This window comes from Pholis gunnellus (assembly GCF_910591455.1).
Source record: "Pholis gunnellus genome assembly, chromosome: 4".
In the NCBI taxonomy this organism is placed as follows: Eukaryota; Metazoa; Chordata; class Actinopteri; order Perciformes; family Pholidae; genus Pholis; species Pholis gunnellus.
Window position 1 is genome coordinate 15,771,523 of NC_136530.1, and position 121,896 is coordinate 15,893,418.

At 40.1% G+C, this 121,896-nt stretch overlaps 4 protein-coding genes across 5 annotated transcripts; 1 reads left to right on the plus strand and 3 right to left on the minus strand.

Annotated features, from left to right (window-relative positions):
• Nucleotides 1-3,565: 3,565 nt before the first annotated feature.
• lurap1 (leucine rich adaptor protein 1) lies at nt 3,566-16,353 on the plus strand (the record flags this gene model as incomplete). Its single annotated transcript, XM_079157923.1, has 2 exons — nt 3,566-3,778; nt 15,466-16,353. The coding sequence occupies 2 exons, from the start codon at nt 3,566-3,568 to the stop codon at nt 16,351-16,353; spliced, it is 1,101 nt and encodes a 366-aa protein (XP_079014049.1).
• A 15,641-nt stretch (nt 16,354-31,994) lies between these two features.
• lepr (leptin receptor) lies at nt 31,995-53,990 on the minus strand. Of its 2 annotated transcripts, none has more exons than XM_079158628.1 (20): nt 53,757-53,990; nt 49,747-49,799; nt 48,288-48,512; nt 45,962-46,091; nt 45,490-45,680; nt 44,308-44,456; nt 43,190-43,331; nt 41,460-41,620; nt 41,252-41,348; nt 40,865-40,961; nt 39,673-39,887; nt 39,066-39,220; nt 38,290-38,443; nt 37,980-38,062; nt 37,670-37,883; nt 35,450-35,656; nt 35,241-35,324; nt 35,016-35,109; nt 34,455-34,530; nt 31,995-34,022 (listed from the first exon to the last, which is right to left on the minus strand). In XM_079158628.1, coding segments are annotated over exons 1-20 (3,486 nt in total). In that variant the 5' UTR covers nt 53,759-53,990; the 3' UTR covers nt 31,995-33,065. The 2 variants fall into 2 exon arrangements, with proteins under 2 accessions (XP_079014754.1, XP_079014753.1); XM_079158627.1 differs by having other exon boundaries at nt 40,865-40,964.
• A 21,105-nt stretch (nt 53,991-75,095) lies between these two features.
• On the minus strand, nt 75,096-103,082 carry dnajc6 (DnaJ (Hsp40) homolog, subfamily C, member 6; the record flags this gene model as incomplete). Its single annotated transcript, XM_079157732.1, has 19 exons — nt 75,096-75,220; nt 78,113-78,289; nt 78,754-78,902; nt 79,257-79,592; nt 79,678-79,815; nt 80,013-80,114; nt 80,980-81,123; nt 81,596-81,967; nt 82,810-82,836; nt 83,705-83,898; nt 84,099-84,178; nt 84,985-85,102; nt 85,355-85,549; nt 86,146-86,279; nt 87,080-87,202; nt 88,928-89,076; nt 89,977-90,026; nt 95,666-95,801; nt 102,866-103,082. The coding sequence occupies 19 exons, from the start codon at nt 103,080-103,082 to the stop codon at nt 75,119-75,121; spliced, it is 2,943 nt and encodes a 980-aa protein (XP_079013858.1). The 3' UTR covers nt 75,096-75,118.
• A 5,626-nt stretch (nt 103,083-108,708) lies between these two features.
• ak4 (adenylate kinase 4) lies at nt 108,709-116,572 on the minus strand. Its single transcript, XM_079157804.1, has 5 exons — nt 116,103-116,572; nt 115,164-115,283; nt 112,782-112,954; nt 111,496-111,614; nt 108,709-110,567 (listed from the first exon to the last, which is right to left on the minus strand). The coding sequence occupies exons 1-5, from the start codon at nt 116,242-116,244 to the stop codon at nt 110,441-110,443; spliced, it is 681 nt and encodes a 226-aa protein (XP_079013930.1). The 5' UTR covers nt 116,245-116,572; the 3' UTR covers nt 108,709-110,440.
• Between the last annotated feature and the right edge of the window lie 5,324 nt (nt 116,573-121,896).

The window sequence follows — 121,896 nt, forward strand, 5'->3', positions numbered from 1 at the left end:
AGTGCAGGAGTCAGGAGGATTTTAGCAAGTGCAAGACCCACATAAAATAGGTTAAAAGAGTTAAGTCCCAGAAAGTATTGTTATTGTCATATGCATTAAGATGCCATTTCTACACAATGAAAAACTTGAACCCTGGCTGCTCTCCAATCAAAATATGCAGTAATAATCAGTCATCACACACAGTGTTGCAAACATATCTAAATAATGAAAATGATACAAAAACTAAAACATCCCCTCGAGACATGTTTAAGAAATTGACAAATAATCAGTTTTGAATACCTATTTGTGTCTCATTTCTTTTGTTTTTTCACCCCAAAAAACTAGTTACAAATTCTGCACACTAAAGGTTTCAAGTTTCAACATCACACTTGTGTAAGTTGCACACTGGGCCATGATTGGTTTCCCTTACTAGTCAAAGAAATCATGATCATCCATCCCAGTCTTAAACTGATATTAAATGTGAGGTTGTGTGCGTGCCAGAACCTGCACATACATCACTCTGCACAGTCACTGTCCTACACCAAAATGAAGCAAGAAGAAAGAAAACACATTTTTTTTAGGGGAGGAGGACTTAAAAAGTCTGATGAGAGGAGTGTTTCCAATACTCCAATAGTTTGATGTGGTTAGAAACCGGATCACCTGGAGCCAACCAACACAAATATGGAGAGAACATGGAAACCCACACACAAACGCCGGTCAGGTTTGCACAGTGCTGAACCGGCTATGTATAGCACCGTAACACGTACTGTCAGAGTGTGTTGCATAATTTGTATTTAGTACTGCAGATTTGCCTCCTTGTGGGCGGGCTGTTCGATTTGTATCATGTGGGTGTGCAGAAATCTGAGAATGCTTGTGGCCATCGTGGATACCAAGCTGATTGCATGCTAACACAATGATTACAGATGCCTGTTTGTGTAGCTGTGCACCCTCCGAGCCAAAGACAGAATTTAAACAGCATTTTGCTCGTAAAGTCTCCAGTTTAGGTGATAGAGTTCACATCCCAGCAGCAAAGTGACAAAACAAAGGTATTATGGGGAAGATGTTAACCCCTAATAATCTGTGTGGTTTTAGCAGTACTCCCCTGTAAAGGGGATTAGGATAAGTGTCCCATATATACTGGTAACGGTCCGCTTTGCTTTCAAACTAACCCCTTGTTAACCTACTTAATTGTTTTGGTGTCTGTCGTCATTTCTGGCACAAAGGACAGTGCATAACTGATGAACAATATACAGACATTCAGGGATGGGAATGGAAAGGCTGCCTGGTATTTTGTGAACAGTGTGAACATGAGCAGAGATGGCAACCTCGCAGCATCAAAGTTCTCTGAAATCCTTCTCTGCAGAGAAGTTACATTTACATTGACAGGAGCATAGTCAGGAAATCCGGGGCCCCTCACGAGATGTGACACTGACTACAAAGGATCACAGGATCACAGGAAAGCCTTATTAATCCAGACTGTATACCTTCTCTCTAAACTGAGCTCTCCTCTGTTATTAATGCTTCTGATACACCTTCACTATTTTGTCTGGTCCAAAGCCTTGTTAAGAATGGAGGGATTTCATAACTAAGTATGCATTAGGCTTTCCTCTCCATCGCAAACTGAAGCCTCACTCTGGTATCCAGGCTCAGTAGCTCTCCTGCCATATCAGAAAGTGTGAGACAAGACTAATCCACTTTTGATCCTGAATCCTGCTTTTAACATATTGTTATTCAATGCAGATCTCCATCCTCCTTTTTACCGTGGACTCCTCATTCATCCCCTTTTCCCTTGAGACACACTTGTACATGTAATTAGTGTGTGTAGCTGAAAGGCCTAGGCCTCACTAAGCCACCCCATCACTGTTGACTATGACTGCATTTCCATTCTTAGTCAGCTTCTCTCTGGCAGCCTGAGTGAGTGTTTGCAGTGAAAAGCAACTCTTCAGCCCTCCAGAGGCCTTCTCTCACTGCAGATTGCACGGCGCTGAATGTCTCTTTGTTCTGTCTCTATGTGTATTAGATTTATGTTGGCACGCAATATTTTCAGGAAATCTTAGCGGAGCACTTTCACCAAAATTGATGACTAATGGAATTCCTTTTTATCTATTCTATCATGCATTAAAATCAGAATGGGGAGGCAGCCACAGTACTCATGGATCCACATGAGGAGATCCAGGCCTATAAAGGAACACTTTGCCTGGACTAAGTCTTGTAAGTTGTCATGTAGGGCCACAGGGTGTGAGTGTGTGTAGCTGTGTAGAGATAATGTGATAGTCTTTGGAGAGACAGACCATTGTCATACTCCAGTACAGTGTTTGGACTCTTAATCCATCCCACTCCACAGGGACATTGCTGCATCTAAACTACTTCTTAATGCAATGATCTGAAATTAGCATTTTCTTTCTGAGTTTTCTGATTTTGAGAACATTGGCAAATAGATGTTGGATTTTATAGTCACCTGCAACGGAAGTCTTTGAAATCAAGAACATGATGTTGATCATTTGAACAGTTTTTTTATTTGTGCCACAGACCTTTGTGGAGTAAAACTAAACTGACTCTGAAAACCTTCACTTTTCTCAGATCTGAGTTGATGAAATAGTGCTTTAATAGGTAAAGTTATGTTGGAGAATGGGGGGGACCATCTCTTTCAGATGCTACATTATCAGTAAATCAGCTCATTATCTGTTGCTTGTTCTCATCTGTGAAAGAAGCAATAAAGCATGAAATGCCAACGAATATCGAAGCAGTAATATCTGTAACTTTTCCAATAATGTAATATAGTCTATATTATGCTGAAATGGGCCACTCAATGAGTAGCCTACATTAAATATCTGCACATTATTTTACTTAAGTTACACTTTGAATGCAGGAAATGTAAGTAAATGTTCTCAGTGACCAGTTCCACCACTATAAAATAACTTTTCCGTTTGGGTGTTAGAGTGGTTATTTCTATTTTGGTAGTCCAAATTACTCCAACGTGTTCCTTTTTACGTGTTTTATTTTGAAAGTCGTACCGGAAGCTCTATGGTGTCATTACAGCGGACTTTGCAGCCTCCTCTCCTCTCCTCTGCCACTCTGCGGCTGCTGGTCGCTGTCATCATGCAGGTGGAATCTGCGCAATGTAGCTCAGCGTAGAGATCTCCAACCAGCCACATAACCGGCCTGCAGCGCTCATACACCGGACACGACTCCGGAGGTTAGGCTGTATCTAGCGCTGTGGAGGGAGCCAAACAATAAGACACTGGAAATAAACCGAAAATTAGATTTAAAAAAAAAAATGCTTTAACTTGGTGATCATAGGTTTCTTTAGATATACGGGCTTCATCAGTTTGACACCAATGACAATGCAGCTAAATCAGGAGTTCATCTAAACATTAGTCTCCTGTGGGAACATTTCATAGTTGTTGTGCTGATGCTGTCAGTTGCTGCTTTTCTCTGCTGGCGCAGTCTAACTCAGCTGGAGTCGCATAGGATGACATACAGTCCTATTGGAAGTGACTCCCGCAGCTTGCCAGGCAACAATTTCCAAGAAACGAAAAGGACATAATCTTGCGGATCTTTTTTTTGCTCTAAACACACGGACACGATGGATGAAGGTACTGCCAACGAGACCATCCCAGATCTGAAAGACATAGAGGTGAAAATCGGACGGAAGACTCCCGAGGGTTTGCTCAGGTGGATGCGGGAAGAGGCGTCCTCTGTCCGGGGAGACGCCAAGCTGACCACCGCACACGACACCGGTAAAGAGACGGGAAAGAAGAGTTTGGATGAAAAGATCAGGAAATTGAAAATGGAGATGGTAAGAGTGCTGTTGTCGACTATGTGTATGTTTGTGTGTTTACGTGTGCGCGTGTGTACGTGCACGCGCGAGAGTGGTGACAGGCTGTTGAACGTCTGGCAGACTCTTGTTTTCCAGGATGTGGCATTCCTTCTTCTTTTATACAGTCTATGGTGTCATTTAATGAAGTCCCCGCCGTATTAGCATATCATAATGATTTAGAACTCGAGCCAGCTCTGCTTCACTGGACTGTTGTTGTGAATATTAAACATTTATCGGCAGATCAGCTTGTCGGTACTAAAAACAAAACAAAACACCAAGAGGAATAATTTGAATAAGAAAATGCTGTGAAAATGTGTAGTTTTGTATTTATTTTTACATATAACATAAGGGAAACATTATTTAGTTCAAATATCGACATGTCAGTGCTCTCTGGTGGACAATGGTGACACTGCTTCTACTGTAAATGACCTTAAACCTAGTTTGTCATTTTCGTACTGCAATTTCTTGTTAGACTCATCAGCCGATTTATCTTTATCTTTAATAAGCTAATATCGGCTTGGGCGATTTATCGGTGTGACTCCAATTGTAGCTCCCTGTAAATTCTAAAACAATATTTTCGTTAAATGTCTGGAAAAGTGTCCTTTCGAGAGCAGTGGAACAAAGAGTCAAATCATTTTAAATGTCTCCCTTTGCTCTGCCTCCTGTGGCATTTTAGGAAATCCACTTATTCACTTTTCTGCCAAGAGTTAGACGAGAAGATCGATACCACTGAAAGCGTATCGCCAACTCTTGGCAAGAAGTAAACAAGTGGGTTTTTTTTCTGATTAGTTGCAATTAGTCTCATATAGTTGAATGTATCTGATGTTACTGTATGAAATGCATCAGTGATATTTGTCCTTTGAAGACTCTTCATACTCAGTCAGCCAATGAGTTGACCACATGCAAAGAATTCATTGTCTATCGATTGTCTGATGGTTAACACTCTACCATTCAAAATGTGTACTTTTTCTTTGACACCACTTTGTTTCTACAGTACTGGGACTTAGCTTTGGTGTGATATATTGGTACATTATCCCCCTGAAATATATTTTAGTTTCATTCATTTGAAATGGGATAAACTGATTTTGTTTCTTCTCATATTTAATAATTATTACATGTAGAAGTTTACGAACTGCAATCAAACTTTTTTCTTTGGACACATCCTCCTCCAAACAGTGGAGGTCTGTAATAACGCACCACTCTGCTGTTGTTTTTACCCCATTGTGTGATCATGTATGTCATACATTCCTCTGGTTGTGACACATTACACATGCACCGCCACCAAAACTCCCCAACAAAGCAAGCTGTCTCCTTAGAGAGTTCCTCCAAAACACATTATCAGTTTGGTGACATGTCAGAAATTTAAACTTATTTCACTCCAGAGTTGTAGTAACGCCACCGTCATGATGCTGGCAGGCAGACCAGACGTTCTTTAGAAGTCAGAAGAGTCCTAAAGAGGAATTAGTGATCTCCCCACTGTAACTGAACATTTCCTGATGAAACATTATCAGCTACACTTTTAGGAATGTGCGCTATACTATTTGGCCCTCTTTCCAATATATATATATATATTGCAGCAAACAAGAGAGTGTGCACAGAGATTCTCTGTGCTTTGTTAACATAACATCCCACTGGCTATAGCTCAGGGCCGCCCGCCACTGTTTCAGCTGATAGCACTGTCTTGACCGACGGCATCATAGCGAAACCGCTGCACCCACCCTCCGGTTCCCCCTCTGGTAACACAAATGCACCGTTAGCCCTGTCAGCACTTCTGCTGTTGTTTGTACTGTAGCGCTGTTAGCACCGTTAGCTGCGAGACGCCGGCTCAGCCGTCGCCATGGTTGAGAGCCGCTGAGAGGCAATCAAAATGCTCAAAATGCTCCCAATTTCATATAGCACGAAACCAGCATGTACAAATTAGGATACTGCATGTCACATTTATGCATCATATATGATACAATATTATTATAATTAACGTAATATAATTACAATGATATAATACATTACCACATGTTTCAGCATATTAAAACCATATTGTATGAAACTTAAATGTGAAGGAAACTATTATTATATAATTTCGTAACTTTGCATCATGCCATTGTACTGCTCATTCTCACACTATATGACAACTCAAACTCGGTGGAGGGAGGGAGTCAAAGGTCTGGACCCAGGCCCTAATATGCCTAATATGGCATTTGACTCGTGTCATCTGCTCTTTTTTATTCTTTACTTTCAGTTGCTAGAAGATTTGATTGCAGCCTTTATCTTCTCTTTACCAATTCCCCCCTTCAGCCATGCATAAAACCTTTTTGCAAAACATACATGTTGAGTTACACCATGAATGTCCCAAATTCATCAACTCCATCAACATCCATCACGATAGGTGGAGATTGAGCCTTTCCAGTCACATCAAAAATCCCTCATCAACCACTGCTTGCATCATGATGGCATGCAGGTACATTTAACAGCTCAACATGTAAAAGCTAAATAAATGATATACCAGGTCAGAAGAATGAAATATATTGGAATATGATATTGGTGGCATCAGTTTGGATCCTTTCAGTGACATAATCCCCCCAGTTCTGTCTGAAACCAAACACAAGCTGATACTTAGTCTGCATTTCCTATCAACCTATACATTTCATAGGGAATGATGACAATTGTTAGACTATATCAAAATGGCAATGTTGAAGAGAAATTGAGAAACTTTTGTAACCTCCAGACACCAAAGTTCCCAGTTTGGATTCACAAAGCGTCCAGAGAGTTTCTATAAATCTGTCGAGAGCAGAGTGTCAGACTGATTTGTTCACAGTTTTAGCCATTAATCCAGTCTGCTGCAAGAGAGGGAGGACTGGGAGAGAAGTGATAAAGAGCCTCTTCCTAACTGGAGGGGAGGGTAACTTTCAGCACAGAGCAGGACCACTTCTTTCTCTCTTTCTCTGTGTGTGTGGTTGCTTGATTCATCTCTGAGAGTGGTGTGGTGTAAGGGGAGTGCAGAAAAAGAGTTCCCAGCAGCACTTTCATCAGAAATCTGCTTAGTAAGATGTGCTGTAACGCATGTGCAGAGTGTCTGCAGAGTAATGCTAAATGGAAAAGCTGAACACATGCACACACCCGTGCATGCATACTTAATCTTGATGTGTGTGTTATTTCTCACTTTTTTCTGATTGTGAACACTTTCTTTCATACTGATTATAATCTTATAAGGCCCACATCCACACACACACACACACACACACACACACACACACACACACACACACACACACACACACACACACACACACACACACACCATGTTAGGTTATATCCGCTTCTTTTTCTCACTTTTTGTGTATTTGCGAGTGGCTCTGTGTCTCACAGTCATCTGTTACTCTCCTGTATCTGTAACCGCGCAGCATGGTGATGGTGGGCTGCAGCATCTGTCTGCTGTAAGATCAAGGATGTGTGTGTATCTCTGTGTGTGTGTGTGTGTGTGTGTGTGTGTGGGCCATGTTTTAATTAAATGTGGCTCTGCTTCTTGTTAACCGTCAGTGTAATCTTTATAACATATGTTCGACTGAAACAAACACACTGTCTTTAACTTTTATGAAAACTTTACACAACAAAGACACATTCATCCGCCAGAGTTACTATTTTTATGACAAATAAGGCAATTGCTGTACAATCTCTCTTTCTTTGCATGTCTAGCTTACATACAAATACCCTGTGGAGGTTACGGTTTTGACCACTAGCAGTGCTATGGAGTAATTATTTGGTGCCGTTTTGTTTGGGCATTTGGCGATGTGACCCACATAGCCAATGGTTTCACACTATTTCGTTGATCAACTGTTGGTGGTGGTAACACAAAACAACATGGCAATGCATGAGAAAAAGGCAGGGAAGAAGGTGACTGCTAGTTTGCCGTTTAAAAAGACGGTCTGTCATGAAACCTAATATTTGTCTTTGCTTACTAGACTGATTATTTTCATCCCCAATTAAGCAGTTTTCATTTCATAGTTTAGTCTATATAATGTCAGAAAATAAATTCTTATTTTCTTTGACCAACTGTCTAAAATCTAAAAGGTATTACATTTATACTTGATATTGAACAAAGAAAGCTACAAATCCTCACGTTTCAGAAGCTGGGACCAGATGATGTACAGTGGCACTTATGCTACAGAGACGGCTGAAACATTTAATTCATTATCAGAAATATTGCTGATTAGATTTCTGTCACCCCACTAATCGATTCATGAACTAATGTTCTGGCGCTTTGACCAGAATGTCAGAGAAAGAAAAGATCAAATATAGAGACGTATGGAGAGCGTACTTCATTAGTGAAAAGGCTTTTGGTCTGATATTCTCAACTGTCTGATATCTGGCTTTGGGCTGTCTGCTGACATCAAGCATTTTACAGCACTGTGAGCTGAAGTCAAATAGATGTTGTTGTTGATGATTTTAGTGTTCCTGTATATCTGTGTGGGAGCAGTTTTACAGCTTCTGTCTTGTGCATTCGTCTGCAGCTGTCTAATGGAAGACACGCTCTCCTCTGATCTAAACAGATTTACTGGATACAGAGACACTCCTTTAAAACCATACAAGACTGGCCGCCAGCCACACACACACACACACACGCGCACACACACGCACACACACGCACACACACGCACACACACGCACACATACTAAAGGCCCTTTGTATACTAGCTGCTTTTTGTATTTTAGACATAATCAGCTTTCAAAGGGAGACATACAGAGTGAATGCTGTGTTATTGCTCTTCTTCTTTCTCCATGTCTGTTTGTATCTCTTTCCCCCTTTGCTCTCTATCTCTGTCTTCCACCTCTGGGCAGACGGATGACATTGCAAAGTCAGGTTTTAGTGCCGAGCTGAGCTGTAGGGAATCAAAATCTCGTCTATTTAATGTCAGTCTTCTTTCTCTATCTGGCTACTGGCTGTCTTCTCAAAGACTTTGTCTAATTCAATTTCAACTTGCCCTTGAACCGAAAGGACTTATCTTCCCTCATAGCAACTGGAGCATTTGGATTCCTCAAATGCGCCACAGGAAAAGCATAACAATAACAATGTATCATTCTTACTACTGTGCTAAAAGTATTTTGACTGTTGAAACCACCAGCGCTGAAGAAGTATGGGGAAAAGGAAATTGCTTTAGAATATTTTCCAGGCGATATTTAAATTTGGAACACATGTATTTTCATTTGGTCCGACTTGTAATGTGCACGTTGTGACATCATACAGTCTGTCCTCCTTCTTCTGTCCTGTTTCTCAAAGACGATACACAGGGAAGAAAAAGCAGGTCAAACAATGCTTTGATCAGTCAAATACAGAAACCCAAGAGACAAAAAACACGGATGAGTGGAGATTCTTTTATGGAGCATTCAGCGATGAACGCAGACAGATGGAGCAGTTGGAGGTTTACGGAGAGCCCGGGGCGACCTTCTGTCTATTGAGACTGTAGGGACACTGCAAGGACGCTGTATGTCTGCACAGTTAGATTGGGAAGGTGAAACATCAGACAGTGACACCAGGGGACATGAGAGAGAGAGGGGTGTTTATTTTGCTGGTGTACGAGAGAACGAGTGTGTGTTTGTGCTGTCCCTGCTGGCAGTGATGCAGCAGTCTGTTAGGTATCTGTGTGACTTTGGGAAGCTGTTTTCGCCCTCATGGGAGAGTCTGCGTCATCGATCAGGCTTCAGCTGTGCATACGTTATCACGGTGCACTGTATCATGACTGAATATCCGTCTTTAGACACTCAATCTGTCAATACATGATAACAAATTAACTGTACTGTACACATTCCCCTAAAAGAAAGGATAATCTGATTAGATTCACCTTGCTGCTTCATTTTGCATATTGATGAGGGAAAATCAGTCCACCATAATATCTCAAATATACCTTGAAGGAAAATTCTGTTTTATTACAAATTGGATTTCATTTTTAATGCCATTTTTGGTTATGATAACTTTGCACTCACCAACATAACTGATGAGTTCATTGCAATGAAAACAGATTGCAAGAATTACGAGTGGTCAGCCAAGACGAGTTGTAAACAAGCCAACAATTGTATTATTACAGATTAGAATCAATGATGGCCGAAAAGTACATAAATAACACCTGATTTGTATCATTTTAATCCTTTAATAAAAGGAGTTAGTGACAGGCCTTGCGTTATTTGAAAAAAGGTCGGTTGACGAAGAAATATCATGGAACAAAAGTGGCATTTCATAACTTCTGGCACATTTGAACAGCAAATATGATGGAGCATCTAGTGTCACGCTTGTGAATTAGAAAAAATACATGTTGAAGGTTAAAAATAACAATCACATAATACTTTCCTTTCTAAAATGTGTCAGAATTGTGAACTGTGTCTGTCAAACAAGTGATCCAAAACACTGCACCACAATTTGCTCTGCCACAAAATCCAACTTTTGGCGGAAAGAATTCCAAGAAAGTGTCCAACGAAAAACCTTCCAACAGTGTTCTCAGTGTAAAGCTGTTGGAGGTTTGTCTGATGTGTTTGGGAGTCGTGGTGCATTCAGGGTCTCACTAGTTCCGTCTACTTTCAAAGAGGTACGAATGAGATGTTGCAGCATATTATTGTCTATCATTCAGTGGATCAGTTATTTGATTAATACACTTTTTGTTATTTTACTTAAATGTATACAATATTTAGTTTGATATACTTGTGTAATCATGTTTATCTTATAATAAATCAAAGACGCCTGTCGTGTAATTCTGCTTTGTTTCACTTAATGATGGTGTTATGAATGTTCACAATAAGACAGATTATAGAACGTCATTTAATTTAAGTAAAATCGTCGACCAAGTGACGTGTCCCTCATTAACAGATTCATCCTAAACAAAGAGTAATAACGAATATTGTCTGAAGTGTAAAGATTAGATTAGATTGGAATGCGTTACTAATCCCTAACGGGGAAACTCATTTGCTGCAAAATCAACTCTTACAGACAACGAACAATATAAACTTTCAAAGCACACAACAAATACACAGTACAACAAATACATATGACCATAAAGAGCCATTTAAGACATGAATAACAACTGAGAGATGGTATATCTAAAAACCAGATCCAGAAATGTTCATTATAAAGTCAGTCATCTGACTGCTGCTGGAACAAAAGACCTGAGTCATTCAGTAGAACACAGAGGCATCCTGAATAGAGCACTGAATGAGCTTCTGAGTCTGTTAAAACCACAGTGTAATGGATGGCCTTCAAAATACAGAACCATTGTTAATTTGGCCATTGTTCTCAATTCTACAGTGACCTCAGGTGAGTCTGGGGAAAGGCCAATCACTGAGACAGCCTTTTTGATCATTTTTGTCCAGGTAGACACTAAGATATTTGTATAACTGGGCAATTTCCATCAGCTGACCCTTTATTATCACTGGAGAGTCCTCCTCCTTTCTTCTGAAGTTAATAATAAACTCTTCGGTCTTCCCAACATTTCATTTGAAAACATTTAACATTCAACCTCTCTTTTACAGGACAGTTCATTGCCTTGGTTAAGTAGACCAACTAGGGCAGTGTCATCTGCAAATGCAGGAAAAAGAGCTTTCCAGAATCCTATGGATCAGCCGGGGCCTGCTTGGCCTCATGCCTGAGCAGGAAAACTGAAATCTGTTCGGCCGTGTACTGATGGCATAGAAGTGATTAATGTGTGTTTCAGTCCTCAAGGCTAAAACTAGCATGCCTAACCCACTCCCTGCTCTCATCCTGAATGGTGTTACATAAAAGCATTTTGGTCCCCAGTTTGACTTCATCGTCCAATTAGAGGTTGTAATCAATCTCAGATGTATGACAAGATAAAATAAATTTCCTGCTGAAAAAGCAGCATAATTCAAAACGTAAGACACATCAAACTGGATGGATTCCACTGTTGTTACACAATGTAATACCGTTTTTGTATTTTACAATGTTAATGTCTGGATTGATAACCCACGGGTTTAAACAGCATTTCAGTTAATTAAACCACACGCAACACCAGTCAGGCATTTTAGACAATGAAAAGAACTAATCTACATTTCTGCTTGTTTTTCCTTGCTTTCTTTTTACCTTTATTCACTAAAACTGTTCTTTCTTAGACACTGTAATGTGATTTATTCCGTGCATTTTTTGAGGAAAACTAATTTGAATTTAGGGCAGTGACTATGATGATTAGCCTGACAATATATTCTTTTGACTAGTTGATTAATCATTTCATCTTTACAATGTCTGAACATTTTGAAAACTGCGCATCACAATTTCGTTACACACAAGGTGAAATCATGATGCTTGCTGTGCCTGAACAACAGAGAATGACACGCTGAAGTATGAGAGCACCCATGGATGTATCTATATTCTAGACAGACAGCCCAGCAGCAGAGTGAGCACAGACCGGTTGAGTGCTCAGGATGTTAGCGTTGTGCCACCTCAGCGCTGACAGGCATGGAGCTACTTTTACTGCCACCCTCGTTAGGCGCTCAGTGCCTGCCAGCTGAAAAAAAACCTCAAACCTCAACCCCACCCCAAATGTCTGACTGTGCCCAGGGACGCCACACACACACACACACACACACACACACACACACACACACACACACACACACACACACACACACACACACACAGAAAGCTGTGGTTGTTGATATTCTGTCTGGCACTCCTCCCTCCGATGCTTTTATTTGTATTTCCAAGTACAGAAAAGGTACTAGATAGAGATATTCATAGCTGTGTCTGCCAGTTGTAATTCAGCCAACAGTTTGCGTTTGGCATCAGCAGATCTACACTACATTGATCACACAGCTCATTCATTTACATCCTGCTTCATCTTAGCTGTTCCAGGTGTATTTTCTGTATCCTCCTTTATAGATTTGGAGACAAGAATCTTTTTACACACGTTAACTTTACATTCGTTTGACCTAATCCCTAATAAGCAGCTAAGAGCACGTTTAGAGAGCTACAGTGAGATGGTAGTAAGTGCTAGCACGAGGTGTCGAGGTGTAGCCTGAACAAAAAGTGTTGTTTTTTAGCCTTGTGGAGACCAAAAGCTGGTCTCCACAAGCTTAACCATCCATGTATTTTGGGATTAAGACTCGTTTTTAGTTCAAATTAAAGTCATGCTTTGGTGAAAGTTTGGGTAATGGTTCGGGTTCGGCATGTACTGGTTATGGTTTAGGTTTGGTGAGTTAATGTCCTCACAAGTCACATAAACAACCCATTTAAAGGTTTCAAGTCCATCAGACTAACACTGTTTGTTCTAATGATGTATGCCCATATTACATAGCCATGGTAACAGAGTGCGCTGTAATATTCAACCCATATTATACATATAAGGATGCAGTATCTGAACTGATGGTTACCAACCGTAGGCTTGTTACTCCTTGAAATTAAGCAGCTTGTGTGACCCCTCAAAGGTCATTGCCTAAATTTGGACCAAAGATGCATTTTTCCTTTTCTGATTGTATAATTTGAATGATTTTTAGAAGAAGAAGAAGAAGAAGAAGCGGTGAACATATTCATTATTTCACAAAAAAAAGACACAACAGATTTTCTTATCACCATGTGACCTCTTAGTTTTATCTAGGGACCCCCCGGGGGCCCCCAGTCCTCAGTTTGAGAACCACTGATCTAAATCACACATCTACAGTGGGTCTGATACTGAGAAGGATGAGGGTAAGAGACGACTACATGTGCTAGTTTTACCCTACCCAGCCAGAAGTCACTGTTCTGAACGGTGAATGGTTTAAACAAAGGTCAGCCACCTCCTACACACAGAGATGAGATATGAGACGTATTATTTTCTCTACATACACAGTTTTCCTTGTTGATGGAAGAATCTCGGGCTCTTAATCACACTTACAGCGAGTTGGGATTTTGTTCTCAGGATCATGACAGGAAAAAACTGACTAAATCTACAATGACGCATGACGATGGAGGCATAACCATTGATGCAAACATTATGCAGGACCAAGAGTTAAATAGCGTTGGCAGGTTGAAAGAATCAATACGTTTCTCTCCAGAGGTGGAGATTAAACGACTTTTTAGGGACTTCTATAACACTGCTACAGAACTGCTACAAGTGCATGTTTTTGGCCAGTTATATGCACATTTTACTGTAAAATTATGCTTTACAGCTTGTGTGTGGACTTGTCTATTTTGTCTTACTGTAATTGTTATTACTGGGGCCACTGCTATACACAGTATATTTCATATCGTTGCATTATAATGTGTATTTTGTTTATGGACTAGTTTAGTAAAACACAGTGGTGGAATGTAACCAAGTACATTTACTCAAGTACTTTATTTTAAGACAAATTTTAGGTACTTCTGCTCCAATATATTTAGAGGAAATATTGTAGTTTTTATTCCACTATGTTTTTCTGACAACGATAGACTTTCTCTTGAGCAGTTTTACAGAGTGGTGCCTTTAGTTACGTAAAGAATCAAAATACTTAATTAACGCTAAAACATAATTTGGTCATAAACAACAGATGAAGTCAAATGTACAAAAACTATACGTTGTAAATGTAATCTTGTATGAAAGCTACCTGAAAGTATCCATAGTTATGTGAGACAAAAGACGGTTTGGTAATAAACGCTGTTTATGAACTTCATTTTAAGTTATGACTCCAGAAAACCGAGCTACAGCCGCCTTGAGAAAGAAAGAAACAGAGACAATCTAAATGGCCACAGTGAGAGACAGACGAAAGTAATAAAGAAAAAGAATATTAGGTGGAGGATACTGAGATAATAAAAGACTAAAAGCTTAAGCTTTGAGAGAGACTGGTTATCTGCAGAGAGGGTGGATAGCTTTGAATGTCGGTGCCATATATCACCTCTTGGCCCTGCACTTCACCGCAGACCTCTGCTAATGTATTCTGGGGAGGAATTTTCCATGACCGCAGCCGTCTTATTCCTCTTATTCATCGTTTAGCTTTTTCAAACTCACACACACACACACACACACACACACACACACACACACACACACACACACACACACCAACACACACACACACACACACACACACACACACATGCACACACACCACATTAGAAGACACCAATGGCTGTTATTTCTGATTCATCATTACTTTATTTATTATACCAGGTGACATCATAACTAAATGCATGTATTAGTAGTTTTGCACCATTTACAGGGCATGTAGACCTCTTTTTCATGATTTTATTTTTTAAATGTGTCATAGTTTTCCACTGTATCACACATCTCTCAACAACTTCTCCTGAAGAGTTAGTGTTGGTCACATGTCCCTTTGAAACAGTTTAATACAAGACGTCTGCACTTTGTATCTCTTTCTGTTTTCTTTTGTTTCCATCTCTAAGTTTTTTCGCTCTCCCTTTACCTTATTTGTTTCCACAGTGGTTGCTGCGTACCCACCAGCTTCTGGTATACTGTACCTCCAATTATGGTAATCTGCAATGGTTTAATAGCATTATAATGGTGTTTGCGCTTGCCTGTGGAGCCAAGGCTGAATGCTTAAATAAACATCTGCAGAGTCATGATGGTTCCCCAGGTTTATAGTTTGTCTGGTTCTCATATACAACATATTTCTTTCTATTAAAAACTTTCAAATCATGAACTTAATTAAAATAGTCATAAAATTTGAAACATAATCCATATCTCCTTTTTATTTCTCCGCAGGTTCACTTGCGCTCGGTGGACGTGAAGATCTTGCAGCAGTTGCTGGCGGTCCATGAAGGCATCGAGGCGGTGAAATGGCTGCTGGAGGAACGCAGCACGATGACAAGCCACTGCAGCAGCCTAACCAGCAGCCAGTACAGCCTGGGCGAGGGCCCGGACACCTCCTGGAGAGGCTCCTGGAGCAGCCTGCAAGACCCCAACGACAAGCTGGATAACATCTCCATCGGCAGCTACCTGGACACCCTGGCGGATGACATGGATGAGTACTGCCCCTCCAGCTCGGAGTCTGTCATCTGCTCCACCACGCCGCTGGTCTCAGAGGCTACTGCTGGGGGCCGGACAGGGGGAGGCCCTGGGGCCACGGTTACAGCAGCTGGGGTAGGAGCTGGGATAGGGGTGAGGCCTGGTTCTGGGGCTGGGAGTGGGATTCGGGCTGGGCCTGATGAAAATGGAACTGGGGTTGGTAATGGGATGAAAGGGAAAGGGGGGACTGGGGTTACAGCTGTCACAGGGGATGCTGGGATGGGAAATGGGAAACCAGCTGTTCCTTACAGCTCTGTCCAAGCCAAGTCTGAGGGCCCCAAGCAGGACTCTCCGATCTGGACGAAGGCTTCAGAGACAGTTAGAGGAAGCCTTGTTATTAAGGACAAAACCCAGGCCAAAGTTGTTAAGGCTAATGGTGTCCAGGAGAAACCGATCACACAAACAGGCAGCCCAGCCCGCCTCGGCATCAACGAGAAACTGGGAACCGGCCAGAGCCCCAAACTCAAACCTTACAAAAATGGAAAGATTGACTTGGAGACTTGCAAAATGAATGGCAAAATGCATCTAGAGTACGACGCACACTGGCGGTGGGTGCAGTCGCAAGAAGATGTGACGTTTTTATAAGATGGATAATAACAGAGGAGACTCAAGCCACTATTGAACACTCCTTCTGTAACATCAAAGACCAGATCACTGATGGATGGAAAAAGAAGGAGAGTGAACTGCTGTTGTGAAATGCACATAGCGAGGCTTTCCTTGTTGTAGGACACTGGGTTTGACTGACAAAGAATCACTTTTTTTGTCTTGTTGTTTCCTCCTGTGACTGCACTAACTTTCTATAAAACATTGATGTCAGTATTAAGGTGGATGCACATTTCAGGATTTTGACCATATTAAGCCAAACTGGGTTGCCTCACACAAACTTAGGAAAATCGATTTATAAATCCTGTGTCATAGTTTTTCTCAGGGTCTTTCTTTTTGTTCCCTGATTTCTTTTCTTTTCTAAAGCACAGTAAGACGTTCTGTCGGGGAGCTTAAACGTTTTAAAATTGCTTGACATCAACCATTGTAAATTCTAAGATTTGAATTATGATTTGACCGACTCATCCAGGAAATAATATCCATATGATACAAAACTTCAACCCACACCCAATCTATAATTCAAACCAAGGGACCCAACAAAGATTATTGCTCTGGGATATCCTTAATTATTTTATACGTCCTGCTGTGGACCTTTAAGTCCACTACTAACAGCACTGATAGAGCTGGTTGTACTGCATTTAGGTTAGTTAAAGACCCAAGTATTCCCCTATCAACCCATTAAGTTTGAGTCACAAACTGAATTTATGGTATAAACTCTTTGTCTTAGACAATATAACTGAACTCTTGATGGTTATAGACAGTATTACTAGATAAAATATTAATAAAACATAAATATAAAACACCTTTTGCTAAAACATGTAAATGTGTTTCTCCCCAAACTTGTAGCTGCCTGAATAAAAAGTAGCGGATATTAAAATACAAGATAGACCATTGAGGTTCGTAAAAGTTTCCCTCATTGATAAATGATGTGCCCGCTGTTAGCATTTGTATCTTTGTGGAGCTAAATACCTTCAGTGCTTAACCAACCATCTGCAATATTGTATATTCACTGAATCGCAATACAGCTACTCTGTGCATCAGGTACTAGTCGTGAGTGGTTGTAGGCAAATACTGAATATGGCTGAATATTGTTTTTCCTTCTTTTAATCGTTATGGTAACCTGTGTACGTTTTTATAAGCAGATGTTGTGCCTGATTGGTGTAAACCTTAACTATGCCTGTACCTTTTCCTCCTGAGATGATTGCACTGCTGTTATGATAATCTCAGTTTTTTTTACTAATTTTGTTGTTATTATTTTTGCCTCCTCCTGGCCTGCTTGCATCGTGTACACATGGCTAGACCGACCAGTCTGTGTGAGTGTTGACTAGTAAATACATTGGCTGGGTGGATATTGCATGCCCTGTGCTGACAGCTTTATTGGTTAAATTATGAGAAATGCGTGGAAGACCTAAAACAATCGGAGAAGAAAAGCAATACTTCTTGAAGCCTTTCTTGTGGCTTACATAAGAATCCTCATCTCAGCAAATCTAATATTAATGTCTGATCTTCAGGAGTTTCCAAGACTACTGACAGGGAGAGGATGTGTGTGTGTGTGTGTGTGTGAGAGAAAGAGACATATACCGACTGCCTGCCTGATCGCAGCATGGCATGTCGGGTTTGTATAAGAATAGAAGAGCCCCAAAGGTTTTAAAGCGTTTTCCGCCCCATCATCACAGTGTTACTACATCTCCCACCAGTCTGCAGTTAGTCATGTTAAGAGGGGTAGAGCGACACACTTGAAAAACGGAGGGGAGCATATTACATAATCGTTACATAACTTTTAATGCTACAGTAACCGATACCTTGTCAAAAAAGAAAACTTGTAAAAGGTTTGGCTTACCCTCTCTCCTACCTTATGTGACCTTCTGTAAAAGCTGATATTAAATTAAAAACGTTGTATGCACATCCGTACCCCTCTCTAGTCATTATGGTTCAACATCTAAAATGTTTCACTTGAACTCTTTCCTTTTAGTGCTTTTAGTGAATAGTTTGAAACTTTTCAATACAGTGAAGATTATATACCAAAAAACGTTTTCCATACGTTTAATACGGACACATTTCAGTCAGTACCAAAAAAGTAAAAGGTTTGATACCCAACACAGCTCTTTGCATCCTAAAAGTCCTGGGCATAGTTTTTCAGACATTTCATGCACTGTAAAACGATATTTATTTAAACTTTTTTTGTACCACCCACTTGACTAAGTGTAGGCCTACTGTAGGTACTAAGCTAGTTAGCCGGACATGCTAACGATGGATTAAACATACACTTTTATCCAGCCTTTACACTTCAACATGGGAAGAAATCCAAATCATGGAAGGTTTTTCATGGTTTAATCAAACTCAATTGTTGCCCTGATCTGGCTGTTTCACTTCATACAAAGACTTAACTGCTTACATTCATATATGTTGTTATAACATTTTGACTTTGAGTCAAATAAAGCCGGTCCATCTTCGATCAATCCCCTTTCTGCCAGAACTAACTGTAAAGAAATCTTTATAGGCAGCTACAGTAAGATGTTAAACTCAGCATCTCCATTTCTTTGAGCCAGTGAAGTGTTTCCTCTCTCCTCCTCCTCCTGCCTTTCTTTTCATTCTACTTTCCACCACACTGGTCTGATGGAAATGTTCAGTCTGTGCCAACCCACACATCATGCACACACAATGCCCTCTCGCTTTGAGACAGCACCATGAAGCCGGCACCACAGAAACAGCGACTGTAGGCTGGTCCTGAAGACAGGAAAGGAAAACTGCTTAAACTGGACCCTGAACTCTTGATCAAGTTGGCACATTTTAAAAATCGTATTCTTTCACGCTGAATCTTTTTTTAATACCAAAAGAAGAGTGTCAATCTATTGCTGGACCCGTATTTCAACCATGGTATATCATCCAGCCACAGATATGAAGTCATTTGAAACCTCCTTCCCTTTTTAACATATGTGTTGGCTGTAAAACAACACTGCGTGCCAAAAAGACCGTCTGCTCTGCTAGTTTGTGGTTTTCTTTCCAAATTTGCAGAGCCATATGAACAAAAAAAAAAAAGATTGTAGTGCCAGGAACAAACCTGTAAAACACATTACATCAAGCTATAGTGTGTCTGTCTGAAGCTATACACTGTAGCCCAAGATGTCATGTGTTTTCAGTGGGCATATCCAGTTTAAAATCAAAACATGTTTTAAATCACTCACTGGCAGAGATTTAATGAGTGCCGACAGTCTAGGTGCCAGAATAAATCGCCTGTGACCAGATTGTTTTTGAAAGAGGGATAATAGCTGCTGTGTGTGCACATGGATAAGAATGGAAGTGTTACTAACTGGCAAGCTGGTGGAAAATACCTGTAATAGTTCAGTTTCCAGTATTTTTTTAGAGGGTATGAAGAGGTAAACACATCCCTGAACTCTCCTTCCCACCCTATTCTTTTATGATGTCCAGGATTCATCAGATGCCCAGTGCGTGGTGTGTTTGCCTTGGCTTCAGGTGCCAGGCACCCTCCGGCTATTCTGGGCAGCAAGACAAACAGCATGATTACATAGAAGAGTGGATATCCACAGGGTTGCCATGACAATGAGCTTCAGCTCCAGTGGCAACATAAAACAATGTTCAGTGCGGCGCTCGTGGCGCTATAGCAGTGCTAATGGCAGGTGAGATGAAAGAGATGAGATGACTGGTGATGCAATTTAACACGTGGGTCTGAATAATAACAATGATGTTTATCGGTGATTTGTGATGAAACCTGACTACATTTAGCAGGTACCGCTGTCTCAAGAGGAACCCTTGTAAGTTTTAACTAATGATCTTGTTAATGATTAATTTACGAATGTCTTATAGTTCAATAGTAAGCCATAAATATGAACAAACGTTGGGTTTCCAGGTCGAGAAAAATCACTTATTTCTAGAATTTTAAACTGCAGACATGATAGATTTTAAAAAGTCAGACACTCATGAGCATTTGATTCATGATTCCCAACATCTAATTACATTATGACCAAATGCAAATACAATGCATAAATGCCATCAATTGCAGTATTTTACCAGTAAGCCAACGTTTATCCTGTTATAACTGATCTATAGAACATTGGTAAATGATTTATATAACAGGAACAATGCCATTATACCAATGCATTAGATATACAGGCGTACTGAGGGAATAGGAATTAATCTGCTCAAAGCATGTTTTTTCTAATGTAATAATACAGAAAAAAGAGGGAGGTATTAACAGTGTTGAGACTCCTCGAGAGGCAGGAATCCTAAGCCATCCAAGATAAAAATTCAGCAAGTTAGGGCAAGTTTTTCATTTTCATTGCAGCACAACAATATGCACAGTATATCACTTTAAAGTAATTCTGCTTCCTTCTTCTGACATTCCCCACTGCTCTGTTCTGCATTAGCACACAGCTCTGCTACTCTTTATATTAGCCACCTGTAATGCTTTTGTGAGAAGCTACAGTAAAAGACAGACTCGCTGTGTCTCCCTGGAGGCAGAATAGAGGGATAAACAGTGAGCTGAGCGGCGATGCACACAGCATGCAGCAAAAAAGGAAACTTCCACTCCCGGGCCTCCTGCTGTTTTCGTCCTTCCTCTTAACACAAACATGCACAAGCACAATTTATCCCAGGACTGACGTGGGTCTCTTGGTACCTGACAGCTCCCCAAAGAGGCACCATCAAGCATTTCCTTTCCTTGAATCTTATTTATCCCTGTGTGTGTGTTTTGTTCACATCCCAAACTGCTCAAAGAAATGGAAGTGAATTGAAATAAACCCCACTGAGTGCACACTGGGCTCTGAACCGGGTCCAAAACTTTACTTAGGCCACACAAAGCTTAGAGGATTGAAAGACAAAAGCCAGAGAGACCGACTGCAGTTCGCTGGATCAGTCAAATCAATATCTTGCTTGAGTGAGTGGAACATCTTTTATTTTCATGGTGCATTTTAAATATTTTGTCCAGAGAATTTCTTTTTTTTGTGAAGTGGAAATGTTAAACAAATAACTGATTGTGTTTATTAACGTGGAGAATTATATTATGCAGTATGTAAATGATGAGCTTATCCAATGATTAAAGATATTTTAAATGTTTTTGCTTGTGTTTTTATTCCCTTATACAAACTGTATCAATTATTTCCCCTCCAAAAAAAGCAAAACAGCAACTTAAAACCTCCCTACCTTCTCTTGATCAGCAGCTGTTTTGCTCTGCTGATCTCTTAATGTAAACTTCTCCGAGTGCTTTCAGTGAACCATGTGTAGATTTATAATCAATACTTGGCCCGGCCCTCCCACAAAGGTTTATCAATACAGATACATTAGCACTCAAAGCACTCAATAGTCATTTCCCAAAACAACGACAGTATAGTGTGCTGTCTGATAAAAGTAGAGAAAGCATCACTGTCCTTCCGGCAGGAAATTGAAAGGTGTGGGGAGTTGAATTGAATGGATTTTGAACAATATCAAATCACCTGATATTCAAAACGTTCCGCTCTCAAGCTTTCAGCTTCACTAACAATACATCATCAGGAGCAGTTTGGTGTGAGGAAACCATTGCAAATAAAAAAAAGACCATAGAGCAACACATGTAAGCTTCACACATACTTGCAGGCTACATTAACACAAACATTCAAAGTTGTCATTATCACGTAAATGATTAAGTTCCTTAGAAGCTTTTAGGCCACTGTTTAAGGAAGGTTCATATCTACTCATAGAAATGCTTCCTTAAAATGAAAAGTGATCCAGTATTTACTTTAATCAATTATTTTATTGTTTGAATTAAATCTCTTAGGTGATCTGGTCGTGTTAGTTGTTTGACTGTGCTTGACAAATAATGAGTATAATAATTGTTATAGAAATACTAATTTGCGAGCTTCATTTGGGTTTAATTCCACTATTTCAAATAGTGTATTTCAAAGTCCGTAAAATAAATTAACAAATTATGAGAGTGCACATCAACAATAAATTCCCCTAACATTTTGTTACAGGGCTTACTTGACATTTAGGGTTGGACGTCAGATTGCATTGCTGTTTCCCCGTTTCCAGTATTTTTGTTGAGCTACACTAACCAGCTGCTGCTTGTAGCTTCATACTGTACAAATACGAGAGTGGTACCAATCTTTTCATGGCAAGAAAGCAAGTATCAAACATGATAATTATGATAAATATATAATTGTTGGTTACAGCATCCATCTCGAGCATTGACACGTTCAATGATTCCTCCCTGACATGCTTACATCTTCATAGGGTCATAGATCAAAAGGGTTTATCCCCACTATGACATTTGAATTTAAAGTGCTTCCCAACTGACGTCATCCCATGTATGTGTTCATGTATAAATCCAGTTTTATTCATGCCCCCCACCCTTCTGGTAGCAGCTCAGCAGGTATCAACCTGTGTAATCTAACAACAACCTCTGGGCCCCTTTGTCTGTCTAATTTCTGACTGGGCTGGGATTATAAAGGAGAGGAGAATGGCGGGGATGTGATGCAGTCTGCAGATCCAAACATAAGCTTGTCGGGTTAACAGATTGAGGTGATGATGGCGGGGTGTGTGGGTGAGAAAGTGGTGTTGGTGGCAAAAGGATGAGTGTGATGATGCCCTCTGGGTGGGTGAAAGCCAGGACACCCAACTGTCAAGGCTGAAATTTGGATTAGTGAGGGGTACAAAGTGTGGTTGTCTTCTTTTATCAACTTTCAGCTGAACGTTAGTTTCCCCCATCCACTTTCCGCAGTCGGATTTCACCACGACCTCTGTCGGCAGATTACATTGTTTCTGTCATCTCGGTGCAACAATAATGAATGGAAACAGAAACTTACAAACTGGATGAAAGCTTTGACATGTGTTGCTCTAAACACTGATGTAGGCTATACATGAGTGAAATGGGAAACATCCATCCACTCTGATTGATTGACAGGTGATGCAGTGCAGAAACACTACAGGCATCTTCTTTTAGCACCAATAATGCTGAAAAACATATATACATTTTAATTCAAATAACAAATGCAGGACAATTTATACATAACCACTTGTCTCATACGTAAAACAGTCCGTGCAATGTTTCCCTCAGCCTCTAGAGAAACTAAAGCAGTGCTGACAGTGTGCAGCTCTGTTGAGAAGATGAACTGCTGTGCTGGTGTGAGTGTCAGCCATTGATTTTCACTGTCCAGGAGACAGTGGTTTTGTCTGGTAATGCACAGCTCTGCTAATTGAAGCAGGCTAAGTGTTTGTGGCTGTTGTTAGACGCCTGTGTCAGCGGACTTTCATTTTACAACCAACAACCACAAGGAGCCACGAGACCCGCTGATGCTCTGCACGCTTGTAGAGCAGCACATTTTAACTTGCAGTTTATCGACTGATTATGCAAACGCAACGGCTTCAACCTGCATTCTATTCTGACTGGCTGGCTATTTTTATTTCCACTTGAGTGTGTTTTTTTTTCCACAGTGGGTGGTAAGTGTATGAAGTGATGGAAACAATGTTGGCAGGCTGTAAACGCACAGTTAAACAGTGGGAAGGTTTCCTGCTTACAAGACAGGGTGGAGGACACAGCAGAGACACAGGACACTGGGGGATGATGGAGAAACATGGACAAAGGAATCGCTTGACGTGTTGGGAATTTGCTTTCTTGCTGAGAGTTAGATGTGAAGATTGATACCACTCTCATATCTTCACAGTAAGTAAAGTACGAGCGGTACACCCGGCAATTAAATGGTTCTATCAGGTAACTCTGCCTCAAACTGTGTGTATTTTCTTCCAGCTAATTGTTGCTTCCAGTCTTTATGCTTAGCTATAGCTATGTGCTGGTTCCTCACAAATATGAGTGCTAATTATCATCTCATCTAACTCTCATAGAGAATAAGCATACAATATTTCAAGAAATATCAAACTACGTACAACAAATTGTTGGTTAATTAGAATAGAGGTACAACAGATTATATCGAAGTGCTCTTGGAAAAATGACTTTATATTTTAAAATACATTTCTGGAAAAGTAAAAGAATGTGAAAGATGTTTGTTGTTGCTGTAAAATTATAATCAATACTCAGTGAATAGTGATGTTATAAATTACACCACAACACAGCAAAGATGCATGTAAACTCTTGATGTACACACACCATGAAACACATGAACACTTTGTGCAGATCCAGTGAAAACATATCTGCTTCTTCAGACCTCTGTGGTTCTGTCAGCCATCGAATCAGGTTAAGGATAATGGTTATAATGAGCCACAGACTGCAACCACACAGTACCACTAATCTCCTCGAGTACCTCTCAACGTCATGACAGAAACCATTGAAAATAGTTAGTCTTCCAAAATTGGAAGGGAAAACACCACAGGCCCCTCCTCCCCTCAGCCTCAGTGTGGTGTGAGGAGAAACCTCAGATCAGGACCTGTTTATCTTCGGGTGTTGTCCTTTGACTGAACGTCAGCACAGAGGGGACAAATAAAGAATTTCAGGAATGAATGAGTGAACAAAAATGTAAAAATGTAAAGGTGAGAATCAAACTGATTCATTGAAAAAAGGACAGAAGATTTTGTAATACAAAACACAAAAAGCAGAGGAGTGTAACATTGTTGTATTGGGAGAAGATGAGCTGTTATAGAGTGATTCACATTTTAGTTTTCATTTCATGGTTAAGTATTGAATGGATAAAGAAGCCTTGCCAAAGAAGGGGAGAGTATGAGCTCACTAAGTTGAACTTTATTAAATCAGATGAAATGAAATTGTGTGTGGATTTGTGAGCATCAATCTAGTGATGCCAGATTTGAGCTTCTTCACGGTCTGTGACAAAAGGGGCTTCAGTGGATTTGAGGAAAATCTGACACGACCACAGCCATGATATTAAGAATTCAAAAGAGTATGGGGGGGACTCGCTTTTTGCTGTGTTGTATTATTAGAATTTTCCTCGAAAAACCAATGCAACAACATAATAGTCACACAACAACACAGTCCATTTTGGCCAATTGCAGATTAATAATGTTAACTCTTTTCTCTGTGCTACCCTCACATACTGTAGCTTCATGTTTTTAATCCCATCGTCTCTTCCTCCCCCTTACATTAACGACTACTCGGCTCACATGACAGTTTGTTAGGACGTTCCCAGACGGAGGAATGTGACACGAGCGGGTTGCTACCGTCTTGTGTTTTTTACTCCAGAGGTCCCCGGGATCTATGGGACTCTGAGGGAAATAAACAAAGGGGCAGAACTAGGCCGTGGTGTTCCCACCGAGTGACGTGATCTAACGTGGGTCAAGGTCAGCAGAGGCCAGGGTTTTTGGGAGTTGTTGTTGGGAGATTCCAAGGGCTACACGAAGACTTTGCGGTGAAGTAACTCATAACACGGTTGAAGACGGAGCCATCTGTTTTGTGTAAGCGTATCGTGCACATGTGTGTGTGTTTTCAGTTCCTCAACAGGGTTCTCCCGTTGCAGCATACAAGCTGTTGTAGTTGAGGCCATTTTGTGTTCACTGCTCACTATTGGAAAGTCACTCGTGTCAGATGTCTAGGCAGTGAAACAAGATACAGGCAATTAAAATAACAAATATAAGGCAAGAAATATATGAAGCTGACAGTTCAACCCAAGGTTGTATCACTTCCAGTTTGTTTGAAGGCTGAATGGAGTATTGATCATGTGATCCCTGACCAAAGAGTCGAGGCTTTTAGATTCATTCTTATTAAACTTTAGCGGTCGTCGTAACATTGAGGTCCTTGTATTGTCAGATCAAACAAACCTATCAAGAGTACAGTATTGATGGGGGTGGAGAGTAGAATAGTTAAGTAGGGACACAAATTGTATAATTAGACTTTTCTGAGCTGCACTTACCTCAGTATTTGTTATATTCATTTCAATAATAGTATCTGAGCATGTGCCTTTATAAAACATTTTGCTGATTGTACCGATTCAATAAATGTCTTAAATGCAAGGCTCTATTTTGTAATGAATCCCTTAATCCCTGATTCCAAGTTTTTGTTTTTTTAAACTAAGGAAGCAGTTTTAGTGGGCGTAAAGATCTAAAATGTATCTGAAATGATGACAGCTACAGTGCAGCATGTAGTTTAAGGGGTAAACAATACATGGCTGAATGGGTCTCTGGAGAGCAGCGATCGGAGCTTTCCAATAATACATTAAAGGAGTGCAACACACCGTACAGTGAGGCTCTTCCATACTGCTGACACAGCTCATGGAAATGTCTCACACACACATACACATGCTCAATTATACACTCATGCAACATACATATGTTTGCTCTTTTGTGCACACATACACACAAAAACATATTGCAAACACAAATAGATCCAAAGCCATATGGATCTACATTTGCACTTTGCACTGTATACCACTCTATCCTCTGTAACACTCCTTCTTCATCAGTGGGTCAAATGAACTGTAAATATATCCAAGTAATTGTCTAAAATGGGTGTTCATGTTCAAAGAGAAAATAGGCTATCATTCCATTGGGTTGAACCTACTTTGGTTGTTCAAAGATCAAAGGAATGTTTCCAGTCAGGGAATAGGGAACAAGTGCACAGAAGCCTGGGGTGTCGCCATGCCGCATGCCTGTTCTGGACCTCAAACCAATTATGCCTTAATTGAGTGTCAGAGTGAAAGGGGGCCATTCAGCTGAACCTCTTTCACCCTGTTAGCCAGAGACAAGCATACTTTGTGACACACGTACCGACTGATCTGGAGGCATTTCGTCCATCCGACCCACTTACGGAAAAGGCTGCCCCAGGTCCCTTTTAAAGACCCATGTGCATCTCACGTTTCCTCCCACAAACAAGTGGACAAATGGGTTTTGCCATGCAAATGATTGGGTTAATGGTTTTGGTTGAATGTCAGTGTGTGCCCTATAAATATGTGGGCTAATGGTTCTCTTTCCCTCCCGTGAACAAGCAGAATAATGAGACACAACCAACGAGGACAAGCTGTTTGATGGCATCTTTCAGTACAAACAGTGTGGAAGTTTGTCACCATCAAGTTCAAGTGACCCAGTTGTTTTGTCTCAGGAATATCGTCCTACTTACCTTCATTCAGATTATTATTTGGTTGTGTTTGTGAGAGGGAAAAGGCTTCACCGAGGTGTGAATCTGACATTTAGACTTTGGTAAATATATTGTAGACTCTCATGTGGGTTCAGAGATGTTTAGCAACTAATTCAGCTTCAGTTGGATAAACAAACATATAAGAGATGAACATATATTCAGCAGACAGGGGGATATTGAGAGAAACTGCTCCCTAATCGATAGAGGCAAGTTCGGGGTAGTTTCAGTTCATGGATGGATGTGTTGTTAATTCTCTTTACTTAGAAATGAGTTAGCGCTATCCATGAATACTAAAAAGATGATACAGAAAATGAGGGTTAAAGACATATTGAATTCATTATTTTGGGTTAAAGACACTAAAACCATTTCAGCTTTGTACTATCAAACATCACCAACACAGCCTTGAAGGAAGCATGTTCTCAGTATTAAACTCTCTTTGGAATACATAAGGAGGTTTTGTTTCAGGCTGATTGATGCCTATTTAGTCATGATTATTTCTTTCCATACAGAAACATTTAAATATTGTGTTTTAGCAGCATAAAAGGCTGTTGGAATAAATATATTGTTTGGCCCTGCGCACACTTTGCATTTATCTTAATGGACGGTATATTTCCTTTTCTAAATCCAGTTGACAAAGCAATCCAAGTGTCGTCACGTCAGTAACTGAGCAACTCACTACATTATCATATCTTTTTAGTGACCTCTAGGATGCAAAAAAAAACAACTTTCGGCAGGTGCAAAGTAACAGAAAACATGATTCACTGATGTACTATGATGGGCTACACCACCCTGATTTAGGCATCAAAGTGTAAAAGCTTGTTGAATCACACATCAGTGGTGGAGAAGAGTTCAAAACAGATCACACCCAAAACACCAAGGTGGACCAAATCTTAGAAATCTTTCTTCAAAGCTCCTTACTATTTATGGAGTCGCATCACTAGAAAATCTTTGCTCTGGAATTAAATATTTCCAGGTGTCTGATGATACCAATCGTCCAACAGGCATGAAATAGCTCATATATTTACAACCCTGTCTAACAGAAATGGGGTGAGAGAGTAATATGCATATCTTCCCAAATCCTCTCAGAGGCCTCCAGCACAGAGAGTCCAAAGGGTCATCACGCAGCTTCTGTCTACATGCTTTCTTTCCCCTCTGTTTGCTCTGCTCTGTTCCACCTGCTGCTCAAGATACTTTTACCTCGTGCATTTTTTTTCCACTAGCTTTCCACTGTGGTTTCTTTCGTACTTTTCATTCCTTGCTCTGTTTTTCCTCTCTCTCTCTTTGTCTCTCCCTCTCCTCATGAATGTTGGTGACATTGATTTCCCTACAACTGAGCCTGCAGTGGAGCAAGGATTACAGATTACAGGGAGAGAGAGGCTTTACATTCTCTTAAAACCCAAATCTATCCATCATCCAGCGTGCTGTGATGCCTGACAACCAAACCAAGTGTCTCTTTTTACTGAGAGGGACCTCAGTCAAATGCAGCGTGCTCATGCAGCTCCAAACCACTGACGGCAGATTTTCCTCATTTCCTTTGCGGCCGTAGAGTTCTGCAGTAATCTGACCTTTACCCCAGATGTTACGGCCTTCAAAGCCATCGTGGATAAACATCAGTAGCTAAAGCCCTTCGCGATTGCTGCACAAATTAATGCCAGGCGATCAATGGAGGATTTACAATGTCAAGCTGGTAAATCTTTCTCCTGATTCACATTAACAGGGTTGATGGCAGGAGCCGGAGCATGAACAGTGACGTCGGTACACAGACACACTTGTCAGTTTGTTTAAGGCCGGGTTGATAGAACAGTTTTGTGCAAAATTCACTATAGATTGCAAGAATGACACAAGGCAGCATGATAACAGTAGTTTGTCATGAACCGGCTAAAGTTTTTATAGAGCGCTAGTGGATGAGAAACATGTTGACTTTTATTTATTTTCATCCCACGAAGGGATTTCAGAACTTGTGGTTTGGATTAAACAAATTCACTTAATCTTACCATTGTGTTTTAGAAAAGTGGAGAGGATTTAGGTCAATTATACTCTTATTTTTTTAATTTGATCTAGCACTGATGGATGTGTTCTTATCGTGGTGGGTAACCACAGCTAACCAGGGAAAACCCCGCCTGGGTTGCTGATCCCACCTTAATCTTTATCAAAGGACCACACCAGCTTGTTTGAGAGATGTAGCCCTTAAAGGACCAGTGTGTAGAATTTAGGGGAATTTTGATAGTTAAATAAATGGAAACCAATTGATACCTGTAATCTCAAAAAAACACATCAAAATACCTGTAAAACACAATAAAACAACTAATTTGTGATGCAATGTGTTGTATATATGCTAAACAATGCAAAACCTATGGTGAAGAGTTAGACGTTTGACCTGTCAACTCTAAGTCACCAAAGCAGAGCTGTGGATCAGCATTTGCACATGACTGTCCTCTTTGCCTCCTCTGTTGTGTTCTCCTCCTTTTTCCACAACCCAGATGTGATTCAATCACTTCCAGATGACAACAGCATCCAGCTCAAAGATAAATCAGTGAGGACATGTAGGTTTGTTTTTGTTGAAAGTTGCAACACCAGACAGATATTTCCTGGGAGGTAAGGAACCTTTCTGTGGACGTGTTTGTGCTGCCATTACCAGATGAATGGATCCAGGGAGGGAGAGGGACGAGAAAGATGGAAAACATCTACAATCAATGTCATTAAGTGATGTATATGGCCAAGCATACATTTATGTATGAAGCCATTATACATGTTTTTGTTTATCAGCATTTGTTTTAATTGTCATCTTAAAAAAGATGTATACATACATTGTGTCATGCAACTAGAGCATGTTTGAGCTGTTTCACAGCCTACTATAGATTATTTAAGATTACAAACGCAGTTTTTAATGAAAGATAACGTCACAATTGGCCACTTGGAAATATTATTTTGTGAAAAATAGTTTTGTTAGAGTTTTTTGTGAAGATTTCACACGTTATGTTCTTTACTTATTGGCATTTGAAGCTTCTACAGTATAAATCTCATTTTCACTAGGAATATTCAACAGTTTACACAGTTTTCAAAGGGAACATTTAAGTCAATATGCGTAATCTTTCACCAGAGTCAGTCATTCCCCACTAATGAACAAAAGCTCCATCTTAAGAACAAGATTACTGCATTTCACAAATACTTAATAGTTAACGCCACCTCACTGGCAAAGTGTTTGGTTGAAGCGCAACATTTCCTTGGTGATGCTAATTTGTCACAGCTGAGAGCTCAGTAGAGCACCAAAGAACTTTCACATGTGCAGCATTTCTCCGGCAGGCCGTCTTATCTCACGACCCCGTGTTAAGCTGCAGACCAGGAAGCAGGTACTGAGGTCTGTTGCTGCGGGGCTTCTGGGGGAATCTGGGTCACTTGACCAGACACAGCATCACTCCAGACGCTTGTTCTTTTGGTGGGATCTTTTCGATAAAGAGTGGGATGTCATTTTATCTGCATCTTAATTTAAAAAAACCTGATGGCTTTCAGGTTGGGATCCTTGAAGTCATTTTCACCTTACAGAAGACCTCTCAGCACAGATTATTTCATCTTCAGGCCGTAAACTGTCTTCATAACCATAAACACAACTCCCCCTCCCCCCTCCCTGTGGTGTTTCCATCTCTCTATTACCGTATTTAACCCGAGCACGGCATCACACCTCTGTGATTTCAATCCTCTCTTTACTAAAGCCAGCAGCTCTCTGCACCATCATGTCCTTCTATGGCAAATACAAGAGACCCAGGACAGAAGGCTTTTTGAAAGAGTTACTGAGCTCCATAAGTGGTCCTTTTCTGTCTCCTTGTGGCTGCAAAATGCCAATACATCCGAAGAACATATTGAATGATCACAGATATATATCATTCTGTACTTTCTTGTCATTGTTGTCAAATTCATCTTTAATTTAGTTTATTGTGCGTTTTGTCTTTTTGGAAAATTAATTACACTCACAATATGGTTGTAGGGAGGTGGAGACAGAGTATGTAACAATAACTACGTATACAAAATGATTTAAGAGATGCTGGATCATTTATACAATATTATTTAAAATACATTTAATTTCTGTGTATTTTTTCTTGACATAGTATCAGTATTTATTTATCAATACTGGTATAGCGCAACACCCCTAAGGTTGCCGTTTTCTAAATTGTATCCAGGCCTAAATGAAAGAAATTACATGAATAGCACATCTATTTCATTTTTGTTATCATTGTCTTTTATTTGAGTCGATAGACGTTTGTTTCTTGCAGTTTCACTTGTCACTTGTTTGATGTGTGAGACCCTTGGTTAGTAATCCCTGATTGACACTCGTTATCTCCCACCTGTTGTCCTAATTACCCAAGTAGGACCCTGAATGAAAGTACAAAAAGGGTCGGACCAGGTGCTGTCTCTTTGTTCGTCTGTGAATGTTGAAACTGGCAGCGTTTCTTTTTAAACTACCGTCTGTAAGCCAATGAAGGCTTTTATCAGAACTCTGAATACTCATGCTCCTCTAAGCGGGAGTGCCTGAAGTTTCCTCCTTTGCTCATGTTTACAGGCTACTGATCATAGCAAACCCTGTTACACAAACCAGACAAACTTCACAATAAACACTTTATTTTAACCATGAAAAATAGACTGAATATCTCAATATACAATAACAATTTCTGTCAAACAATATTTTCATTACTTATAATTTCTGTCTTCCTCTTGTTTCAAAGATACATTCTTTTGTCTTTTTCTTTTTTTTAACACCAGACAGCGGGTGTGTATTGTAATGGCCAAACACAGAACAAATTGATATCACATACCTCACAAACTGTAACAGAGTTTCAAATACATTACAGCACAAAGTACAAAAATACATTCTTTGGGTTGGTGGGTGGTTAGTGCATGCAGGTGTTGTTGCGCAAGCTGATTACAAATGCAGTAAATTCTGTTTCCAAAAATCCCCTGCAATTACACACACACTGCATCTGCACCTGACCTTCACAGTCTAATGTGCTTTGAGGGAACCACAACTGTGCAGATTATGAGCCTTTTCTCTCGCGTCTCTCTTATCTGTGCGTCTCTTTATTCTCTTTGGACCTCTTTCATCTTTCACATGAAATTAAGCCGAAATAATTCAGCAGAGAATGAACAACAACTTGTTTCTACATTACGGTGGCAGCAGATGAGTGAATGTGGGCACACATCCACATCTTTTTTTAAATGCATCAAAGGTATGACCACCTATGCAATATGCTGTTTGTACGTATATGTTTGAAGCCACAAGATGGCTACCACCTCTCTTACTCCTTCACACATGCGCTGCTTGTACAGGACGGTCCAATACTCCACTCGCCTAACCTCCACTGAAAGGGTTCTGATTTCTCAGCAGGATCTCCTGCATCACTTACCGAGTGCAAAGGAGCAGTGTGGCACTTTCAAAGAAAGACACGTATATAAATGAAGATTGTGACGACTTCTCCCGCAGAACATAATAGCAGCATTGAGGAATATCAATTTGCAATCACACATCGGTTGTGGTATTTTTTTTTACATTTTTCAGCTTCACACCTCTGAAGGAACATGTGCAAACCCGCTTTGGTAAATGCCAAATCATGAGGCTTTCAATGACATGACTGATTTAAAGACGCACATTTTCATTTAAATGCAGTCTGTGTGAGAGTCACAGCTGGGGTTTGCCTTTTTCTGGTTGAGCTTTGAGTTGCCTCGTACACGAAGCAGTTCTGAACTGAGGCAGGTAAAGCGGAGGACAGCCTTGCATTGACGCTGACAGCAGCTCGCTCGAGTCCTCAGGGCCGAGCAAAGGGTGCGACTCCACGGAACAGTCCTCTCTGTTCAAAACCACATTGTTGAGCAGCTTGATATTAGGCTCTTCGTCTCTCTGCCCCTCATCTTCCTCGCTTTCCTCATCCTCTGCTGGATAGTCCATTCCGAGATAGCACAAGTCTTTCTCTTCTCTCACCTCCTCTTCTTCATCTTCATGCTCTGATGTTTCAGAAAGCTCCTCCACAGAGTTGTAGGAGCAGGAGCGTCGCGGGTCGTCCAGCTCTCCAGCTCGGCAGCTGTCCAGCTCCCACAGGCCGCCGGGGAAAGATCCAGAAATGTCTGAGTTGTTGGCAGAGAAATTGCCCTCATCGCTGGAGCTGCTGCCGCTACCATCCTTGTAGTGGAGATGAATGGGCTGCTGCTCCTGCTTCAGGTCAGGGAGCAGCACAGTGGCATATGTAACTGAAGACTGAGCAGAGCTGTCATTGAGGCCTGGGGGCTGGTCTGCTGGTGGATCGTCTAGCTGTAACCGATCTACTCTTGGGCTTGAACTGACTAAAGCACTTAGACTAAGACTCAGAGCTACAGAAGGAGCTCCACCTAGGAGCCCCTCACTATCCATGGGCTGGGCTTGGTTGACCTCAGAATCAGACCCTGGAGGAAGGGCGAGAGATAACACAGTGTCTGGGTCGGGTGTTAGGGACACAAGTGGAGCTTGGACTAAAGCTGTAGTCAGAGCTGAGAGATCGATCTTGTCAACTATGGCAACTTTGGAAATATTCTCAGACGGCAGGAGCAGCTGCCAGGCTGCCAGGCCTTCTGGAGGTCGGAACAAGTGGTCAAAGGTGTCAGTCTAGAAAGAAAGATGTGTTAAGCATTAGTTTTCATATGAGCAAAAAAAAGAAATCGCAGAGATTGCAATAATGATGAAAAATAGCTAAGACGGGCGATGAACTGCATATTTTCTTGGCAATTTCTTGGCCATGAAGGGCAACTTCCTAGAGTCTTACTGCCACAGTGAGGGAGCCAAGCTAACTGTTTCCAGTCGTTATGTAAAGCTAAGCTAACCTGCTGCTGGCTGCAGCATCATGTGTATCATGTCTATGTTCTCCTCTTACTCTTACAAGAAAGCAAATAACCGGATTTCCCAAACGGACTCCGGGTCTAAAATGCAGGTTGACATGTTGTTCACTTAGATGAATCTCATTCAAGAGCGGCAGTGTTTAAAATAAAAGTTTCTGAATGCATGTAAACATGTTCATGACAGTTTGATATTATTTTTTACCTTTTTGAGGTCTAGTCCTTTGGCCCAGGAGCATTTGTTTGGGTTGGGCACATCCTTCCACACAAACCTTTTCATCCTGGAAAGAAATGCAGCAGATATTTAGGTTCCATCTCTCTGGCTAAAGACCTTTTTTCCTCCCTCCCCACATCTCCCTTCTGCAAACATCAAGTCTAATTACACCCTTGTGACCTGTTAAATGTCACACTCCTTAAGTCTATCATCATCAGTGTCTCTGCTCTCTAAATTAGACTGCACCCCAGAGACTTCCATCATTTATCACTTCTTACATGTGCCTGGGTAAAAAACTAATGCAGTATAATTAATAACAGCTACAAGAATAAACATGGAAAACAAATGCACATTCTGCATGTAAAGTGTCTTTTGTAAGATCGGATTGCCATTGCCACATTAAAACACCCCAAAACAAATTTAATTTCACAACTTTTACACGGTGATTATTTTTGTGTGCAGCAAGATTTGTGACTGAACATCAATCTTTATTTTAATTGCTGTAAATGTGTCTTTGGAGAGTTGTCTCTTCACAAAACAGGAGCCTCTTACTGGTTTTGGGAGACGATCAGGGTGACAAACAGGACGATGGAGAGGAAGGAGATGATCATCAGCATCATGTAGGCTGCAGGGTCTCGTCTGGTGGCTGAAACACAAGGAAAAATACACATCAGACCTATAACTAGCAACAAAACAAAAGTGCTGGCATTGTGTTATCCTTAAACACTTAAATGTTGAATATGATGCTGTTACAACAGCCAGAAAACTGGTGCATACCTATAGCGTACATTGGCTCCCCCTCTCCATCAGCAAACACTGGGTACAAGTAGAAGCCAGACTGCTCAGAGCCTAAGAAATCACCTGAAATGATGCATTGAAATCATGTTGGCCGAGTTTACTCGCTCTTTTATAGTAAAACACACTGTTAACAGATACACTAAGCAATGAATAAACAAAAAGAAGAGACAGAGCAGAGATCACGTCACCTCTCAGATAGATGGGGCAGTCTGTGTAGGGCAGTCTGGCCCATGTTTCCCCACTCCGGCCCTTGTGATCATCAGAGTCCTGTTGCCCCTGTGGAGACCACTGGACCACCATGAACAAAGGGAGAGAGCTGTTGTCCAACAGACTCCAGGACAGAGACACACAGGTGCTGTTGATAACCAACACACTGAATGAACGCACAAAGCGGCCTGCAGAGGAGAGAAAACAAAAAGAGTGAATACAATTCTTCCAGTTGACTTCTGCTCTTGGGGTTTGAATTCTGTTACACTTGCATAACAAAGGGAACTAAAAAATAAAATGCACTCTCTATGGCTATGCAACTCTACTGGAGGGGTGAAACATCTTTCTGCCAAAAAAACATATTCCTTTATTTGCTGTTTTGATGATCGAGGTATCTACATTCATGCGTCAATTATTCACGATTATCTGAAGGGTTTGTATGCTGTGAGCACCTGTAACTGAACGATGTTTTGGTTTACATCTACCTTTAAACCTGCAGTATTGTTTTGCCCACTTGGAGGCAGTGGTAATGTACTGAGGGTGTTTTTTTTGGCAGAAAACAGCTGCATGCTACAGCCGAACACAAAACGGAAGAGTGTAGCAAAAGTGAATCAAAACAGTGAAGTTGTGGCGCTGAAGGCATTGAGCTAAAACACTCTGAAGAACAGTAGGCTCTGATGACAGTTAAATGTAGGTTTGTCACTACGAGTGAGCTCTTAAACGTAGTCAAGTGATTCATTGTTGATGTAAAAATATTGTTTACAGACAGTTTAAGTTGCATGCTTTTTCATATATAGACTGGTGATGAAAGAAAATCCGGACTAAAACAGCAAAGGAACCTAACAAATGCCGAGGCTTCGATACAAGACGTCCCGTAAAGGTTTGCTGATGATGTGAATCAACGCGTTATCAACATCAGTTGTTTAGCTTTAGTTCAGCTTCTAATAACACTGAAAACATGTTGTCAGAATACGTATGGGGAAATGATTTACATACTTTCCTTGTAAAAACAATTACACAAATGGAAAACTAATTTTAATTCTGCCAAGTAGTAGTCTAATGAAAATACCTTCCCCTGAATTATGAGTAATGGGAAAGAGACACACAACTGTCAAACACAAACACCACTCACCAAACAATAGTACACTAAAGCTAATGGCAGCCTTGTCTCACTTAGCGTCTTCAAATATCTTGCACTAATGGATAGCTGTTTAAGTTCCCGGCTTTGGCGAACATTTTCTCAGCCCAACAACCTCAGAAATGGCCAAAGTGATATTTTTTTAAGAAGTATATTTCTGAGAGGAAATGAAAAACGAAAAACACATGTTTTGTATAGTTTGTAAAGAGAGAAAAACATGACTGGAAACCAGCTTGTTATTTTCTTTCCAGTACATGACGCCCCTGTGTCTGTAAGTGAAGCACTGCCCATGAATCTGTCTGATCTTACCCTCACTTTTGTAGCCAGTACTATTTTTTTAAACCTATTGATCTCAGCAACAGTTTTCAAATCTTTACTGGAACATAACAGCTGTTTGAATCTGCTCTTCTTATTGAGTTGCTTTAGATCGATCGTGGTTATATTTATGGTTTTAGACAAATCCTGGGTTGTTTTTCAGTAATATCTAAGAATCTTTTACATGATTGTATCAGAAACTCTTTATGATTTTGTTATCACTTCCATATTTAATCCTGATTTGTAGCATGTTTATGTTATCTCTCTCTTGGTTGTTTGTAACTCATTGTATATTTGCTGCCTCTTTCAGCTATGACACTTCGAAGAAGCGATATTAGGTTTTCCTGCTTGACTACTGGTTAAATAAAAAACTTTATTTTTATTTTTATTTGAAAAAGGCTACTGGTATAATCTAGGATTTCAGCTCATTATTATTTTCATGATCAACTCATCCTGAAGTTTTACCAAATTAGTTAATTAGTCGATAAAATATCCAGAACAGTGAAAAATAAGCTGAATAATTAACAATCTGGAAAAAAGAGAAGCTGCAGAGAGTCACATTTGCAAAGATAGAACCAATGGATGTTTTGCATTTTTGCTGCAAAGATTACTGCAAAATACTGTGTAGTATAGTAATTGAATGATCCTGTAATACTGAGAATGTGGGAACATTCAGGAACAAACGGATAACAACAAAACACGTTTTCAGTATTTTCCCTCAACGCGCTGAGAATCCCAGCTCACTCACGTTTGGGATGTCTCTCCAGCGTCATGTTGATGTTGTTAGTGGAGCTCCCCAGATTATTGTAGGCCTCCACTGTCACAGTTTGGAGCTCTTGGTCCCACTGAAAACTGTAGGAGGACGCCATGTCGATCTGCTCCCTGATCACAAAGCCACTCGACGCCTGGTACTGGACTATAAATCCATCTACGCAATAAGAGCGCTCTGATATTTGGAGATGCTGCGCAAGAAAATGCAGGAAAGCAAACATTTCTATTATTTATAGTTATGTCTTCATTACAAGCCTGACAATGTGTATGTTTTACAGTTTGTGTACCTCAAATAGCAGAGTGACATTAGTCTGGATTCTGTATGGATCATCTTGAAGGACTCTCCAGAAATCAGGGCCACGGTCAGGAGCTGAGAGGGAGACCGACAAATTACATCACATTAGCTCTGACACCACTGTGTTTCAGTGGTGGAGGAGAAGGTATGATGCGTATCGTATGGGTCGTTTTTCATTAGAGCTAGAATCAGATGATCAGAAGCGATGTAGAAGGTCACATCAGGCATCTGGCTGCAGCTGTCGTCTTTAAAGGTTAATGTTATTTAAATTCTTGGGTGACAGTAATGGTGTTGTACTATACCTCTGCTGTTCTGAGGTGTGGAGTAGAACGAATCGCTCCATTCGCTCCAATAGCCGGTGCCGTTGGCGTGCATGCAGCGTACTTGTACCATATACACCTGGCACATGTCCGACACTGCGACCTGCATCCACGAAACCCGCACTGGACTCTGGATCTGCAGGCATGACATCTTATTCAGAGCTCATTTTGGATAAAGGAAATGAATATCTGACCTGTGGAGTACACATTTGTTTCATCCATCTATCCAAACAAAGTGAAAAATGTATTTCCTCGTCTTTCTCTTCATATTAATATTAGCAATGTGTGCACTTTCCAAAATAATTTTTCAAACAGAAGACAGGAATATAGTCTCATACTAGCTCGTATCAGATCATGTCAAACTGACCAGTTGAGTCCATGTCAAAGCATCCTGTGATTTACGGAGATATTAGACTATTTACTTGCTGAGTTCTGGACCTCAGCAACTAATATGAGTTCTAATATGTTTCTTCTTGATAAATAAACATCTTTATTACAGGTAGAAGAACATTTTGGAAAAATAGTTAGATGTTACCCATGTTACCCACAGGACGTTATCTGTAAAAGTCGTAACAAGGTTTCCGTAGGTGAACCTGCGGAAGGATCATTACATTGCAATGTACTGGAAGGCATCGTCTATTTACCTCCCACAATAATTGTTTTTCCAGAAAGATAGGTAAAATGTCTTTCATAGTGCCGCTTAGCCAAACTTTTAATAAAAGCCTGTGCTTGGTAAACAATCCAACACACCAGCTCACCTTCCACTCCGGCTGGGCTCTTACAGCAGAGGGCGAGTGGTACCGAATCTGACACTGGAGCCCCTCGGCAGGCAGAGACGGAGGCTCCCACGTGACCATCAGGACCCCACTGCTTTGGCTCACTGCCCTCACATTAGTGGGCGTGTGTGGTTTTACTGCAGGGGAAATAGCAAGGAGGAAAAGTGTGAGATTGTCTCATGCAACATGATCATAGATACAGTAATGAAAAAAAACGGACAAATATTGCTCAACAAGAATCATGTGTCATGACTTTTACACTGATTAGTTTTTCTGTGATCAAACATTACAACTCTTTCCTGTATGAGCATTTATTATAGCAACTGTTTCCTCTAAAGTTTGATACTATACCAATAATATTGCCTTAAAAACTGCAGTTTGATTAATACAAATAAAAATGTCAAAGTTTGCCATTTAGATATTCCAGATATTCTAGAATATCTCAATTGAACATGAGGAAATTCATATTCTTTATAGATTTATATATGCTCTTTTATTTTGAAAACCCAAACAAAATAATGATACCTACAATGATATTTCTGTTCTGTTTAGTTGTGATACGTTCCACACATCAATCCATCTAGCTCACCATGATCTATGGGCGACAGGTAGATGGGTTTAGTCCTGATGGGGCCCAGCAGGGACGGCACCTCCAGCCACAGCTTGTAGCAGTTCATCCTCAGAGGCTGGATGGTGCAGGTTTTCAGAATGGGTCGAACCTGCAGGCAAGCGGGCCCCATCTCCCCCACTGTCTCCCCCGCTCTTTCCCTCTCCTCCATCACATCGCATGGCAGGTCGGCCCACCTGGCGTGATCAATAAATGAAGAGCTTGAATTTTGTCACGTTATTCCTGAAGGTCTTTTCGTTTCCCTTTTTTTTTTTCAAAACGTGCAGCAAAGTATTTCACAGGCAGCAATAAAAAGAACAAAGGTCTAACAGGATGCAACCGTTTCTGTGACTTCCTGTTTATTCTTTGAAGGCTGCTGAAAACTGTCCATTAATGCAGATCTCCAGATCGCATATCTTTACTGAAACTACACCGACACAGAGTTTAACTTTTTTCACACTATGAAGGTTAAACTATGCAATTAATCTGTGGTTCACATGACTCCCGGGTCATTGAGTCAGTGTGGTGGGTCAAAGTTATACCAGTGAGTCGATCTGTAATGTGTGATGACAACAGTTTTGGGAATAACGTTTCTCTGCAAAATGAGTTTGGGGATTTGTGTAAAAGCTGTACGATCGTCTGACTGCTCATGTGTCTTGCCCGGTCTTCTAAAACTATGAAAATAATATCTAAATTGTAATAAAATGGAATTATACTTAAAATCACCTGTCACCTCTAAATTGCAAAAAAATCACACACATCTAAATACACAGCGGTGTATTTTTTTTATTTCTATTTCAAAGACTTATTTAGCGCTAAGGAAAGTAGGAAGTACATAGTATTGTTGCCTAAGAGAGATAAGAAACAAACGTCAACATTCTGTCAGTCCTCATTGTTCTAGTGTTTTTAAAGTGTGGTGACTTTCTATTGCTGTGAGGTCAGAAGTCCTGCTGACATTGATTTGTAGCTCATGATGAAATACAGTTAGTATCACTTCACACAACTATTTCCAGGGTGTGTCCCCTCAATGTGCTGTCTGGTACACTGTGTTCTGTAACTTCCAGGTTTTCAGCACAGAACTTTGTTTCATGAACAATGCCACAGATTGCACAAACATCCAAATAGACGACACTAAAATAAGACGACTGATGTCAAACGTAAATTGCTGCTTTACCTGGATCTGAATGTGGGTTTAGTCCACTGTGTGTTCTTCCAGCTGCAGTCCATAGCATCGATATCCCCGTTGGTTACACAGTTTATATCAATGGAGGCTCCTGAAACACGCACAGAGAAACACTCATGTTTAGGTCAAAAAACTAACTTCACCAGAACTAGCCTCTGTGCTCTGGGATGATTTTGGTTCACATTAATGTACTGTCACATGTCCCCACTCTCTTTTCTGCCTTGTCCACTGTGCCAAAAAGGGACTTCGGGGAACTTTAAAACATCAGAGGTGAAATGTTGAAGTTCAACTTTCACAGCAGAAAAAGCTCACCCGTGTCTTAATAAATGTCTTATTTCAGTCTGTACTATTTAACTTTGCTGGTGCAACAAAGCTCACCTTCTACATAGATCTGGCTGTATGGGATGGTCCACTGAGTGCACTGCAGCAGGTCATACATCCGAGTCTCCGAAGGACGTACTGTGATCTGGCTGACCTGTTTATGGAAAGATTAATTACACTGATTGTACTTTCCTAAAAAAGTAAGTCATTAAAACTTGGTGGAAATGTTCCCAGCAGGGACAGTTTTTTGTTTTTGTTTTCTTACCCACTGGTTGACTGGGTGGTACTGACTGCGATGAAGCCGCTGCTGAAAGTTGAGCATCCACATAGCTGTGCTGGCGTTGATGCTGTGGTCGTTGAACACACAATACACTGTTACGTTCTCCCCTGGTCGCGCCACCATTTTCTCAGGGATGTAGCTCACCGCTGCACACACACACACACAAACATAAAATATATAATTTTGTTTTGAATTACCAAAAGCTACCATATGAAACTCCTCCTATTATAACTTGCATAGACATCTCAATATTGTATATATCTCAATAAGTTTTTATATATAAAACAAAAATGTCAAAAGTAACAAAGGAGAATAGAACAAAGACCCGCAGGTGAACAAACGTCTAACTCAATCCCATTCACCCACAGTTTCTATGTAGACTTTTTTACAAAAGACCAAACACTTTTTCAGGGATTTTGAAATCCCTCAGTCGCAGCCAACCAAAACATCTGCGTGGAGTCAAAATAAAAGTGACTCATCAGCAAAATAGGTGAAGAGCTCAACAAAAGAAAACTTTAAAATAAATTAAAAAAACTCATGTCACATGTTTCATCATTGTTCAAATGTATTTTGCTGCAGATACTCATTTCGTTTGTAACAAAGTGAAGTTTTTCGTTTCGGTGAGATGACTCAGAGTTGCTGAGTCTCACAAAGTTTTAACACCATGACACACAGACAGTTTACTCGTGTAATATTAAGTAGAAGAGCAACACATACACACGCATGTGTACACAAAATGGAAGCAGGCATGCACAGAGACGCCTAATGACAAAACTAAGCACTGCCAGATATCGGACTTGTGTTGTTTACCGCCCTCAGGCTGATGTTCACATTTTAATTAGCAGTCCTGTGTTGCAGAACACACACTAACAACCAGCAAACAAGAGCTTTTTATAGTCTCTGATTAAAAGGATAATTTAAATTTGCAAACAATTCTCTGTCTCGTTTCTCAACTCTCAGTTTCAGCCTCATGTTCAGCACTTTGAACGGATTTGCTACTTGTGACATTTTCCTGTTTTTATGTTATACTTTACGATTTGTAGCTGGTCACTAGCATTGAGAACGGCCTCTGGCTCTGAGTCCATTGACGTTGACCCCACTGGGAATGACTTCTTCATTAATAGCTAATGAGCTGGACTCATTTTAATAGTTCAGCATTGACATAAATCTACCTGAGAAATAATTGAGGTCACTCTACCACAGTCACTGATGAGTGTTGAATTGCAGCCATCCGCACAACACTGTTACACTATCAAGTTTCAAAACATCAGCAGTTAGTTTCTATCAGCTGTGACACTGTACGGCTGGTATTGTCTTTGTTTTCATTATCATGGCAACTGGAACTACCAAACAAGCAGTTTTGAGTTCTTTGCCAGGTGTTTATATGTCTGTCTGTGGACAGATTTTGATACAGCGATACCGTCACCCACCAGGAAATTAACCCAGTCGAGTGACTGATGTCGCCATCTATTGAGCCACTAGCACGGGTGAAAAACATAACTGCTATGTCAGTTAGTTCCCGCTCATGAAGGCTATGCTGTTCTTCCAAGAATACCCAGGGAGTCATTGAACTCCAGTGACACATTTATATTAGAAGGGAAAACAGCTGCAAAAGCATTTCAGTGTGAGTAAAAAGAACATCATCTTGTATGTCTTTTGCATTGCTCAGTGATTTTCTGTCTCTATGCAAACATTCGGAAGGGAACGGTTCTTACTGTCCAGGTAGATGTGGTGAGGTTCACTCCAGTCGCTCCACACTGGAGGCTTGTCCAGGCCGGAGCAGCGAACCTGGATGGTGTAGTTCAGTTTGGGCTTCAGCTCCAGAGACAACCTGGGCTCTGCAGGTGCAGACACCACCTGGACACAGCAGAGAGGGAATCAACAAACACAGAAGCACACACACACACACACACACACACACACACACACCAAACTGACTCAAGGATAGTTAGGCATGTTAAAATGTGAGAACCATGATTAAGAGTTACCATATTTCTTTTATCCACCTATAGGAGTCATAAACAGAAGGTCTGAAATCCCACCCCTGGATGAATCATGGAGTTTGTGATCCACTGCTGAACACTGAGTGCACTGTTGACTGCTAAGTATACTGTATGAGGCTATTTAAACGGCAACTGACTGTGAGTAAGTCACACTGAGTAAACACAGTGTCTTGTCACTGGAAATTTGTGCTGCGAAAATGTGTGACTCACTCAAACTTCAGACTAACTTCTGTACGTTTCTCTATTACATCATCACTACCAATGCACTTTAAGTTCTTTAACACCTGGAAGCATCACTTCTCTGTTTGAAGTATATTTTGCCCCGGGTGTCGAGACTTTTTTTTGCAATCTACAACTAATATTTCCTGTTTGAAACCAAATGAAAGCATGAAGCTCATCACCAAGGCATCAGCTTTTTTCAAGGGTCAAGGGTTAATAAATTGTAACTCGTGGCTATAGATGCTTTTATGGATTAACTATAAACCGTTATTAATTACTTAACATTTATAGCTGCAGACGAGACAGCCAAGAGCATTTATCGATGGATTATTAGCCTGTACAGTATAACAGCATATTTACAAAATGGAAAAGGATCTTCACTAGCCTAAGGTCTTTTTACATCCTGTAAACCCGAATGTTCTTATTAATAGCTCATAACTAATCTATAACAACCAATAAAGTCATGAATTACAGTTTACAAATCCTTTATAAAAGGTTCCTTCTCATGAAATGGTCGATGTTTTCGGATCACATGACTTCCAGTGGGTGCAGTGGCAAACTCTTACAAGGTATGACATCGTATGTATTATTACATCAATGCTTCGTGTTACCTGCCACGCTGGATGAGCGGTGTTGGGAGAGTATCGGACTTCGTATCTCAGCGGACCGATGTCAGAGTTTGGAAGGTCGTCCCATTGTAAAATCAGTTCAGCTTCAATGGTCTGAATATGTGACAGGTTGACTGGAGGACTCGGTTTCACTGTGGAAAAAGAAGAGATCGTCTCTAAAACAGAAGCACGTGTTTTACAGTCACAGCAGAATATACCGTTAATCATACTGCCACTTTGATCCTAGTTTAATATCAATTCACATTTTATCAACGGTAACCAATGGATCGTTACAATAACTGTACATGAAATTAAAGGATCATTATTGCCATGTGGCGTATATAAGTACAATATCTGAGTTTGCATCTGGAAGAAGTCACTTGTTATTGCAGTGGTTATTAACTAAAATATGACATAACAGCACCGTATGTATGTAAAGATGCAATTTGCTGTAATTGCTCTTACCTTCATGCAACAAAGATCAATAATCATGTAATCCTCATGTCAGGATTATCAATATTAAATGAACGAATAAATCACATCTTGAGTTAATAAAAAATATTGACAAAATATGATTTTCGGTCTTTACGATAAAGCTTACACACTTAAATGGCAGTGAGTGGATTTTTAATAAAAGCATTTAGCCCATGATTCATCTGTGCTGCATATCGAGCTTAATATTTAGACTGAATTACGATTTCAGGTGGATTTCAGAGGTGTGCCTTATATTTACTTCACTTCACTAAAGTGATACCGTCTCAATTACAACACATACAGAAAGAGATAATTGAACCTAATAAAACCACAAAGATGTCTACAGGGAGAGAAGTGATTACTTTATGAGTAATACCTCAACAATATATTTCACAGACTGCTCTCACAAAGAATGGCTTTCTTTTTCTTCTGAAGGGCTAATTTCAACATGTAACCTGATGAGAAGCAACATACTTTCTTTAGAAACTGAATTATGTTACGTTATCAGGTGCCATTCAACTGAAAAGTTCTCAATGTTGGTTCGTCGTAGAGGTGACATTTTTTACAGTCATACCCTAATCTGAACACACAGTGTTCAGCGATTGTTTCTTTGGTTACAGAGCAAACAACATTTAGCATGACTTTTCGCTTTGAAGCTGGATGTTTTACTGACAGAAAACAAAGCACGAGACAAACAAATCCTTTTCATACCAGGTCGGTCAGGAATCCTGAGGAGAACAGGCGGAGCCATGGCGTAGGAGATGCTGATGGTTACCACAGTGACAAAGTTTGTCGCAGCGCCAAGAGCGAGTGAACACATGAAGGACTCCTTCGCTTCACAGACAACGGGATTATCAGGCGCAGTATTCCCATCCTTCACCTCTGTGGCGTCTTTCTGTGAACTAAGCAACAGATACGAAACATACTTAAGTCCCTCTGTTACCTCAGTGCAAAGTATAATATCTGAATTTAAAAAATGACATTATTTTCATGAGCTTGGACGGGAAGTCTTTGAACATACTATACACTTCATCTACTGATGGAGATTGTGTGACATGATTCAATCAGAGTTAACACATACGTATACAGTACGTAACCCCCCACTAAGCTGTTAGGAAAGGTTCAGATTAGACTAAAGCACATACACACACAAAATAATAAAAGGGTGACGTTTAATACTCACAACAGCCGCTGCAGACTAACTGCCATAGGACCAGCATCCACCATGGTTGATGGTGGAAAGCGAGACTGAAGGTCACATGTTACATTTTCCCAGGTTTCATCAATTCTGCAGAGTATGTCCAAACAGGTGCCTGACAATAAATCAGAATAGCATGTTAGCAGCATGATCAGCGCCATCTCCCCGTGCCATTTACATCAGTGTGACCTTCAAATAAAGGCTTCTCAGAAAACGGCCTCGCTTCGTATTCTGAGAAGAGGGAAATATTAAAGTGCGGGAACACAGTAATGAAGGGGGAACAAGTATTTTAGATTTCAAGCAATCGAAATAAGATTGGAAATTTCTTACTTGTGTGACAAGAACAGTCAACAGCCTCAGCAGCTTTGTGAGGCTGTTCTTAGGCACGGCTGTGCTTTGAGTTAAATGCCAACATCAGCATGCTAGCATGCTCCCAATAACAATGTTAACATGTTAATGTTTAGCAGGTAATGTTTAACCATGTTCATCTTAATTTAGCATGTTTGGACGTTAGCACTAAACACAAAAAGAAAGCTAAGGATGGCGGTGGGGACAAATTAGTGTCTGTTCCAACGCTGCCAGAGAGCAGATGTTTTACCGTAGGAAACAAGAGACAAAGTAAAGAAAGTTGACAAACTTGATGCTGAAAGCAACAGAAATAAGTGCGACTAACAAGCAAACAGGAATGAGCAAAACAATGAGTGACTTTGGAGCGGAATCACACTTTCTGACTGTTAAAAGACAGTCAGGAGGCACAGCTTCGGTCTTCTCCGTCAAATCATCATCACTAAGACATAAAGGTGGAAGGTCTTTGCTAACCACCAGTGATTCAAAGGAATCACAGCGCCTCGCAGATCGATGAAAACAACACTGCGCATGTCAAACAAATCCTCCTCACCTCCCTCATGTCTCAATATCGCCTCACCTCCATCTTCACCGCAGCGCTGACAATATCAAGAGAGCATTGTATAATTATGACTCACTCGAACCGGCCCCACATTTGCTCTTTATACTCAAGACCTTCGTACTCTCTCTTCTTGCTAGAAAACAGTGGTGCTGAACAATTTCCTGGATAGGTAAGAAACAGCTGGTTTGATTCTGTTGTGCTGATAAAAGTGAATCCTTGTGAGTCAGACTATCTTGTGAATTGACAGCACAAGACTCACCCTGATGGGGTGAGCCTTTCATGCTGAAAATGCATTACAGTGTAATGAGCCTGTCAGCGTGATCTTTAGAGGCCTCTCTGTCGGTGACAAGTGACGACACTGCAGGAAGAATCACGAGGCTCTGTCACGCTGACCCTGCTGTTTGTTCTGATGAGCAGCAGCCACATCATACAGCCCCCCTGTTGCTGCTTGAGATCACTGTGTATTAAATGTTTTCTTGTAAACAGACAGTTATGCTCATGTTCCCCCATACAGCTAGTGAGGTCTGTGCATTGTCCTGTACATCTTGTCTGAGGTAAAGCATGGAGTAGCGTCAAACTGTCAGTGTGCTAGCACAAACTCAACGGGGGACCCAATCTTCAAAACATTGTTTTGTGGCGTCGCTAGCGTTCAAAAGTTCCACAGGAGGATACCTTTAAATTGTAGAAAACACCAGCTTCGGTAAATTAAATATTGTTTTTCAATATTCTGCTTAAGTAGTATGAGAGGCTTCTTGTGAATTAAAATGGTTTGAATACCATTAAAAGCGCAGCATGTGCATGTCTATGAATGACAACCCCATGGAGCACCTAAAAACGTCACTGCATTTGTTACGGTAAACGTTGGTATTTTTTTTTCCCTTCATTTGCGATTCTCTCAACAAAAAGACAAGACTCTTTGAATCTAAAAGCAAAATGTTTTGCCATTTTGGTACAAGTTGGTCTTACTAACCTGCAACCTCAATGTTTACTTTTAAAAACAATTTAAAGCCACTTTAATAATTGTCTTCTTAGAGACATGTAACACTGATGAAAGTGAACAAAGCCCTGGAATGAAACGCTGGAGGCACCACACTGCATGCGAGTTGAGATAATAGCCAGATATTTCGGCTAACGAGGTGCAAAAATAATTGAGAGTATCCTCAGTGGTATTTCATAGCCACATTGCTGCAGTTGGAGAAAACCCATTATCGAACGGTTGTGAGGAAGCCTGATGTTTATATGAAGCCACTCCAAAACCTGGCTAGCAACGTCTGACATGTTTGATTTCAACATATGAAAATACAGACAGGGCGTGAACTACATCACGAGCAACCCTACAAGCCTTGAATAAATAATCTCTTTTTTAAGAAACATTTTAGATACCAGTGTCTAATCAACTCTTACCGCCAGAGGACTCGTGAGGATGTGATTCGTTTGCCGAGCCCCTGAAGCTGCAGAGGGGATAGCGTGGGAGGTCTGATTCAGAGCGGTTTGTCTCCGGTGCGTGTGTGTCGTCTCCCTCTGCAGTGAGGTGGGCTGAAGGTGAGTCACAGCACAGCTCATCCTGCCATGGGAGGTCCAGGGCACCTGGGAGAGAGGCTCCCTCCTCAGGCTCCAAACACTGAGCACCTGCTCACAGAGAGGCAAGAAAGTTAACTCGGGATAGGAACTAAACTAATGTTCACAGTGTTTTTATATATTTAAGTTTGGGTTTTATGAGACATGTCAAATTTAAATATTTTTCTGATATATTTTTTTATCTATGAAGATGGTGGTTTTTATTTTTTATTTCACATTGAAACAACTGGCTGCTGCATTGTATCTATGTACAGAGGCATGAAAGTGTCCATCTCAATTGTTTCTTTTTGCAAATATAAAGATTTTTAGATTATAATATACAGAGAGCAGCTTTGAATAAAATGTTTTTTATAATGAAATGTTAAATATATCTCCCTTTATTAGCACAAGTCATTAATCAAACATAAGTTTTCATTAAATGAAGGGATGAACTGGCAGAAGTAAGTAAGTGAGTAAGAAAATAAGGTTTCGGTTTAGGTGAAGGCTAAATCAGAGAAAGAGCACGAGAAAAGCCCAAAGACCGTGTTAGTGTACACCACCACATGTGATAGGGATTTACAGTAGCTCAGGTGAAACTCAGAATGTAGGTTTGACAACTGGTAGAGAATAACATACTGTACTGTCAAAGAAGACTGTACTCTGGTTTTCATTTTGACACCACATGAGCTCCACACGGGAAATATGACGACCATATAAATCTCAAGTGTCAACACTGGTATGAGGCTGCTGCGTGTGTGTATCTGTAGATTATATAGACTTGAACATCCTGACCAGTGTTACCTGCGCACTACCTGAACAGAAATGTCAGCTCCAAACTGAAATTAATCTGAAATTACCACCACTAATTGGAAAAATAAACACAATAGGGATTTCAGGATTTAAAGCATCTCCATCTAAGAATGCCAATCTCCTTGTACACATTATTAACATCCAGCATTACATCTATAATTACATTGTAACAATCTCAGCCAGGAACAAAGCCGGAAACAAATCCATACCACAAATTAACTCCACACACCGATGTGACAAGAACACTGCATTAGATTTAAATTAGGGATTCAGATTAATCCATAGCTCCCTTTGGCAAAACCTCAGGGAGTTGCATGAATAACATAAGATCCTATAGTGTCCTACAATATATCCTACTTATAAGTTCAATAACTATTTTTGAACTGAACCTTTCTAAGGTAAGTTTATCTGCTCACTCCAAACGTGAATCGGCTGTGCATGACTATTTTTTAAGAGACGAAACTGGTACTACTGAGCTGTTAGAGTTTTAACTCACCATGAGAGAGCAGGAGGATATGCATCAGGACTGTCAACATTACAGACCGAACCCTGTAGAGATACAGAGAGGGGATAAGTAAAGGATTGACAGAGAGAAGGAAAAACCTTGATTGTGCAGCGTAGTACTATAGATGGTGAGAGAAAAGAGACACAGATGAAGACATAAATTGAGTGAGATCGGTATCAAGGATAGTAGAAGTTGATTTAATGTGGCTGCATGAACATAAAGTAGGTGTAAATGAGGTACTAAAGGTTTCAGAGTTTCAGAAGTTTATAGCAATATATTTAATATTTTCCTAATTCTAACAGGTGAAGTTGTAAGAGTGTGAACATTGAACAGATATGATCTATCTTCAGCGTTCTAGCAAATACGCCCTGTGTCGCGTTTGGATTTTGCTGGACACGGGAGTAATCTCTGCAGGTTATGCATGACATCAAAGACTTTCAACAGTCCATGCTTAATAAGCAAGAATAATGGATAACGATCTTAACATCTGATTACAACAGAACCAGTATCATGTTAGAACAGTGGTGGGTGTATGTGCACAACTGTGAACAACCCAGTTCCAAGAACAGTTGAAGAACTGGTGAAACGACTTCTCATTCTCATTCTCATTCTCATAATGACTCATTAGGCAAAAGGTCTGCGCTGTGTCTCTACTGGTACACAGTACTGTCCCAGTAAAGTGTCACGTCTCCTTCAGGCTGGTACCTTTTCCATCCTAAAGCACGGGTTCCTTTTTCACCACCACATCCCTGTGGAACGAGCTCCTTTACTCTTTCATCGACACCAAACGGGCTCATTTGGATTGATTTTAAAGTGGATGTTATTTTGTACTATTAATTACATACAAATGGATATCGATTATATACAGCACATTAGGCTACGTCTCTTTTTTCGGGAGGTTTTATTGTTCATTGTGCGACGATCCCTGCCTTTCTGAAAAGAGGATTCATTATCATAAGCTAGCATTTACCTGACCAACTTCATTTTTTTAAAGTTGGATAACATTCACAGAGACCACCTTTATAAAACACTGCAAACTTACATTGTAGTGGTCAAAAGCGTGGGCTTTGCCTAGCTGGGCTTTAGCTGGGGTTAAGGAGGGAAAGAGTTTTTCATGGATTTGAAGCAGTGCTGCAAGCTATTCTAGTTTGACTCCAGCAGGATTGAAGATCGGTGATGTGATTAAAATAATTATTTGCAAGGGTAGAACCAGAAGTATTGCAAAAGGCAATTTTCCCCTCTCAGAAACATCTCGTTTCAGAGGCAGATCTCTCACTGATAGGAGCACCTCCCTCCAGAACTGTCGGTAACAGCTCTGCACACAGAAACATGACTCAAACGCAGGACTGAGAGTGAGCGCAGCTGAAAACAGTCAATAGTTTAGAAGGTTAGGACAGAGTTTGGCATCGGTGAGGACAAACAAAAAAGGCAAGCAAAACCCGGCAACAGGCAGGTGAGACTGGGTGGTGCATTAGATGATCTGGTTAAAGACTGGAGAAACAGGGTTAGATATGCAGGGAAGCAAATGAGTGACTGGGTATGTGGAAACACACTGAAAGTCACTACTGGGCAGGTGGATAATGGCGTGTAGAGGGTGATGGCTGTAAAAACAGGAAAACAAGCAACGATGACTAATCAGAGGTCGGCATTGAGACACTTTCACTGATGAAATACTCCAGAGCTGCAATTTACTCATGAAGGCATATTCTGACACAAAGCAGAAGGAAGGACTCTATTTTCCCTCGAGGTTATCATCATATGACCTTAGAATGACAACCGCACAGTTAGAAAACATGATGCTACAGTTTTCTCCTTCAACCTTCCGTTCTTTCTAGACAAATGTTCCCATAAAATCATTTCTTCTCAGATATTTCTCCTGTAGTTAATTCATGTTGTGCTTTATTATAAAGCTCTCCGCTGCTCGTTGTGAAGCCAAATGTGAGAAGCGAGCCAAAGAATGAACACAGTGTAACTTCACACAAGCCAGTGAGCAAATCTAATAAATCCTTGATATGCTAGACCAAGACGAGCGCAGCAGACATGCTCAAGTGTGAAAGTGAAGTTTGTGTTTAGTATAATAAAGTGATCATTTGCCAATCAATCTGTAAATGTGTAGCCTACTTAATCTTGTCAATGTTTAGAAGAATCTCTCAAAGTGTACAGTCCGAACATGTGTGTGTGTGTGTGTGTGTGTGTGTGTGTGTGTGTGTGGGGGGGGGGGGGGGGGGGGGGGGGGGGGGTGTATCTATACACACGTAACAACAGAGTGGAACAGAGGCTGTGCAATCCAAATAAACAAAAACGAGGCGCATTGAATCAGTTAATTGTGGGATGCAAAGCATGATGAGAGAGAAAATAAGCTCTCATATATTTATATTGTTCTGTACCTGTTCCCACAGAACACAGCCGTCATCACCATCAGGTGTTCAAAACAAACCCTCTGGCATTTTGAAAAAAACAACAACCCCATTTTCATGTACATGTTAAATGGAAAGAAGCAGCATCTTGAATATTTTATCAGAGCAAAAACATTCAGCCTCTGTTCTATCCAAACCAAAGCTTTATTAATATAAGATAAGCCTTTATGGATCCCCAGAGGGAAGATTTGGGAAGGACAATGAGTTAACAATATGCATAAAATGTCCTATCACATATGTGATTATATACCATGATATCAACACAAACTGTTCATGGATAAAATAATCAGATAGGAATCTACATTTTTCATAAATGCAATACCTGACAAATCATGGTGCATTGTCACATTGATGCCAAAAAATAATTTCAACATTGCCAGGAATGAAATCAATTGATTTGCTCCACCGACTACACAGGTTTAATCTAATCAGAGATATGAATTGGATAGCTGTCACAGTATAAACACTAACAAATTCATATCATACCTTAGTATTTGTCATCATATCACCCAAGCTTAGTGAGGACCATCAAAATGTCAAAGCCAAAAGCAATACGACTCAAAAGATACAAAAAAGTCACACGTTTACAGCCACTGTCTTATCATAACAATGTGGTTCGGTTGGGATTAGGATAGGATTTTTTTGTTGCTAGTGCATAATAATAATAATCATGACACAACTTATTGATATACGAATACTGAACTAGTTTCTTATTGTAATTAAGTGCCCTGTGTATGCCAATGATGCTCCAAAGAAGTGAGGTGGGATGAATGAACAAGAAAGCAGAAGAAAGGGATGAAGTCCATGCATATTATACAAATTCAATTCAATGACATACTAGTGAGTAGCCTTTGTCATAAAATGTATAAATACGTTGTTATTTTATTTTTAAAGTAACTAACCTTTTCTGTGCTATACTATAAATACACCTCTGTTGTTCAGTTTTGCTGCAGTTTCCTCGCTTTCCTTGGAAACAATCTGTCCGGATGAAGATAACCATCTGAAACTATTTTCCACATGCACAAAGGGAAGCTCTGCCCCGTATCCCCAGGGTCTATAGCTGGCCAACATGTCTGACTCACCCCTAGCAAGTATCAAGATGCTCCGCAGAAGAGACGCGTCGGAGCTTGTTTCCCCCTTCTGGCGGCAGCAGCATATTGTATCAGAAGTTTTTCTCTTTTCTGTTTCGTGACACAAATCCATTTACAGTGGCTTTTCTATTCCTGACAAGTTTCCCATGAAAAGAAAAGTAAATTAAGAACAAGAGTATGAGAACGCACCAAATTGTTCTCAATGGAAGCGAATCAAAGATTGCATGAACATATAACTTAATGTAAACTATCTGTCTATCTATCTATCTATCGAAGTCCGTCTGTAAAGTGCATCCTCGGTGGACCCTAAATACGCAGAAATGACAGGAGAAACCACTAAAGTCAACATCAGAAATGAAAAACATTCCGGCTGTCAGTTCGCCAGACACGTTTTTAAGATCCCATTAAAGGTTGGCCGCCCGACCACAAACACCTCATGTGTGACTATGAGAAAGTGAGAATTAGAAGGCTAATATCGAGACTGTGTCCTTACATTGCCCCTGGCAGTTTATTCTGGTGTTGTCTCCTCCTGGTTCTCTTTTGTCCGACTCAGTTCATCCAGGTGAGTTTAAATCCTCGGTGAGGAAGTTCTGTGCGCCTCAGTCAGAGTCCACTGTCCATGTTTGAGTCTGAGACCAACCACCAAAATGATGAAGATTTCACCAAACAGAATCGTTTTCTCTCTCACACACAAACACACAAACACACACACACACACACACACACACACACACGCGCGCTGCTACTGTTTGCTTTTGACGTAACGACCGACTGAACAACCCTGGACCATAGGCTGCTCTGGAGCTGAGGAGGGAGAGGCTACCACGCGCACAACAGCGTCCTGCCCACCGGGGATGCGTTCAGGAACACCTCCGGAAATCCTAACACTTTAAATGACAAGTAGTGGCATTTCTTGGAACAACCATTTGCTCATGTTACAACTTAAATTCCAAAGCTTATCTATTTATTTTATACTCACTTATTTTATTCACTGTATTTATGTGCATTAATTGCCGGTGTTGTTTTGTTTGTGTACTATGGATTCATCACATAGTGAGAACTCTCTTGTGGGAGCAGAAATGTCTTTCCCTACAATTTTAGACTACGACTTAGTTTAAAGATTAAGTTTATCTATCCATTCATCCATCCATCCATCCATCTTCACTATCTTTTGTGCAGGGTCACACAGCTTATCCCAGCAAACACTGGGTGGGTGGATGCATAGTGCATACACACTGGTTTCCATCTATCACAGTGCTGATGCAGAACAGAAAAAAACACAGTCAGATTCATAACTACGGTCAATTTCTTGTCGAATTTTTGTTCGTCGAGTTTCATCGTATCTCTAGAAAATCCCACGCTTGTTTTGTTTTTAGCTGTCACCAAGGGAGTAGCCCGAACATTTTGATCCCGACACATGACAAATTTCTCTATGGACCTCTTGATTTATGATTCTCAAGCAGCATTTATTTCATTTTTTACAAATAAGTGAGTTTGCAGCTGTGCACATGAATCTGTAGTGGTCATTCTGCTGCTAATGAATGAGTAAATATAACAATCTGTGAGGTGTAAATTAGTCTGCATGGTTTGAAATGTCATTTCCTTGATTTTTATTTTAGTGTTTATCGTTCCCGTGGCGTAAGACAGAGCTAGAAAAGTCCAGGCACTCTCCAAAAATTACCAAACAATACTTATATAAATGTTCCTAAAGGGCAAATCACGTGTTGGAAAATAAAAATAAAAAGTTCTTTACTTATCTTTGTGGTCTATCATAGTAGAGATGGATTTGCCATCAGCTGTATGTGATGATAAGCAGACTGCTGGTAACATGACGACCAACATGATAGTAAATGCTTTAAGCTCCCGAACATCTCTTGCTTCCTCTGGATACCACAGACCTCTACGGGACTACACTTCAGCCTCACAGATGTTCCACATCATGTCAGTCAAACACGTCTTGTACTCGTATGAAACAGGAGTCAACAGATTGGAGTGAAATGGAGCAAGCACAGGTGCAAAAAGTCTGGTGGATTAGTGATGTTAAGCAGACTTCTGCTGACACTCTACTTCTGTGTTCTTTTTTAAATCCTCCTGAAAAGCCCACTGTTTGGGTCGTGGAAAGAAAGTCTCCACCCAGACAAGAATCCTTGGCCAAACCACTAAGTCAACCGACTTTTCCAAATGCAAACAGACATTTGAGTCAATCCGTTATTTGAATGGAAAGTATGTCTGTGTCACTATTAACTATTCAGGGAACTCCACATAGAAGAGTGAATAGTGAATTATTTAGTTGTCTTAGAGATGTGGCCGGACATTTGTGTGTCATGTTTATACATTCACAAAACCTCCATGGCACACCAGTTGAAAATACAAGATGTTCTTTATTACAGTAATGATGCTTGGTGTCCTTATATTTCTCTGATTTTGTCCTCCAGATGATATTTGTAGATGCTGAGCATACAGTCATACAGGTACGGAGAAAATTGAATTTTAAATGGCTCATGCCAATGGAAAACACAGGTGCTCATTGTGCTTACAGCTTATCAGTGTTTCCCACATGGCTTAGTGTGAGTTTGTGGTGCAAAGAGCATTGAATTCATGATAATCATTGCAGAGATTTTGCACTTTTCATCCACAATTATATATATAGAAGAAAGAGTAAACATTAAAAAAACTATAACAAAATCAATGGTCGAACTGTCCAAATACAGAGTTACTGTATATATATTTAAATGTATAACCAACAATTGCAGCACATTTATTTATGGAGGAAAAATAATTGCATCTACAAATGCTTGTTTACCAGTCTTACAGTTTTCTCGCATGGTCTACCAGCTCTCTTTCTTCTCTCACAATCAATACAAAAAGTTTCAATGAATGTTCCCAACACATCTGGCTGCTTTTTCAAAAGCTGTCTGAGTGGGTGTACACAGAAATGGAGTCTGCAAAAAATAATCACTCTAACATATGTGATAAATAATGAGATTGATAAATGTTTAATTTCAGAGTTCAGAGTTTTTTGGGGGGGGGATTATGACCTGCCCAAGGTAATCCTCGAGACACTGAATGTACTCAGTACATTTTCCTCACAAGTGCAGTACTGTAGTACTATTGAGTATGTAATCCCTATATTGTTGGGATAAAACCCCAGTCCCACGTGGTTGACCATATATTTTAGGGCTATACTTAAATTCAGGGTCAAAGTTAGGGTTAGCTTCCAGAGAATAATACAATACGCTACGGGGACCTCACAAGTATAGTAGTACAGGTTGTGTGTGTGTGTGTGTGTGTGTGTGTGTGTGTGTGTGTGTGTGCGTGTGCGTGTGTGTGACAAAGTGAGAAACTGCCTGCAGTCACTATTAAACTTCATGACGTAGAAAGGATATGCGTCATTGTGTGCTTGCATAAATGTGCGCATGTAAAGAGGAGGAGGTTCTTTTGCGAATGTATTTCCTTGATCTGTGACACGATGGAGGATGCTCACTTTACTTTCATAGCCCCCTGATCTTTATGGAGATGGGTTTTGTTCATTATTAAGAGCAGCCTATAATTGCTCTGTCACTGAACGCTGCAGTGAGTGGGATTTGAAGCATCTGGTTTCACCCACATCCAAAATCCCTCCAGAGGAGCAGAGAGCGTTGATAAAGAAGAAAGCATATGAAAGTGATGATTTTGTTCTGCTGTCAAACAGCCATTTGTTACTTTAGACAATTATTGTCATGTTATTGTCAGATGACGTGTGATTGCAAACTTGTGCCAATGTCAGCTGCTTTCTGTTATATCAGAAAACTGGGTGAATAAGAAAACTGGCACTGATGACAGAATGACACCTGATTTATGATTTAAAAACCTGATGAAAAACACTTTTTATGAGAGTCATTTTGTGAAAGTGGAATATCATGCAGACAAACTTATTCAAGTCTTATTCAAACTTACTGCCGACATTACTCATGAAGTCAAATTACTCCGGTTTTAGAAAAAAAACATGAGAAAAAACAACCATGCGGCCAAATGCTTATGAGGTTATTCCTGCAAACATGGACCCCTAAGAAATTGAATCTGCCCGTCATTCCTGCTTCTGGGAATCCTTTCCATTACTTCACAGCACAGCATTAATTAAAGTGATACATAACCATATGATTCACAACCTGCTGCACATGATATACAATTAGGTTAAAACGAAAGGTTCACTGATCAGATAGGGATCTGAAAGAGAGCGTGTGCAGGAGAAACACACCCCTCACACACACCCACACACTGCAGCAGCCTCACCCACAGAATGCATTCAAAATGAGATGACATCATTCCCTCCAATGACATCATCTCAACCTGTGTGCACTGCAGGAATGACATCATCCTCTTGGTATGTAATCCCCATGTGAAGATGTTTGTGTGGTGCAAAGATAAATAAAGAAGTAAATGAATAATCAACATCTGAAAATGATCCATGATTGATCTCAGCATCTGATCAATGACCCCATGGGACTAATAAAGGGCAACTACTGTTATACGTGTGTCGGGTTACCGTGTCAGTTATCATTCACAGACTGTTCAAAAGACATTTTGGTAGGTTTCATCAACATGTCATAACCTGCATATAAACACTTTATATTTGGTTGTTGAATTTAATTAATCAATTAAACATTTTACACCACAGTATCTTGGTAGTACTTCCTGAGCTTCACTGTATGAAGGACACATCCATTAATGTATTCATTGCGTTAAGGGAAAATGCTTAAATATTTATATTTATGTTTATTTTTCTACTTGTCTTTTTCTTCTTTATCACAATCATTATTAAAAGTTAAAAGAAAACAGCCTATCATCACAGTGTCTTCTGACCTCAAACAGGGAAGCCACACATAAATAATGAATCAGATTCTTACCAAGAGGATGATGTCATGCTTGAAGACTGGCTAGGATGATGTCACTGAAAGAGACAATGCAATCTCTTTATTTCAAATGCATATATGGTTTGGCTGAAATGAGATTCCCCTCGATCCCCATTTCACATGAAAAATTCAATCTGAGGGATGTAGTGTAACTTGATTTTACAGAATAAGCTGCACATTCCATATCTTTCTTATCACTTAAGTGCTATTTTGTGAAAGGAAGGAAATAAGGCGGGAAATAAGGTCGGGTTTGTTAAAGAGCATGCTCTAGAAGAATTATCTTAGAAGCCATGGGAAGTGGTTTTAGGGGGGTTAGAAGGATTATGTTTTACCTTTAGACGGAGCCAGTCTTAATGCTAAGCTAAGCTAACAGCCTCCTGGCTGAAGCTTCGTATTTAGTGGACAGATATGAGTGTGTTATAAATCTTCTCATCTATCTCTCTGCAAGAAAGCGAACAAGCATAAAATGTTTAGCTATTCTTTTAACACCCAGCATCAAGACTGACATTGATCTTCTCATTCACTCTCCCAATGGGAGCAACATGTTGAGCTACTCCTTTTAAACCTCACAGAATCCAGCTTTAACTGAAAATGTATCCAAATCTAATCCAAGTTAAGCTTTCTCACCCAAAGCTTGTATCTTGACAGGTACTGCATCTTCTGAATGAAGCTGACAGTTAGAGTGAATAAGGACATCTTCCTGCGTAGTTCAAGAATAAATAGCAAAAATTATAACACATTCCGTGGAGTAAACTATTACAGTTACAGAGTAAAGAGAGTTGTTTCATCCATCAGGACCAGAACTCAAAGTAGGTCATCCTCCTGTTGCTCATTTTTCTCTGGGAGGAGGACATCATGGAAGAGACCAGAGAAAGGAAAAGGCCAAAATAGAGCAAATAGAAGTTCACGCACAATCGCAACTTTGACCCTCTACGTAAATGTAAATGTTCTCTGAGGAGACTTTCAGACTGTTGGTACATTCATTTTAGGTTTTTTTCTACTACGTTTTGGAGCAGCATGTACAATACATTAGTCAAACTTAAATGCCAGAGTGCAATGCCAAAACCCCAAATTTAGATTATTCATATTTTTGACGCCACTCTCCTGCAGTTACCATTTAGTGATCTGAACAAACTTTCCTTCTAAATCTAAGTGGCACAAGACCTGACTGTAGGTCGGCTGGATCTGTTGTGACAGGAGAAACACTGACTGTAAAGAAGTTATCTTTACTGGGATTTTCCTTTCCTTGAATTTTGTTATTTAAAACGTGTTATGTGTTGGCTGCTTTTCAGTTTAAAACATCTGGTTTCCTGTTCATAGCTAAAAAAAATTCTATTATAAAGTTCTGTGTTTACTTGGTACTGAGAAATGCTGCGGCCACACCAAAAGAGTGTTCGGAGAAAAACATGAAATTGGACCAAACTAACACCTCTCCCTGTTAACAAGAAGAAAAAAAAGGCATAATAACAAAGTATGAGTGCCTGTTTATGTCATCCATTAACGTCATCATTGTGTAAGCAGTAGTGTGTGCTGACAAAGTTTGAGCGTGATATCTTTTCCAGAGCACAGCTGTATCACATGCCTTCTCAGTTACACCCGCTGAAACACAAGATGACCCTGCGTTTCCCAAGAGCTCTGGTTAATGCAGCCAATATCTCAAAAGTGAAACAGACCAAAAAGTTAGCACTCATCAGTGAGAGAACATTAAAACTTGCTGGCTGTCTGCCATTCTCTGAACTGACGGAAGACAATGAGATCTAAGACAAAAGAATGTAAACAAAGCGGTTATGTGACAAAGTTAGGCAGTTTAAAGGTTTCTGAAGAGATGGTTTGAAGGCTCAGTTTGAGCTTCTCCTGTGTTGCTTCCTCACAGTCTGTTTCTGGAGCAAGAATTTGTGGGACACTTAAACTTATTCGTACAGCACCTTTCATTAAGGTTAGTGCAATTCAAAGTGCACAGTGATGAGCTGAGATTCTTTCAAGCAAAAAAGCACCTAAACATATTCTTTCTTTAAGCTTCAAATCAGGGTAATCCACAGATTATTTACTTTCATTGTTTTTTTGTGTGTGATTTAAAAATAAATCACTTTGACATTTTAAGACAGGAATTAGAGGTTTACCAATCACTCCTATAATTATTTTTCTTTGCGTCAGCATCAAGCTAACTATTAAGAGTGAAGTTCATAGGTTTTTTTACACAATAATATATATTTAAGATGCAAACTTGCAGCAGAACAAGTTGTTACCACAACACTGATATATCATCACCTTTTAATGTTGAACTTGTTAGCAAACAGTTGCTTATTTACACATCCAGCCGTTTCATTACATTGCAATTCATGTTGAGTCTGGAGAATGTAAGTTCAATATGCGCCCTCTTCTAAATCTGTTTTTGGTAAAAAATGTCATGCTCCACTATGTTCACCAACTAGTCTCTTGCTGTGCCGTTCTGTTGTTTGGTGCTGAGTTTTGTTTTTTGAATGAAACAACACCATGTGAGCAGTGACAGTGAATCAGAACAGTAAAGTGGTGAATCGGACAGCGAAACACAAGCTGAAAGTCACTACAAAGCTCCGGTTAATAATTCTCTGCACTCTTCAGGGCGACCCCTTTATTAACATTGTTTTCACATTGTCATTTGATACATTGTTGTCATGAAAATCTCGATTACATTTGCTTTACACTGCTTAGTTTAGATTTTTATTCTGCCCAACTCAGTTTAGGACAATCAAAGAAACAAAGAAATTGTATTTTTCCTTTGGTCAGAGGCTGTTTATTGAGTTAAGAGAAACTATTTCCAAATGCAGAGCTGCACATGAGACACAGCACCTGCCAAACATCCAGTGCTGTGAGAGAAGAGACAGAAGGAGAGAAGTCAGACAAGCAGAGAGAAAAAAGGAATGAGTCAAGATATGGGAAAAACATTTAAACTGAGTCCAAATAGTATTAGAATTGTATGAACCCATTTGCCTTCTCTCTCACTTTTCACTTTAATCTCTACATCCAAAGTGTTTTTGTCGAAAAAATGTGATGATTAATTAATTATTTAAATTGAATAAAAGTTATCATCAAAACATAAACTGTTTTTATCTGATTCATATTATTGTAAATATAATATCTTTGAGTTTTGATCTGTCGATTGGACGAAACGAGAAATTGTTGCTTCATTCTTTGAAAAAAAAAATCAAGTAAAACAATCTGTAGCTGCAGCCCCACAGTGCTTTACTATTTTCTTTCACTTGTTCTTCCCTCCTTCCGTTTGCCTTCTCTTATGGAGGTTTGCACCACTGGAGCTCAATTGAGATCATATGCGCACTTATGTCACAATAAACCCACTCAACTCAACTGTGTGTGTGTGTGTGTGTGTGTGTGTGTGTGTGTGTGTGTGTGTGTGTGTGTGTGTGTGTGTGTGTGTGTGTGTGTGTGTGTGTGTGTGTGAGAGTAGAAACAGTGTGTGCAGCCCTAAGGTTCTTGCAGGAGTCATCGAGTCAGCCACAGCTAATAGATTGTATGAGTCTTATTTGTGTCAATACTAAAACAAAAACTGGCCTGGAAAACACAAGGTGCTGTTGTTGTTGTTGGAGTTTGTCGATGCACAACACACGACCAACACACATTAGCGCCAGATGTGAATGAATAACATCTGGTATGACACCGGCGAGGTGTGTTGGGGTAACGCTTATCATCCGAGACCAACGCAAAGAGCCTGCGGGGTGAGTTGAGCATTTCTTATTCATCATGTGGTTCTTCCTTTCTTTCTCTCTACCTCTGTCTCTCTCTGTCTTAAGCGCACTCTGACATGAACACATATCAGCACACAGTGCGCAGCAGTGAATGCACGATGATGTCATGATATGAGAGCACAGTATCGACTCTCTGCTTGTTCTCTGCACTGCTATAACAACATTATCAGAGCACGATGGAGTGACTCAGAAAACCACGATCACACTCTCTCCCTGGGATACAATCTCCACCTTGTTCCTGCACACACACACACACACACACACACACACACACTAATACATTCAACTGTTCACTTATTGTCACTTATTCCACACACAAGTATAGGTTATGTGCTCATACACTTTCTCCTTTGAGAGACAAGTCAAATTGTAAGGGAGTGTGTCTCTTCTTTCCATCTTCCAGGGGAAAATACAAATGTGGAAAGAATTAGAGAGAAAGGCTGAAATAGAGAGAACGCGCTGAGGTGACATGTCCCAGCATGTGCGTCATCAGATTTTATTATCTTAAACCCAGGGAGCTGTCTCTTCCCACCCAGTACAATAAGAAAACAGCTGGGCGCCAAGTAGGGGACTGTCATCTGGTGGTTTTGTTAGAGCTGCAATCACCTCAATATAAATATGTGACTGCTTTGAAACTAATTAGAGTTTTAGGGGAAGCAATTTTGGTATGCAATTTTATTAAAATATTGTCCCTCCTTGATGCTCTCAGATGGAGGGATGTTTCTCAGGGAACCAAGCTTGGGATCTCCAAAATACCATAGCAGTGATTTAGTGTCAGCTGTGTGTTTTTAATATTTCTATTTATTTCAGTTTGTTTTCGGTTTATCCACAAAAGTCCCACTGAATGAGACTGAAAAATTGTTAATTTGACGGCCCACTAGGAAGCTTAATGATCAATATCTCACACTGCAGCACATTGACTGAAAACATGCAGATCGGTGTCTTCAAATACAGCCAAGAGTCTGCTGAGGAGGCAACAAAAAAGCTCCAAAACATCTGTTTAAAGGAGTCAAGCTGATTGCTGAGGGGTGTAGGTGATTAACACATTGGCTGATGGACGTGCTAAACAATAACTCCTCGCTCTATCACTTTGAAAAACTGCTAAACTACTTTAAACTGCAAGCTAAACATAATTCACAGTATTTGTGACAGAGATGTAATCAAGGAGTTGATTATTTATTATATATTAACAGTTTGATTTGGTGGATAAGACACAACAGCTTGAGGGATCATGTCAAGTTGTTAAAGCCATCTGTAAACCTTTATAAATATGATTTCATGTTACCAGTCAGCTGTTTGCTAAGAAACTGATGAATATTGATGGTGACGCATGAATGAAGAAACTGCTGCCAATCAAGTGCTGCAAGCCCAACTTCAATGCTCTGCTTGAGTTAATGCAACGCTTCATTCATGTCTTGATCTATTTACGTTTTTAATTCATTTGACTTGACAAAGTATTATAAATTATACTCATTAAGGCTGTTGGTTAGTTAGTTACTTAGTCATTTAGTATTTTTAGTTTTACCCCACCTAAAAACGCAGCTTGACGATACATGCAACACAGATTTTGGTTTGCGGAATGGTTTTGGAGTTATAAAGGTATATTTAATTTGAAGAAATGTAACTTACTAATTGTTTAAATAAATCACAAGCAGGTACGCTTGCAAAACACATTGATCTAATCCTTGTGGACACATAGAACCAGAACCTCTGGTAAGTGCTTGAGTAAAAAAATATATTTTCTGAAATGACTTATTATGATTTGACACTCCAGGAAGAGAGCAAGTGGAGAGAGCAGAAGGAAGCAGAAATGCAGGAGTTTTGTTCATTATTTTGCAACTGGCTAACGAATGTCTCACATTTAGTAGTTTCCACAATTCCCCAGCCACCCACTTATTTCTGTGGCGTTGATGTTGTCATTCAGAGTCCACTCTTGCTAAAACAGTCTGCATCAGTCAAGCAACAGGCAATAACAAACAAGCAGTTCTATCTCTCTCTCTCACTCTGAGTCATACATCCCTAATCTCTAGCTTAATGTGCATCCTCTCAGCAGTGCGTAACTTTGGAACTTTGAGCCATTCACTTGTATTTTTCTAAATGAAAGCTCTTAGGTCATAAAGCCTAGCGAGGAAGTGTCATTTGAGTGTACGGATGTGTCCTACTGTTTTTGTGAATGAAAGCACTCCATCTGCCCTCAGTGAAACACCCGTATTGTTTTGTTTATTTTCCATTCACATGTTTTCTGAGCAAACTCGATCTGTAAAGGTGGTTTGAGTTGTTTATCTGCAGCCTGAGGCCTTCAATTATGTCTTATCCAGCTACACCTTCATTACAGCTTGCCATGGAACTTCGAAGAGACATTTCTGATTTCTAAATGAAAAAGTTTGATAGTTAACAAATGTAGGGCTTAATTAAAAAGCAAAACACTGCAAACAGACAGTTTGACATGTGTACATCCATACAAATGTCATTATACTAGTTTATCTTATGTTGTCTTGTTTGTCCAGCCTTGTATTTCTTTTTCCAGCTTTCCATTCTTGCCACATTAACCCGTTGAGCTACACAAATCCAGCCCAGTGTTTGTGTGTGCTGATTCGGGCATGCATTTCTACACATCTAAATAGAACACACGGGTGAATTACTATGAGAGAAACGGGGGCGGGGAGAGTGCTTGTGATGATTCAATTGATTCAAATTGAATTGAATTGAGAAATATAGAGAGGTAAACAATAAACTGGTCAGCCATAGTAACAGAAGATGGGAAAAGTGGAGAGGAAGTAATACAATGAGTCTGCCTAGAATGATTTTCATTGCACTGCTGTACCTGTAAAAGCATTATTACCAGAAAACAACAAGTGAGATAGTTTGTTGACAGACTCAAAGCTCCAGAACATTTGGTCATGATGTGCTAATTACTGTACTGTGCATACTGCACAAAAACACACATGAAACTCTCATTAGTCCAATGGGAACTCAAAGTTCTGCATCTATGATTCCAAAAACCTTGAATCACGGGTCACTGTGATATTAAAGGAAATATGTGGCGTCTGGTTAAGTTCAGATACAAGCTTTTTCCTTCAATTAACAACCAGTTTATCTATTGTTACATTTGACAGGCTTTCTAACTCATCATCGGACGCAGTCAGGATTTTAGATGGACTGTGTTTGTCAGTCGAAGTCCGCCAAAACACCCAACTCTCCCGAAATCAACTTCCGGGAGAGTTTGGACTGTTAGATAGCCATTCAGTTATATTCCTGCAAGTTTTTGATTGATTATTTAAATAGCAGCTGTTATTTCAAGGAAGTTCAACAAACTGAAATAACTTAACTTTTTATATGTCCCCTGTTATCAATATGAGATTACATTTATTTACAGGAATTTAGAAGGAAGTTCAACCATGAAATAAAGTGTGTCTGTTGTATTTCTCAATATAAATACAATTTAGATTTAGTAACCTTTAGAGGGAGCCAGGATTGCAGTTTCCTTCCATTTACAGTCTTTTTGCTAAGCTAAGTTAGAGAGATGGTTGCAGTAGCTTCATAATTAACATGACAGCGGTAGCAATCTTCTCATCTAACTCTCGGCAAGAAAGCAAAAAACTGTATTTCCAAACATGTCCTTCATGGGTGATTCAGCCCTCACATGAAGATCAATTTGAGCAGCGTGCGTTAAATAATCATTTACACTTTTAGCTCCGGTGTAAATTCAGCCCTAGAGGTCCAACTAAGCAAACAGTACAGAAGACCCTCGTCACCATCATGATCTCACCTTTTGCACTTCCAGTTCAAATAAATCAAATGGTCAAATTGGCAGCAACATGTTCCCCCGAAAAACTTCTCTCCTTCTGAGAATCTAGCGCTAGACTGTCGATCGAAGCCAGACTGGTCAGCTTTTGCCCGAGGCTCATCTGACATGTGTCTGTGGCCAAAGCACCTGCTCTGAACATGGTCATTGTTTTGACTGTTGTTGTGGGGAAAAATTGGCCTTTATTGAACTAAAGCACAGATGTTAGAGAAATAACTCGCTGTAAGAATAAATGTTTTTAACAGTAAGGAGAGTCTAAAGCCGTTTTAGTGGACAGAACATTTATTATATCAAGGCAAGGCAGAAGACAAAAAGCTAAATGTGGCCTATGATTAGATATGGTTAGAGCTTCAATTAAAGCGCCATGTGAGATTTTAAAGAAATAAATCAATATTTTGATTTTAGGTGATATGAGAATATCCATATCAATCTCTGTGCATTAAAGGAATTTGGGGAAATATGTTTATTTGCTTTTTTGGCATGAATATCTATTAGATAAGAGCCAGCAGACAGTTAGCTCAGTCTGGCCCTGTTAAAAACGGTATTTAACAAAAATAATAACTTTAGTTATATCCATCAACAAGACTACAGGAAGTTACTGCAAGAAATAGTTCAGCACATAACCCCCCTGTTAAACCTCAAAATGTCCTTTTTACAGACATTGTATTAGATCAAAGAAACAAGATATAACATGTTAATTAGTGGGCTTTTCAAAGTTTATTTTTGAACTTGCTAGAGAGCCAGGTTAGCAGTTTTCCCCTGCTGACAGTCTTCATGCTAAGCGAGGCTATACTCAAGCTCCGTACTTGACACACAGACATAAGAGCTCACGATGTTGTAATTCTCAAATCAGGTGTGTGTCATTGTTGACTTACTTAAGTGTCATTCACTTCACAAATAATGAAATGTTGTCAATATTTAGGACAAATTACTCACCAGCTGCCCCACAGCAGACCCAGAGAAGTATACCATGGAAAATAAAGTTTGCCTTCCAGCTGCTATCCTCAACATGTCTGGTGGCAAACACAGAGCTTTATGTGGAGCAGTGTGTCTCTGGGCATGAGGGGCTATTTCTGATCCAAGGTGTCAGAATACACACCAACCATTCACCGCACACAGGCCAGGATGTGCATGTGTTTGCACTAATCTGTGTATCTGCAGGTGTGTATGCACTTTAAGTGTGGATGGGAATAACAGTTTACTGGATGAAAGCCATCTCTATTTGTGTGTACATATACATGGCCTGGATGTGTTTATTTGTAGCTGTTGGTAGAAAGGGATTTCGGAGAGCCTAAGATAAACATGAGCATATAGCGACAAGCCCCCTCTGTCAGCGGTCCTCTCACATTTTCCCCTCTGTTTGAGGTACAGAAGAGGGGGTTTCTGTGTGCCTCTGTGTGTGTTTGGAGTGTTTACAGTGTATGTGACATTCAATCCCATAAATCCTCTGACGCACCCGCCAAGAGCTGCCTTTGCAATGCCACACACATTTACAGCAGCCCCTGATCCTGACCAGGCAAAACAAATGTGCTTTATGCTTATTATTATGATTATGCTGTTCCAAGGTGACAGAGAACTGAATGCTGGCACGTTACAACAGACGCAAACCTTAAAGCTGCTATCATCAATATTTTGTATATAAATTACGGCTCAAATCGTAGTGTTTTGAATTGAAATAATGCGCTTGTTCTCTGGGCTCTACAGAGCATTTTAGCATCTTTCAGCTCATTATTTTGTGTTTTTTTTTAGATGCAATTTTACTGTTTTGGTTCTCTTTCGCCACTCTCATAACGCGGTGTTCGGACATCTGTTTCAAGCAGAATGCCAACTGCGCACACAGTCTCAGTTAGCTACTAGCTGGTGAAGATAGCGGAGCATTTAGCAGCCAAAGAGCCAGATGTTTCCCTCACGAGTTGGTAGAGACCAAAAATAGAGCTCAAAGAGAGTGAACACTTGACATTCATTTCGTGACCAGAGACACAACTGAATGCAGCGTTGCTTTGTAACTGCTGGATGTGTAAATAGGAAACTGTTTCCTAACACGTTCACCATAACAACTTTATAGGACATCAGTGCTGTGTTGTTGTGCTGCCCCGAAGTGGCCTAAAATGTATGAATGCAGGTTTGTGATGATCAGATCAACCCAAACAGCTTCACGAGCGAATAGCAACAAACCCCAACAACAGCCATTCTATTTTAAATGCCTGTAAACGGTATTAGCGTAGTGCTGTTGTTAGTCTCCATCACAGCTGCAGTTATTTAACACAGGCCTGTGAAGTGGGAAGGGGAAGGCCACTATTTTTAAACTGCCAGTAAGATACCAAAACTCTGCTGACAACAGCACAGTGAGAAAGTTGACCTGCATTTCTTCTATAAATTGCAAACCTGGGGCCAGAAACCACAGTGTAAAAGCACAGTGACCTTTTATTAGAAAAACAAGTAACATAATGTTTTTATCAGTTGAGGAGCATCTAAAAAAAACCATATATAATCTTTCTCAACATTATCTCAAGGAGGTAAGATTCATTTTGTGTAATCTGCATTTAGTGCAGTTCGCGTTACCTGAACTTACCCTTTTTCCTTGTGTCTCCAGGATCATTCTGACTCCCTGTCTGCTCGCCTCACCTGCTCGCTACCATAACCCTGAACTATCTCACCAGCCACACTCTCACCCTCATCAGCCTGCCCTGCTCAGTTCAGTTCAGTCCTGTCCTCTGCCGTTGCTCTGCTACCCTCTCCCTCCACTGCTCCTCCCTAACCTCTCACCAACCACATCACCCTTTGTCCCCGCAGTGAATCATTTACTCTTCTACACTCTTTGTCTGTGTTTGCATTTGGGTCCACAAAACACTGGACGTAACAAAATCCTGACTTCTGTGTTACCATTATGATTTTGCTGGTTAGTTAAGGTTGACGTTGAAATCTGCAAGACACTTCTGCTGTAACAGCTGCTGGGTCTATAGCGTGAAGCCATCCTTCAATGATGTTTGGCCCATTTAATCCCAGAACATCTCTGGACGGTGGGGCAGCGGTCAGGGACGTCTCCCTGCAGCTGGATTTAGATTAGATTAGTCAGGTGGTTCCACATCTTGGCTTCTCAGTTCCTCCAGCTCTTCACAGGACCCTGTCAAGTGTCAGTGCATTGGTGTTTATATCAATGGGGAACCTCCACTGCTTGTAAATTGTCTGCAGTCATTGACCTGTCGTTTCCTGAAGCAATAAAGCAGGAAATGCCAAAGAACATGTTGAAACTAAATCAAATGCTCTGTTTCTGTGTGAAATCTGACCCCCCAGGCAACACTATCTAAGATACAAATTCCTATTATTCTACCACACACACACACACACTAATGCAGCAATTTCCCTAACCCTTCACTCCGTGTTACACAATCTGTTAAAATGTGTGGAAATATATACTGAAAGTGTGTGATTCAGCAAAAAGAGAGCAGCAGTAATACAACAGTTTTCTCACAAAACAACCACAATGAAACATTTTTACAGAGACATTAACCACACAACTTTTAAATAAGCAAATTATCTCCCTTAAAAATGATTTGTTTTGTTGGTCAACAACCCCCAGCATCTCAACACCACTAGGTTACAATATTAGGAACCCACAAGCCACTAAAGAACGTTAGCATGAGTGCATCTGCATTTCCATTTTAGTCTGCAGTGCTGCATTTTAATCACGATACAACGTTGCTATTTGAGAGACTATGAGCATAGCTGCAAGTGCAGGTCATGGGACAATTAATACAATATAACTGAGGTCTTGCTACAGAATAATGAGGCCGGAGAGCACTTCCCCTAAAACACATGTTATGGACTCAACGAGCCTGTCTCCTGATAAACATGATGACAATTATAATTTTAAATCAGGCTGCTTTCCTGTTTTACTGCAGTGTTTGAGCCATGCTTGCGATGTAGCTTTAAATGGATGGCAATGTCAACCTGTTGGTCAATTCGTTTGGTCCACATGTTAATATTTCAACAACTATCTTGTCTTTAGTTTTCATATAGACGTCCATGATGCCCTGAGGGTGAATCCTAATGGGATGAATCTTTACCTCTAGTGTCGCCAGCCAGTCAAAGTTTCTACTTATTCAGTTAAATAACATCTACTTGACACCTTTCAAACAGACAGTATTTGTGCATTAACTATACTGTAGGACTATGTTGTGTCTATCTTTTATTGGTATTTTGGACATTGCAGGTCTGTCTTCACTGATGACCGTTTTTTAGTTTTGAAACAAAAATGTGTTTCCTGCTACACACAACCACACCTTTCAAAGCATACAACTCAAATAAGCAGCTACACAAGAAAACTGAAACAAAGACTTTCCAAACAAATGAACCATCCACAAATCTAAGTGCACAGTTTTTTCTATTAATGACCATTCACTGGAAAGAGTATATGTGAAAACATATTTGTATGTTAAGACTGGGGGAGAGCATCCCTGGAGGCATGACAATTTCCCGGCAGCCTTAAGATAACAACAGTGCATAGTGTAGTTGAACAGCGACCATTAAGTTTTCCTATTTTTAAGGATTATTTATTTTAATGGACCGAAGCAGTGCGGTACATGCCCAGTTTTCCAGACATATCCGGTTTCACAGCAACATGTCTGTTACCGAGTGAACAAGCACTGAGGGGTTAAGTTCCTTCATGGATAAATTGACGGTAGTGCTTTTAACCATCATGTATTCAGTTTCCACCATCACAACGTCACAGCTTCTCTAAAGCAACAGTCCTGAATAAAAACTTGGTTAAATGTCATTATTGTGTGAAAGAAAGGTACACTCACTCCAACTAAACTTGAAATTATTTAAAGCACTGCCTCTTCGTAAACAGCATTCCAGCCTTTAGATTTGGCTTTAAATGCAGGTAATATAAGTCGAATTGTGAAGTGTGATGCCATAGTTCACGTTTCTCATATTGTTTTATTTGTCTGTCCAATTTTAGAGACGAAATTTTGAGATGTAAACAATAAGAACAGATGCACATCACTGGTTTACAACACAATCAATAAATTAATTAATAAAATCATAAATATTACAAATACAATAGAGCACCAGTAGTTTATAAGCCCATACTATTCACTCTAGCAGAGATGCAAAGAGTGAATAGCCTGTTTTGCAGGCTCTTTATTTCCCCATGGGGTGATAAGATGATGATTCACACTGTGAGAAAGTTGTGGTTTAATTTAGTTTTAACAAACGGTTGAACCAGTCAGCCCTGTGGAAGGTCTGCCCTAAAGTTTGTTTCTCATTTCCCATCAAAATTGAGTGCTCATGTATTGTATATTTCTTTCATTTAATGCATGACGTATGCATTAAAGATTGAACATATGACGTATATGTTCAATCTAGTTAGTAGCAGCAGCACCTCTTTCTTGTAACATCCATAAAGATGTCTTCAAAACTCTGTGTGTGTGTGTGTGTGTGTGTGTGTGTGTAACAGTTTGACATCTATATGAGACTTGTGCATAATGATGTAGGATAATCACGAAAAATGTTAATGGTTCTCATCCACCAGAGCTGAATCCGTGAAAGTGCGTCAGCAGAGAACGTTAAGAGAAGGGGAAAAACTGAAGAGTGCAGCAGTAACCTTACTTTACAATGAATCACTAATTTGGGGGAGTTATTTTCAACTACCCTGAATTTCCTCCTGGATAGTTAAACACTGACACTGCGGTCCTGTGTTTCCCGCATCGGAGCCCCAAAGGAAAAATGTGTCAAGCCCCTAACCGGTCACATATGAGAGGAGATGAAGTCGTGAACAGCAGCATTGTAATGCAGCATACTGATAGTCTGTTTTCATTACCGTCAGTGTTGAAATGCTGTAACTCTACTCAGAGGGAACATCGCTGAGATTAAATCACCATATACGTATATCGCATCGTTGAAAACAACAAAGCAGACCTTTTCTACAGGGAACTGTTTTATCACATTGACTTCCAAAGGGGAGACATGACATGTTTTGAACTCATAGATGATGTTACTGACTGTTAGAACAAGTTTTTGTCTACTTTTCCTGTAAGCACACTTAGTACATTTATTCAAGTACTGTACTTTTGAGGTTATATTTCCTTCTTGTTCTACTTCTACTCCACTTAATTTGTTTGACAGCTGTGGTTACTAATCAGATAAAGATTTTGAGATTCTCCACAACAATTCACACAGAAGCACCGCTTTAAATATTGTGTTTAACAAAGATGTAATAATAGATTCCTTGGAAATAAGTCATGTATCATGAAAAAACATAAAAAAATGACAAATCAACTAAAGATATCTTAGTTGACTGTCACCAAAACGACAATGAGTCGACAAATTGACAAAAAGAGGGCAGCCCTAATATTTTGGAAAAAATACTTCTTAAAAGTAAAATGTTGCAATAGGACATTTACTTATAATGGGGTAGTTTTAGATTGTGGTCCTGATTATTTTACTGAAGTAAATGATCTGTACTTGTTCCACCAATGACCACACTGTCCGTAATTCAAGACGGCAGTAGTGCAGTTCATGTGTTGTACGCTGCTTCCCTCTAGTGATCAAAAGGAGAAACATCAAGAAACTAATTCTGTGAAACCTGATGAATGCTGCTTCTGTTTTCTGTTTACTATTTATTGTTGTGCACTGCACTTGATCATTATGTACATCGTGTAACGGTAAACAGACCTGAAAAGGAACACATGAACATAATTTGTACACAGTTTAGTAATACTTGAACAGCAGACAGGCAAACACATAACGTACAGTAGTCTGTTTACAAATCGGATCACTTCCATACATACCACAACTTCAACCAACACACATCCATTGACTACAGTATAGAGGTTAGCTTTTTAACATAGCCGTAAGATTGCAGATAGAGAATTCAGTCAGTGAGGGAGCTTATGGGGGTTATTTCACATGTAGGTCCTCAGTGTAAATAGAGCACAGGAGCACATACTACAAGCTTCCTGTGTCTGGTAAGTCACCAAAGAAAGCAGCAGCCTCTAGATCAGAGTTCAGCCTTTTCTGACTGAGACCCAGAGTCTTATCCAGGGACCCATTTCAGTCGAGACGCTCTGTCCAGTTGAAGAAACAGCACTTTAAAGCAGTCATACTCAGTATATCCAGTCAAAATCCTCAACACAGCCAATGTCAATCCTGGGTAATAATGAAGTCAAACAAAGGGGGAAAAAAACGTTATGAGGGTTAACAATCTAGATCTCCAAAATAGAGAGAACCAGAGAGCATGAAATCGATATAAAGAACAGCTCATGAACAATGTAAAGGCAAATCTTCTGCTCAATTTGTGCGTGTGAAAATTGACTGTAAACACATTTTTTGATAACAGATGTCAAACAAGAGAATAAAGTATCTCGACAGGCTTGTACAGTAGAGCTCTGTCAGTATCGCAAAGCTGGAGGCGGAAGATGTTATAGGATCTATTGGAGTCCTGTGGAAACTTCAAACACCTAAAAAGAATTGAGAACTGCGTCAGTTTCCGCATTCCAATAGGTAATTACATATTCTGTTTTTGCATATGTTTGTCATTGGCCCATGGGCTTCATCCCAGGACTGTGAAACACTTTTTACACAAGGAGACAACGTCAGGAGTCAATTTCCAACATACAGAGGAACAACCACATCAGAATATTTGTGAAATGATATGGAGAGAATTCAAATCTGTTCTGGATTCAACCTATTAGAAACCTACAACATGTCAAGCCATGTGTAATGTTGATATGAGATGCATGACAGTATTACTCATCCAGACAAAAAGCTGCATGATAATTATCAACTATCAAAAAAAGTGTCAGTGCTGTGATGGAAAATATCTCACAAACAAATTCCATAAAGTATTTTTTCTTTTTTTAAAACCAATGTACAATCACTGCAAATCAGTTTTTTTTGATAAAGTGTTGAAATGTAAGCAGATATAAGTAGATTCTGAGTGAAATTAGTCATTTGAGATGTGATAATGTGAACCACATTAATTCTCTCTCCAACAGTTATTATCATCCTACAGTATGAGGATATTTTACATCCTTGTATCATCAACTATTAAGCTATTCCCATGTTTTGCCAGCTTGTCAGTCAGTTGAGGACTGATGTCCTTTACATTAGCTGATGAAGTTCAGTTCTTTTAAACCACAAAAACGCAGCAGGTCTGATACACAAACAATACAATTTTAAAAAAGCAATAAGTGAACAAATAAATAAATAACAATGGCTTTCCTTCAAAGCTGCACCGAGTGAAGTTTGTGCTTTCACAGAGCTCCCTTGCAAAAATACATGTGTTATTTTATGAATGAGTAGGCATGAGGCCCCGAGGTGCTCCATGTTGTACATGTGCTAACCCTAAAATACAGTATACAATCCTCAGTTCCCTCAAACATGGAAACACACAAGGCTTGATTACATCAGACACACCAATAATGAATCTCTCTTCTAGTACAAGCACCTTTTTGTCAATCTGAACATGAAGTCGGAAACTGAAACTGTAGCAGCCCTCTGTCCAGTGTGTTTATTTTAGAGCCCCATTCATTTTCTTTTTCAATTATCCTCAGCAGACTAAATAAATAAGGCTCATGGAGATGGAAGCCAACCAGTAATCAGTTACTGTCAAAAGTGCTAATAGCAGTTTGCGTTCACTCTCTTTGCACTTTCATTAGAATTTTCTCAATAAGATAGATTGTTAATTTACAGTTCCAAACAGCCTGTTTTGGATGGAAAGCAGGTTTGTCAGTGAAGCACCTATTGTAGCTTGACTTTTTTGTCCTTCTAAGAACATTCAATTGCATGAAAAAATGTGAATTTGACATGACAGAACTGATCGTGGATCCAATTTTCACACAAAGTACAGCAGAATGTTTTGTGGGTAAATGCTGTTAAATGCTTATTTGTGCCTTACAGACTACATTGGCTCTCTGAGTCCTTTACTGACAGCCGTCTGTGAAATGCTTGTTCAATTTTCTCCCTGATGTGTTTTTCTCTTATCACACATGCCTCACTTTGGATCTGTCTCCCCTCAATCAAGCGTTTCTTTTGTTTTTCCTAGACGTCCCGGTGACTCTGCTTTGATTGCCGGGTGTGTTTCAGGGCTAAGGACACTCAAACAGAGAAAGGGCAATGATGCACCACATACATACAATAGGAAGGTACAATTGAGCTACGGGGAGTCGTTTGTTCAGTCACACTGTTCGTCTGGAGGCTGGAGTTCTGGAGTCTTTTGCCGTCTTGCAGATCAACTGGATGTTCTGTGTTTGTGTGTGGTGAGAAGAGAAGTACGGGTCAAAGCACAGGTATAAAGGCAGATGTTGTAGGGAGCGGCTGTAGTATGTTGACCGGAAATGGTGACACATTTTTAGGATTGGATAACAGAATCAGGAGGGACATCCTCTCCTCGCTCACTTCCTCTGTTTATTCAGTAGAGGGGTTTTTGTCCTTGGCTTTCAAATTCTGACCAGGCATCATTTAGTTCCATGAAAATCATCTTGGCATATTGTTCATAGGGCTTTCCTGTTGCCTGTGAGGGATGACAGAAACAAAAACCCAGATAAACCCAAAGAGAAATCACCTGAAAACATTCTCCACTTCTGGCCATATCCAAATGAGTGATGCAAATGAGGGAAGTTTTTGCATTGTCAAAAAAAGAAACTGATATAATATCAATGCATTCACACAGAGGTGATGAACCTTTGGGAGAAACATGTAGCTGACAAAAGACAACAAACAGGTCTAAAAAAACTCAACCTTACGCAAACAAATTAAAGAACAAATTAAACAAAAATATGCAATCATTATACTCCACTTGATTTAATTAAACTTTAAAACGTTGCACAATAACAAAGATGAATATTTTATTGTGTTCGTCAGTAAAAAAAAAAGTTAGTTTAGTTCAGATAAATTATCTATTTTTACGTTTCCTTGTATGCATTTAATTCAGTCATACTAAATCAATGTGCCCTTGTTTTTGTGGGCTTATGCAGTTGAACCTTATCTGACATCAAGCATTCTCTAAGTCTTCCCAGTTTTGATTATTTAAATGCTGCCGTCTTGTACTGATTGATCAGTGGGTATTGATCTTGTGATTCACTCACTAGACCCCTGTGATTGCGTACATTTGGGGTTGCACCCAATGGGTTCTGATAAAAGAGAGGATGATTAGGAGGGTGAAAAGTAGTTTCTCCTTGCAGGCATGCTGGTGATGTCTACCTTGCCATGATCTCACAGCAGACCACAGAGACATAACCTTAATCCACTGAGCATTCCTGACAGTAAAAAGAAAAAGGCTTCCCTGAAGACTGAAACCACAGGTAAGCTCATTTTACCGGCTGCTGTTATGATTGCCTTTCTCTTGCCATTCCCTTGCCTCAGTTCACTGTATTTATTCACAGGCACAGACTTCTTTCCTTGTGAGTCTGACTGTGAAGATCTGGAGCTAGGATGCCCCTGACCCTACACCTCCTAACACTGATCTTGGTGGAATGCACCATAGGCGCCCCAAAGGTCATGAAGGCACCGGACGCAAGGGTAGATGATATCAATATTTTTCTGACTATGGCACGGCAAGTAGCCAACCACATAAGCCCTACTTCTAGCTGTTATGTCTGTGGCCTAATACCCTACACATCTGGACAAGGCTTACCTCTGATGGCCTTACCTGCCTCTGCCTGCGACACCTGCCACCTGATGCATATTCCGTTATCTCAGTCCTATTCTCATCCTGATTGTTCCAGGCTCTCCAAAATGCGACCACTTAAATGTGCTAGAGGACATGGGAACTGCTACAGATGCCTCAACACTCCCAAACCTGTTCCCATACAGCTCATACCGAAAAAATTCCCTTGGTGTCTCCAGAATGATGGCGAGACACATGTGGGAGAATCGGACTGCCTTCGTTCATTCAAATGGGACCCAAGACAAACCAATATGGAATTCAAATCTCTGGATTCTGCACCTCAGCAATGTTTGGCAGCAGCAGGCCAGGGTCGCTTCAGTGCTCTAGCTCACCGCACTGCCAGATGCTCCATCTCCTCTCCTGCAGGAATGTACTGGGTATGTGGAAACCTTGCGTACCCGTATCTTCCCGTGGATTATAATGGGCGCTGCGGATTGGCCTACGTCATCCCGGCTATGAGGGTGGCTCACTCCCTGCCCCAGAAAGCTGTCAAACGGGTGCAACGTGGAATTTCAGATGTCTTTGGGACTCACCATCAATCAAGTTTCAAGAACACACTCGGTCCCATTCTTCCTTTTTACGGAGTTATGTCTGCATTAGATCAAATCGCCGATCTGTCTCATTCGATAGAAGTTATAGCTAATGAAACCGGTAAGGCTCTCATGCTTCTCTCAAGTGAACTCGCCTCTGTTAGACTTGTAGCTTTACAAAACAGAGCAGCTTTGGATTTTCTTTTAGCAGCCCAAGGAGGAACGTGTGCTGTCATTGGCTCTGAATGTTGTACCTTTGTGCCTGACTATAACGCTACGATTGGTGATGTGATTAACCACCTTCATGATACTGCCAAATCTGTTCACCAGGATAGTAGTTCTTTATTTGATTGGTTGAAAACTGCTTTTGGTTCAATGGGTCATCGTGCTGTTGAAGTGCTAATCATTTTGGTTGTTTCCATTGTATTACTCTCTTTCTTTATATCATGTGTGAAAAAGTTCATCTTTAATATGAGTTAAGTACAAACAACTCGCAATCGTATGGCACTAGGATTTTCCTTTTAACTTTGCCAACATGACTAATCCTTAGATGGTATATGTCTCTTAGATCACAGTAAAACTGTAACAATGTGCTTCAAAACACGTAGTCAATAACTTTGTTTTACCATCTTGATAATTACTACTTTTATTAGAACTGCTCATAAACATGATTTTGAACAGATTATGTGTTTTAGAACTTTCAACTTCTGTTTGGGGTTTCAGGGACACAGCTGTAAAACACAAGTACACTAAATGAGGAAACACAATTAATTTTAATTTGCTCTATATCTGTGATTGGTGTTGACAGAACTTTTTTTTCAAGTTTAACAATTGTAAGAAATTGTAACATTACACTATTTGACCCACAAGTATTAAATAATAACAAAACATGAACTATTTCCTTATTTTGTGTAATAACACTTCTGTGCAAGTCCAGTTTGCTCCAAAGAGAAGGGTTACTACAAAGGGTAACGCTTCTCTAACCCAAAGGGTTATTTGGTGTTTTCAAAATAAAAGAGCAGGCGAAAAAAAGAAAAAGAAATATATATATATATATATATGTGTGATGGGGAAAATCTGTTTAAAACTGTAATTGTTCTAAAATGGGACAAAGAGTCTTATTTTCTCTCCCTGCATTCATACAGGTATCGATCCTCACTTTATTATTATTATTATTATTAAGTCCACCAGTCATAATGTGTCTCACCTTATCTGGATGGACGACCAGGACTGCCTTGCGGTAGACCTTTTTAACCTGTTCCGGAGTAACCAGGTCAGCCATGCCCACAGACTTCCAGCGCGTCTCCCCCTCCCACAGCACAGTGTGCATGGTCGACAGCAGAGCACGGATGTTACGCTCCTTCCCCTCGATCCAGTCCAGAATCTGGGTCACAAACAGGAGCGGGAAAGAGAGGGAGCCAGATTTGAAGCAATAATTAGAAACGCTTTCAGCGATTTCTGGCTCTGGTAAAAATGTTTTTAAAGTAGTAATTAGAGGATCCAAAGTTTGGTCATGGGAGACCAACATTAGTTGCGTCATAAACTCTGGAATAGACAGAAAAGCTTCAATAACCAAAGGTTTTTGAGTGCACTATCCTACTTTTGGGAGCTACTGAATTGCTTGTGTTGTGCTAATACTCTGGATAAACAGGTGACTGAAATGCAATTCTACTCAGATGTCGTGATGCAAAAGTCATGGGACTTCATAGTGTTTCTCATAGAAACAGCAAAATATACAACATACAACATCCAATAGAAAAATACAACAGCAAATAAGAACAACAAACCACTCTTTAAATGATTAGTACACAGATGTTGCTCAACATCACATGAGAAAAAATCCCCTGCCTTTATTTTTTCTGGGTCCATCTCTTTGGCCATCTCCTCCTTCCTCATCTCTGCTATAGTCCTGGGCCCTTTCTTATCTTTGGTCCCTGCAAAGCCCTGACCAGATAGCAGGTCATCAAAGTTGGCATGCAAGACTTTGGGCTTAGAACCTGGGAGAGAGGAATGCAAACAACAAAGACAGAAAACATACTGTTTTAAAGCCATTTTAAGCCACTTACCATCCTGTACTATATGCTGCAATGCTCTGAGAACTACTGATTGAGTGAGAGATTAACTCCCACTAAAGAATGAATGGGCTTGGTACTTTATGTAACAGAGACAATACAGATAAACATGTAGAGAGGAGTAATTCAAAATATATAATGTATACAGGGCATCTAGCTTCAAATAAGTATGGCAATTTATGTAAAAGATTTCAGGGCTACAAGAATTTAACAAATTCACAACCTGACCACGTGGTTTTCATCATAAGAGACAACATCTCATCCACATCTCATGCTCACCCATGCTAGCCTGTGCTTTGGCCCCAGCACTGGGCGAGCCTCCCCCCATTGCAGAGAAGCTGACGTTGTAGTTGGGTCGGTTCTGGGGCGACGTGTGAGGCATGGGGGTGTGACTGGGGCTGGGCTTTGGCTGCGGGGCAGGGCCCTGTCCTTGCTGTTGCCATCCTCCACCACCTCCAGCACCTGGCTGCCACGATGGGAAGCCGGCTCCTGCGTTGGGCTGCCACCCTTCTGCATGCTGGGGAGACGGAGGAGGTCGCGAAGGGGAGCCCATGGAGGGGAGGGAAGGGGCGGTTCCAGTAGGAGTGGTGGGTTTGCTGGAGAAGCCAGGACCTGCTAAAGCAAAGGACAGAGATTATGACATAGAGTAAGGTTGAAATAACAACGGCTAATGTGCTACAGAATATTTCCAGTGACTGACCTCCGAGGTTTCCCCCGAGGTTTCCTAAGTCAGCGAACGGGTCCAAGGTGTTTGGCTTGGTTTGGTGGGTGGGGGTGCTGTTGGCCGAGCCTGTGGGGCTAGTAGTGGCTGACCGACTGCCCATACCAAAGCCTGCTGCTGGAAAAATCAACAAACACAAGTCATATATTTGTAGCCCTTCATTTTACCGAGTTATTTTGGTCTTCAGCATTTAGTTCCACCAGCTCTCACAGATGTTAATACATACAAATGGTTTAGTTGGCTTCCCCAGTAATGCGTTAGATGAACATTTAGTGCTGTTGGTGTTTGTGTGTGTTTGGGTTACTGGTTTCTACCTGTGCTTGTTGTGGCAGGTCTGTTCCAGTCCCATCCTCCCTTTGCGTTTTGCTGCTGAATATTGACGGATGGGGTGGAGGGCGGGACGGGGGAACTCCGGCCTATTCAAGCACATAAAAGTTTGTCACACACTGAGCTGAGAACACAGTGACTCACTCACACAGCCTGAGAAAATAATAACAGGGTTGAGTCTCATGAGAGGCGTTATTAGGGGGCAGTTTTATGTCTAAATGGATGTAGTTGTTAGTTCTTGGAACTGATTTTTTTACTGTTGATATCTCCTTGCTCGAAAAGCACAGATAAAGTGTATTATTTGTTATAGTTAGAGGTCTGCAACCTCTCCTACAAATTGATCAGGCCTGTTCAGATCTGTTTTCTAAGCCTTACTGCCAGCCCAGGTTGGGTTCATGCCAGCAGTATATTACTGTCAATTTTAAATTTAGCATGATACACTGATTAATAGGCCTACTGATACAGTAATGTTGTTGTTGTCTTGCTTCAGCATGCACACACTGCTGTGTAAAGATGTGAAGTCTAAAGAAATGTCTTCAGGCTGAAAATGTTGCTGATGGGGAATTATTCATGCTGGGGGTGAAATATCAAGCCCGTGCAATATCTATGCTTACTAGTCAGACAGACTGCAAATACTCAGCAGACATCATGCAAGCCCATTCATTTCCACACAGTAGCAATAGAGAAAAGCTTGTGAGTGAGCAATAATAGAGCACACAAATATGAGAAAGGAACAAGTTATTAACAAACATGGCAGTTTAATAAATCTTGATGGGAAAAATAAGTTTTAGAAGTTTTAACCAGAGTTGCTGCACAGAGACGAAGACGATGCACGTTAATGTGTTATGGTGTGGCAGCAGACTTGCAGATACTGCATAACGTGCCTTACCCTGATATGGACTCTTTTATTACATCCAAAATGCTGTGAGAGTGTGCAGCAGAAGCATGCCTTACCCAAGCTTGTAGGCTGCAGGGTGGGTGATGGAGAGCGAGCAGCATGCAGGAAGGGGTCTGGCTGCCCTACATTACCTTGTCCGAGGAATGAACCCATCATGTCCTGAGGCTTAGGCATGGGACCCGTCCCAAAGGGATCAAATGCTGAGGGACACAAACATACCCACCATTATCATTGCCTTACTCTAGAAAATTGTATGGCCAAAATCTTTTACTTTTATAAAAGTTGTTTCATTTTATTTTCTTCACTTTTGAAATACAGAATGTGTTTTTCAGATATCTAAATTATCATGACATGAGAATTTGAGAATAGCATATTTTTGCCTTCTTGCCATTTATATTTTAATGCGTTTATTTTTTTATAATTACTAACTGATGAAATTTGTGAGAAGATGTTGAAAGCACCAGAGAGAGCTATTAAGCTGACCTAGACTACTATTTCTAAATTTAAGAATGAACTTTCACGCTTAATTAACTATATCAGTCATTAGGAAAAAACACTAAAACCCTAAATGTGAACCAAGCAATCTAAACTTATTTTAAGCAATATCACATTTTAATATTTGTTTTAGGGTTGTGTTTCAAATCGTATGTACTTTACAACTTGGGATCTCACCTGTTGGTGCAGGAGAGGGACATGGCGAGGCAGTGTTTGGGACTACTTTATGTGGTGTGGACTGGGCAGATGACGCCCCACTGGTTGGCTGGGGTGGGCCCCCGAACAAGTCCCCTAGGAGGTCAGTAGTTGCGGCTGCAGCAGAAGGGGGATGAGATGAAGGTCGGTTCACCTCATCCCCATCGAGGCCAAGAAGATCCACTTCCTCGGCGGGTGCAGGGGCGGCAGGCATTGAAGCAGGGGGTTCGGGTCTCTGGGGGGCCGTGCCGGCGTTGCTTCGCTGGCTGGAGAGAGAGAGCATCTCATCATCCGAGGGCTCGCTCTCCTCACCATGGCCCCGACTCTCTGCACCTGCATTAGGCCGACTTGGCTCTGCAGGTGTATGAGAATGAGGAAAGAGGTAGAGGGGAGGGGAGCGGTGTAATTAATTACCAAATGAGACAGAAGCATACAAAGTGGTAAAAGGTAGAGCAATAACAACGCAGACAAAGGAAATTCATTGGGACAAAGCAGACAGAAATACAGAGTAGGTTAAGAGGGAAAAGTTGGGCATAATGGGCAACTATGTAGGTAATCTCTGCTACAAGCACCAGCTTTTCTTCTGATTCTACTGTGTGCTATAATACACTAAGCTGCACACTTTGCAGTTTGCCACTGGTAGCTGCTCTTAGCTACACCAATTAGAGAAAGTAATTTCTATAACAACACAATAAATCTTAATTTATGGGTCCAATCAATAGAATATACAGTATGCTTTTAAAGAAGGGATGGGATGTACGTGTGACTATAAACCTCAGCTAGCATTAATCAAGAGCAATATTTCATTTTGGTAGAACATGTTTAATCTCTACCATTTATAGCTGCACAGTTTTCCCCTTTGCTTCCTTTTGCTACCATCACTGGGATTATGTGCTTTTTTCCCCAGTTCACCATATTTCTCTGGGTACAGGGAACATTGGTCTGCTGTTGTAGGCCATCAGGGGAATTAAAATCATCTACCAAAATGATATATCACTGCATAACAAGGATGAGGTAAATTTCAATTCAATCAATACAGATCGTAAATGGAAACAGCCAAGTGATTTCCCAATAACAGAAGATTTATTGGTCTATGGGTTCAATGCTCTCTGTACATTTTGGGGAGAGTATGATTGAATTGAACCAATCCCTGGTTAGCTTCTCTAAAAGGTCTTTGGTCTCCTCTATTGTCTTACCCTCCAGATCCAATCCCTCCATTTCATCTTGTCGGGATAAAAATGAGAGTTAGTTCGTTAGTGTGTTCTTGTGTCTGCATGTCATGTCATGTATGTGAATGTGTGTTTTGCACATACTACATTATCCTACCTCAAGTTATCTATTGCATTTCTGCACCATCTTATACATTTTGGCATATAAATTTGGTTTTAACTGTATTGTGCATTTAATTGTGTTTTAACTGTTTTTGTAGATGTGTATTAGTCACTTGTTTCTATCCTTTTTGCTTTAGGCTAGCATCAGTTTTTGTAAGTAAGGACTTCAGTTTAGGGTTATTTTAGGTTAATGATCAGTAAGGCAATTAACAAACATGAGCTATTTTGAATTTACATCAAATGCATGCTGTTGGACTCTGTGAAGCTCTCCAGAACAAGTAACAATGAGCTTACAATAGCTTGTAAGCTAGCTAGCTAGCTGGTGTCCTGCTAGTTGTTACATTTTTTCATTGGGGTTGTGAGCTGAAACTTGACACAGGTCCATAATTTTGGCTTAACTTTCTAAAATACTGCTGCTAATGTGGTACAGAGTCTTGACAGATGTTGCTTGTGATTGCATACTGACATTATAATCGCTGTTTTATCTTTGGCTACACGACAAGCATTTAATATGGCAGCGGATACCTATTTAGTTATGGACAGAAAAACCAGAGAGCTTTTCAGAAAGGCTGATTAAAGACAAAAAGTCAATGGATCACACTTTATAAAATTGCTTCCAATCTAAAGTGTGATGTACATTAGCCTTATGTTATTTATTTAATATATATATATATATATATATATATATATATATACATATGTGGCCCACATTATTGTTTGTGTGTCATATTTGTCCCCAGTGTAGCCGTCCCCACTCTACCAGCAATAGCCAGTGCGTCCTGATGCTCCTGATGGCAGGAGAAGAGCACATTGGGGTTGAGATCTTTACAGGGGAACTGCTCCCACGGTGGCGTCAGGTCTTTTTGCTTATCCACCCCCTCCACCTCCACGTCCAGTACCACATGGAAAAGCTGGGGATACTTCTCAGGAGAGTCGCATGCATCCAGCTCTGGTCTGAGAGGAAAAATGGATGTGTGTTATAGTGAGAAGCACAGAGAGGGAAAACAGACTCTAAAAATCATGATTTCAGCCGTCTCTGTCAAACAATTACTTGCCCTCATTGTATTTTCAGGTTGTTGGTGACAATATTAAGATATCTAAAGGGATGAGCAAGATGATCAATCACAGTGATTAAGTAGAAGAAATGTACTCACTTGTTAAACTTTAACATGGTGGTACCAGGAGCAATGAAGCCAGTGTGAAACTGGATCTGGAAGATCTGGGTGTTGGACACCTAACGGCAGTAGAACAAATGTAAGTTTAGGGATATTTTAGTGTGTCATACCAAATTGCATCAAAAGTCAAATGTACTGTAGTCTCTCACTGTACAATTATCTTAACTGTCCTAAGTACAACTTTATGTTGGACTATGTCATGTTCACTCACTGAGAAATCGCATGTTGCTTTGCTCAGAATTTTACTAGCCTGTTTTCGACTGAATTCCTATGACAGCATTTTATATATCAGCTGATTTCTGGAATACAGACGTTGCTCAATGGAGTATGTGGTGCCTAAGCGGATCAAAAGTCCAGCCGTAAAGAAATTGGTTGTAAACATGTCCACTTCAACCCATTTACCTGAATGGATTTATATAGTAATTAAAAAAGAGGGGGAAGTTATTGTCTAAAATGTCAGTTAGATTTTAGTGGTTTATTCCTTGGAACTTGGATTAATGTAAAACCTGTAGTTGCATGCACACGCTTTTACATTTAATTAAAACCTACGAAGCGCAGCATACAACTTTAAACCAATGCCAGCAAATATACTGTTGGAAGTAAAATTCTACGATAACTATAACAAACAATTGCCAAAAATAGCTAAAAATAGAGTTTTGATTTCAGTTAGCAGCAACACCTGACTGTTTCATGGCTGATCTTGTGCCAACAAGATTTTTCCAACATTGTCATTGTGCAAAATTGTTTTTTTTGTCAAGTTTTATAGGGATGTTGACTTTATCAGTAGACAGACATGGTTTTCAGTTTAGTCCCTCTTTCAGTAAAAATACTTTGTAGTATACAACATAGAGCAGATAGAGTTTACCTTGGCCTGCAGTCGTCCCCCGATGGTAGACCTCATGTGGTAGACTGAAACAATGACGTCTCCTTGCACACTCACACCCAGAGGCAAAACTATCTTACCCTCTTGGACCCTGTGCTCTCTGGAGTGTGTGGGAGGGAGAAACGAAACAACATGAGGGTAGAGGAGGAAAAAATAAATGGGGCAGCAATTGGGAGAAAAAGATTTAGAGGACATGTTGAAGAGAGAGAGAGAGAGAGAGAGAGAGAGAGAATGAGGAGAAAAAATGCATGATGTGTTTCAGACTCTTTAAACATACCTTCATATACATCACAGGCTAAATGAAGTCTTGATTTATTTGAAGGCTTACACACTTTAAATAAAATGCCCCTACCTCATCCTCTCGTACTCCTGTGCAGTGGTGAAGATCTTTGTCTCCCCGATGAGGACGTCGCAGAAGGGCCGACAGCCACTGCGCTGCTTGTTGAAACAGGGGACCGGAGTAACGGTGAGACCCTTGATCATCAGGGGCTTGGAGTGTGGTAGACTGGGCTTCTCTGATACCATGCTACACACATAGCCTATGTACCTGCATGGAGAGAAGGAAAGATAATCATTTCTATCCTGTGTTAGTTTTAAATGGGAATGCCTCACTTTGTGCTATGTCATGTGTATAGGATAAGGGTAATGTTAATGCTGCCATTTAGAAAAACTCTCAGTAAACGTGCACTTAAACTCATGAAGGATGTTGTTAGATGCTCTAACATGGACTGATAAATAATACAGCTACTGGCTGGCGGGGTACTAAAAGGGCAAAATCATGAGGGTCTGTCAGCCCTGCAGCCTAAGATTTATGCTTAGGCTGAGGAGACTGAGGACTGCTGGCTGCACTATTCATGAAGACAACTTCTGAAGGGGCAGATATGAGAAAAATCCTGTCTAATGCTGAAACCCGCTTATCATGTGAGTGGGTTTACTTCTGACAGCTTTATTAGATAGTAAACAATCGGATTCAGCGGTAGATAAACACAGGAAAGAAGACATTTTTACAAAGAGGCCTCAAAGTCTAAACATCTAGTGTGAAACTTCTGCAGATGTTTATGTTTCCTGTCCTTTCTTTTCCTCTTACTTCCACACACACACAAACACACAAACACACACACACACACGTTCAGGATTACAAACCTGCGGTGTGATGGCCAGAGGCCGGAACCTGGTCTCTTGGCGCTGAGCAACTGCATGGCAGGAACTGGATTGTTGAAGAGGTGGCAGAAGCAGAACATGGCACAAACCAAAACACCCGAGGGACCACGACCATCCTACAAACACACAGTAAAGGAGACACTGAGACACTTCAAGAAATGCTGGGTAATCATTATATTCTAAAGCTTCGCTGATTTACTTTTCTAGTCTGCCATGCATGTTAACCCCTGCACTGCCTCCATTTACATTGCAGCATTGCAGCAATGACAGTGTGAACATGTATAGATCAAACCACAGAACACAGAGCTTCTAACTTGGTGAATGCTTGCGGTAGATCTTCACTGTCATCCTCCTATAAGAAGAACTGTTAAAGTAGCCAAGAATCTACTGTACCTAGCTTTCTGCTAAATCTTAAAGAAGTTCATTTTAATATGGGATCGGATGATGAAACCATGTGCCCAAACATTTTATGTAACGGTAGTCAAGATTTTTGCACACTGAATTGATTCACTGTCATACATTTACTCAGTTCATTTCCGGTTACAGGAAGACAAAAGCATTCTTGTGATCCGAAGCAGAGCAAACATCTCATTTAGAAAGGGACCGTTTGGTGGAGGTTATGCAAGATGGAGCAATTTGCCAAGCCACCGCACAACCACAGTGACTTGGCAATAACATGCACCACAGTGTACAGTGTGGCTGTCACTGAATTAGAAAAGACAGAAAGGCCTGTTTCACTGAATACTTCAGTAATAGCGATTGTATTGCAAAATATTTGTATTTTTATACATTAAAAGTGCCTTCACTTCATAGTAAACTAAATGAAACATGGCAATGTATGTGGTTAGAAATGAAAAAGCAAGGACAATTAAAAAGAAATGGAGGATAGGGATCAATATGATGAGGGTCTTCTTACCGAGCAGGTGATGACACACACATTTTTGGGATTCTGTTTGAGCCAGTTGTGCATGTTCTTACACACAGCAAACAGGTTGTGGAGGCTGGGAGCCTGGCGAGAAGGCCAGTTACACTCTGAAACCTGGAAATGAGTTGGTGCAAGAAATAAGAGACAAAGGAGGAATGAGGAAAACAGGGATTGACACAGAAACAGACAGATCCAGACATAAAAAGAGCAGAGAAGAGGCAGAAGGCAAATAAAAATAGCGAAGGAAGGCAGAGAGAAAGGGGAAAGAAGCAGGAATAGACAAAACCAAAAAATTACTCAGGAGGGGATGAAATAAGAAGAGGTGGAGGTTAGCAACAACACTGCAGTAGCAGAGCAACACAACACGCCAGTGGCCATAATGAGTCATCTGCTGGAGTTACAGTAACTTCCACAAGCAGACAGGGGGCCGTCTTTGCCATGTTAACTACATAGCTTCCTTGGATGTTTCTGCCAGAGGGTGGCACTGTTTTATCTACAGAGATCCCACCCATGCCTCCCACTTGAAACCAAATCCAGCTGTGCAAAAGTGCTGCATGACTACATGCTGAGATAGTCATAACCATAAAGATGGAATAGAATAGATGGAGCATTCAGATTCAAATCCCGCTTTTGAAATGATAGTTTGGCGGGGACACTTGGGTTGGTGAACCATAAGTTAAATCTTTCATTTAGTGACATATCGTGTCACAAGTGATCATTGTTGTGGTGAGGCATGTAAACGATGTTGAATCACTGCTGTGTTACATCTCTTGAAGATTAAAGATTGTCCTGTGTACTAAAATACAAACCCCAATGTTGCTATATCTGTCAAGAGCATCCACAAAGGTCCTTCAAGCTCACAGTCTATCCCAACTGTGTTTCTTTCAAGCAAAAGAGGATCGTATATGACGTAACATTGAGTAGTAGAGTCATTGGATAGTCATCAGTCCTGATGTTGTCTGTCTCAATCAAACCTCCCTTTTATTTTAAAATAAAATGACTGTAATATGAGTTGCTCATACTGCTGATCCCACTGAGAAACCACACCTAAATGTGTAGCTCTTCCGAGATCTCAGCCACATATACTTATGGTTTTACTTCTCTGCTCTGTATGGTGACCTCCCAACTAGTTAAACACTCTAAATGTACGTGTTAGCAAACAGTTGCCTAATCAACATTGTAATTCATTTAAAGTTGTGTTTCTGGCCAGCTGATGAATATAAGTCAGATATTTACTTTCCTTTTAGCATTGATTTTGGTCTCAACCAACTCCTGAGGGAAATATCTGTCTCTTTAGCTGCTAAATGCTCCTCTAGCTATAGTCGCTAACTTTGTCCCTCTGCTGTTTGGTGTTGGACAGGTAGTGTACAGCGGGTTTATCTGAGCTTCATCAGGGCATCTGAAAAAAGTTGCAGGCTGTAAAACCAAAACAATATGAAAGATGCTAAAATGCTCTGGAGAGGTGCTGGGTATTGCACAGCTGGGTGATACTTATCTTTGGGTTTGTCACTAGTTTGCGTGACGACTTGCTCCCCAGTGGAAAAAAATGTCTTATTGAAGCTTAAATGACAGAGCAGGGGTGAGTAATGATAGGCCCTATTGTGGAAATTAGAGGTTTCTCTCAGGGTGCTCCCATAGTTTATGAGCAGATGTAGCGACAGTCCCCACTTAAAATGCTGGCAGACCAAAAATAGCCGTCAAACTGTCATTAAGTCCTCATATCTCACTGTAGTGTTGTAATAAAGTAAAAATGCTGCAGCAGCCACTAACAACTGGGCACAAACTAATACATCTTTCGGGGGTTTCATCTGTAGCGTTATGAGACAGTATCACACTCACCCTGTTGGAGAATTTGGCGCCGCGGTAGTTACGCTGTGACAGATTGAAGACAGTGTAGTGGTCGGCATGGCGACTGTCGAGGAAGGAGCGAATGTCCTCTACATGGTTCTGGTAGCCGATCTGCACCGACTCCGCTGGGTAGGTCATCACTGACAATAAAACACATCATTCAGCTGCTGGATGCTTTGAAGAGTTCCATGCACTGTTGGTGCAGATGTTTACATACACAGCTTCCTCCATCTTTTATCCGTCTTTACAATTATTCTGCAATAAGTGAATTGAAATGTGAAGAGTAGGTCTCGATTCAAGCATGATCGTCAGCCGCTGCACACCAAGCATTGTGGGATAGAAGCCCTCAGGTGACAAATGTCCAGCTGACTATGTTCTTTAAAGGACACACTGCTGCTTCACACTCATGAGCATGTGAAGCTGCAGGAGATGTGAGAATGAGAGATGAGTACAGAGGGAACACTGACGGTGAAGTTGTCTATTCATCTGAATGTGTTCATGCTTGTGTATGTTAACACGGTCTAAGGATCAGACATGAACCATTATTATCCTGTATCATGCAGATAAAACACACTTTTACCTTCTCATTTTCTACATTGTTCTATTTTCCTAATCAGCAATTGGGATTTTGCATGAACACACAATTTGTTATGTATTTTCATGCACCAATCGGGATTTAGGAACGTAATGATATCAGTCTTATGATACATGTCGGGTTGTTTGGTCACTGTCAAACAAATATAATCAGACCAAACCAACACAGTCCTAAATATAGCTGATTATGGTATGCATTTGTGTGTTAATAAATAATAACTTAACAAATGTTTGTATTTTGATTGTTGCTTATTTAGTCATGGGTGACGTTATAGAGAATCACTTATGATTTGATCTTTCAGGGTGTTTAAAATGCAGCTTTTTTAATTGTGAGCTTTGGACACGGATTCATTATTCATTATTCATGGAGACAATGTTAGAAGGCATCTACACACACAGCTCACACATGCACACAAAGTCCAGTAGCTACAACCAAACGTGTTTACCTATGATCCGAGTTGTGATGTAGGCAATATCCAGCTCCCCTTTAGTGTACCTGTAACAAAGGAAGATGTTTTGAATAATACTTTTCCATGCAATTCTCATGACACAGAGAAGTAAAAGAGAATTACAATCAAAAGCTACGACGACCTTCAGCAATATTTCAACCACAGCAAATGTGATTGAGTCAACTCACACCCTAACAAATCCTTGAAATGTGCACAGTATTTGTGAAACCAAACACCCTTGCTCTGTGTTGTATTACAGGTGTTATACAGGAGGCACGTGTGTTTTGATTGTTTCAGACAAAGTAAACATTTAGACAAGAGAGTCAAAAGATGCCCTGTTCTTGAAAAATATCAGATCATTAAAAAGAGAAGATCAATGCATGACCAGCATCCAAAAGGTTGATCCATCTGCCTCCAGCTGCCAGTGCATCAGGCTGCATGCCATGCATATCCAAGTAATTAGACTCAACAGGCTTTAGAGCAGAAGCTTCCGCATGTCTGGCTTTGGGGAAGTTGTCTTTTTCAGGCTCACCACACTAGGCTGATCTGCCCGGGATCAAAGGAATACCATATGTGAGTTCTTCAATTGATCGTCATTGCCTTTCATTGCTAAATTTAGCTATTCCATATGGAGTTTTTTTCAAAACTGTGAGAGCAGCTGGGGTGCACACACATACACGTAATCCAGTACGCACCATGGAAGTGAAGGAAAACATATGAAACACTATGAAGCAGGTGCAGATTTGAGTGTTATTTGTTGTAACAGACTCACAAAATGTCTTATTTCTTCTATTTGAAGATTAATTTATAAAAATGTTTTTACCCAACAGCGGCACGTGGATCAACTTCTCACTGCACTGCCCTACTGCATTAATATTCTAATGTGCATCAGATTGAGTTGACTTGTTCCCTATAGTGAAAATCCTGATCTAGGCTGACACAGAGGTGCTGTGTGGTCATGGAGGAGTGCCATATGGCCCTAATGCAATCCTTGACCTGGTTACGTAAGGCAGTGCTACTCAACTAGTCTGCTTTGAAGCGAGAGCACGTGTGTCTGGGGACTTTACAGTGTTCCACATAAAGACATTTCTGGATATTATGACTCATCTTACATCATCATATATGTCAATTCCAACAAAAAAAAACATTTATTTGTATCAGGACATAGACAACTGCTAGTAAAACAAACAAACAACCCAAGTTAAATCCATCAGAGCTGTTGCATCTGTAAGCCCTCCATAATGAGGTAATTGGACCGCAGTTCGGGTTTCTATTTTCATCCACTTCTGAGTGAAAATGCAGACTGCAGGTTTCATACATTGTCATGAAAGGTGAATATCTGCACTGCTGTATACTATTCAAGCCAGTATGCAAATTACTTTTCTTGACCTTATTTAGGTTGCTAGAGCACATATTGTTTGTTACCCTGCGGTAAAAATAGAGGAATGTTTTAAAAAAAACATTTGATCTTGTCCTTTGTTTTTGTCCAGGAAATATATTCCACAAATCTGCTGTTATCCCTGCTTCTCTCCTGAAATAGCTTGTTGGTTATTAAAGGAGGGAAGCAGGTCAGGTGTCAGGTTTAAATGGCCATGGCCAATAGCCATAGACTATGCAAATGAGCAGTCTCCCTGACCTCTTGAGGTTCGAGCTGAAGCCAATTAAAATGTACTGCAAGGTGTGGTACAGAGAATGAATAGACGAAGAAGGACACAACTGGAAAGAAGGGCAAAGCTGACACTGGGGACTTGTATTATTTATGCTAATCAAGCTAGCCAATAGCTGTATGGGGCTAATATGTTTCTAACAGCAGCAGTTAATTAATGTTGGGCTAACTGTTATGTGTTTGACTCATTTTCATTTACTGTTGCATATGTGTTAATTTACTGGCATGAGGGAATATATGAATTTACTTCTCTTGTTACTGCACTTATTCATTTTACAATAGATTACCTTTGGTCAAACTCTCTTGTTTAAGGTATCTCATCATTTTTAATCACTATGATTCAATTTGTTCTCCAATATTGTTTTCACAGTTTTGCAATTGCTTTCAGTCCAACTTCTGTCTTTAACCTTTATTGAAAGTGTGTTTATCTTGCAGCATAGCAGTGTAATTACAGACACAGTGAGGGCAGAAGAGTGAGACAACAAACACACACACACACACACACACACACCCATATGATACCCACAAGAGCCAACACCACAGTGCCTGTTGTTTATATTTCCTACTGGAAAGTAAACATCAGGAGCATGAAAGCAATTTTAGGCTTCATTACAGTAGTGGAGAATTGCTCTAACTGAGTCCCCAGTGACTATACACACACACACACACACACACACACACACTCGGGCTGCATCCTGATGGATATTAGATTTGGGTTTTCTACATACTCTCCATGCTTCTCTCCAAAATGTTATTCTTTACAGCCTTTTTGTCTTTTTTAACAGCATTGTTATATATACATCAAAATTGATGTTTTAAAGTAGAGACTGGCAACCAATTAAAAGCTAACAGCAAGGCACTGATCATAAAATGTATGCACTGCAACCCACTGACCCCAGGGTCTGACACACAGGACACTATACCTGATTTATTTTTTAATTTCATCACATTTCTCTGGTTTGATGCTATGATTCATTTACTTTGGCCACTGGAAAAAGTGAGGAAAAAATGTGTGGGGCAGAGAAATAATTATGGAGCGACAAACAGAGATGCCAACAGAGTGTTAGTGTTAATGAAACGGGGACAGAGGAGAAATAAAAATAAGGCTCAATGGCAGTGGTCCAGACTGATCTGGACCACTGCCATTGAGTTTCTCACAGACGGAGGAACACACAGCTGAGCGTCACTGACAGATTAGTTTCCCTGCAAAAATTCTCCTCAGCCAGGTAAACATTCAAGCAGGCTGCGTTAAATAATTCAGCAACAGCCTTTTGCCTGGAATATAGATAAGAGGCGGAGAGGAAACAATGAAGTCTAGTTGGGTTTTAAAAGAGGGCCTTGTTAACAACTGAGCTCGCAGGGGTTTTGCCTTGTATCAAGCAAGCTCTTCTGCTAAAGTCTTCCAACAGTCAAACTGGGATGAATACACATACACCACCTCTGGCAGAAAGTATAGACCTTCAAGCTTAAAATATAAATCAACTATGTATAAAAGCAGATCATTGTGTAATCGAGAGAAACTTCTACCAATGAGGTAAACAAAGATTACAAAAGATTTCTTGAAACTAGAATAGAAATCAGGCCACAACAGAACAATACCTGATCGTAAAGATAGTAGGAAAAAATAGAAGAATAAAACAATGTTTCGGAGATAATACTCTCCTGTTTCTTTATGGCTCACTCAAACCTGCATTGTTTTGTTTTTTTTGCCCACTTTGAAGCAGCTCAAAAAGCTCAAAACACAACATTGACAAAATATTACTTATGAAGGTTATATGGTGAGCTAACAGTTGCTTATTTACACATTCAGCAGTATACATTTACAGTCCACCCGATGAAGTCCAATCATTTAGCTCTGTTTTGTCTCCACACACCTCTAGGGAAATGATCTGGCTCTTTAGCTGTTAGATGCTCCACTATGTTCACCAGCTGGTCGATAGCTTTGCTGTCTGATGTTTGGTGCTGAGCAGGATGTGCACAGTGGTTTGAGACCAGGTTGATGAGAGCAGTGAGGTGAATCAAAACAGTAAAGTTGTGGACTGATCACTAGCAGTTACCTTAAAACAGGTTTAATGATCTAAAGCAAATGGTGCTTGAAACAATTATTTATTTCAGATAAGATAGAATAAAATAAGATATTATGACTTCCTTGAATTGATGTTATGATTAATATATTTTTGAACAATGGACAAGAGATGCAAATTGCAGAGAGACAAAGACACAAGTTTAGTGTTAATGATTTTTGGGACAAAAATGAAAATTAGTGAGAGGGGAAAAACAGTGAAAGAGAGAGAGACAGAGCAGCCTCCTTTGCAGGGTGATAGAGAGCAGCGGACCTCTCAAGAATACATCATTAGATCCTGCCGCTCGTTATCAAATCTCTCTAATTAACTGCTGACTTTGTCTCCAAGTTTTATGGAAAAAAACAGGGAAACCACCAATGGTAGTCAATGGGCAGGACCCAGAAAACCATGCTACTCTATCTACATAATCCTGTCAGTATGCTTGGAACTGCTCTGTAGATCTACTATATTGTCTGTTGTACAGCTCAGTTCACAAGATGTTTGTTTATTTATTTACGAGGGCAATAAACCATAGAGTGCACCCTCAACTTTGGAAAATCACCTGTGTTGTCACAGTCATCTTTTCTGTCCTTCCATGTCTAAATAAAGCTATTAAATGTAATGCAGACAACAGCACAGTTAAGTCTCCAGTGTGTCAGATCACAGCGGGATAGTTTATGTCGATACTTGTCGTGGCATCATCAAAGAAACCTGTCTAAGCTGTTTTAAAGTGTACTGCACTAAAGTGTGGCACATTATTGTACCTCTACCCATGGTACCTTTCCTATCCAAAGGCTTTTAGCCGGTTGCCACAGTAGCCTGCCTCCCACCGCCCCATTATCCAAACCACCCACTCACACATACATAGATATAAGTCAACACACAAACACACACCACCACCACCACACACAGGGCCCTAATGAAATTAATCCTTCTGTATCAGCAGTGCACTGGCCATTTGGCACATTGAACTGCCATGAATAATTCAGCCAGGAGAGGAGACGGCAAAGACAGGAGAGGAGATAGAGGGAAGGTGGAGCTGAGATGAGGGGTAAGAGGCGGCCGAAAAACACGGGGGGAACGACGTGGACAGGAGAGTGGGAGTTTGCCAAGATGTGAGCAGCAGAGGAGCAGAGACACAACGATCAAACTTGCTGAGTCAATAGTGAGAGAGGAGCTGTGTGTGTTTCTGACAATACAGAGGCCCCTTTGTGCTGCCCTGTGCAGATGCCTGTGCACAAACACACTGGGACGACCGAGCCGTGCCAGACTCTGCTGCCTCCCTCTTTTCTCCCTCCATCCACAACGCTGTTTCTCCTCTAAAGTTGTTGGACACTTACTTTGCACCGTAATCAGTCGCTGAAAAAACATTCAATTGCTCTAACTAATAGCTACATTTGATATTTAGATGAACGTGAGCAAAATCCAACTGTGTGACCAGGTCTGTGGAGTGTGATTCATGTTGTCGTGAAACTGTTTTGCTTTACTTTATAAACTGCTCCAAATGATATAATGTCACTTGTCACACGAGGGTTCTTACGAACAAACACAGATAGAGTGTGCAATAACAACAATTTCACAGTTTCATGTCACACCGTGGGTCCAATAAAGTCGTCATGTCAGACTGCACAATATCAGTATTGAGCATTTCAGAGGCAATGTATGCCTGTTATTCAACAATGTAATTATAAAAAACAGATGACATGTCATACATACTTTCTAACCCACATTGCTGGTAATAGCACTAGCACCGGCAGCAGGCAATGAGGCAATATCAACCTGTGTCGTTTGTCCTCTAAGATTGTCCTGATTAATTTGAAAAGGTGAGGGTGAAAGGACGGAGATCGTGACTATATTGTATTTATCTGAAGAAAGAAAGGGAATAGGGAGGCAGAGGCTGAAAGAAAAGAACACAATAGTACACTACATCATGTGTATGAATGCAGCGCTAACTTACGTGGCAACCTGATGCATGACCTTGGTGGAGGTGTCTTTCAGCGTGTCCTTCAAGTTGTCTTTGAAGTTGCTGAAGAACTTCCCAGCTCCTCCCTTCACCATATCCAACAGCCCTCCGCCATAGTTGGCATCCATATCTGGGGACAGAGAGGACCATTAGCCAATCAGAATCGGGAGGGAAACAAAATATATATGTACACAGATGCAGACACACTAAGGATGTAAATCTACAGACGTCTTTCAAGAATCTATACATTACTGTAGTACTAGACGTGATCCTTCAATTACAAAGTGGAGTTTAGAGGTTTTCGTTTGACTCAAGTGATGAACATATGAGTCACTGCCCAACACACCAAGTAAATACATGTGTAGGTATAAAGGATTGAGGGACAAGGACACACAATACAATGCATACCATCTGGACCCAAGTGTCATATCTTAGTCAGCAACCCTTTAGTGATTAGAGATTGTCTCCTCTGTCTCTTTCTCTCTCTCTCCCTGTCATATATACGATACACATAGCAACCACAGTGGCATCAGTAAGGTGTAACTTGGCAGTGCTGACAAATCTACAAACATTAAACATGAGTGTTTGGGTTGGGCTTGGAGCGTTTAGTTGTAAACCGCTGTTGGCTCAGATGGGGTTTGGGTTTGGTTATTTCCTAGTATAATAAAAAAAGAAGTCTTGATTGTCCGTTTGTGTAAAAGCAGGATATTTAGTGGCAAACAGGAACAAATAAAGAGACACAGAGAGCGTAGTCTGTGCGTTGCATTAGCTCTGAAAGCTAAAGCCTGCTTTATAATCAATGTATTTGTGATCCGGCTGTAGCGTGCTCTATTCCACACAGTAACGGTTTACTTTCTTTCATTTACTTTGTAAATGAAATAAAACTGATGAAGGCTGAAAATGATCTGAAACTGTTCTATTTTTTCAACGTGTCATGTTGTTTGCACTATCAACAATCTCATCAGAAACCTTTAGAAGAAAACGCATGCAATCCATGCTCACCATAGTGTCTCTTTAGCATACCTATTAGCTACATTGGCTATGTGCGTAGGCCTCACTGATCACCCTAAACCCTTAACACACAACTGTAAATAAAGCTAAGTAATAGGAGCAACACCTTGTTAAAAGGCAGCTTCTCAGAATCCCTAATTATCCATAAGAAAGCTTCTTCATTGTGATAACATTATGACCTCGTATCTGTGACACCTGTTCTGGCTGTATTACGAAGTTGTGAAAGAAGTTGTGAGTTGGAAACACCAGACATGTTCATCCAGCCATTACTGGGGAGAGGTAAAGTTGAGCATTCTATCATGGTGAGGCGTATGGTTCATATTTATGAGACAGTATAGTGTCATCAGCTGGTAGTTGGCTGCAATTTGTGGGATGGTATTGCCACTAGAAAGCATAACCTAAGAGGAATAACTAATTGGCTATTACAGGCCACACTTGCTTTATGCTGCTGGGCTGCTGTGCCTTAGTTATATTATGTGCCACTTCCGGATTAGCTGTTCTTCATAGTGAGAAAGCCATTTAGTGTATCAAAATCAAGCATATCTCTTTCTCTTTGGTGTCGAAATGACTAAATTATAACGTTGGGTCTATCTTGTGTATTATGGATGTGGGTGAAGGCCAGGTACAGGTCTCCGGTCCCACCATACAAAGTATCCCCTCACATACAGTGCTGATGTTATCACACTTATTGTCAAGTTTTTTACCGATCAGAATCGTCTGAGATAGATAGCATTTGTGGTTTAATTGAGGGGAATGCTTTTGATTGATTTTAACAGCAAACGTTCACACTTACTCACAAAGACATTACAAACACTGTCTCTGAGGAAATTTGCAATCATAAACAGTAACTGCTTTTAAACTCTTTCACTACTTATGTCTATGTCTGATCCCTCCTTTTCTCTCTCCTTCTCCTGATTCTTTACTAAATTAATTTAGAGTTTTCATCTCTGACTGCATAGGCCTGAAATATATGACAGTTCCTGCTTCACTCATAAGGCATATGATCCACAGAAAGTTCCAGAACTCAAATGTAACTTTGCCCGTGGCAAATTAAAATGACCACTGTTAACTGAATGGGCACTCACAGCGTGGCTGTAGTGCATTAAGAAAGGTTTAATACAGTAGCTAAAAAAAATAATATATAAGTCATCAGTGTCTGGGCTTTAGACTTCAAAACAGGAAACCTATTTTATGAAAGATATTATGAATTTACCAGACAGGGACAATCTAACATGAGATATTGCATTATGTGAATTTTAGAATCCAGTGTTTTTGGAGTTTGACCCATTCTTCCATACTACAGTATAGTCTAAAAGTCAAGATATCGGCAGCTTTTGTTACTCCAACTTAATAAAAGTACAGTACTAAATCAATGAAGTACTGCTTTGACTCTTATACATTAAAAGGTATTACTCTAAATACAAATAGCCTTATTTTCATATAAATAATAGTGTTTTTTTTATTGTATATAGATTAAGATCTGAAAGGTCATCTTTAATCTTGGGAAAAATCGAATAGCACATAGAACAACTGGTCCGTAATGACTGGAGTTCTGGCGATAGACGATCCTGCAAGTGCTGCAATAAAGCCAAATGTTGACACATAACACACCACACACTTTTATCTGCTGACTGTCAGCACCTACTGACCCAGACTGGAACAGACCCAGTCACACTTGGTTGTCATGTCCAAATCATTTTCATTATCTGCTCAACAGTGTGTCCTTGTCTTTAGCCCAAGGCGATAAAGAATTCTCACTCAACCCCTAAAACTGGAGTTCTGGGGTTTTCACTTGACACATGGAAGCATAATATATAAAGGACTAAAAAAGAATTAAGGAATAGTACTGCACCACTGACATTATCACATCTGTGCCTGCATCATTTCATCTTTCATCTATCTGAGGAGCGACTTGGTGAGGAAGAAAGAAAGAGAAGATAACAATAGAAAAAGCTGAGCTCACAAACAAAATCCATGTCCTTTGTTTTCTAATGCCTAACCCTGTTAAATCTACTGCTGACTGAATTTAACTTCTTAATCATTTAATTTGTTAATTACATCCAGAGCTAATGCCATACAATCACAATTTAACCTTCATTTGCCAAGGGTTAGATTAGTAGATCAATATCACTCTCATGTCTGTACACACTAATATGAAGCTACGGCCAGCAGCTGTGTAATTAGCTACGTAACACGTTATCTCTTGTTTGTTTATTTCATACAAAAATGTAAGGATAGTCTGAAGGCTTATTTTGTTGTCTTTGCACGGAGGCAGTCTAGCTGCTTCCCCTGGTTCCAGTCTTAATGCTAAGCTAAGCTAACCATTTGCTGATTATAGTTTCATTTAAAGTGGTCTCAATCTTCTCCTGTAACTCTCTGAAGGAAGGGAGTAAGCATATTTCTCAAAATATTGAACTATTCCTTTAATATGGCAGCCATATTGAGCATGTCTATGCTGAGGAATACAAACTGAAATGCTTCCCTTGCATTTAGGCTATATATATGTTTTGGTCTATATTTAACCTCCTTACTATGCACATTTCCCAGTGAGCATGACAGAATGTATTAGAAATGTATTAAAAAAAACTCTGCCTTGAAATCAAGAGCTATGTGAGCTTGACGTGGATCTGCCAATCATGTTCAGATACCTGCAAAGGTAACGAAGTATGTTATGATGAAGGAACAAACGTGCTTTAAATAAATCTCACTACCGAGAGAGCAAAAAACAGGACCAGGCCAAAAGCTTACCCCTCCTCCCTACTCGACCGCCTCCTATCGCTTTCACAGTCGACCAATAGAAAAAGAGAGAGAGAGAGAGGGAGAGAGAGAGAGAGAGGGAGAGAGAGAGAGAGAGAGAGAGAGAGATGACTGAGGGAGAGGAAAAGAGAAAGACTGTTCTCGTTATGTCCAGAGGGATCAGTGGGCTGTCTGAATTTGTCTCCCTCCTCCTACAGCCCCGAACATTTCTCCCTCAATATCCAGCTTGGTGTGAATGACACAGATGGATACAAGCACACAACAATAAAGCTTGACAAGCAAACGCACTGCGCTGCACCCGAATCTCAGGGCTACTACACTGTGCCGGGCCGTGTTGTGTCCTGGACCCACATGACTGTGGCGTCATCCCGGGCCTCTAATCTGCTTAGTTATAGATGCTGCTGATGAGACAAGGAGTGTATGATTAAGCATCTACGATACAGCTTAACCAGAGGAGAATCCCACTGCCTATAATGGCAAGCAAGCTCGTGCAGGCATGAAACGTTGATAAAAGATGTGTCAAGCTGCAGCTGCGAGCTGACGGTTTAATAGTCAAACATCATTTTGCATAAAGGTCTGAAATTCTGAACTACCTTTTTACCTTCACATTGATTTTAAAATGCTTGGCCTCGTTTTAATCTGGAGAGGAAAACGTGCCTGGATTGACCTTGGGTCCTTGGAGCAAGACTACATTCCTTTCTATGAGCATTCTTCAAAAATAGTTTGCGCAGCCTAACCATTATAATTTGCAAAACAGGGGACATAATTAGCCTTTGGGTTGAGAAATGAACATGGCTGGAGATCATGTTGAAGATTGATGTTGCTCCCAGTACCCTAGTTAGAATGTAATATTGCCGAATACTATATCTAACTATTTTCGTCAGTTATATTCAGCCTCAGTCTTTAAAATAAAGTATTTTATAAAACAGTTACAGGCTATGAATCCTGAGTTGTACTCCTCTTTGAAACAGCGGAATCTGTAGATGTTAGCAGTGTTTACTAGTTAACACCAAATGAAGGTTGATATATATATTCATGGACCAGTGGCTTGCTTTTTGGTGACCCCCTTGCTTGTGATCCCTACTCAAAGGTTGAGGGATTAATTTATTAGAATATCTGATACACACATAAATACTGTTTCCTGCAGTCCTGTTGCCAAAGCGATGGATTTAAACCTTTTTTATTGATAGCCTATATTTGATCATCTCTAAACAATATCAAAGGCTGTTTTAGCGCTTATTTAGATTTTTTTATTTCCGATTTATCGTCCAACTGGGTCTACTATGCCGTGTCATCTGCTCGTGCCGTTTCCCATCATGAGTATAATACTGTATAAATCAATGACAGCGTGAATGAATACCTTAGTTACATTTCTGCTCTCCAGTATATTGTGGTTTGCCTCTAATTTATGTTATATTTACTTCTTTGCGTGTAGCTTAGCTGGTATGCGCCTCTCTGTTTGTGACCAGATGGATGTGGGAGTGTGCAGACACGTGAGGCGGTTACAGTGACCAACCTTGCTCATACAGACACCAGGGGGAGGCTCTGATGCAGCAGCAGCAGAGAGCCAAGCCACTCACAGTAAGAGAGAGCGGGACATCAACAGAATAAAGAGCTCTCAGCATCGCCAGAGAGATCAATGAACGTGTCTCCCTTCTTCTAGAGTGCCAACCTTTACCCCTCAGTATCAGGCTGTGTGTGAATGAGACAGATGGATACATAGACACACACACAGACAGAGACAGGCACACACGTATACATGAAAGAGAGCATCCATGAGGCCTAGCAGACCAGACAGACATCTGACACTGGAGCCCCCACCTCCTCCTCCTCCACCCTCCCTATCACCACCAACCCCAGTCCCTTTTCCTCATTGACCCTTCTCATCCAGCTTCTTTTGTTTCACACAAATGTCCATCCATTGTGGGCTGGCTGACTCCACAGAGCACTGCAGTGAGGCTCCACAGACTTTAATTTCAAACGTCCAAAGTAACAGACTTTCCTATTAGCCTGCATTTATTGCAAATACTATAATTATTGCTATTATGGTGTAATATGAGCAGTAACAGTTGTAGTAGTGCTAATGTTACTGGACTATAGTCATTTTTACTAGAAACTACACAGGGCTTTAGGATAAAAAAAAACAGAAACAAATGTAAAAACACAGATGATGCACAAACACTGATTTCGCTGTTCATATGAAACACTTAAATAAATTATGGAGTTGAAGCTGAGAGTTTCCAAAAAAAGGCTTGTAGCATTTATTTTCTTCCTCCTACTATTCATTGTACACCTTAGTTAAAATAAATGTAAATAAAGATGTTACTTGAAACTATATAGACGCTCATATTGTGGGGATGATGATTTATTCATTTATTTATTCTTGATAAATAGTGGCATCTTTTAACCCCCTTTTGGATGGGCCTAATGTTTGGCATGACACATAAATACAAACTAACTAAGTAACAAAAAGTAGTTACAGTTATAACAGTAGTTGTAGTATCAATGTAGCAATGGTCTGAATAGCAATAGTGACTTTATTCTTCTCAAGAGGTTTGTTTTTACAGATGAAAGAATTGATCTCATTGAGGAATGATGTGTCAAAACAAATGAGCTATTATAGCTGAATTCAATAAGCCGTGTAGGTGATTTACCAGGAGATAAATGATAAATGATTTTAGTTTTAATTGGATACATTGGGCTTATAATCCATCATACGCGGCCAGTTGACTAAACTTCTGAACTGAGAGTATTTCGTGCTTCCTCTGATTAAAACTGAAGCAGGATATATATTCTCTTTTATTGTCTAGTGCAGTTATTGATATACAATTTCACATTTAAAGCCCATGTGAAAAAGTAAATAGGCTATGGAATGTGGTTATCATGATATATAATACTGACCACTAGAATAGAGTATTATGTGCTAATAAACATGTGCAGATTAAAAAAATATATATATGAGCATTCAAAGACTTTTTGCTACTTTACACATCTAAGACATACAGTACATGTAGATCTAGTCTGAACTGTATGTTAAATAAATTGGTACTGGTCACCTTATGAGAAGATGTCCAGGACTGGTTTGCACTTCATGTAAGAACAACACATACAATGCAGACGATTTTAGAAATCTTACACAAAACCATTGGCACAGGGACCTGTCTTAATCTGTTCTGCATACAATAGCCCAATCTAGCTATTGAGGTTGGGTCTGGGAGCCACTATGAGCCCTGGAGGGGGTTCCAGGAGGTGCATAGCATATACTTTCACTGTTGTTAGCCATTGTGTTGCCCACTGCTAAACCCTTACACCAGGACAGTTACAGGCCACGTTAATACTGCGTAAAGTCATCACATGTTACCTAAGCGCTCTCTACGTCAGCGACCAATCCCCATCCACGTTCCCGGAGGCGGCGAGAGCTCTTACCTGAGCTGTCCATGGTGCTGCAGTCCTCCTCTCTCAGCGGGCCCGCCTTCGGTCCGATGGTGGCTGCTATGGAGCCTGCGAGTGTGGCGCTGCCGCTGCCGCTGCTGCTGCTGCTCCCTCTGCCGACGCTGAAGCTATCTCCGCCGCTATCGACCAACTGCAAAGATTCATAGCCATCATAACTAGTCTTTTTCTTGTAGGCCCCCAGCAAGCTCATTACCGAAGCACACAAGAAAAGGGAGAAAAAAAAATTAAAGACAAAAGAAGCTCCAAAGACGTAGGCTACGCCGCGCCGTCACCACCGCCACAGTCGCCGCCGCCGCTGCTGCTGCTACTACTGGTGGTGTTGGGTGCACCACATGTCCGAGCAGGAGAGGACGACCCTCCTTTCTCCTCTGTTTTCTGAGGAGAGAAATATGTTGCCGGTCTCGCTCTCTCTCTCTCTCTCTCTCCTCTTTCTTTCTCCCTCTCTCCTCTCTCTCTCTTTCTCTCTCACCCTCTCTCTCTCTCTCTCCTCTCTCCCTCTCTCTCTCTCTTCGCTTCCTCTTTTCTCAGCAGCACCGCATTTTACTACGCTTCTGTTGCTGCTGCTTGCTGTCGCTGTAGTCCACCCCAACTCACAATCCTATCATGTTATTGCTGCATCTATTATTCACATACTGAAATCAGTAGCTGTGAGTATACGCCTATAGGCTTCTTTTTCACATGTGATGTCATAACATTTTGTGAACAATGTAGTTCCTATTCTGGGTGGATTTTCCTTGAATAGCTTTAAAGGCTTCCAGACAATTATGAGTCCTATGGGATATAAGCGATATTAAACCCTAGGCTTCAAAAAATATTTTCATTATCAATTGATCTTCAAATGAAGCTATTTTCTTGATTAATTGAAATGTTAGAAAATAATGGCCATCACAATGTCCCAGAGTTAAGGTCTTTAAATTTCTCATTTTATCCATGTATCAAAAACGATATTACATTTACAGTGATATAATACAGAGACAAGCAGAAACGACTGACTGGTACCAGCAAATATTAGAAGTTTTAGCTTTAAAAGTTTCTCAAATTATTTATCGGATATCAAAATAGCTGCCCAATTAACTACTATAAATGCAAGACAGATGCAGTATAAACGGTGATAATGGTTTAAAGTGTGCTAAAAATATCAGTCATCCACTAGAACAGAGGTCTTCAACAGGGGGTCCGCGAACCCTAGGGGGTCCGCGGAGGTATTGCAGGCGGTCCACAACATTTTTGGTTGATTAGACAATTTTAATTTTAATTTCCCCAAACATGAATCTGTCCATTATTTTAATAGTTCAGTATTGTATGCAAGATAACAGATATGTTTATGCATGGCAGTGGCACTAATAGGCCATCACAAATTTTCATTTCCACATTTATGTTTAAAATGAAAACGTCAATTTTAATAGCTTGTATGCATGATTATCATGCAATTGACAGACAATGTTGATATTGGCATTGGTATCAGTTGACAAGGTATGTTTATAAATGGCAGTGGCACGGCCACCCTACTCACTGAACCATGCACATGTTTAAAATATATATGAACCTGTGTATTATTTGAATAGCTTAGTATTGAATGCACAATAAAGAGGTATGTTTATACATTGCACTAGACCCAGTTTAATATAAAACACAATTTTCAGTTTGGGGGTCCTTGGCCTGAAAAACGTTGAAGACCCCATGCATTAGAATAACAGAAGTCCTCAGGGAGAAGTGTAAAGAAATACAATAAATCTATAGTTATTTATATGACCTGTTTTCTTTATAAATAAGGAGCATTTGGTAAAAATGGTGAGTCTGGGCCCATAAAAGAGCTAATTTCTTATTTGGGTCCTTTGCTGAAGAGGAACAAGTACTCCTGGCCTTGTCATAATAAAAGATCAAATGAGAGGAGTTGAGTAGTCAGCATTGCATGTCAACAGCACCATGCTTTGTAAGAAAAATGAAACTCTCTCAGCATCAAGGGGAATTTGTTCTCAGTACTCGACTAATAGCTGCTGAATATTAATATATTAGGCTCTTTTTAATATAATTAAAAGCCAAAAGATTTGTGATTTTAGCTCAAAATTAGTCTTTCATGCCCCAATATTTTTGTGCAATGACCCTGGATCCATGAAGGACAGAACATTGACCACTGATGGCATGCTTCCTTCCTTGGCCTTGTCCCCTGGCAACGGAAACCCTGTATGTTTCTGAAAAGAGGACATGAGCCTGGGAAACTCTTTTAGGAGAGCAGACTGGAGCTCAAAGCACAGCAGGAACGGAATGTCCAAAAGGGAGGAAAGATACCCCCACCATCACCGGACACGCAGTGCTGCTGCTCGCATTGTTGCCATGGAGCTTCCTGTCCTAACTGTGCCAACCAATGCTTACCCCTTGATGTCCTTGTATGTGTGTAACTGTTTAGGATACAGCAAGCAGGTGTAGCAAGGACGTCACAATTTCTGCCACGATCAAAGGTTTACACACAAAGGCAAGTCCAAACCCAATAAAAAACCTAAATAGAGCTGAAACAATTAATTGTTTGGCGCATGGATGGAAAAATAACAATTTGGTTATTTGTTAAATCATTTCAGATCTTTTATCAAGCAAAATTGCCAAATAATCCCTAAACAGCTTCTAAAATGTGAAGAGTTGCTGCTTATCTTTGTCGTATATCATAGTAAACTGAATATCTTTGGCTTTTAGACTGTTCGTCAGACAAAACAAGCAATGTGAATATGTTACCATGGATTCTGGGAAATTATAATGAGCATATTTTACTGTTTTTCATACATTTTATTGAAAAAATATATAAATTAAATGAAAAAATAATCAGCAGAAATCATGAATAATGCAGCCCTAACAGAAAATATTTAAAAACATTCCAACTTGTGTGTGGGGCTCGTAACAATAAGTAAATGCCCACAACAAAGCTGGTACAGCGCTGCATTAGTGACCTGTAGTGATATCAGTGGCGCTGTAAGATAGTTTTCAATGACCTGTCACAAATCTGCTTCTCATGCTGCTTGTATTTTGAGTAACGATTCCAGTTGAGGAATTCATTTACATACCTCTTATAAGAATTCTTTAAAAGCCTTCAGATGGCAGTGACTTTTCAGCTGTTTTACAACATTGCTGTGATACTGACTGTGGCCTCGTATCTCCTCATTGGTTTTTACTATCACTCTCAAGGATACATCGAGGATTAATGATTATCCCCTTCACAGTTAAAGTAGAATCCAGGAATCTGCTGGATCAGCTGTAAGACTCGATTGACAAGACAGGCGATGGACTTGAATCAGACGTTCAGCCACTTGTTAGCAACTGCCTTTTTTCCAGAAACTTAAAAGCTTAAAAATTGATGAGAGGGGCATCTACCGATGAATATATCTTAGAACAAAACGTTGAAATCTCTTAAGTTTGTGTTAACCAAAAATCTTATTTCATACATCTAAGCAAAAACCCATTAAAAAAACCCATTGACTTCGAGATGAGGGAAATGGAGGTGCAAATATGCTAACTCGTGTATGTGATATTATGAATCCCACATGCTCTTCACAATTACACTTGACCTTAACCTAAAAATACATTTAAAAAATGATGACATTCCGTCTGATTTGTCATTTGTTAGTAGGTGAATAGGGGGACTAAATGAGCGATGATCAGAGCATGAAACCACACCAAGCTGCGTTAAGCTGCTCACGTGACATGGTGATGTGACGTGATGAGAGAGGAGCTGTCCTCGCAATATAGAGCCACCCCTAAATGATGAAGATGGTGATTCAGATAATACTGATAATCAAGATACAAGAGATATCGATCATGTCCAAATGCCCCTAATACCGAGAAGACTTTGTTTAAAAAATCCTCTTTAAATCGATTTGCGCACAAGGTGCTGGTGCCTGAAATGTCGTTAGCCTACCGTCATCAGCTGACAGAAAAATCCATCTGATATCAAAGCGGCAAAACCATCAACGTTAAATCAATCCAGTCATTTATTAAAAGGATAAAGCGACAGCAAGCACAGCCATGACTCTCATACAGAAAAAAATGACTCATTACACGTAGCCTCTGTGAAAAAATTGACACCTGCTGAACCAAAAATAACCCAATGATGTCATTTATGATGCTCGTGTGCGCCACAAAGAGGCCCTGAGTTTGTGATTTTAGATAAGTATGTCCCCCTGAAGTGAGAACAAACTGAATAACCTATTAACAGAACAAGTGCAAGTTGGTGCTAAAACCTCTGTCCACCGAGCGGAGGGGGGCAAGGGGGGGTGTAGTGGTGTGGATTTCCAGAGGCAGCCTGATATTATGTAACATCCACACAGAGCATGATGCTCTCTCCTCTTTTTTTTTTGCCTGGTTAGAGATGTAGGCCACGAGACACGTCTCTTCAATCACATCAAATCAACAGAAACAGATGACATTACCTTTCAGAGAGCTTTCTTTCATTTCAATCTTTCCCGGGATCACCGTCTTGTGCCGTGGTGGAGATGCGCTTTGAAACCGGGCTCCTGCTCTCAGGCACCGACCTTTGATTTGTCATTCGCTGCCAGTCAAAGGTCAACGCGTAAAACGTCCTGTGAGACCCACTATCCTGCAAGGATTACCCAGTTAACCAGTTATTGACAGAGGCAGCACCAGCTAGGTTACGGCACCATCATCACATTTTGGCATAAAAGCATCAAACAGAGTCCGGCGATGGCGATTGGTAGATCTGTAAATAATGTGGATGAGCGTAAAACGCGGAAGTGAACGGCTGTTCATGAATCTGTACGGTAGAAACTGCGCCGCTCAGCGAGCTTTGCTTGAGCTGCCAATGTGGCGATACAGCCTGGCAAAACCTGGGATGGATCCCAGAAAACTGGCTGACTGCTTTGACTAGTACGAATCCTACTCAAATAAAAATGAACTGCGGCAATCTAGAAAATAATACCGGTGATGAGCACCAATAATGAAATAATTGTCGTGGAGATTATATAAATGAAATAATTGTCGTGGAGATTATATAAATGAAATATTGTTTTATCAGGTCACAAAACGACTGAGCACCATTGTCAAACAGCAGAGGTCGACATAACACAATGATCATAAGGCGATAAAAAAAAACTGCAACACCAACTGTGCTGCATTTCAGGGTTTGGACACACGACGTGATTATCTAAATCTGCATCATGGTCAATGCATGCACAGACTAAAGCGCTGCACCCTCTGTCTAAAGTGAAATGAGACTGTAATGCGTGACAGTGGAGCACAAGTTGCGCCCAAGCTCTAATGCACATGGGGATTATTTACAGGTCTGAGGATTAGGCACCACAGTAGGAGATATAGACAGTATTCCTATGTACTCGCATGTATGTGTGTCTGTGTTTCAGTAGCCTATGCGTGTTTTACATATTTCACCATAGGTTTTGTGTTAAGTGCAAGTTAGCACACCCTCCTCCTGCTGCTTCCTGTTTTTCTCACATGATATAAAAGATCAAGGAGCAAAGAGGGGAGGAGCAAAGCCTGTATTTGTATGTGTTGTGGAAAGAAAAAAGAAAGAAAGAAGTCTCTCATGACCATACATTTTAATGACTATTCAGATATTAAAGCTGTAAAAGTACCCTTAGTTTAAACTTGACATCTGAAATACAAAGAGCTTTATAATGCCCGACGTTCATATCATACACTGCCCTCTTGCTTACAGTATGTTCAGACTGAGAAATAGACCTTAAACGCATGAAGAAAGCTGTCTTCACCCAACTAAAGAATGAATTAGCTGGTATTCACCCACAAAATAAGATAATGACATACAAGTGCAAGGTAAGTACATGCAAAGACATAAAAGGCAGTCTTGAGAAAATAGTTTTATTATTCTGAGAATGTAACATGTTGGATTGAAAATAAGGAAGACAAATCCCACAATACTGGTGCGACACAACAGCAGGGGGGTGTGGTCCGATACAACATAACACTTTTACTCCACACCCTTTCATTCCACAACACAGACACTGCATATTAATCTCCCCAACATGAAACCAAAGTTGAATTCAGATGCTTTGGGAATGACTCCTCCACCTACAGACTCGTCCCATCCACACTAATCCACAGACTTCTAATCCTCTTGTTATTTAGGCAAAAATATTGCATCTTTATTTGTATCTTTAGTCTGCCATCTAACAGGTCTTTAATCTGTACAACATACAACAACCATTATTTTTAGACCATAAGGAAAACAAAAACACTGACACAAGGCGAGTTTGACCTCATGAAAGGTCAAGGTTTTGCATGTGTATGTTACAACCCTTTGAGAATACCTCTTAAAATGCATTTCTACATTCAATCAGAAAAATAAGACCTTCACATACTGCATATGATTCATGCTTCTGAATCATAAAATTGACCTATGACTACAACTTTACTCAGCATTATCTTGAAGTTGAACAAACATTTGTGAACAATAGTGACATTTTGATGATTGTAATCTCTAGGCAACGACATAGATATAAAAGATATGTAATTGCATTGAAGGCACTCTATATTCTGTGCATTGGTCTTCATCCCAGCCAGATTTACTGCGAGGGCTTTTAAAATCGTGTGCAAGTCCAGCGCCTGCCTCGTAGATTGTCCTGCACGTTATTAGTTGAAGATTGCGTAATATTCTTTAGCATTTCAGTACAAAAGTAAAGAATAGCTGTTTATACAGTGCACAATGTTTGCAGGATTGTTGCATTTGGAACAGCAGACTTGTAGGCATTATATACAGCATATTAAACAAGACTCAAGCCTGCACAACTTTCTAGCAAAAATTTGACCCAAATAATGTCTGTCCGGGATCCATTCTGACTTTTCAGCCGACACAATGCAAAGGTCGGTGGTGAATCTGTAAGTAAAGGCTGTGATGATGAACAACTCCTCAGTTAATTGCATATTGGGTAATTTCACCCCAAAACTATAAAGAATATAACCATAGAGGCAACATGATAGTTTACTTGATTATGAAAGTGTGATTTAAAGTGTAATTAATCATATTTGACAGACTGTCTAATGTTTCATGTGTTTATAATAATATACCTGAGTTTGGTATCACACATTCAATGTGGGAGTGAGACACTAAATATTTAGGTTTTTGGTTTAATATTCTACCTTACCCCTGTACCATCCTTCCTTCTCTAAATACTTTTTCTTTTTCTTTTAGACTGTAGTTTTACCACAGCTTCCCTGAATGAGCTATTATTTAAATTCTGTGTTGGATTTGGAACGATTGCAGATAAAAAGACAAACGTGTTGCCTGATGCAGAGTGCTTGTGTAAAATTATGATTTACAAAAATGAATAATTTGGCGATCTGAACGTTTCACTATAATAGTGCAGAAATCAACACAATCAATAAAGCTCTAGAAATATTTGCATACAACCGTTCATTTGAAAAACCACCCGGCGATTGAACCACAACCATGTTTGATGACTACAGTTTTGATCAGTCCCCTTAAACCTCACTAAGAAAGAAACTAAAAACCGAGGCACACATGTGGAAAGATCACCCTATCTACCAGAAATAAGATCTTCAATCAGAGAAGCGTCAGGGTGTCTGGGTTTGGAAGGAATTTGACGGCTGTGTGTGCATCTTGGAGCTGAGAAGGGAGTTGATATAAGGCCAAATCCGGTCCGTATCCGTACCGGAAAATGAGTGCAGGATTCCCTGTGACCTGAGCATGAAATAAGAAACAAATGAATAATTAAACATTTTGAAAGAAATCTTGATCAAATTTAAATCTCGATTGATTGCATGGCAGAATGTGGCATTGCCAGTCAGTTTCACTTCTTCCTTGTCAAAAACTGGGACCTACAGTACATTACCCACAATGCAACTCAACTGCCATTGTGTGCTATTAGCAGCTAATGTGGCATCATGCCTCTAGCCGATGAGGAGCGGCCTACAGAGGTCTGGTAAGATCACTTCCTTCTAACTCAACATCCCCAGATTCTTTTAATTTTCAAACTTGAGTTCGTCAACTCCAACTGACACTGACTTTAGTGACATCACTTGAGGCAATTAATCAGACTTTGTGCAGGACCTTCTGGAGCCACAAGAGGCTTTAAGCAATTTCTTTTCACATACGCAGCAGTACTCCCTAAGACCTGTAAATACACTATGATGTGTAAAATTGGTGGCTATTGAATTTACAGTTAAATTATTATAAACAAATTGAACTCAGACAACCATCTAACACATCCATGAAAAGGGAGTGTTCTACTGTACATTGTTTCGTTTTATTAGTTATAAAATAAAAAACTATTTATCACCATAAAAACAGCTAAGGCTTGAGAGTTGACTGCTGAATGAAAGCACCGAATTAAACTAAGAAACACATGTGATCCCTTTCATGAATTCCATGTTTTGTTATTTTTTCACATCTGGATTTGATTTTCTAAGTGCAACATTGCTCGTGACTGCACTTAGAAAAACTTGTTAGAAAAACAAAAGACCATTTATCTGCTGGATTATCTATCTAAATAAAGTTTCACTCTGATTTTCATATGTTTAAAGCAAAAAGTAACGCTACTGGCTGCCTGTAGAAAAAATATGAAGTGAAGAATGTCCCATGAAAGAAAAGTATTAAGATAAGTACTGACTTGTATAGGTCTATGACAGGCTTGGCCACATCTTTGTAGTGTCTCAGTCTGGCCATCAAGGCTTCTGGTTTGTCATCATCATGCTGAATCAGTGGCTCCCCAGTGATGTCATCCTTACCCTGATGCAACACAAGTTAAAACATGCAACAATGTAAAAAAGTCAAACTTAAGAAATCCAGTGAAATCTCATGACAATACATCAGTTAAATAAAAATGTACAGCCATTACTCTATCAATATCTTTTAGAGCTCATACATTGTAAAGATATCAACAACATTAACATTGGCCATGAAATTTGGTTAGAGATATTCGGTCACTGACTTGATCTTTCCAGCCATTGTTAAAAATGCTAAATTCGTAACTCTGAGCATACCTGTGATTGAGGGATTGCCTCTACACTGTGGTTCAGGACAGCGTTATCAGCTGTAACCAGTGGTGCACGCACACAGGGATTCACATGCACTAAAATGCAAGCGCAGTTAATTTTCTGTTTTCTGTTTAATAAAGAAAATAATGCTCTAAAACAAAGTTATTATGTGACTAATATCCTATAGTGACGCCATCCAAACAGGGCATTAAAAGCTCTAAAATAGCCTTCCAGTGAATAAGAGGCGAGCAATATCAGCGTCCTCTTTTAAAACTCTACTTAAGACTGAATTACATTTTTACTGTAATTAATTTATGTTTACCATTTATTTTAATGTATTTAAAGATCCCCTCAGACAAGATTTATTACAACACTGAGTAATACAAATTCTTAAAATTACAATCACTTCCTCATCTTAATTGAAAAGTCCATGAACATGACATTTTTTCATTTTTAAAGTTAAGACATATTAGACATGTAAATGTAGATATTTATGTTATATGTTTTACATGCTCTTGTAAGTATGTCCATAGTTTTATTAGCCCCTATGTCTGTGAAGCATCTTGTAAACTTGTTTTTGACTACTACAGATGTAACTTAAGAAATATAACAATATGAAATGGTCATTTATCTCAGTTTAACAACAGGGACTGTTTGAAGTGAAATATAAAGCAGCAAGAGTGTTGTTGTTGTTGTGCAAGCTGGCGAGGTAATGCATATGGAGACTGTCCTTCATCTGGTTCCAATCTCTCTTTTTGGAGAAGCCAGATATTCAATCCCTTCCAGTTTAAAAACACACTGATTTTAATCTTGAGAGGCAGAAACTGACCTCCAGAAAAGCAATAAAGTGCCACAAAAGAAAATTGTGCTAAATATTTTAAGCACTGTAACTCTACTGTCATTTTAAGACTTTTCAGACCTGCACTAGTGGTGGGTTGAAGCCCATGTTGTAGACTCGGCCACTGGCTGGATGGCTCAGGCGTTCACTCAGTCTCTCCCTCAGAGTCTCAAAGGGGATGTTGAGGCTGATGACCAGGTCCAGCTGGCACAGCTTGTTCATGGCTTGGGCCTGCGACAGAGTGCGGGGAAAACCTAGACAGAGAGCAGAGGGAGAAGGAGGAATGTGAGAGGCAACGTCCACCAGGAATAGTTCAGTATGAATCTTTCAATTAACTACATAAACACTATGGTTTAAATGTATTTTTTAAGTTATAATTAACATTGTGAGTCAATAACATAAAGAAGACATACTCTACATGACACACTAAACCGTTTCACATTTTCAAACAGATATCAGTAGCTGATAGCAAGTAAACATGCACTCAAGCTGTTTCCAGTTTCTCCTTTGAGATAATCAGTAGAAGTGACAGAATAACAATATCATGTACATGTGAATAAACTTACTAGAAAACAAACAAACAACGCTTTCAGTTACATGACCCGGATTAACCAACAGCAGTAATAACAAGACATTATATACAAGATATTATAGCATGGTGGGATTTGACATGGCAAGCTTACTGGAATATAGGTCCATTAGTTGTACAGGCCATTTTCTCTCGCTCTCGTTTTTGTCTTGGTATCAAAGCATTTAGGCTCGTCTTCAGTCTATTCCTTCCGTATGTGTTAGATCGGAAACTGGCAATCACTCTGTATGTCCCATTGTTTGGTCACTTACGAGCTGCTAGATCTCTCCAAACACTAGAACATCATGCTGCCCAGAAATGAGTGACGGGAAAACACCAATCAGAGGTTACAAGAGGGAAAGAGAGTATATTTTAAGAGGGTGTGTGTGTGTGTGTGTGTGTGTGTGTGACCTTGATTTGTTTGCCCTTTTCGCACGCCCCAAAAAGTGTATGTTTACTGATTATGTTTCAAGGTTTAAACGTGTGTAACACCAACTAGTCCGTTTCATCAATGTTTGGCATCTCTCTTAGCGATGTGGATAATATTTAACTTGAAAAAGCATAGCGATGTGCTGAGTTTGTCATCTCAGGATATCTCACGTGCTACTCTGTACTAATGAAAGAAAGTTTTCTGTTTTATAACATCTTACCGTAACACACTTCTGAGGCCATTTACAATCAGCACTGTTAGTTCTGTATATGCACAATGTAGATTATCATGTATCACATACACAGAAATTAACATGTCGATTGTAATAATATCACTACATGTATTATGCCTCCATAGTGACTTGATCTCCAACATAAGGAGATCAAGTCACAGGGACCAGGACGGCACAGGGAACTTGACCCTCCTGATATTAATGGTAAAAAATCATGTACCTTTGATCTTTGTTTTAAATCTGGTGCTAATCCTTAATCAATCAATCAATCGTAATGCTTCATTCAATCACACTTTCTCTTCCTATCTCTCCCACTCCTCCCGCTTCTTCTTAATCGGCTGATTATGGGCGTTGACTTTTTAGTGAACCCACTTCAGTTTACCACAATCTCCATCAGTCAATCATGTCGCTGCTGTCAAACTTTAAATCTGTTCCCCTCTCTGCTGCTGTGAGCGGGCATTTTAGGCAACATCGTTGCGGCCCTCCTCCACCCTATTATCCTCCATTCATCCATATTCCAGGTTGAGCTCATCAGAAGTCCACTCCTCATCACATCCAGATCTTCAGCATTCTCTTCATCTCATCAACAACACCACCACCACCAGTGTCGAAACGCCATGAGGGGGTTTCCTATTCTTCTTACAGCTTCACCACCCACAGAAATGATATGACGTCACGATGGTCTAATCGCCAAAGACTAGTCACATGTCTCATCTTTTAGTGCACATGACCATTAACATATTAACATGTTTGCTCACTCAGAATGAAGTTCCTCCTGATTTAACTGTCAGTTGAATAACAGTAGAGAGTCTGTACAGACCTGCTGGTACTGTATTCAGTACCTCCCACCACTAATTAGCCACAGATGTAGGATAATATAGTGTATTTTTCCACTAGCTTACTCAAAGACACACTGGATATGGCACTTTGAGGGCCATGTTTCTGAGCATGCAGAGGTGTAGAAAATGCTTGCCTGGTGACCTCAAACATGGCCATCAGTCTGGGGATTTTGGGGTGGCACCTAGAGTGGCCAATCAGATTGAAGGTGTGGCTTGCAGTTCCCACTACTGGCCATGATGCTGCACTATGAATAACACATTCCTTCATATCACTACAAATGATCCAGACAATGGATGGGGGCTGCTGTAAGATAACGTTTGGGTACCAAATCAGTAGAATATAGTACAGACCATGCACTCTGATTGTATTAAAACAAAAACACAATGTTCATACCATCCAACAGCCAGCTGTGGTCAATCAGCTGTTCCAGTCTGGGCAGCATCAGTTTGGTCATCACATGGTCAGGCACCAGCATGCTTCTTTCTACATAGCTCCTCACCAGCACACCTGCCTCTGATACATATCAGACAGATAAAGATACAGTAGTCAATGCATGTCTGTTTCCATGCTTCCAAATTTAAAAAGACAGGACAAGGCATGTTGAATTTCACACACACACACACACACATGCTTGGCAAGACTTTTTAATATAACTATCCCTCTAGAGATACTAAATGGTTAAAACTCTCACTGCCAATTCCTGCATGTAAACTAGCAGAGCTTATGACTCGTTTAAAATTACACTGAACATATGGGGTCTGCTGTGGATTTATTAAGCAAATACACATATTGAACTCACTGGTTTATAAATCCTGTAACTTGTTTCAAAAGCAAAAAGACTTAGTTACCGGATCCAGCAAGTCACAGCTTTACTGAAACGTTTCAGTAATGGTAACCACGAACACATGTTTTTACTTAAGCCTCTGCACTACACTGAACTTCAATTGAATTATCTGGAGGATTCATACATGGGCTTGGCATATGCTTAAATGAACTCCAGTTGGGCAGCTATAATGAGGAAGTTAAAAAAGATATTTGGGGAAACATGTAAAAAAAACCTTGGTAGGGACACTTTTGTACTTGATTGAAATCAGATAAAGAAAAATTACGTTTGCAGTGAAATGTCTCGTGTTTCATGGCTTGGTTTGAAATGGGAATGTTTATTGTCAAATGAACTTCTGCAAAACAACTGAAGATCAGAACATGCGCATATCACACTTTCTTCTTTTTTTTATAACTACGATATTAAGAGATGGATGTTCATATGCAGCATAGAAACTATTTACTTTTATGCAGACTGGTTCTTCCTGTTCACGGGCGGACGTATCCTACCTGTATTTGCCGTTATGCTCTCTCGTAGGTAGTGGCCGCTGGACAGATATTGCAGGCCAAAGCTTTGCGCAATCCTCTTGGATATCGTTCCTTTCCCTGATCCTGGTGGACCCATGATAGCAGCTCGGAATAACTTGGCCATTGCTTCCTCGAACACAGGCAGCAAATGTAAAACCCCTTGGATGGACAAACGTTAGTGTTTGCTAATGTTTTCCTCTTCGTGCGCGAGAGAAGGAAGTAAATTACCTCAGAATTAAACCCCTGATCAAATCCGTGCATGAGCGACCCAACCGGTCCAAAGCTCAAGGCTCCTAAATTTGTCTTGCTAATGTAAATATCAGTTTATCTCTGGGTCTGCAGTGCTTACGGCAGAGCCCACACTCTGCGCATATTAGGGCTATCCTCCTATGACTCGGATCAAGTCAAAGCTACCTTTCCTTTTTTTCTTTCAGTTCTCTTAAGGACACACTACACCCGCCTACGCCTTTACTGACAGAGACTTTTCTCTGCGAATGAATCAGTCTCCACAACGCCCTATTTTTTTTCTGCACACATCATCCAGAAAAAATGCGGATAACTGAGTCGCACGAACTTCGCGGGGTAAACTGGTTACTGTAGTTTTTATATACAAACTATGTACAATAACAACAACTGGAGTCAGTTAATTTCCACAAAGAGAGGGAAATTGTGACTCATTGCATTTTACAAGCAAATGGATGTCCCACGAAAAACATCCTTCCAGCTATTTAGTTATATTTATTTAACAAAAATGAAGAGGAGGGGGAAATAGGAGAAGGCGTGTTTGAGAATGTATCATAGTTCTAACTCATGAGTAGCCTACATAAAAAGAAAAAGAAAAAAAAGGTTGTTTCCCTTTATAATACAACATACATAGGCTACTAATAAGGGCTAATTCAGTTCACTGCAACATGTCTAAAGTTTAGTACAGTAAATGAGTGCCTTTCTGTACAGATGACCAACTCGCCGTCTGTTTGCTAGATAATAGCAATCCCACTTTATATTCATGTTAAAACTTGTTACAAACTGTAATGGAGACAAGCAGCCATTTGCCACTAATTTATTACATGCCAGAAAGGGGCGTGTGCGTGTCAGCCAATTTAATGTCACCTGATCCCATGCATATAGTGATATTAGCAAAGGAAATATATCATATAAATTATCCCCGTGCTTTTTCGAGTGATTTAACATGTTAAATTAACATTTAATAATAATAAATAAATAAGCAATACATAAATTACTAGAGTCACAAATGTCATGCAAATTATTCCATTAGTCAGTAAAGTGGGCTAGTCTTGGATTCCACAACTTGTTGTTGTTGTTGTTGTTGTTGTTATTGTCTCATATCTGAGGTTGCATTATCCATTATGGTTCATGTGGTTGTTATTTTGTCATGGTGTTGTACTGCTAGCTGACTGGCGCAGAAATGCACGAGTCGCTGTCATTCCGCGCAACGTTTGTGGACGGGCGGAATCAAGTGAAGTCTACTTGTTGCGAGCCATACGGGAGCGGCAGCGTCCCGGAGCTGTCAGATATTGCGCACAGCCTTCAGCCTTTAGTCAGTGGACTACCTAGACTAATCCACCAGACAAAACAACTCGGAAGATTAACCTTCTTTCTCCTCGTGAAAGTAGTTTTCGTCTCCGCACCCGAAAGCCTGTTTTTAATTTCAGAATCATTTTTGTCACATGGCTTTGGAGAATTCAATAACAACAAAAAATGGCGACAATCACGTTGCTCTGTGTGGTCTTGCTGCGTCATTAAAAATATTCATGTCAACACGGGGAATCAAACGGGAAAATTGCAGGTAAGTGAGCCAAATATGTGTTATACATTTCATGCGGACTGAATGTAATTAAGAATAAATTATTATATTTGATTCTTACAACATGGTGTTTGTTTTTGCCCAGAAAAGGGGTGTGTATGCAATGCTGGGCGTTAACGTTTGGCTGCACAATATTCAGAGAAAATTGCACTTAAATTTTGCCTAGTCGCTTTTTAAAGAGCATATTTAGCATAATTAAAGCAAGTATGCGTATTATTATATACTGACATCAATAACGGCGTTGTTTAGATTTGGCCAACTTTTGTGTAGCCTGTGTAGAATACAGCAACAAGCGTTTATTTCAGTTATCGATGTTGTGCTTTTTCTCAAGCAGTATCGGAGCCATGTATCTGTATTAGTGCCTGTTACATTCACGGTTAGTAGGTTAGAAGGCACAACCCAGTTATTTACTGAAGGGTTTATGTAATATCGCGCTTTCCTCACGGCGTCTCTTGTTATACAGTCATTGATGTTAACGAATGGAGCATTCATCCATGACTATGTGTTTGTCTGCTGCCATGTTTAATTATTTGCACATGTGGCTTTGCTTTTCTGACATTAGGGTTTTTTGGGAGGGGGGCAGTGCCCTGAGCAGCGGGGCTAATGGAGTTGTTTTCATGAAGTGCGGAGGGCGGACTGTCGAGGAGGAGGAGCCGCTACGTCGGCCAGAGACGCCACCGGACTGCTCGAGACGCTGCTCGCGCCGAGGGGGGCGGAGCCCGCGAGGAGAATCATAACAAGTCTGACGTCACTCGGCCTTGTGGTTGGTATGAATAATACACAGCAGTTTGTCTCTACCAAGTCCGAGCAGGAAAGCGGTTTGAAGAAAAAAAAAAAGTCTATGTACCCATAGCTGTTTTATGAGATGTGCACCAGCCGAATGGAAATAATGAAAAACCAAATACTTTCATATGGAAAGAGATAGCAAATAACTAAACATGATAAAATATGCAAGACTGTGCAGCAAGCTTCCTCCTCCAATTTACAAGAACTGCACAGTGTTGTTTTAATCATGTCCACAGCCAGTAGCCATAGTGTTCAAATTGCATATTTCTGACTTATGTCTGAAGGGTGGACAGTTAATAATGCAAAACTGTCCACCCTTCAGGCATAAGTTGATGTTTCAACATGTAGGCTAATGGACTACATAGTCTGCCATTTTGCAGTACAGAATAAATGGTTGTGCAAATAGCAAACACTGGCTTAAAGACAGTAATAATATACAACAGCAAAGTACTAATTTATGTGCACGTGAGCTTTTTCCTTGAACTTCCAAGACTCACTGCCGAGCCAAAATCTTTCTGACTCAAAACAGTGGGATGTAGTAGAAAGGAAACCTGGATAATCAGGATTCTATGAGCGTGTGTAAGGACCTGTTATTTCTGTTCCCCTAATCAAACTATGAAAAATAGTTTCCGTTTTGTAGCTTTATTTATTTATTTTTTATTTATTTTCTAGTGGTATTAGATTTCCCCAAAATGTTATGGAATTTTTCAAAAGGACATTGTTCTGGCGATCATTGGTGGGAAGGATATTTAAAAAAACGATGTATTCAAATGAAGGATTGTTAGGTTACATGTGTATATTAGTCTGTAGATTACTATGTCAGTATGTTACTTGAAAATTATTTATATAGAAACAAATACAATTCTGGAGAGATGTGATATCACCAAATATGCTGAAAAAATGCAAAAGGCAGACTGTTATATTTACACCTGTTGACATGGACGGTGGATGATGAATGGAGTGAAGCCTCGACCTGCTAGATTTGTCAGGCTGCCCTGGTTCAGTTATCACAGTGCTGATGCTGTCCCCATCGAAGGTACAGTACTGTGATAACTGAAGGATGGCTGCCAACTTGACACGAGTGCAGTAAATCAAAGCATGTTCGCCTAACGACAAAGAGGACGAAAGAGAAGGTGGACAAATGTAAGTATGTTTACAAAATTCATCATTTTTTTGTTTAATGGGATATCCAAAAGTGTATATGTTTTTATTTACAAAATGGTTTTGCCTCATTGAATCTGTCCCTACATTGTGGCATGCTCCAATAAAATATATTAAGCTCTATTGTATATGTATGTAAGAAACATTAAACTTGTATAACTTTTACTTCACTATAATAAATAAAGTGGAATTTTTTGAATTATTCAAATGTGTATGGTCTTTTATTCATCTTTACTTTTGAAAATTCAGTGGATCTTAAATACAGAAGGTTACAGCCACAAAACTATTAAGTGACTGAAGTCTCCACCTGATCAGTTTTGCAATTACATTGAACACTTTCTGGCAGCTATCTCAATAGCATTGCCAGCAAAGTTCATTTAGCGTTAAAAACAAATCATGCAAATTCTACAAAGAAAACTAATTTCCTGCATTTAGTGTGTCCTCTTTATTATCAAACTCTAATGCTTTGGAACCTTGCATTGCAGCATAATTCCTAACACTTTATGAGTATAAAGTTTAGAGTAAAAATGTCAATTAAATTATTAGGACTGACCTGAACTGTTCCTCAATGGGAGCACTGGTCTACAGGCTGAAACGGAAGGTAGTCCTGAATGGTTGTTCCACATTGTTATCAATAGAGGGAGCTAAAGATCTATAAAGGATGTGCTTTGGGGTCTCAATGACAAAGCCTACAGCTCCGCTCTACTGATCCCGAAACCATAATAATGAATATGATGATGATAATGCTGTGAAAACAAATGAAGTGCTCATTTGTCACAATTCATGTTAGATGTTGTGTAAATATTTGTCTGAATCCAGTTTTGGTAGCAAAAAAGCAGCTCTAACCTTTTTTTCCCTGACTATGTGACTAAGAGGGTTTTTCCCCAACTAAGCATTGCAGTTGAACATGATCTGAGGCAGCCATGTATGATTCATATCAATTACAGCTACAGTCTGCATTTTGGTATAAATTGTCATTCTTGCTTTAGAGAACGTTACAGGTATAATGTTCACTTTGTAATATTGATATATCACAGTTCAAAACACACTGAAATGGATTGTATTTTCAGAACCCTGTTTTGAACAATACTTGCACTGTTTGAGTCATGTCTGATAAACCACAGGTCAAAGCACCTGTCCTTACAATGTTTCACTGAAAGGGTACATACTGTAGCTATGGAAATCCCCAGTCATCATACATATTTTGTTTTTGTCTCACTCTAACCTCAATCTGCTCAACTCGCCTCGATTCACATGTGTTTTTCTGACTTACCTTGTAGATACTTTGTGGTAAAGCATACTTTTTTGACAATATAACATGACAAGTGAGGTTTACATTTCTTGAAATAACTATTTTCTAAACGTGATCAGGCATTGAAACCCTTAAAATGTCACAATAATATACCCAACTATTGTACACTGTACACCAAAACTACCTGCCACTGACGACAGGGAATTATTGTGAAATTCTGTTATACTTCCTTCAAAGCACGGCACTAGGTGTTTACTGGGATGTGGCATGGGAAGTCCCTACCTTCAAATTATTTTTGAGTTTTCTGACATACAGAAACCTTCACGTCCTCGTTCTTTCATTGCAGGAAGAAAGTAGTTTTTTCTCCACACAGATCCCTCAACCTGCCAGAGCAGTAAACCAATAGGCCTTACTAAACCTGCAATGATGTCATTTGGTGTTGAAATGAACACCAACAGAATGATAAAAACTGCTGTTGGCACGGACAACTGCACATTCAGGACTGATGTTAGAAAAGAAAAGGGAGATGAAATACAAAAATACCAAACCCAACTTGAGAACATTTAACTTTAAATCTCCCTTTTCAATGTTGAAACATTTGATTACGGGTTTATCACATGCTATAGTGTAGTTATGAGCAGATATACGTTTTAATGTATTTATCAACAACAATATTTCTTCCTGGGGGCAGGCATAAGGAGAGGCCGGTGTATCACAGATAATGAACGACACTAGTAAAACAGTTGAAATGT

What these genes read in the sequence shown, in the direction of transcription:
- lepr (XM_079158627.1), bottom strand. An exon ending in GTTAGTCTGCAGCGGCTGTT is followed by an intron (nt 45,681 to 45,961) that starts GTGAGTATTAAA and finishes TCTGTTGCTTAG; the next exon opens with TTCACAGAAAGACGCCACAG. An exon ending in CAGGATTCCTGACCGACCTG is followed by an intron (nt 44,457 to 45,489) that starts GTATGAAAAGGA and finishes CTTTTTCCACAG; the next exon opens with TGAAACCGAGTCCTCCAGTC.
- ak4 (XM_079157804.1), bottom strand. Translation starts at nt 116,244, where the DNA reads ATGGCCAAGTTATTCCGAGCTGCTATCATGGGTCCACCAGGATCAGGG. An exon ending in GAGCATAACGGCAAATACAG is followed by an intron (nt 115,284 to 116,102) that starts GTAGGATACGTC and finishes GATATGTATCAG; the next exon opens with AGGCAGGTGTGCTGGTGAGG. An exon ending in CCACAGCTGGCTGTTGGATG is followed by an intron (nt 112,955 to 115,163) that starts GTATGAACATTG and finishes CTCTCTGTCTAG; the next exon opens with GTTTTCCCCGCACTCTGTCG.